A 144,179-nucleotide genomic window follows, 5' to 3' on the forward strand; every position below is an offset into this window, starting at 1 on the left:
CTGTGATAAAGTAACGAGATCTGATTATACCTACAGATATAAGATAAAGACACATGTATATGTACACACTGTGATAAAGTAATGAGATCTGATTATACCTACAGATATAAGATAAAGACACATGTATATGTACACAGTGTGATAATGTAATGAGATCTGATTATACCTACAGATATAAGATAAAGACACATGTATATGTACACACTGTGATACAGTAATGAGATCTGATTATACCTACAGATATAAGATAAAGACACATGTATATGTACACAATGTGAAAAAGTAATGAGATCTAATTATACCTACAAGCTCAACCCATTTTATTAGGTTGTGGCTTCAAAACACAGAATCAGCTATTTCATATACACAAATAAACCTTAAAAAGCAAATTCTCATACATTTTATACTCAGCAGTTGGTAAAAAAGTAATTGGAAACACATTAAGGGAAAAACAATTTTACACTACCGTATACTGTCCCTTTACATCAGCCATATGGAAGACCATAGAGGCAGACAGAGAGGAACACTTACCTGTCATATCGGTCTCCTTGTTTACTGATGTTCTACCTGCAGAAGATGGTCAGAATTTTAGTGATATGTTCACTTACCGTGAGCTCGGTTTTATTTTTACCGTCTTTAGCTTTTTACTTTTGGTGTAAAAAAAACACCAGATGATCATGTAAATGGAGAAAGACTATGGACTTTTAAAAATAGATATTATGACTAGGGACACAAGAATTTGCCCTTAAAGGGATAGGAATGTCAAAATTAAACTTGCATGATTCAGATAGATCATATCATTTTAAGACACTTTTAAATTCACCTGTTTTCAAATGTGTTTCATTATCTTGGTATCCCTTGTTGACAAAGAATACACACATATCCTACACTAGTGGGAGCTAGCTGCTGATTGGTGCCTACACATATTTGTCTCTTGTGATTGGCTAACAAGATGTGTTCAGCTAGCTGCCAGTTAGTGCAATTATGTTCCTTCAGCAAAGGATAACAAGAGAACGAAGCAAATTTGATAATAGAAGTAAATTGCAAAGTTGTTTAAAAATATATGTTCTATCCAAATCATGAAAGAAAATGTTGGGGTTTCCTGTCCCTTTAAAGTGATGGCAAACTTTACATGTTTAAAACCCAGGTGAAGAATCTAAGCGATATTGATCACTTCTAATGAATATGCACTTTAATATACTTTTTAATCTATCCGTGCCATTCTAATACCCCAGCACCCTGTTCTCCAATTGGCTTTCTAGCCATATGGCACTTTTTTTGTAGCTAGAGCGCTGAGTGGAAAACAGTTAGCTTATGAAAAATATGAGTTTTAAAATGGGCGGCCAGAGCACAGGGTATTAGAATAGCTGATCTAGATTAAAAAATAAGTTACAGCGCATCTTCATTAGAAGTGATCAATTAAAATTGCTGTAAAATATTGATTAGATTCCGGACCTGATTTTAAAACACGTAAAGTTTACCGTCACTTTAAAGAAAATAAAGATAGACTGTATAAGGGCTAAATCCAAAAGGATGAAACTATCAAACAAAACGTGTTTGTGTGAAATACTGCTGTATCCGTTACAGAATGACAGAGATTATGCCTGTAACCAGTCTGGTGCAGATATAGCTATCGTTCAGTTTGGTTTTGTAGTGAAAAAGTTGCTTTTGACAGGTAAATGATCTAGCACTTGTCATAAGATGCAGGACACGGCATAGAAGTACAACACTATTTTATTGCAGAGCAATTTGAATACCGAATTACATACAAACAGTGGGGAATTCACACTGTTTATTATCTGTGTCACACACGGAGTATCTTTATACCCATGTTCAGACAGCTAATATTACGGCAATGTGAGCAAACAGCACAGGAGGCACAATACACTAAGGGGTCTATTTATTATTGTGCAGACGACCATAATACAATGTAGTGTATCATGTCTGCCGCACATCGATAAATGCTGACAGCATACGCTGTCTGCATTTATTATCGCACCAGCAGTTCTTGTGAACTGCAGGTGCAATGCCGTCCCCTGCAGATTTGCGGCCAATCGGCCGATAGCAGAGAGTGTCACTCAACCCGATCGTATTTGATCAGGTTGATTTCTGTCCGCCGCCTCAGAGCAGGCAGACAGGTTATGGAGGTGATAAATTGACCCCTAAATCTTAATTACTAATCCCCATGGGAAGTGTATACTAACTTACTAAATTACAAAGGGTTGATACCACCAGTGTCTGTACAATTGATTTATATGACTCTTCAGCAGTACGGTACTGCCATATTGATACACATAATTGTAATAATATAGGGGTAGTTCACTGACTACTTTACTGTATCTGAGTACTCGTTAAGTCTACAAGCATAGAGCACACACACAAATGTGCAGGAATAAGCAGAAATCACGCAGCAGCGGTCATATCCCTCACCAGTAGTCTCTAGTAGACATATTACAAGTAATTTTTTAGCCAGGTAACCTTGACTGATATATTACTCTCAACGAGATATTATAGTATTATAGTGGGGGATTTCCTGGTGCTCAATGCTTCATTAGTGGAATTATTCTACGGTTTATACTAGACTGGAAGTATCTCATGACTTTTAGTAATCAGTACTAATAGTGCAACCTCCCCATAATTACTCCATTTTTATTAACTGTTGAGTTTCCATTAGTACTTAGGGAGTTGCTACTCTCTAGTATCTGTATGCTTTATTATTTAGATCTGATAAGCGCTAATATGATACTGACACATTAACATATTAATACCTGTTCCTACTTATGGGACATCGGAGCTGAATGTTACATTGCACTTGTGTACTCGACACTACCATAACTATATAACAGTCATTTTCTCTTGTTAAGTGTATCCAGTCCACGGATCATCCATTACTTGTGGGATATTCTCCTTCCCAACAGGAAGTTGCAAGAGGATCACCCACAGCAGAGCTGCTATATAGCTCCTCCCCTCACTGCCATATCCAGTCATTCTCTTGCAACTCTCAACAAAGATGGACGTAGTAAGAGGAGAGTGGTGTATTATAGTTAGTTTTTTAACTTCAATCAAAAGTTTGTTATTTTTAAATGGTACCGGAGTGTACTGTTTCATCAAAGGCAGTATTAGAAGAAGAATCTGCCTGTGATTTCTATGATCTTAGCAGAAGTAAATAAGATCCTTTGCCGTTCTCACATATTCTGAGGAGTGAGGTAACTTCAGAGGGGGAATGGAGTGCAGGTTTTCCTGCAATAAGGTATGTGCAGTAAACATATTTCTAGGGATGGAACTTGCTAGAAAAATGCTGCTGATACCGGATTAATGTAAGTTAAGCCTAAATGCAGTGATTTAATAGCGACTGGTATCAGGCTTATTAACAGAGATACATACTCTTATAAAAGTGTAATATAAAACGTTTGCTGGCATGTTAATCGTTTTTATATATGTTTGGTGACAAAACTTATTGGGGCCTAGTTTTTTCTCCACATGGCTGGCTTGATTTTTGCCTAGAAACAGTTTCCTGAGGCTTTCCACTGTTGTAATATGAGTGGGAGGGGCCTTTTTTAGTGCTTTTCTGTGCAGATAAAAATACTGACAGAGACATTCAGCTTCCCTCTGCATGATACAGGACATCTCTGAAGGGCTCAAAAGGCTTCAAAGTCGTGTTTGAGGAGGGTAACAAAACTGTGGCAGTTGTTGTGACTGTGTTTAAAAAAAAAAACAAAAAAAAAAGTTTTTGTCATTTATTATTCTGTTTTTGTTATTAAGGGGTTAATCATCCATTTTCAAGTGGGTGCAATGCTCTGCTGACTTGTTAGATACACTGTAAAAATTTTGTTAGTGTAACTGCCTTTTTTCACTGTTATTTCAAATTTTGTCAAAATTTGTTTCTCTTAAAGGCACAGTAACATTTTTTTATATTGCTTGTTAACTTGCTTTAAAGTGTTTTCCAAGCTTGCTAGTCTCATTGCTAGTCTGTACAAACATGTCTGAAACAGAGGATACTTGTTCATTATGTTTAAAAGCCATGGTGGAGCCCCATAGGAGAATGTGTACTAAATGTATTGATTTCACCTTAAACAGTAAAGATCAGTCTTTATCTATAAAAGAATTGTCACCAGAGGGGTCTGTCGAGGGGGAAGTTATGCCGACTAACTCTCCCCACGTGTCGGACCCTTCGCCTCCCGCTCAAGGGACGCACGCTAATATGGCGCCAAGTACATCAGGGACGCCCATAGCGATTACTTTGCAGGACATGGCTGCAATCATGAATAATACCCTGTCAGAGGTATTATCCAGATTTTCTGAATTGAGAGGCAAGCGCGATAGCTCTGGGGTTAGACGAGATACAGAGCGCGTAGATGCTGTAAGAGCCATGTCTGATACTGCGTCACAATATGCAGAACCTGAGGATGGAGAGCTTCAGTCTGTGGGTGACGTCTCTGAATCGGGGAGACCTGATTCAGAGATTTCTAATTTTAAATTTAAGCTTGAGAACCTCCGTGTATTGCTTGGGGAGGTATTAGCTGCTCTGAATGACTGTGACACAATTGCAGTGCCAGAGAAATTGTGTAGGCTGGTTAAATACTATGCAGTGCCGGTGAGTACTGATGTTTTTCCAATACCTAAAAGGCTTACAGAAATTATTAGTAAGGAGTGGGATAGGTCCGGTGTGCCCTTTTCCCCACCTCCTATATTTAGAAAAATGTTTCCAATAGATGCCACTACACGGGACTTATGGCAGACTGTCCCTAAGGTGGAGGGAGCAGTTTCTACTTTAGCAAAGCGTACCACTATCCCGGTTGAGGACAGTTGTGCTTTTTCAGATCCAATGGATAAAAAATTAGAGGGTTACCTTAAGAAAATGTTTATTCAACAAGGTTTTATTTTACAGCCCCTTGCATGCATTGCGCCTGTCACTGCTGCGGCGGCATTCTGGTTTGAGGCCCTGGAAGAGGCCATCCATACAGCTCCATTGACTGAAATTGTTGACAAGCTTAGAACTCTTAAGCTAGCTAACTCATTTGTTTCTGATGCCATTGTTCATTTGACTAAACTAACGGCTAAGAATTCCGGATTCGCCATCCAGGCGCGTAGGGCGCTATGGCTCAAATCCTGGTCAGCTGATGTGACTTCAAAGTCTAAATTACTCAACATTCCTTTCAAGGGGCAGACCTTATTCGGGCCTGGTTTGAAAGAAATTATTGCTGACATTACTGGAGGTAAGGGTCATACCCTTCCTCAGGACAGGGCCAAATCAAAGGCCAAACAGTCTAATTTTCGTGCCTTTCGAAATTTCAAGGCAGATGCAGCATCAACTTCCTCTGCTTCAAAACAAGAGGGAACTTTTGCTCAATCCAAGCAGGCCTGGAAACCTAACCAGTCCTGGAACAAGGGCAAGCAGGCCAGAAAGCCTGCTGCTGCCTCTAAGACAGCATGAAGGAGCGGCCCCCTATCCGACAACGGATCTAGTAGGGGGCAGACTCTCTCTCTTCGCCCAGGCGTGGGCAAGAGATGTTCAGGATCCCTGGGCATTGGAGATCATATCTCAGGGATATCTTCTGGACTTCAAAGCTTCTCCTCCACAAGGGAGATTTCACCTTTCAAGATTATCGGCAAACCAGATAAAGAAAGAGGCATTCCTAAGCTGCGTACAAGATCTCCTTGTAATGGGAGTGATCCATCCAGTTCCGCGGACGGAACAAGGACAGGGGTTTTATTCAAATCTGTTTGTGGTTCCCAAAAAAGAGGGAACCTTCAGACCAATTTTGGATTTAAAGATCCTAAACAAATTCCTCAGAGTTCCGTCATTCAAGATGGAAACTATTCGAACCATTTTACCCATGATCCAAGAGGGTCAGTACATGACCACAGTGGACTTAAAGGATGCCTACCTTCACATTCTGATTCACAAGAATCATCATCAGTTCCTGAGGTTTGCCTTTCTAGACAGGCATTACCAATTTGTAGCTCTTCCATTCGGGTTGGCTACAGCCCCAATAATTTTTACAAAGGTTCTGGGCTCACTTCTGGCGGTCCTAAGACCGCGAGGCATAGCGGTGGCTCCTTACCTGGACGACATCCTGATAGACGTCAAGCTTTCAAATTGCCAAATCTCATACAGAGATAGTTCTGGCATTCCTGAGGTCGCATGGGTGGAAAGTGAATGAAGAAAAGAGTTCTCTATCTCCTCTCACAAGGGTTTCCTTCCTAGGGACTCTAATAGATTCTGTAGAAATGAAAATTTACCTGACGGAGTCCAGGTTATCAAAACTTCTAAATGCTTGCCGTGTTCTTCACTCCATTCCGCGCCCCACGGTGGCTCAGTGCATGGAAATAATCGGCTTAATGGTAGCGGCGATGGACATAGTGCCATTCGCGCGCCTGCATCTCAGACCGCTGCAATTATGCATGCTCAGTCAGTGGAATGGGGATTACACAGATTTGTCCCCTCTACTAAATCTGGGTCAGGAAACCAGAGATTCTCTTCTCTGGTGGTTATCTCGGGCCCATCTGTCCAAGGGTATGACCTTTCGCAGACCAGATTGGACAATTGTAACAACAGATGCCAGCCTTCTAGGTTGGGGTGCAGTCTGGAACTCCCTGAAGGCTCAGGGTTCATGGACTCCGGAGGAGAAACTCCTCCCAATAAATATTCTGGAGTTAAGAGCAATATTCAATGCTCTTCTGGCTTGGCCTCAGCTAGCAACACTGAGGTTCATCAGATTTCAGTCGGACAACATCACGACTGTGGCTTACATCAATCATCAAGGGGGAACCAGGAGTTCCCTAGCGATGTCAGAAGTCTCCAAGATAATTCGCTGGGCAGAGACTCACTCTTGCCACCTGTCAGCAATCCATATCTCAGGTGTAGAGAACTGGGAGGCGGATTTTCTAAGTCGTCAGACTTTTCATCCGGGGGAATGGGAAGTCCATCCGGAGGTGTTTGCTCAATTGGTTCTCCGTTGGGGCAAACCCGAATTGGATCTCATGGCGTCTCGCCAGAACGCCAAGCTTCCTTGTTACGGATCCAGGTCCAGGGACCCAGAAGCGGCACTGATAGATGCTCTAGCAGCGCCTTGGTTCTTCAACCTGGCTTATGTGTTTCCACCGCTTCCTTTGCTCCCTCGTCTGATTGCCAAAATCAAACAGGAAAGAGCATCGGTGATATTGATAGCGCCTGCGTGGCCACGCAGGACCTGGTATGCAGACCTAGTGGACATGTCATCCTTTCCACCATGGACTCTGCCTCTGAGACAAGACCTTCTAATACAAGGTCCTTTCAATCATCCGAATCTACTTTCTCTGAGACTGACTGCATGGAGATTGAACGCTTGATCCTATCAAAGCGTGGCTTCTCCGAGTCAGTAATTGATACCTTAATACAGGCACAAAAGCCTGTCACCAGGAAAATTTACCACAAGATATGGCGTAAATATCTTCATTGGTGTGAATCCAAGAATTACTCATGGAGTAGGGTTAGGATTCCTAGGATATTATCCTTCCTCCAAGAGGGTTTGGACAAAGGATTATCAGCTAGTTCTTTAAAGGGACAGATTTCTTCTCTGTCTATTCTTTTACACAAGCGTCTGGCAGAAGTTCCAGACAAAAAAATAATGATTTGTTCCAGCCACCAATAATTTAAAAAACCTTTATTTCTTCATCAATTAGGGTCTTAGACAAACATACAACGTTTCAGACCTGCTATAGGTCCTTAGTCATGTATACTGAACATACACTGATTCATCATTTAAATACTTTACACCTGGTCAGTTGTTCACCTGTTATCATGTGACCATTCATTATTACATCACTGCCATCTTGTGGCCAGCTAGCATATATATTCCTATTACAGACAAGCATTCCAAATAGTCACATTGAGAAGGTTTAAATATCAAACAATGTTAAAAGATAAAACCATATGTACAAAATTAAAATAGAAGAAATATTGCACACAATATGCAGATACTATTTACTTGTTTTATAAATGCTAATATTAAACTCTTTTATTCTAGAGTTGATTTTATGAATTTCAAAAAATTGCTACTGGAGATTATATAGATTACTATCAATTTGAACACTATAGGCCTACCTTGAAATGAGTTTTTCATTTCTCTTTAGTTTTTTTATATATACAGGTAATTTTCAGACATTTCCATCAAATTTACTCAGCCCATTAGAAAGGGTTATTGTAGGGAAAACATTTTAAAGTAAAACATGCAGGTATCATAATACTTAGCGCATTAGAAAGGGAAGATTTACCCATCTCCAGAGATGTTCCGGAAAGACAAATATTTAGTAGAACAGACTCCAATCGAAGTCTTTGTTCATACCCTTAGGTATTAAGCTTTCCAATTTGTATATCCAGAACATCTCTCTTGTTTTTAATATATGTTCTCTATTACCTCCCCTCCTTGGTCTATCAATCTGTTCAATTATTTGGAATCTGAGCTGGCTGATATTATGACCCATAGAGAGGAAGTGAGAGGAAACAGGAGCCTCTTTGTTCTTGCATCTAATATTAGACTTGTGTTCTGTTATCCTCTCCCTTACCTCTCTACAGGTCTCGCCCAAATAGATCAAACCACATGGACACTTGACCAAATAAATACAATAACATGACCTACAAGTAAGATACTTATTAATTTTGTATTTCCTACCATTTATGGGGTGAAAAAAATGTTCACCTTTGATCATTGAACTGCAGTTACTGCAGTTCAAACAAGGATAACATCCATCTTTCCTAGGGCCTATAGTCTTCTGTATGTTCAATCTATTGCTACCTATATCAGAATGTACAAGGGTATCTTTGATACTTCTATTTCTTCTATATGCTGTCATTAGATTTTCTTTAAACTCATTCACTTGGGGGTTACAGTCCCTTAGGATGTGCCAGTGCTTTCTTAGAATATTATTAATTTTCTGACTGAATTCATTGAACTGTGTTACAAACACTAGACGATTTGTTTCTTTACTTTTGTACTTCTTGGGTAATTTTTCATTATTGACTACATCTAGTTGTTCCTTAATTAGTGATATTGGATACCCTCTATTAATGAATTTATCAGCCATCTCCTCCAACCTTTGCTTACATCTATTCTCCTCAGACACTATGCGTTTAACCCTTAAAAATTGGCTTTTAGGAATAGCCCTAAAGATACTGTCAGCATGATAACTTCCATATTTCAATATATTGTTTTTATCTGTGTCTTTTGTATGGATATCTGTTTTTAGGAAACCATCCTTAAAGTATACATAGGTATCCAGAAACTCAATTCCAATTTCACTCATATTTAAAGTGAATTTTAATCCATTGACAAATTATTTAGATCTTCAACAAAGGACAATAGGCTACCAACGTCGCCCCCCCACACGCCAAACACATCATCAGTGTACCTCCACCAGGAGGCACCATAGAGCTGGAACAAGCCGTGAGGATATACAAAGTATTCCTCAAAGCTATTCATGAAAATGTTGGCGTATGAGGGGGCAACGTTGGAGCCCATTGCTGTACCCTGTTTCTGCAAATAATATGTATCCATGAATAGAAAATAATTCTGATAAAGAATAATAGACAAAAGTTCTATTAAAAACCAAATCTCTTCCTCAGTATAACTTTTACTAGATCTAAGCATATGTTCCACTGACGAGATCCCTGTTGTATGTTTGATAGAGGTGTAAAGGCTTGAGACATCTAATGAGAACAAGATACACTTATCACCTACATGTCCTAGATCCTGTAGTTTAGCCAAAAAATCATTAGTGTCCCTAATGTAAGATGTAGTGTTTTTAACTAGAGGCTGCAACACTTTATCCAAGAAAGTAGAAATATTAGAAAAAACTGAACCCATCCCTGCCACAATAGGGCGCCCTGGGGGATTTTTTAAGGATTTATGTACCTTTGGTAATACATATATTACCGGCCTAATTGGATCTGTTACATATAGGGCTTCCTTAAACTTATCTGTTATGATGTCTCTTTGTGTAGCCAGGGTCAAGATGTTGTTTATCCCTTTATTAATCTGTATGGTAGGATCTCTAGTCAGTATTTCATAAACCTGAGTATCTTTCAGTTGCCTGTTGATCTCATCAATATAATCAGACTTATTTAAAATCACAATGGCCCCGCCCTTATCGGCCTCTTTAATGATTATGTTTTTATTCTCTCTCAGAGATCCAATGGCTGACATATCCTCTTTATTCTGTTTCCTATTTCTTTGCACCAACTTTCTTTTTTTCTCCCTTTTAAATAAGTTGTTCACTTCTCTCTGTACAAGACTAACATATGTGGCTGCACTATGTGTAGATACTGGTGAAAAAGTGCTTTTTTTAGATAAACCAAAGTGCCTAATGTCATTAAATTTTATTTTATTATCAATTGTGTTAGTGTCATTTATGTTATCCCTTTGCATAGAGAAATAAATCTTTAGCCTCAGTTTCCTAAAGAACCTCTGTAGGTCTTGTTGAATCTTAAATTCATCACAATAGTTCTCTAGGCAATAGGATAATCCCTTATTTAGAGCTGTTTCTTGCTCCTTTGTCAACTTCAAATCAGACAAATTAAAAATTAAATTTTCCTCTACGTGCTGTGTGCTATAATGTGAACCCTGATATATAATATCGTGTTGTAATTTACTTAAACCTTTGGAAAAAACATGTGAATCAACTTGTTGTACAACATTAGACATATCATATCTATTCTGTGAATCATTAAATGCAATAGTGGTATTAGTGTCACAGTCCACATTTACATAAGAGAGTTCTGTGCAAATCCCCTGTTTAGGGGCTAGTCCGTTTGTAACAGCCATGTCCCTTAAAGCAACATGAGATTTTTCACTTGTACCCTTCGTACATACATCCATAGTCTCTGTTACAGGATTTTGGTCTATAGGGTTACAGGTCTGGTCATATTTTGGAGCATTTAACAAACTTCGATCATATATTCTTTCTATGCCAAAGCAACTCAGCCGGTCAATAATGAAAAATTACCCAAGAAGTACAAAAGTAAAGAAACAAATTGTCTAGTGTTTGTAACACAGTTCAATGAATTCAGTCAGAAAATTAATAATATTCTAAGAAAGCACTGGCACATCCTAAGGGACTGTAACCCCCAAGTGAATGAGTTTAAAGAAAATCTAATGACAGCATATAGAAGAAATAGAAGTATCAAAGATACCCTTGTACATTCTGATATAGGTAGCAATAGATTGAACATACAGAAGACTATAGGCCCTAGGAAAGATGGATGTTATCCTTGTTTGAACTGCAGTAACTGCAGTTCAATGATCAAAGGTGAACATTTTTTTCACCCCATAAATGGTAGGAAATACAAAATTAATAAGTATCTTACTTGTAGGTCATGTTATTGTATTTATTTGGTCAAGTGTCCATGTGGTTTGATCTATTTGGGCGAGACCTGTAGAGAGGTAAGGGAGAGGATAACAGAACACAAGTCTAATATTAGATGCAAGAACAAAGAGGCTCCTGTTTCCTCTCACTTCCTCTCTATGGGTCATAATATCAGCCAGCTCAGATTCCAAATAATTGAACAGATTGATAGACCAAGGAGGGGAGGTAATAGAGAACATATATTAAAAACAAGAGAGATGTTCTGGATATACAAATTGGAAAGCTTAATACCTAAGGGTATGAACAAAGACTTCGATTGGAGTCTGTTCTACTAAATATTTGTCTTTCCGGAACATCTCTGGAGATGGGTAAATCTTCCCTTTCTAATGCGCTAAGTATTATGATACCTGCATGTTTTACTTTAAAATGTTTTCCCTACAATAACCCTTTCTAATGGGCTGAGTAAATTTGATGGAAATGTCTGAAAATTACCTGTATATATAAAAAAACTAAAGAGAAATGAAAAACTCATTTCAAGGTAGGCCTATAGTGTTCAAATTGATAGTAATCTATATAATCTCCAGTAGCAATTTTTTGAAATTCATAAAATCAACTCTAGAATAAAAGAGTTTAATATTAGCATTTATAAAACAAGTAAATAGTATCTGCATATTGTGTGCAATATTTCTTCTATTTTAATTTTGTACATATGGTTTTATCTTTTAACATTGTTTGATATTTAAACCTTCTCAATTTGACTATTTGGAATGCTTGTCTGTAATAGGAATATATATGCTAGCTGGCCACAAGATGGCAGTGATGTAATAATGAATGGTCACATGATAACAGGTAAACAACTGACCAGGTGTAAAGTATTTAAATGATGAATCAGTGTATGTTCAGTATACATGACTAAGGACCTATAGCAGGTCTGAAACGTTGTATGTTTGTCTAAGACCCTAATTGATGAAGAAATAAAGGTTTTTTTAAATTATTGGTGGCTGGAACAAATCATTATTTTTTTGCTTGGAGTGCTTGCAGGACAAGGCAGATCCTGGGTTCCGTGCCCCACAAGCTACATATTTTTTGGTGCTGTCTTCCACATTTTTCTTTGAGAAGTTCCAGACATTCAGGCATTTTGTCAGGCTTTAGTTAGAATTAAGCCTGTGTTTAAACCTGTTGCTCCTCCATGGAGCTTAAACTTGGTTCTTAAAGTTCTTCAAGGGGTTCCGTTTGAACCCCTTCATTCTATTGATATCAAACTTCTTTCATGGAAAGTTCTTTTTCTGATGGCTATTTCCTTGGCTCGAAGAGTCTCGGAGTTATCTGCCTTACATTGTGATTCTCCTTATCTGATCTTTCATTCAGATAAAGTTGTTCTGCGTACAAAACCTGGGTTTTTACCTAAGGTGGTTTCTAACAAGAATATCAATCAAGAGATTGTTGTTCCATCATTATGTCCTAATCCTTCTTCAAAGAAGGAACGTCTTTTGCATAATCTAGACGTAGTCCGTGCCTTGAAGTTTTACTTACAGGCTACTAAAGATTTTCGCCAAACATCTAACCTGTTTGTTGTTTACTCTGGACAGAGGAGAGGTCAGAAGGCCTCGGCAACCTCTCTTTCTTTTTGGCTTCGGAGTATAATCCGTTTAGCCTATGAGACTGCTGGACAGCAGCCTCCTGAAAGGATTACAGCTCATTCTACTAGAGCTGTGGCTTCCACCTGGGCCTTTAAAAATGAGGCCTCTGTTGAACAGATTTGCAAGGCTGCAACTTGGTCTTCGCTTCATACTTTTTCCAAATTTTCCAAATTTGATACTTTTGCTTCTTCGGAGGCTGCTTTTGGGAGAAAGGTTCTACAGGCAGTGGTTCCTTCCGTTTAAGTTCCTGCCTTGTCCCTCCCATCATCCGTGTACTTTAGCTTTGGTATTGGTATCCCACAAGTAATGGATGATCCGTGGACTGGATACACTTAACAAGAGAAACATAATTTATGCTTACCTGATAAATTTATTTCTCTTGTAGTGTATCCAGTCCACGGCCCGCCCTGTCCTTTTCAGGCAGGTCTAAATTTTAATTAAACTACAGTCACCACTGCACCCTATGGTTTCTCCTTTCTCGTCTTGTTTCGGTCGAATGACTGGATATGGCAGTTAGGGGAGGAGCTATATAGCAGCTCTGCTGTGGGTGATCCTCTTGCAACTTCCTGTTGGGAAGGAGAATATCTCACAAGTAATGGATGATCCGTGGACTGGATACACTACAAGAGAAATAAATTTATCAAGTAAGCATAAATTATGTTTTTTTTAACCCAAGTGCGATAATATACTATACTACCCTACAAAGTCTGACTGTGCATGGTCGGGCCAGTTACTCATTTATTTGGCCATTATCCACCCTGGGTGATCACCACTAGTGTACCAGAACATATCTTTCCTATATTTTGGATTCTAGTCACTTTTAGCCCCCTACATTACCTGGCAAATGTCCATGGGCAGAACAAATTAACAAAGGACAACCATTCGTATTTACCTGTCATATTTGAGTATTTCAGTCAGATACAGCACTGAACTTGCTGCAAGTGTTTTTAATATTTTTTTACCCTTTTTAATTATAACTAATAAAGGTTATACATTTTAAATTCTATATGTACAAAATCACCACACTAGAGGGAAGAGTGCTTTTCACAAGTATCCTGTCCAGTCTCTATGCTAGAATTATTCTCCTATATGCAATCTCCAAATACCTGGAATAGTAGTCAATCACGACTAGGTACTTTTTCCTGTGCAGTTTGCACAAATCAGCAGCTTTTTTCTGCCATAGGCCTGCAGGCAGCGGAGTAGAAATCAAGGGCTCCCTTCTCTGAGGAGGCCGGCGTTCCCGGCAAAAGGCACATTTTGACACGTGGCTTGCAATGTCGGAACTGATCCCAGGCCACCATACTGCCGTAGCTGCCCATTCTCTGCACTTTGTAATGCCCAAGTGGCCATTATGAATCCTGCTTAACATCTCCTGCCGCATGCTAGCAGGAATAACAATGCGGTCCTGGAACAGCACCAACCCATCCAGCTCCGTGAGCTGCGACCTCTCTGACTGGTAAGAACTTAAAGATATCCAACCTTTTTTTATGTACTTAATAACTTCTTGAAGGTCAGTATCTAAATATGTCTCCTTTATTATTTGCTCCAGCTTCCCTGACTAAATGGATTTGGATGCCAGAACTGAATCTACATATACTTTCACATCTGATTCCGTTGAAGATTCTTCAGCAGCAGCCAATGGGAGCCTGGAAAGTGTATCTGCCACTACCAGTTGTTTCCCCGACACATGCACTACCTGAACGTTGAACCTGAGCAGCCTCATCAGAAGTCTCTGGCATCTTAGGGGTGTTTTGTCAATATCATAGGAGTTGATTAGAGGGACTAGCGGTTTATTGTCAGTCTCCAGACTAAATTTCTCTAAACCCACTAGGTAACGCTGGAAGCACTCACAGGCCCAAACTGTAGCGTGGGCGTATTTCAAATCAGCAGCCGTCAGTGTTAGGGAACAGTGGACGATGGGCTGTAGTTTGTTCTCATTCAGCGGCAGGAGGGCGGCCCCTAATCCATAACGGCTCGCATCAGCACTAACCACAGTCTTTTTAGAAGGGTCGTAGAACCCCAGCACTGGGGCAGACCCCAGCAGGCACTTGACCTGTACAAAAACTTCTTCCTGTGAAGGACCCCAGACCCAGGCAACATATTTCTTCAACAACTCTGTGAAAGGGTGTAGTACTGTGGATAAATCTGGAAGGAACCTGCCCACATAATTCACAAGGCCCAATATTTGTCTCAGCTTGTGTTCATCAGGACTTTTTATCTGTTCAATAGCAAGGATTTTATCAGGATTCGGCTTGATGCCATCCCCATTGATAATATGCCCAAAGTAACATAACTCAGAATTTCTAAAATGGCATTTCTCTTTATTTAATTTCAGCCCGGACTCTTTAATGGTCTGCAGCACACAGCTCAATCGCTGATAATGTTTTTCCAGACACATACACTAAAATGTCGTCCATGACGACTGCCGTGCCCATGTGGTCCCTTAGGAGGGAACCCATCTCTCTTTGAAAGATTTCAGGAGCAGAGGATATCCAGAAAGGGAGTCTGCAGAAGCAAAACCAACTGGTATAATGAAGGTAGTCAGTTTGCAGCACTGTGGATCTAGGAGGTATCTGCAAGAAGCCGCTGGAAGCATCCAGTGTAGAGAAGAACTTCGCCCCAGCCAATTTCGGAGCTATGTCTTCAAGCATCGGCAGCACATATCTCTCTCTTCACCGCCTTATTCAGCCTTTTCAAGTCTACGCAGATGCGTACCTTCCCGTTTTTCTTCGCAACAGGCACAATGGGGGCACACCAGTCAGTTGCTTCAACAACCTCTTCAATAACACCCATATTCTTCATACGCAGAAGTTCCTTCTCCACTTGAGGCATGAGCGGGATTGGAATTCTACGAGAAGTGGTAAATATGGGACTGCATCTCTTTTAAGTGATAGATGGACTGGGTTGCAATTCAGTAGGCCCAATTCACCAAACATGTCTTCCGAAATCTCATTCATTCTGGCAACAAGGCCCAAACCACAGGCTACTTTCCTTCTCAATAGGTTGTTAACACACTGACCTCTAATTACATGTACCCACATGCTGAATTTCCTCTGCTTGTACTCACAGCTTTCAATAAATTTCCCCGCACAATCGATGCGGCCACCAGGACTATGAACTTTCGTTGTAACTTTCACCAGCTGAGGCTGTCGAGGCAGTTTTATGAATGCTGCAAGGGACATAACAGTGATGTCTGCTCCCGTGTCAATCTTGAAGGCAACCTTGGCTCCCATTACAGTAGGGGTAACCCGCCAATCTTCATCTGAACCAGACCGTTCAACAACAGACCCAACAAAGGACACTTCTTGACCCTCCTGGTCACTTATCCACCTGCATCTCCTTAATGTATTCAGTTTTACACACCACTTCAAAATGGCCCATTCGGTTACACTTCCTACATCTTTTATCTTTAGCGGGGCATACAACATTCTGATCATGGGTACGGTTACACCGCGTGCAGCGAGCCTGCTGTGCCAATCCGCTTCTGGGCCTATCTGTTGCCCTTGGTCTACTGCTCAGACTGTGTTTTTCACCTGCAGCTCTCCTGAACTGCTGCACTTCACCCACAATACTCTCAGACCTCAGATCAGCACTTTGCGTTTTCACCAGTTCACTCTGGCGGGCCTTCCTAATAGCCCAATCTAACGTTAATTCAGCCTCCAACTGTAGCTTCAGTGAGACCTCAGCATCTGCAATTCCTATGACTATTCTGTATCTGATTTGCTCCTCTTTAGCAACACCAAACTCACAGAATTCAGCTAGTTCATACAGGCTGCGCACAAATGACTCCACAGATTCTACGACACGCAGAGCACGTTTGTGAAAACAAGCCCGCTCATGAATCACATTTCTTTTGGGCACAAAGTGAGCACTGAGTTTGTTCATAACTATTTCAAAGTCAAATTCTTCCCCTTCTTGGAAAGTAAAGGCATTGAACACTGGCTCCACATCTTTCCCTTTTGAGTAAAAAAGAGAATTAACTTGTACTTCACCACTCTACTCTCCTTATCCAGCTTGGAAGCAATCCTGAAGCGTTGAAACTGCTGACGCTATGTGGGCCAAGCTGCAGGCTGAGAGAAATCAATAGGCTCAGGTGGGGTAAACTTTAACATCGTCATTACTCAGGAAACAGAAGCGCAGGCAAGGACTTCTGACACCAGGTCATGAGAAGCAGGACACAGCATAGAAGGTACAATGCTTATTTATTGCAGAGCATAGAAGTATACAGCTTGTACAACACATCTTACTTAGTAACTGCGACATAGACAATAACGGCTATAAGCCACGCCCCCATCCGGCGACGTCACCTCCCACTCTCATCACAGCATTTAATTTGTAGTAGGGATTTTTATGTCTCTTCAAACACTTACCAAGGGTCTAATGTAAGGTCCTTTTGAGGACTGGGGACCTCTAAATGATACCAAATGCCCCTTGCTGGAATCTTCTCATTACATATATAGGTAAATTAAGAGACTATAATGGTTTCTAATGATTAGTATTCAATAAATGACCTGCCTTTTGCTGGGGTTAAACACATAAGGCTTTATCAAGCTGTGGGGACAACTCTGGAGAACTTGAAATGTAAGCTTGCATGAGCAGAGGTCTTAAAGGGACAGTCTAGACCCAATACATCATTTTGATTACTTATTGTTACATACCAGAGAAGCATCCTGCAACTGGTCCCACATCTATAAGCTAGTAAGAAGTACATTGAATATTTAAATATTCATTTGTTAGGAGCCAAAATTGACCGCCAAGCTCCGCCCACCTATTGAATGTATATTTTGGTATACGTTTCTCCAATCACAATAAACTCTTAAATAAGTTTTCCTACTCAGATATTCTGATTTGTGCATGTGCAATTTGAAATAGCAAACTGAAAAAATAAATAAACATGCACTGCTAAGTTGTCATACAAGAAAACAGCTAACTGGACAAGAACGCTGTGGGCGGAGCTCGGCGGCCATTTTTGGCTGCTAACAATGAAATTTCATGTACTTTTACAAGCTTATAGATGTGGAACCCGTTGCAAGATGGTATGTAACAATAAGTAATCCCTTATCTCTATATAGGCTGTAGCCGCACTGAGTACGCATTTAGCAAAAAAACAAGTAACATAATCTGTTTATTTTAATGTTTACTTTATTTACTTTTAGAACCACTGTTTTATATCCCTTTAACCCGTTCCCGCCCTTAGGACGTTCTATGCTGTCCTAACTGCACTAGGCTTTAACCCCCTTAGGACGGCATAGAATGCCATAGCCTTTTGGCTGTACTAAAGCCAAAGGCGCTTCCCGAATGGGATTGTGGGCTGGAGGGCGTGCCTATAGGCAATTCCCCCCAGACACTATCCCATCATTGAAATCACACAATCTCATTAACGATCACATGATTTCAATTTTTAACTTATTTGTTTACGTCAGAATTATGTTCCGATGTAGACAAATAAGTCCGGGCAGAAAGGGGTTAAGATACATAGATTATCACAGGTGTACACTATACATACTGCTCAGACATAAACACACTAGAGTTTTGGTATAAAAATACTAATTTAATTGCTTGTACAAATAACTGTGTGTGGTACAAAAAAAGTGCCTTAGTGCTAAACTGAATACATATACATTGTCAGCTGTGGTCTTACCCCTATTAACAGCCAAATCTCTCCAATTTCTATAATCCCTCCACCCCTTTAAATAAAAAATCTAAATCACCCCCCCCCCCCATGTATTGCAGGTTTAGTTTAACAAAAAAGAACGTTTCTGTGCAAATCCTTCCTATAACATATTGTTTGGACACTTGTCTCCATCATCCAACAAGGAGGTAATCGTCGTCCTTATTAGCCAGGAAACGGTTGTGCAAAAACATGTAATTCCTATTAGTCTACCCCTTTTTTTCATATAAAAAACACTTGCATTGTAGTTTAAAGGGACATTACATATTTATATTAAACATATGAAAAGCACCATTAAAAAAATAAATAAAAAAATTATATATATATATATATCTATATATATGTATATGGATATATATATATACGCTTTCCATGAAAAAAATGCTAAGTTAAAGGGACATGTGACGCGATTGGGTTAAACAAATAGTTAAAATATGTCTTGCGAGCCACATAGACCTGCAGGATCCCAAGCAGAAACAACCAGTGACTCAATTAGCAGGGCACCTCAAATCACCGTCCAAATACACTCTGGACCAGCAGTTCTCTGCAGCACCTGAGTGGTACTTTAAATATGTGTTTAAACCCATTTGCTGGTAGTTTAATACATTTTTATTTTCTTCTCCTTCTTCCTTCCATCACCAAGGCCGTGTGCCTCGTAGCTCCTGTTTCTGTTTCACCCACTGAGCGTTCATCATGATACCTGGCACAGTCCATGAATACTGATCTTCCCATGGGGATCTGGGAACGTCGTGTGTATGTGATCTGCTTTGGCCGTCAGTCTTTTGAGCTGTGACTAATGTTACTCCTGTCCTGTGGTCAGAGGGGACATTGGACAGCTGATGATTACTAGGTAAACAACCGTTCAATTTCTGGATGTCTTCTGGGATAACCTCCTTGTTGCTCCTGGAAGGAGAAAAAAACATCAGCACAAGAAAGGGAAGTGTGAGGGTCTAGTATCCTCAACACAGTGACAGACAGAAGGAGCTGTCTGTGACCCTCCTACAGGGTGACAGAGACAGAAGGGAGCTATAAGTCTGTCCCTCCCCCTGCAGGGTGACACAGACAGAAGGGAGCTATGAGTCTGTCCCTCCCCCTGCAGGTGACACAACGACACAGACAGAAGGGAGCTATGAGTCTGTCCCTCCCCCTGCAGGGTGACACAGTGACACAGAGAGAAGGGAGCTATGAGTCTGTCCCTCCCCCTGCAGGTGACACAGTGATACAGACAGAAGAGAGCTATGAGTCTGTCCCTCCCCCTGCAGGTGACACAGTGACACAGAAAGAAGGGAGCTATGAGTCTGTCCCTCCCCCTGCAGGGTGACACAGTGACACAGACAGAAGGGAGCTATAAGTCTGTCCCTCCCCCTGCAGGGTGACACAGACAGAAGGGAGCTATGAGTATGTCCCTCCCCCTGCAGGTGACACAACAACACAGACAGAAGGGAGCTATGAGTCTGTCCCTCCCCCTGCAGGGTGACACAGTGACACAGACAGAAGGGAGCTATGAGTCTGTCCCTTCCCCTGCAGGGTGACACAGTGACACAGACAGAAGGGAGCTATGAGTCGGTCCCTCCCCCTGCAGGTGACACAGACAGAAGGGAGCTATGAGTCGGTCCCTCCCCCTGCAGGGTGACACAGTGACACAGACAGAAGGGAGCTATGAGTCTGTCCCTCCCCCTGCAGGTGACACAGTGATACAGACAGAAGAGAGCTATGAGTCTGTCCCTCCCCCTGCAGGGTGACACACAGACAGAAGGGAGCTATGAGTCTGTCCCTCCCCCTGCAGGGTGACACAGTGACACAGACAGAAAAGAGCTATGAATCTGTCCCTCCCCCTGCAGGTGACACAGTGACACAGACAGAAGGGAGCTATGGGTCTGTCCCTCCCCTGCAAGGTGAAACAGTGACACAAACAGAAGGGAGCTATGAGTCTGTCCCTTCCCCTGCAGGTGACACAGAGACAGAGGGGAGCTATGAGTCTGTCCCTCCCCCTGCAGGGTGACACGGACAGAAGGAAGATATGAGTCTGTCCCTCCCCCTGCAGGGTGACACAGTGACACAGACAGAAGGGAGCTATGAGTCTGTCCCTCCCCCTGCAGGTGACACAGACAGAAGGAAGCTATGAGTCTGTCCCTAGCCTGCAGGGTGACACAGTGACACAGACAGAAGGGAGCTATGAGTCTGTCCCTCCCCCTGCAGGGTGACACAGTGACACAGACAGAAGGGAGCTATGAGTCTGTCCCTCCCCCTGCAGGGTGACACAGACAGAAGGGAGCTATGAGTCTGACCCTCCCCCTGCAGGGTGACACAGACAGGAGGGAGCTATAAGTCTGTCCCTCCCCCTGCAGGGTGACACAGACAGAAGGGAGCTATGAGTCTGTCCCTACCCCTGCAGGGTGACACGGACAGAAGAAAGCTATGAGTCTGCCCCCCCCCCCCTGCAGGGTGACACAGTGACACAGACAGAAGGAAGCTATGAGTCTGCCCTCCCCCCCCCTGCAGGGTGACACAGTGACACAGACAGAAGGGAGCTATGAGTCTGTCCCTCCCCCTGCAGGTGACACAGACAGAAGGGAGCTATGAGTATGTCCCTCCCCCTGCAGGTGACACAACGACACAGACAGAAGGGAGCTATGAGTCTGTCCCTCCCCCTGCAGGTGACACAGACAGAAGGGAGCTATAAGTCTGTCCCTCCCCCTGCAGGGTGACACGGACAGAAGGGAGCTATGAGTCTGACCCCCCCCCCCTGCAGGTGACACAGACAGAAGGGAGCTATGAGTCTGTCCCTCCCTAATGAATAAGAGCTATTAAACATCACTTACCTGTTCTCTTTCTTGCTTATTTGCTCTTTAACCTCTGCTGAAAGTAAAATAAATACAATTTAAAAACAAAACATAGAAATGACACAGGCTTGTACACACAAACATACACAGATGAAGTGACACGTGCCATTTTGTGACTCACCTGGCGCTTGTCCAGCAGGGGGAGACGGCGATGCATAGCGACTGTAACAGTTCCGCTGAGCCATCAGACCACGCGAGAAATTCATCTCACTGAGACAGAGAGAAGAGAGGAAGAAAGAGAGGAGGGACAAGGGATGGGATGGTGGAGTCAAATGGTGGAAAGAGAGAGGAGGAGGATGAAAGGTACATAATGCAGAAACAGCGAGGAAAGGTGGCAGCAGTAAAAAAATAAAAAATAATGAGCATAAACCAAGTGTGAGGAGTAAAGTATGAGATGACTACATGATATTCCGTGACATTAGGGCACTCCCCCTATGCCTAGAACCCTTTTCTGTCACCTTCTATGACCATAATGTTTAAAGCTGCATTCTGATTAATTTATCCTTGTTGCTCTGAGCGAGACACGATTAGTGAACCAATAGGCAGAGGGATACGCATGTATCCACCAATCACTAGCTGTGTCCTGCACTGGAGCATGCTGGGTTACATACGTTGTTAACATAGATCATTTTTTGGACATGTTCTTATTAAACATTTTATTATTAGAAGGTTTTTATTTTATTACTATGTTGGACTCCACTCCCTGTCTTTTTAACCCCTTCTAACCTTCTCTATGCTTCCAGTCACTCTGCTCCTCCCTTTTCTATGTAGAACACCCAGCTCCTCCTATGTCTTTATTTCCTCTTATCTGTATAACACCCACTGTGTTTTGCTCTCTAGGTCTCATCTACTCCTAGAGTAGCCACTTGTCCAAACTACTCCTCCAGTCCTCCCACAAGCCCTAACACTTAACCCTATATATGCACAAATAGGGCCCCATGGAGCTGTCGGCCCTAAATGCACTCTTGGTAGCTATTCCGCCTAGTGCGCCATAGCTCCTTCTCTCCTTGTCCCTCTGTTCGTCTGTCTTCTATATAAGCCCCAGTTGGCCCCTAGTCTTCAAAAGCACTTCAGTGTCTTAACAACCCTCAGTGCTATGCCCCTATGTGGGTAACAGCTCCCTCCTCTTAATTTCCATGTCAACTCTTCTCTGTATAACACTCCACTCCCTCTCTCGCTATAACCCCTAATCTTCCCTCTCTATAAGACCCATGGCCTTTCTCCACAATGCTCAACCTTAATCAACATAATCTCTGTATAGCGCCACCTTCCTTTCCATATATCACCTTCCCTACGCTAGCTTGATACATTTCCTTTGTCTTCATCATTTCACTAATCCATCCTCTCTCTCTCTATTATATCAAGATACCTTGATGTGGTCCTGGGCCTATCACCATTTGGCCAAATGCTGTAACTAACTCTTCCATTTTGCTTTTAATCTTGCTGTGTGCTTGCAAGAAAGTGCCAGCCTTTCTAAGTGTTGCCTATGGGCTTTGCACCCAGGCTTATGCCTGAAAGACGTGCAGCTGTCTCTGAGCGCTGGTGAGCATCCAGGGCTTTGAGTTTTGCAGGATCATCGAATGTGTACCCAGTCCGGTTTGAGAGTGCGGTCCATTTCCATGTTTTGAATGTGTCTATCGAAATTACAAAGGGCCCGTGTCAAATGCTATAACTAACTCTTCCATTTTGCTTTTAATCTAGCTATGTGCTTGCAAGAGAGTACCAGACTTTCAATGTGTATATATATATATATATATATATATATATTTATTTATTTATTTAAAGGTTCTCGTTGCTAAATGTTACCCCAATGGCAATATCATAGAAGCCTTAACATCACAGCCACAGTGGCTCCATTGGCACATACTGTTGCCTCCAATGAGTTAAATCTAACTCAAGTCCTAAACCTAGCTATAACCCTAACCTAATCCCCAATTCTAGCCCTAACCAAATGCTAATCTAATCCCTTGTTTTAACTTTAGAACTAACCCAAACCCTAACCTAATGCCTTGTTTTAACTATAGAACTAGCCCAAACCCTTGTCCTAACCCAAATCTTAATTTATCCCTTGCCCTAACTGTAAATCAAATCCTAAACTAATCCCTTGCCATAACTCCAGCCGTAACCCTAACCTAATCCATTGTTTTAGCCCAAATCCTAACATTAACCCTAACCTTATCCCTTGCCCTAACCCTAATCCTAACTGTAACCCAAACCCAAACCTAATCCCTTGCCCTGACTGTAATTCAAACCCTAACCTAAACCCTTGTCCTAACCCAAATCCTAACCCAATTCTTTGCCCTAACTGTAACCGTAACCCTAAACTAATCCCTTGCAATAACACTAGCCCTAACCTAATCCCTTGCCCTGACTGTAGCTAATCCCTCATCCTAGCTCTAACCCTAACCCAAACCCTTGTTCTAACTCTAGTTTTAACCTAAATCCTAACCTAATCCTAACTGTAGTCCTTACCCAAACCCTAAATTAATCACTAGTCCTAACTATAGCCCAAACCCTAACCTAATCCCTTGCCCTACTTCTAGCCCTAACTCAACCCTAACCTAACCTAATCCCTTGCCCTACCTCTACCCCTAACCCAGCCCTAACCTAATCCCTTGCCTTACCTCTAGCCCTAACCCAACCCTAACCTAATCTCTTGCCCTACCCCTAGCCCTAACCCAAACCTAACCTAATCCCTTGCCCTACCTCTCCCCCTAACCCAGCCCTAACCTAATCTCTTGCCCTACCCCTAACCCAAACCTAACCTAATCCCTTGCCCTACCTCTACCCCTAACCCAACCCTAACCTAATCTCTTGCCCTACCCCTAACCCAAACCTAACCTAATCCCTTGCCCTACCTCTACCCCTAACCCAACCCTAACCTAATCTCTTGCCCTACCCCTAACCCAAACCTAACCTAATCCCTTGCCCTACCTCTCCCCCTAACCCAGCCCTAACCTAATCTCTTGCCCTACCCCTAACCCAAACCTAACCTAATCCCTTGCCCTACCTCTACCCCTAACCCAACCCTAACCTAATCTCTTGCCCTACCCCTAGCCCTAACCCAACCCTTACCTAATCCCTTGCTCTACCTCTACCCCTAACCCAACCATAACATAATCCCTTGCCTTACCTCTAGCCCTAACTTAATCTCTTGCCCTACCTTTAGCCATAACCCAACACTAACCTAATCCCTTGCCCTACCTCAATTCCTAACCCACCCCTAACCTAATCCCTTGCTTTACCTCTAGCAATAACCCAACCTTAACCTAATCCCTACTTTTACCTCTAGCCATTACCCAACCCTAATCAAATCCTTTTCCTTACCTCTAGCCATAACATATGCCTAACCTAATCCCTTGCCCTACCTTTAGCCCTAACCCAACCCTTACCATATTCCTTGCCCTAACTCAACCCTAACCTAATCCCTTGCAATACCTCTAGCCCTAACCCAACCCTAACTTATTCCCTTGCCCTACCTCTAGTCTTTACCCAATCCTACCCTAATACCTCGCACTACCTCTTAGCGCTGCGGAATCTGTTGGCGCTCTACAAATAACCGATAATAATAATAATAGCCCTAACTCAACCCTAACGTAATCCCTTGCCCTACCTCTAGTCCTTACCCAACCCTAACCTAATCCCTTGCTTTACCGCTAGCTATAACCCAATCGTAACCTAGTCCCTTGATTTACCTCTAGCCATAACCCAACCATAATCTAATCCCTTACTTTACACCTAGCCATAACCCAACCCTCACCTAATCCCTTGCCCTACCTCTAGCCCTAACCCAACCCTAATCTAATCCCTTGCCTTACCTCTAGCCATAACCCAACCCTAACCTAATCCCTTGCCTTACCTCTAGCCATAACCCAACCCTAACTTAATACCTTGCCCTAACCTAATCCCTTGCCCTACCTCTAGCCCTAACCCAACCCTAACCTAATCCACTGCCCTACCTCTAGCCATAACTCAACCCTAACCTAATCCCTTGCCTTACCTCTAGCCATAACCCAACCCTAACTTAATACCTTGCCCTAACCTAATCCCTTGCCCTACCTCTAGCCCTAACCCAACCCTAACCTAATCTCTTGCCCTACCCCTAGCCCTAACCCAAACCTAACCTAACCTAATCCCTTGCCCTACCTCTCCCCCTAACCCAGCCCTAACCTAATCTCTTGCCTTACCTCTAGCCCTAACCCAACCCTAACCTAACCTAATCCACTGCCCTACCTCTAGCCCTAACCCAACCCTAACCTAATCCACTGCCCTACCTCTAGCCCTAACCCAACCCTAACCTAATCCACTGCCCTACCTCTAGCCATAACTCAACCCTAACCTAATCCCTTGCCTTACCTCTAGCCATAACCCAACCCTAACTTAATACCTTGCCCTAACCTAATCCCTTGCCCTACCTCTAACCCAACCCTAATCTAATCCCTTGCCTTACCTCTAGCCCTAACCCAACCCTAACCTAATCTCTTGCCCTACCCCTAGCCCTAACCCAACCCTAACCTAATCTCTTGCCCTACCCCTAGCCCTAACCCAACCCTTACCTAATCCCTTGCTCTACCTCTACCCCTAACCCAGCCCTAACCCAAACCTAACCTAATCCCTTGCCCTACCTCTCCCCCTAACCCAGCCCTAACCTAATCTCTTGCCTTACCTCTAGCCCTAACCCAACCCTAACCTAATCCACTGCCCTACCTCTAGCCCTAACCCAACCCTAACCTAATCCACTGCCCTACCTCTAGCCCTAACCCAACCCTAACCTAATCCACTGCCCTACCTCTAGCCCTAACCCAACCCTAACCTAATCCACTGCCCTACCTCTAGCCATAACTCAACCCTAACCTAATCCCTTGCCCTAACTCTATTTGTACCCTTTACTCTACACTAATCCCTTTCCCAAGATGTTACCTTAACCCTGACCTTACCTGTAACCCACACCGTAATGCAAACTTTAATCATTACCCTAAACCAAACCTAATCCTTAGCTCTACCCCTAACCCTAGTTGTAACCCAAACCTAAACCGTATATACCTGCTAAATAGCGCTCCACTCATAATCTGACCCTAAATCTTAAATCTATACAGAACTTTTTTTCAGTAATTTACAAAGTTCACCCAATACAGAAACATTTCATTAACACTTTCTACTTTATTAACCCCATTATTTGAAACATTCCACCTTCAAGCCTTGTCAAATACATCATAATACAAATTAACAATCAAAGAAAAATAATTAAAATGTAAGGACATCAAACTATTACCTTGTTTAACAAAAATACTTCTTTTTAAAAAATGGCGTTGTATTCAAAAGGCATCAATAAAAATGTCTTGTTTCCAAGTTTAAATAGGAGCTCTCCCCCTATTCACTGCAATTTAATGGAACATTCCTGCAGTTTGAGTATGGATTGGTCAGACAGCCGCCTGGGCCAATAAGACAACCGCCTTCATTAAAACTCATACTTCTCCATTCAAAAGGAACAAACTTTATTGAAAAAATAATCTTCTGATTGGAAAAAGTATTGAGAAAGGCTGAGTAAATTATGACAGACAACCAATATCATTTTCTGAGAGTGTTTATATAAAAATTGTATGACAACAGCCACTTGTAGTATTATAATCTGATCTTAAAGGGAAATGAAACCCAAAAAATGATTTCATGATTCAGATACAGCATTCAGTTTTCAACAATTTTCCAATTTATTTATATTATCTGACTTGCTTTGTTCTCTTGGTATCCTTTGTTGAAAATGATACCTAGGTAGGCTCAGGAGCTTGAAGCTAGCTGCTGGTTGGTGGCTGCACATATATACCTCTTGTCATTAGTTTACAAACGTTTTCAGGAAGTTCCGAGTAGTGCATTGCTCTCCACCTTCAGTAAAGGATACCAAGAGAATGAAGCGAAATTGATAATAGAAGTAAATTGGAAAGTTGTTTAAAATGACATGCTCAATAAAATCAGGAAAGAAAATTTTGGGTTTCATGTCCGTTTAATCGTAGGTCTTTACTCTTAGCTTCTATCTGAAATTAAAATATTGTAAAACATGAAAACTCAAAAAGAGAGGAAAAAATTAGACTTTGCTCTCCAAAAGGGACAAGGAAGTCAGTATTAAAGGGACAAAGAAGTCAGTATTAAAGGGACAAGGAAGTCAGTATTAAAGGGACAAGGAAGTCAGTATTAAAGGGACAAGGAAGTCAGTATTAAAGGGACAAGTAAGTCAGTATTAAAGGGACAAGGAAGTAAAAATTAAACTTTAATGATTCAGATAGAGCTGTGCTTCCTAAACTAGGGGTAAGGAAAGCCTTAAAAATGTCTGGGCTCTACAAGATTTAAGTGTATGAGTAACATTTTTTTATCTCCATATTTTCCTTAAAGGGACAGTCTATTCAAAATTAAACATCCATGATTCAGATAGGACATGCAATTTTAAACAACTTTCTTATTTACTTTCAGCATCATATTTGCTTTGTTCTTTTTGTATTCTTTGTGGAAAGCTAAATCCAGGTAGGCTTCTAAGCCGTCGAAGGCCGCCTCTTATCTCAGTGCATTTTGACAGTAAGACAGTGCTAGCTCACGTGTGCCATATAGATAACATTGTGCTCACTCCCGTGGAGTTATCTAAGAGTCAGCACTGATTGGCTAAAATGCAAGTCTGTCAAAAGAACTGAGATAAGGACTTTTTGCAAGCAACAATCTGCATTGTTTTGCAGTAGCTTATCTGATTATCTCTGCTGAGGAGAATTAAAGGGACAGTAAACACCTTGTAATTGCAATAAACTAACATTCTGAGTGCAGTTGTTTGCTGCAATTGTTTTTAAATAGCTAAACTCCACCCACCTCTAATTTGGTGGGGCTAATCTGGATTTATTATTGGAAAATAATAATTGGGGGGAAATAATAAAAATATATTGCAAAGTTTTTTTGGGGTTTTACTTCACATAATTAAGCATTTTATATTACAATCTAACGGCTAGATTACGAGTTGTGCGTTAGGCTTAAAAAGCAGCGTTAGCCGGTCCTAACGCTGCTTTTTAACGCCCGCTGGTATTACGAGTCTTGCAGGTACAGGTGTACCGCTCACTTTTTTTGGCCAGACTTGGAAATACCGCAAATCCACTTACGTAAATTGCGTAAACTCTTTTTTCAATGGGACTTGCATAGCGCCAGTATTACGAGTCTGCCAAAAGTGAGCGGTAGACCCTCTCCTGTCAAGACTGGTACCGCATTTTAAAGTCAGTAGTTAAGAGTTTTACACTACAACGCCGTAGCATAAAACTCTTAACTAAAGTGCTAAAAAGTACACTAACACCCATAAACTACCTATTAACCCCTAAACCAAGGCCCCCCCCCCCCCACATCGCAAACAATAAAATAAATTTTTTAACCCCTAATCTCCCGAACCGGACATCGCCACCACTATAATAAATATATCAACCCCTAAACCGCCACACTCCCACCTCGCAAACATTAGTTAAATATTATTAACCCCTAATCTGCCGTCCCTAACATCGCCGACACCTACCTACATTTATTAACCCCTAATCTGCCGCCCCCAACGTCGCCGCCACTATACTAAAGTTATTAACCCCTAAATCTAAGTCTAACCCTAACCCCCCTAACTTAAATATAATTAAAATAAATCTAAATAAATAGTACTATCATTAACTAAATTATTCCTATTTAAAACTAAATACTTACCTGTAAAATAAACCCTAAGCTAGCTACAATATAACTAATAGTTACATTGTATCTATCTTAGGGTTTATTTTTATTTTACAGGCACGTTTGTATTTATTTTAACTAGGTAGAATAGTTACTAAATAGTTATTAACTATTTAATAACTACCTAGCTAAAATAAATACAAAAGTACCTGTAAAATAAAACCCAACCTAAGTTACACTAACACCTAACACTACACTATAATTAAATTAATTCCCTAAATTAAATACAATTAAATAAAATTAGCTAAAGTACAAAAAACCCCCAGTAAATTACAGAAAATAATAAACAAATTACAAGATTTTTAAACTAATTACACCTAATCTAATCCCCCTAACAAATTAAAAAAGCCCCCCCAAAATAAAAAAAAGCCCTACCCTACACTACATTACAAATAGCCCTTTAAAACGGCCTTTTGCGGGGCATTGCCCCAAAGTAATCAGCTCTTTTACCTGTAAAAAAAAATTACAAATCCCCCCCAACATTAAAACCCACCACCCACACAACCAACCCTACTCTAAAACCCACCCAATACCCCCTTAAAAAAACCTAACACTAACCCCTTGAAGATCACCTTACCGGGAGAAGTCTTCATCCAACCGGGCTGAAGTCCTCAACTAAGCCAGGAGAAGTCTTCATCCAACCGGGCTGAAGTCCTCAACTAAGCCGGGAAAAGTCTTCATCCAAGCCAGGCGAAGTGATGGAGCGGGTCCATCTTCAAGACATCCGACGCAAGGCATCCTCTTCCTTCCGACGGCTAACACTGAATGAAGGTTCCTTTAAATGACGTCATCCAAGATGACGTCCCTTCAATTCCGATTGGCTGATAGAATTCTATCAGCCAATCAGAATTAAGGTAGAAAAAATCCTATTGGCTGATGCAGTCAGCCAATAGGATTGAGCTGGCATTCTATTGGCATTCTATTGGCTGTTCCAATCGGCAGATTAGGGGTTAATAAATATAATGTAGGTGTCGGCGATGTCAGGGGCAGCAGATTAGGGGTTAATAAGTGTAAGATTAGGGGTGTTTAGACTCGGGGTTCATGTTAGGGTGTTAGGTGTAGACATAAAATGTATTTCCCCATAGGAATCAATGGGGCTGCGTTAAGGAGTTTTACGCTGCTTTTTTGCAGGTATTAGACTTTTTTTCAGCCGGCTCTCCCCGTTGATTCCTATGGGGAAATCGTGCACGAGCACGTTACACCAGCTCACCGCAAACATAAACAGCGCTGGTATTGGAGTGCGTAATGAGCAAAATTTTGCTCAACGTTCACTTCTTGTCTGGTTTGTAAAAAACATAATTTATGTAAGAACTTACCTGATAAATTCATTTCTTTCATATTAGCAAGAGTCCATGAGCTAGTGACGTATGGGATATACATTCCTACCAGGAGGGGCAAAGTTTCCCAAACCTTAAAATGCCTATAAATACACCCCTCACCACACCCACAATTCAGTTTAACGAATAGCCAAGAAGTGGGGTGATAAGAAAAAAGTGCGAAAGCATATAAAATAAGGAATTGGAATAATTGTGCTTTATACAAAATCATAACCACCACAAAAAAAGGGCGGGCCTCATGGACTCTTGCTAATATGAAAGAAATGAATTTATCAGGTAAGTTCTTACATAAATTATGTTTTCTTTCATGTAATTAGCAAGAGTCCATGAGCTAGTGACGTATGGGATAATGACTACCCAAGAAGTGGATCTTTCCACACAAGAGTCACTAGAGAGGGAGGGATAAAATAAAGACAGCCAATTCCTGCTGAAAATAATCCACACCCAAAATAAAGTTTAACGAAAAACATAAGCAGAAGATTCAAACTGAAACCGCTGCCTGAAGTACTTTTCTACCAAAAACTGCTTCAGAAGAAGAAAATACATCAAAAATGGTAGAATTTAGTAAAAGTATGCAAAGAGGACCAAGTCGCTGCTTTGCAGATCTGGTCAACCGAAGCTTCATTCCTAAACGCCCAGGAAGTAGAAACTGACCTAGTAGAATGAGCTGTAATTCTCTGAGGCGGAGTTTTACCCGACTCAACATAGGCAAGATGAATTAAAGATTTCAACCAAGATGCCAAAGAAATGGCAGAAGCTTTCTGGCCTTTTCTAGAACCGGAAAAGATAACAAATAGACTAGAAGTCTTACGAAAAGATTTTGTAGCTTCAACATAATATTTCAAAGCTCTAACAACATCCAAAGAATGCAACGATTTCTCCTTAGAATTCTTAGGATTAGGACATAATGAAGGAACCACAATTTCTCTACTAATGTTGTTGGAATTCACAACTTTAGGTAAAAATTCAAAAGAAGTTCGCAACACCGCCTCATCCTGATGAAAAATCAAAAAAGGAGACTCACAAGAAAGAGCAGATAATTCAGAAACTCTTCTGGCAGAAGAGATGGTCAAAAGGAACAAAAAACTTTCCAAGAAAGTAATTTAATATCCAATGAATGCATAGGTTCAAATGGAGGAGCTTGAAGAGCCCCCAGAACCAAATTCAAACTCCAAGGAGGAGAAATTGACTTAATGACAGGCTTTATACGAACCAAAGCTTGTACAAAACAATGAATATCAGGAAGAATAGCAATCTTTCTGTGAAAAAGAACAGAAAGAGCAGAGATTTGACCTTTCAAGGAACTTGCGGACAAACCCTTATCTAAACCATCCTGAAGAAACTGTAACATTCTCGGTATTCTAAAAGAATGCCAAGAAAAATGATGAGAAAGACACCAAGAAATATAAGTCTTCCAGACTCTATAATATATCTCTCTGGATACAGATTTACGAGCCTGTAACATAGTATTAATCACAGAGTCAGAGAAACCTCTTTGACCAAGAATCAAGCGTTCAATCTCCATACCTTTAAATTTAAGGATTTCAGATCCTGATGGAAAAAAGGACCTTGAGACAAAAAGGTCTGGTCTTAACGGAAGAGTCCACGGTTGGCAAGAGGCCATCCGGACAAGATCCGCATACCAAAACCTGTGAGGCCATGCCGGAGCTACCAGCAGAACAAACGAGCATTCCTTCAGAATCTTGGAGGTTACTCTTGGAAGAAGAACTAGAGGCGGAAAGATATAGGGAGGATGATACTTCCAAGGAAGTGATAATGCATCCACTGCCTCCGCCTGAGGATCCCGGGATCTGGACAGATACCTGGGAAGTTTCTTGTTTAGATGAGAAGCCATCAGATCTATTTCTGGAAGTTCCCACATTTGAACAATCTGAAGAAATACCTCTGGGTGAAGAGACCATTCGCCCGGATGCAACGTTTGACGACTGAGATAATCCGCTTTCCAATTGTCCATACCTGGGATATGAACCGCAGAGATTAGACAGGAGCTGGATTCCGCCCAAACCAAAATTCGAGATACTTCTTTCATAGCCAGAGGACTGTGAGTCCCTCCTTGATGATTGATGTATGCCACAGTTGTGACATTGTCTATCTGAAAACAAATGAACAACTCTCTCTTCAGAAGAGGCCAAGACTGAAGAGCTCTGAAAATTGCACGGAGTTCCAAAATATTGATCGGAAATCTCACCTCCTGAGATTCCCAAACCCCTTGTGCCGTCAGATACCCCCACACAGCTCCCCAACCTGTAAGACTTGCATCTGTTGAGATTATAGTCCAGGTCGGAAGAACAAAGAAGCCCCCTGAACTAAACGATGGTGATCTGTCCACCATGTCAGAGAGTGTTGTAAAATCGGTTTAAAGATATTAATTGAGATATCTTTGAGTAATCCCTGCACCATTGGTTCAGCATACAGAGCTGAAGAGGTCGCATGTGAAAACGAGCAAAGGAGATCGCATCTGATGCGGCAGTCCTAAGACCCAACATTTCCATGCATAAGGCTACCAAAGGGAATGATTGTGACTGAAGGTTTTGACAAGCTGATATCAATGTTAAACTTCTCTTGTCTGACAAGGACAGAGTCATAGACACTGAATTTATCTAGAAACCTAAAAAGGTTACCCTTGTCTGAGGAATCAATGAACTGATTGGTAAATTGATCCTCCAACCATGAACTTGAAGAAACAACACAAGTCGATTCGTATGAGATTCTTCGAAAATGAGAAGACTGAGCAAATACCAAGATATCGTCCAAATAAGGAAATACCAAAACCCTATTCTCTGATTACAGAAAGAAGGGCACCGAGAACCTTTGAAAAAAATTCTTGGAACTGAGGCTAAGCCAAACGGTAGAGCCACAAAACTGGTAATGCTTGTCTAAAAAGAGAATCTCAGACACTAAAAGTGATCTGGATGAATCGGAATATGCAGATACACATCCTGTAAATCTATTGTAGACATATAATGCCCTTGCTAAACAAAAGGCAGGATAGTCCTACAGAAACCATCTTGAATGTTGCTATCCTAACATAACGATTCAATAATGATAGATCCGGAACTGGTCTGAAGGAATTGACCTTCTTTGGTACAATGAAGAGATAAAATAAAACCCCAGCCCCTGTTCCAGAACTGGAACTGGCATAAATACTCCAGCCAACTCTAGATCTGAAACACATTTCAGAAATGCTGAGCCTTTGCTGTGTTAACTGGGACACGGGAAAGAAAAGAATCTCTTAGCAGGAGGCCTTAACTTGAAGCCAATTCTGTACCTTTCTGAAACAATGTTTCTGAAACCAGAGATTAAGAACGGAATTGATCCAAATTTCTTTGAAGAAAACGTAATCTGCCCCATACCAGCTGAGCTGGAATAAGGGCCGCACCTTCATAGGTACTTAGGAGCTGGCTATAGGTTTCTATAAGGCTTGGATATATTCCAAACTGGAAATAGTTTCCAAACTGATACCGCTCCTGAGGATGAAGGATCAGGCTTTTGTTCCTTGTGAGGAAAGGAACGAAAATGATTATTTACCCTGGAAAGAAAGGGAAAGCAAAGTTGACTTAGAAGACATGTCAGCATTCCAAGTTTAATCCATAAAGCTATTCTAGCTAAAATAGCTAGAGACACATACCTGACATCAACTCTAATGATATCAAAAGATGGTATCACCAATAAAATTATTAGCATGTTATAGAATAAAAATAATGCTATAAAATTATGATCTGTTACTTGTTGCTCTAAAGCTTCTAACCAAAAAGTTGAAGCTGCAGCAACATCCGCTAAAAATATAGCAGGTCTAAGAAGATTACCTGAACATAAGTAAGCTTTTCTTAGAAAGGATTCAATTTTCCTATCTAAAGGATCCTTAAATGAAGTACTATCTGCCGTAGGAATAGTAGTACATTAGCAGGAGTATAGACAGCCCCATAACCTTAGGGATTTTTGTCCCAAAAAACTCTAATCTGTCAGATGGCACAGGATATAATTTGCTTAAACGTCTAGAAGGAGTAAATGAATTACCCAAATTATTCCATTCCCTGGAAATTACTTCAGAAATAGCATCAGGGAGATAAAACACTTCTGGAATAACTACAGGAGATTTAAAAACCTTATTTAAACGTTTACATTTAGTATCAAGAGGACCAGAATCCTCTATTTCTAATGCAAATAACACTTCTTTAAGTAAAGAACGAATAAATTCCATCTTGAACAAATACAAAGATTTATCAGCATCAACCTCTGAGACAGAAACCTCAGAACCAGAAGAACCATTATCAGTATCAGAATGATGATGTTCATTTAAAAATTCATCTGAAAAAAGAGAAGTTTTAAAAGACTTTTATGTATACTAGAAGGAGAAATAACAGACATAGCCTTCTTAATGGATTTAAAAAATAAAATCTCTTATGTTATCAGGAACACTCTGAAAATTAGATGTTGACGGAACAGCAACAGGTAATGTAACAGTACTAAAGGAAATTTTATCTGCATTAATAAGTTTGACATGACATGCAATACAAATAACAGCTGGAGAAACAGATACCAAAAGTTTATAGCAGATACACTTAGCTTGGTAGCTCCAGCATTGTGCAGTGATTTTCCTGAAGTATCTTCTGACTCAGTTGCAACGTGGAACATCTTGCAATATGTAAAAGAAAAAAACAACATATAAAGCAAAATTGATCAAATTCCTTAAATGACAGTTTCAGGAATGGGAAAAAATGCCAAAGAACAAGCTTCTAGCAACCAGAAGCAATAAAAAATGAGACTTAAATAATGTGGAGACAAAAGTGACGCCCATATATTTTTGCGCCAAATAAGACGCCCACATTATTTGGCGCCTAAATGCTTTTTGGCGCCAAAAATGACGCCACATCCGGAACGCCGACATTTTTGGCGCAAAATAACGTCAAAGAATGACGCAACTTCCGGCGACACGTATGACGCCGGAAACGGAAATAGAATTTTTGCGCCAAAAAAGTCCGCGCCAAGAATGACGCAATAAAATGAAGCATTTTCAGCCCCCGCGAGCCTAACAGCCCACAGGGAAAAAGTCAAATTTTAAGGTAAAAAATGTTAAATTAAAATGCATTATCCCAAATATGAAACTGACTGTCTGAAAAATAAGGAAAGTTGAACATTCTGAGTCAAGGCAAATAAATGTTTGAATACATATATTTAGAACTTTATAAACAAAGTGCCCAACCATAGCTAGGAGTGTCACAGAAAATAAGACTTACTTACCCCAGGACACTCATCTACATATAGCAGATAGCCAAACCAGTACTGAAACGAGAATCAGCAGAGGTAATGGTATATATAAGAGTATATCGTCGATCTGAAAAGGGAGGTAAGAGATGAATCTCTACGACCGATAACAGAGAACCTATGAAATAGACCCCTTAGAAGGAGATCACTGCATTTAAATAGGCAATACTCTCCTCACATCCCTCTGACATTCACTGCACGCTGAGAGGAAAACCGGGCTCCAACTTGCTGCGGAGCGCATATCAACGTAGAATCTAGCACAAACTTACTTCACCACCTCCATCGGAGGCAAAGTTTGTAAAACTGAATTGTGGGTGTGGTGAGGGGTGTATTTATAGGCATTTTAAGGTTTGGGAAACTTTGCCCCTCCTGGTAGGAATGTATATCCCATACGTCACTAGCTCATGGACTCTTGCTAATTACATGAAAGAAACCTGTAATACCAGCGCTGTCTGTGAGAGGTGAGCATAAACTGCTCGTTAGCACCGCACAGCCTCTAACGCAAAACTCGTAATCTAGGTGTGTTTCATGCCTATTTAAAGGGACATAAAACCCACACTTGTTCATTCATGGTTTAGATAGAGCATACAAATTAAAAAAAACTTTCTAAAGTGCTTCTATTATTAAATGTTGTTCATTCTCTTGGTATCCTTTGCTAAAGGATCAACAGTGCACTACTGGGAGCTATCTGAACATACTGGGTGAGCCAATGACAAAAGGCATATATATGCGGTCACCAATCAGCAGCTAGATTCCAGTAGTGCATTACTGCTTCTGAGCGTACTTAAATATGTTTTTCAATAAAGGATGCCAATGTTTAAAATTTTCTGAATCATGAAGGTTTATTTTTGACTTTACAGTCAATTTAAAGTGATAAATCCAAAAATCCTGCAATACCGCTGCTTGAAAAGTTATTGTGATGTCAAACTATACCCATGAAAGGCAAATACATTTGAAATGTATTTTTCAAATTATTTTAAATTTGAAAATCACATGAATAGCCACATAGGAATTCTAATGCACTGGAATAAGGCCTTTGTTTCCAAATGTTACAGGATTTTTGTTAATTATGTGCAGTCCAGGGATATACCACTTGAAAAACATTGAGTATATTTGCGTGCCAGATGTAAATGAGATTGTGAGCTCAATTAACAGTATGCAGCAGGATTTAAAAAATGCAGCATAATTAAGTATGGAGTATGTACTCCGTCCTCTCTAGGAAGTAAAGAAACACAATTTGCAGAGGTTAATTACAGGAAAAGCAGACAAAATAAATAGCAAAAGTACATTGCGTTTTTTACTATAATTAAACATTTTATGGGGGGTAATTTTGAATGTAATGTCCTTTTGAGTTCTGCTGAAATCATGTTTTGTTTCGTTATGCATAGCTGATTTTAATATTGTGCACAGGGTTTGTGGCCATTTTTTGGGTGCAGGAGAAACGATGAGGAGACAGTAAAAAAAAATTTTGGGTTAATGATGGATACTTTGAGGGCGGTTGAGAGAACTGGTAGAAGAAGAAACAGAAGAAAGAGGAAAAAAAGAGAGAGAAAAGATTCAGACAGCAAAGTGTTTTGATATTGATCTGTCCACCCCACCCTGTAGATGACAATGTATGAAAGGAGATATAAGTCCATACCCACCTACAGGGCAGGAACAGAGACAGAAATAGGGAATAGGTTTTTTTTTACCCCATGCAGGTTGACATTGGGACACATACATAAGGAAGCTATTATTGTTCCCACCCCTGTAGGGTGACACAATCACACAAGTAAATTATAATGCTGTCCCCAAGTTAAATGATGACCCAAGTCTGGCCTACCTGGTTCTTCTCCTTTGGGATGTATCATCCTGTTCTCCGTTGGCTGCTCTGTGTAGAGAGTGGGGTCGGCAGACTCTGAGGGACTTAACAAAGTCCTCCTCCCCGGGCATGTGTCGGAAAGATGAACGAGTAGGGGAGGAGCCAAGGCTGCCTGCGCGGTTAAGGGGTGACGGAGATTGGTTGAAGGGCCAAGGAAGACCTTCCTCTTGCTTTAGAACTGTGGGAGATAAAAATAAACCATTCCAGAGATTGGGATTTGGAATATATATAGAATATATATATGATACAATTTTAAATTGTCCATTATCCACTAATTCTTTCTTCATGTCTTTCTTCCAAGATCCCTATATCTTTCCTTCAAGTTCTCTCTATCTCCTTCTTTGTCCTGGCTACCAGCTCCACATTTCCCTATCCTTCCTCCAAGTTATTTCTCCCTCTCGGACCTTCCTCTAAGTGCTCTCACCCTCCCTGCACTCTCTCTGAGTTTTCTCTTTCCTTTCTCCATTGTTTCTCCCTCCCACCCTGTCCTTCTTCAGAATTCTCTCTCCCTCCCTGACCTTCTTCTTAATTTTCTCTCCCGTCTTTCCTACAAGTTTCCTTCCCCCTATCCTTCTTCCAAGTAATCTCACCATGTCCTTCGTCTCGCTCATTTTATCCTTCATCCTTCTTTCTCTAAGGCTTTCCCCCTCTGACCAACCTTTCCTCTAGATTTTCTCTCTCTCTGCCTTTCCTTCTACTTTTTCTCTTATCTTTACTTGCCGTTATACCTACACTTATTCTCATTCCACTCTCCCTATCTTTCCTCCAACTTCCATCTATTCATCCTATATCTTCTATATCTTTTCTCCAGCCTACCTTTCTGTCTTTTCATCCCTCTCCACGTTCCTTCTCTTGACCTCTGACTTAAAACGACTTTCCTCTCTCCACACCTTTTCTCCATTTATTTCTCTGCACCCTTCTCTCAGTTTTTTTCTCATCCAATTTCCATCCAAAGTCCTATTTCTCTCTGTGATTCCTCCAGTTTTCCATCCACAACCTCTAATATCCTTCTGATCCCTCACCTCTCTCTCTCCGTTCTTCCTTCCTTTTTTTCTACCTATCACTGATCACACGTCTCCCTCAATACCATTCATATCAACCCTATTTTCCAATCCCATCCTTCCCTGCATAACATTTTCTCCTTTTCTAAAATGTATTTCTCCTTTCTGTACGGTCCCTCCCACCCTCATCCACAGGTCCTTACAATCTCTTTCAGACAAAGAGTATGGTTTGATTTCTCCCTCAGCACGTTTGGTTGGTAATTTTCTCCCTGGGGCTGAAAGATCAATAAAAAGATGGTATCAGATTAAATGAAAGACACACCCACCTCTATACCGCCAGCCTTCCAAAGACACTTCCTTTTGAAGAGGATGAGAAAATAAGAGAATAGAATTGAGAACTTAAAAATAAACGGCATGTACTGAAGGAACAAGAAGATGACGTTAAAAAAAAAGTTATATTATGCAAATCAAAAATAAAGAAGAAAAGAAAAAGTAAAAAAAAAAAAAAAAAATGGAAAAAATAAATAAATAAAGGTAAAACTAAAATTAATAAAAGTTGAAAATGAAGTGGAAAGCAAGGGATTTTGCTAAAACCCACACAATATATACATTATACATAAATATAGCCCCCCTTCATGCACTGGGGTGGAAAGATCAGATTATAAGGTTTATTGAGAACCATTTCTGGGGGAAAAAGAGAAAGGTTGTTTGGAGCACACATTTGGAAAAGTTTTATGCAGAATTTTAAGAATAGGTTATGAAAAAAAGGATCAAATGTGGAACAAGGTTAATAAATAGTAATCTAATTTCAGGCTTGAAAATCTAATCTAATTTCAGAAGACAATCTCATTTAAAAGGAAACCAAACAAACAAAAAATATTAATACTTTTCCCCACTGGTTGTAGCGAAAGAAATGAATAGAAAAATATTGGAATTTAATTTTATACAATGTTGTCTTGGAAAAATTATTTGGAAGAAACCAGTCAAATCCAAGCTGAACCTCAAAAGAAAAAGGCCAAATACCAAGAAGAAACTCAACAAAACATAGAGAGAAATCCAAGCCAAGCCAATAAGACCCAAATGAACAAAGCCTAAGAAGAAACCCTACCACAAGGATAGTCAAACAAAACTATATACTGTATAAATATAAAATAAACACAAAAATATTCATATAAACAATGTAAACATAATGGAAAAGGCTAAAAAAATATCCATGGGAAATGAGAAAACGAATATAAAGTTCATTGGAAAGATGTTCTAGTTGACTAGAATCTAGTCAAATATAACTTAAAGAACTAAGTTATAAGAACATAGAAATTATAAATGAAAATGTAAAGGCAGAAATGGAATCTTAATGATAACACACCAAAAGCGAAGGCAGACTTTAGAAAACAAAAAATGAAAATATAATTGGAAAAAAAAAAAAAAAAAACTTTAAAAAAAGAATAATACTGGAAAAACTGTTTAAATTAAAGGAATCTTTATTAGAATGGCTCATACCAAGGGTAATATAATAATTGAATGGAGCCAGAATTAAATGAAAATGAAGTAATCAGCTGTTCACCGAACAAGCTAATTGTGATAGTTTTAAACTTATTTGTACTATGTTTATATGTTTAGAGATAATGCTAAATTATATCCTGCTTCTTTCAATTCTAACAACTTAAAATAATGAAATGATTATTCGTTAAAAATAAATAAATCTGACTTCTATCCCATAGCACCAGTTGATCAAGAGCAATACAATGTTACAGAAATACTCCAGAGTTTCTCTCTAGCAAATATCTCCTTAGTAAACACACATCGATTTCACACTTCAGTAACAAAAATACTGTAAGAGACTGAAGGAAATCTCAGTGCTATATTAGAGTTGGCAGCGAGCAGTTAATATTTGTCTTTTTTTAACTAGTTCCCGCTGTTAGGACGGAATGGAACGTCTTAGCCATTTGGCTGTCCTGAATCCATAGCGGCTTGGTATATGGGATCACGGGCTGGTGGGCTTGCCTAGCGTCATAGGCACTCCCCCCTGACCCAATCCCATCATTGAAATCACATGATCGCATAAACGATTGCGTGATTTCAATTTGTTAGCATCAATTTGTTAACCATTTTTTAACATCGACAAATTAGTCCTGTCGTGAAAGGGTTAATATGCATAATTTTCCATTGGGGGAAAAACAGCTACAATTAACCCTTTTAGTTCACTGATATTCTAGCAAATTTGTGAAACTACAGAAACCATTCAAAAGCAAGGGGAACAAATGCCTCACAAAGTGAAGGGGAAATCTCAAATTAAAGGGACAGTACAATTAAAATTAAAGTTTCAAGTAATTTTAAACAATTTTCTAATTTACTTAATTTATCTAATTTGCTTTGTTCTTTTGGCGTCTTATTGAAAAGCATATCTAGGTAGGCTCAACAGCAGCAAGCTGCAGATTGGTGGCTGTAGATATATGCCTCCTTTCATTGGCTTACCGGATATGTTTAGCTAGCTACCAGTAGTGCAATGCTGCTCCTTCATCAATCGATACCAAGAGAATGAAGCAAATTTGATAATAGAAATAAATTGGAAAATTGATTAAAATTGCATGCTCTGTCTGAATCATGACAGAAAAATGTTAGGTTTCACGTTCCTTTAAATAAAATCCAATGAGGAATCTAAACAGAGAAAACCGATGACTAAAAATGGCAAAAAGTCATAAAATAATAACAATATTAATAAAAAGTTTATTCTAAAATTAAAACTCAATAGAAATAAGCACTAAATCCCTAACAAGAATAATCAGTATATACTGCGCGAAGGAAAAAAAATATTAAATTAAAATAAATAGTTGCATATTTTTACTATTAACCCTTTAGACATTTATTAAGGGGAAAAGGAAAGAGTTGATAGAAAGTACAAGAAATTAAAGGTAGGGTTATCGGACAAACTTGGGTTTCGGGGGCAGTTAGAGGGTGTTGGGTGTCTTACTGTCCAGTTAGCAGGAAAATCTTCTCCCTCTGTGAGTAAAGTAACATCAGCTGCAGTGGGTAAGGGATGGGGGGGGCGGGAGGATTATAAAAATGAAGAATGGATCATTCGGTTCTTATTGGCCATAACAGTGTCAGACTAATAGAAATGTCAGTATATGGTCACTGTGGGACGTTGCTAAATATGTAACTGTCACAATGTCATTTAGTTATTTGTGGGATTGCTACATTAGCACCAAAAATATTTTACACTCATTAAAGGGATGTTAAACAGTCTTTCTCATTGCTGTAATAAAAAAAAGCACTAAGCAGTTGCTTGTATTTAAAGGGACGGTATACTGTCAAATTGTTTTTCCCTTAATCTATTTCCACATATTATAAATTGCATTTTCATGTTTATTTGTGTATATGAAATTGCTGGCTTTGTGCTTTGAAACCACAGTCTATTACAATGGGCTGAGCTTGCAGGTAAAATGAGATCTCATGTTATCACTTTACGTACACACACTTGCTTCCTTATATTATATCCGGTTGTAAACCAAAGCCCAATACCTAGAGAGAACCATGGCAAATGAACATTTTATTATCTCTTCTACACCCCACCGGCAGTGTAATTTCTTATTTTGTCTGTGTTTACATTGCTTGTAAATAGCCTGGACTAAAGTATAGAAACTTTCACAGGTGGGGATACCACAGGCTAAATCAGCTATTTCAAAGGCCAAAATAAGGGTAAACGAGCTGCTTGTTACCAATTTAATACACTCCAACAGGTAAAATGGATCATTGGGAACAAATTAAAGGGAAGAAAGGTGTTGGGTAAACAGTCCCTTTAATAGAAATCATTGCAATATGTATTATTCATCTATTTAAATGGATTTTACCTTTATCTTTATGTTTTACACTATATTTGCACTTCCTGTCACAGCCCTACAAGGAGGAGGAGCCTTTGCAGGAAGTTGTATCTTAGCCTAATGTCATAAAGCTTCTGGGCTAGTGACTAAATAACAGGGAGTCAGATTTGCTCATGCCCAGAACTGACAGAATAAAAACTTAGTTTTTATTTAATCCTTTGCTCTTATAACACTGGGGGCTACACTGAGAATTTCTGTAAGAAAACAAGTAAGTTATTTGCTGTTTTTTAACACAATGTTTATCTATATACTTTGAATTAACTTTTTTTTTTAACAAAGTAGCACTGTTCAATATCCCTTTAAGGAGACACTGTTTAATATCCCTTTAAAGAGATGGTGTGCTGTAATGTTTCCTCTTAATGTGTTCCACAGTATTAAAGGGATAGAAAACCCCAAAATGTTCTTTTATGATAGAATATACCATTTTAAACAACTTTCCAATTTACTTCTATTATCAAATTTGCTTCATTTTCTTGTTATCCTTTGCTGAAGGAACAGCAGTGCACTACTGGCAGCTAGCTGAACACATCTACTTAGCCAATCACAAGAGACAAATGTGTGCAGGCACCAATCAGCAGCCAGCTCTCACTAGTTTAGGATATGTGCATATTCATTTTCAACAAGGGATAACAAGGGAACAAAGCCCATTAGAAAATAGAAGTGAATTTAAAAGTGTCTTAAAATGACCGGCTCTATCTGAATCATGCAAGTTGAATTTTGACTTTCCTATCCCTTTAAATGTATTGGAAAAAGCTTGTGTAGGTTTATTATTGCAATTGAAATCGCTGGCTTTGCGTATTGAAACCAGCAGCTAAAATAAACATTTCAGTACCTAATTATTGACCTTTGTGTATATAGAGAGATAATATAAGGAGATCTACACTTTCTGCAGGCCCAGCCCATTTGAATGTGTATGTTCATGAGAACTATGGATTACGGTTTCAATGAGCAAAACTCAGCTATTTATATACAAAAATAAACCAAACACTTTGCAAGTTTAACACATTTAAGGGAAACAAATTTTACAAAACCTTTAAATTTGTGTTGCTCCTATTTGGGACTGTTCCTTTAAATCATTACACATGTCATTCTCAAAGGGTCCCTTTGCTCCCAATTAGATTAACCCTTGAACCTGTTAAATATGTCAGTAATTAAGTCATATTGTTTCTACATGGGGCTGAATCTAACTTATTAAACCTGTTAGACTCAAGCAAAAGACACACAAGCTGTTTATTACCTTTCCGATCTTTGAAGAAACCATCAAATACAACAAAATTATTAACCTGGAAAAGAATAGACACCATGAATAAATAAAACTTGTATTTTCTATATTCTTTGTCAACATCTACATAGCTACAACATTATATACATATACTGTACCATTCTGTATACCCTTTTAACACCACTGTATATCTTCTCTATTACGTTTCAATAAATGATCAATCATTTTGTCTCAGTACAAGAGGTCCACCCCCCCCCCAACTCATTCTCACCTGGGGGATGGTTGATCGCAGGTTATAATGCTTTTTCAGGAAAGAGAGAAATTTCTCTGATGGTCGGTCGATGGCGAGATGCTGAGGTTCGGCCTGCTCGGTCTGACAGATGGTAAGACGCGTTCAATGAAGTACGAAAACAGAAATGACACAATTTAGAGGTAAAAACACAATTTATTATTCATTTGTTGCCCTAAATACAAACAGAAAGAGAAGCAATCTGCCAGAACGAACAACAGCTCAGTGGCTTGTTCTATAGCCCGGTTACCAATAATGCTTTTCACAGAGAACTTTACTGTAGCATATCAGCCTGATCCCACCTAACAAGGTCAGTCCAGCCCTGAAATACCAGGCAATTCTCCTCTGAACAAGGAACATGACAACCCCAGACGATCGTTTCAGCCCTGTTTTGGGCCTTGTCAGTGAGGTGCCGCCATATCCCTCTAAGCACATTGGGCAAGAAGCCCACGTCTGGTTTCCCCCATCACCCCTAGGGATAAAAGAGGCTACGCCCAGGTGGTAAATTGCCACAGAACAAGCTACTGAGCTGTTGTTTGTTCCTAAGAGAGAGCCCTAAATATATACACGCTTTTACAGACAAGATATGTGAAAATATTATTACATAATTAAAGAATTTTATAGAAAACGCAACTGATCATTAATAGTTTATAACTAAATAAAAAGAGAGAAGCGCTCAACCTGGGAACAAACAATAGCATAATAGCTTGTTCTATGGCTAGTTACCACCCAAGGAGCAGCCTCTTTTTGCTCAACATATGCCTTTCACAGAGAAGAACTTTCCTGAAGCATATCAGTCTGATCCTGACTTCACAGTACAGTCCAGCCCTGAAATACCAGGCAATCCCTCTCTAAACGTGAGAAACAGAAGAACTTTCCTGAAGCATATCAGTCTGATCCTGACTTCACAGTACAGTCCAGTCCTGAAATACCAGGCAATCCCTCTCTAAACGTGAGAAACAGAAGAACTTTCCTGAAGCATATCAGTCTGATCCTGACTTCACAGTACAGTCCAGCCCTGAAATACCAGGCAATCCCTCTCTAAACGTGAGAAACAGAAGAACTTTCCTGAAGCATATCAGTCTGATCCTGACTTCACAGTACAGTCCAGCCCCGAAATACCAGGCAATCCCTATCTGAATGAGAGAAATGGCAAAACCCTAGACGTACGTTTCGGCCTAGTTTGGGCCTCGTCAGAGAGGTGCAGCCATATCCCTCTAGGCACACTGAGCAACGGGTCCACGTCTGACTTCCTGCATCACACTAGGGGAGACTTCCCTCAGGGCCATAATTTGCATAAATAAAAAAAGAGAGAAGCGCTCCACCTGAGAACGAACAATCGCATAATAGCTTGTTCTATGGCTAGTTACCACCTTTTTTATGTGTGTCATTAATATTTTAGCCTAAATAGATACTCACATTTCCAATTATTCATCTATCCATATTTACAGGTTATAAAAACGCCCTTACCCTTAGCATGAACCCAAACAGCTCCTTCCCGAATCCGTTACGCTGAAGAGATTCATGTATATAAAAATCCAGAATGCATAACGGTTCTGCTTCTACATGGGAGCCTTTTTTATCCTATAAATATAGAACATATATATGTATGCAGATTTATTCAGCAGTTATTTATTTTATTTTAGTGTATCCTTACGTATTTCTCACCAGCACAAACAGCTTCTTGTAGCCAACTTTCAGGAACCCAATAACTGCCCCACGACCAGCCCTGAGAAAAGAAATAAATATGAACACAATTCTGGCAGAAGAATAGATATAGTGTAGCAACATTATAAGATGCTCTGATGTGGGAGGGGCTAGGGAGGGAAGGAATTTTAACTGGTTCTCACGTTTTCGGGGTGCAGTCCTTTAGTATATACAAATTATGCTGGTTTGTCTGCATCCGAGAAGCACTGGTTATAGGAGCTGGTAACCGCTGGGCCTGAAAAATAGAGCGTATGATTAAGAGATACCCTGTAGTTAGTGTGCTTAATGTACAAGGTATAATTTTATTGCTATCAGGGACAGACTGAGCAGTCGGGCAAATAGGACCTGGACTGAGAGCCCAGCATAGAGGGGGGCCCACAAATGGCATCTCCATGTCTTCGGGTGTGACTCTTAAGATGGAGCTGACAGCTGCCCTATCAGTTACTAAGCAGTTAAGTGTGGGTTTAGTGGGGGCCTTGTGCCTGGATGTGGGGTTTGTTGCTCAGGAGGCTCTAGAGTGTGGGGGGGCCCTGGAGGTTGAGGGCCCTGTCTCTGGCCCTTGATGTTGGAGGTCCTCACCCTGAAGGTTGGGGGGCCTGGTGGGGGCAGAGAAAGGAGGCTACCATGTTCATTTGCATAAATTAGGGTCAGTGTGTGACAGTGGGGGGCCCTTCCCTAATGTTTGCACGGGGCCCTAATTGGTCTCAGTCCATCCCTGATTGCTATGACACAATAACGCTCTGCGTTCAGTCTATTATTAGAGTCATATTACTAATGTGTGTACTAGTGTGGCTTTGACACAGTGTCACCCATATGATATTATATCATTGTTCGGAAACAAGCAACTTTAGAAAAGAGGCTCCTAAGAGCTTGTCGGTTATGGATCAGATCAGTTCCTTTTGTATTTGGGGGCCATGCGTTCTAATGAGGTCTAGCAATATTGTGACATTAAAAACAACAATTCCAATTTTCATCTATCAATTTTACATTGTTCTCTTTCTATCCCTTGTTGAATAGCATACTTGGGTAGCTCAGGACAATGCACATGCCTTGAGTATTATTTGCCATCAGTGTTTACACTGAGAATTTTGCTAGTACATGTTATTAGAATTCATTTGGCAATAAACAAGTGAAATGCAACTGATGTGCACTTCAGCATCCACTGTTAAAGGGACAGTAAAGTCATAATTAGACAGAACCTACAATTTTAAAACAACTTTCCAATTTACTTCTATTATTTAATTTGCTTCCTTTTCTTGTAATCCTTTGCTGAAAGGTTTATCTAGGTAAGCTCAAGAGCAGCAAAGAACCTAGGTTCTATCTGCTGATTGGTGGCTGCATATATATACCGACTGTCATTGGCTCACCCATGTGGTCAGTTAGAAACCAGTAGTGCATTGCTGCTCCTTCAACAAATGATGAGAATGAAGCAAATTTGATCATGTAAGTAAACTGGAAATTTGTTTAAAATTGTGTTTTACCTGAATCATGAAAGAAAAAGTTTGGGTTTCATGTCCCTTTAAATAAATACATTATTGAATAACATAGGGTGCAACAGATTACTGCGTAGTAAAAACTATTTGAAAGTGTTTCTTTATACAAGTACTTTCTGAAGCCTTTTGTACTAGTTACTGTACACCATGTTTAGATTGTTTTAGCAAAAATGCTTCTTGAAAAATTATTGCTTTTTAGAGGGCTCCGTGCACCAGTATTTAAAGGGACATTATACACTCATTTTTTGCATAAATGTTTTGTAGATGATCCATTTATATAGCCCACACAGCTTTTTTTTTTTTTAAATGGATAGTTTTGCTTATTTTTAAATAACAGACTCCTAACCAAGCCCCAAAATTTTGTGAAAAACACAATTTATGCTTACCTGATAAATTTATTTCTCTAGTGGTGTATCCAGTCCACGGATCATCCATTACTTATGGGATATTCTCATTCCCAACAGGAAGTTGCAAGAGGACCCACAGCAAAGCTGTTATATAGCTCCTCCCCTTCCTACCATATCCAGTCATTCGACCGAAAACAACCGAAAACAAGCAGAGAAAGGAGAAACCATAGGGTGCAGTGGTGACCAAAAATAGCCTCCGAAGAAGCAAAAGTATCAAATTTGTAGAATTTTGAAAAAGTATGAAGCGAAGACCAAGTCGCCGCCTTGCAAATCTGTTCAACAGAAGCCTCATTTTTAAAGGCCCAAGTGGAAGCCACAGCTCTAGTAGAATGAGCTGTAATCCTTTCAGGGGGCTGCTGTCCAGCAGTCTCATAGGCTAAGCGTATTATGCTTCTTAGCCAAAAAGAAAGAGAGGTTGCCGAAGCCTTTTGACCTCTCCTCTGACCAGAGTAAACAACAAACAAAGCAGATGTTTGCCGAAAATCCTTAGTAGCTTGTAAGTAAAACTTTAAAGCACGAACCACGTCCAAATTATGTAATAAACGTTCCTTCTTTGAAGAAGGATTAGGACACAAGGATGGAACAACAATCTCTTGATTGATATTCTTGTTAGATACCACCTTAGGTAAAAACCCAGGTTTGGTAAGCAGGACTACCTTATCAGAATGAAAAATTAGATAAGGAGAATCACATTGTAAGGCAGATAACTCGGAGACTCTACGAGCTGAGGAAATAGCTACCAGAAAAAGGACTTTCCAAGATAAAAGTTTTATATCAATGGAATGAAGAGGTTCAAACAGGACTCCTTGAAGAACCTTAAGAACCAAATTTAAGCTCCATGGTGGAGCAACAGGTTTAAACACAGGCTTGATTCTGACTAAAGCCTGACAAAAAGCCTGAACGTCTGCCAGACGTTTGTGTAAAAGAATAGACAGAGCAGAAATCTGTCCCTTTAAGGAACTAGCTGACAAACCTTTTTCCAAGCCTTCTTGGAGAAAAGATAATATCCTAGGAATCCTGACCTTACTCCATGAGTAGCCCTTGGATTCACACCAATAAAGATATTTACGCCATATTTTATGGTAAATTTTCCTGGTGACAGGCTTTCGTGCCTGTATTAAGGTATCAATGACTGACTCGGAGAAGCCACGCTTTGATAAAATCAAGCGTTCAATCTCCAAGCAGTCAGTCTCAGAGAAATTAGATTTGGATGGAGGAAAGGACCCTGAAGTAGAAGGTCCTGTCTCACAGGCAGAGTCCATGGTGGAAAGGATGACATGTCCACTAGGTCTGCATACCAGGTCCTGCGTGGCTACGTAGGCGCTATTAAAATCACTGATGCTCTCTCCTGCTTGATCTTGGCAATCAGTCGAGGGAGCAGAGGAAACGGTGGAAACACATAAGCCAGGTTGAAAGACCAGGGCGCTGCTAGAGCATCTATCAGAGTCGCCCTGGGGTCCCTGGACCTGGATCCGTAACAAGGAAGCTTGGCGTTCTGTCGAGATGCCATGAGATCCAGTTCTGGTTTGCCCCAGCGATGAATCACTTGTGCAAACACCTCCGGATGGAGTTCCCACTCCCCCGGATGAAAAGTCTGTCGAAAATCCGCCTCCCAGTTCTCTACACCTGGGATATGGATAGCTGATAGGTGGCAGGAGTGAAACTCCACCCAGCGAATTATCTTTGAGACTTCTAACATCGCTTGGGAACTTCTTGTTCCCCCTTGATGATTGATGTAAGCCACAGTCGTGATGTTGTCCGACTGAAATCTGATGTACCTCAGAGTTGCTAACTGAGGCCAAGCCTGAAGAGCATTGAATATCGCTCTTAGTTCCAGAATATTTATTGGAAGGAGAGACTCCTCCCGAGTCCACAATCCCTGAGCCTCTAGGGAGTTCCAGACTGCACCCCAACCTAGTAGGCTGGCATGTTACAATCGTCCAATCTGGCCTGCGAAAGGTCATACCTTTGGACAGATGGACCCAAGATAGCCACCAGAGCAGAGAATCCCTGGTCTCTTGGTCCAGATTCAGTTGAGGGGACAAATCTGTGTAATCCCTGTTCCACTGACTGAGCATGCATAGTTGCAGCGGTCTGAGATGTAAGCGTGCAAACGACACTATGTCCATTGCCGCTACCATTAAGCCGATTACTTCCATACACTGAACCACAGAAGGGTGCGGAATGGAATGAAGAACCCGGCAGGAATTTAGAAGCTTTGATAACCTGGACTCCGTCAGGTAAATTTTCATTTCTACAGAATCTATCAGAGTCCCTAGGAAGGAAACTCTCGTGAGTGGGGATAGAGAACTCTTTTCCTCGTTCACTTTCCACCCATGCGACCTCAGAAATGCCAGTACTACGTCCGTATGAGACTTGGCAATTTGGAAGTTTGACGCCTGTATCAGGATGTCGTCTAAATAAGGTGCTACTGCTATGCCCCGCGGCCTTAGGACCGCTAGAAGCGACCCTAGAACCTTTGTAAAAATTCTTGGGGCTGTAGCTAATCCAAAGGGAAGAGCTACAAACTGGTAATGCCTGTCTAGAAAGGCAAACCTGAGAAACCGATGATGATCTTTGTGTATCGGAATGTGAAGGTAAGCATCCTTTAGATCCACTGTAGTCATATATTGACCCTCCTGGATCATAGGCAGGATGGTACGAATAGTTTCCATCTTGAATGATGGAACTCTGAGGAATTTGTTTAAGATCTTTAGATCCAAAATTGGTCTGAATGTTCCCTCTTTTTTGGGAACCACAAACAGATTTGAGTAAAAACCCTGTCCTTGTTCCTCACTTGGAACTGGATGGATCACTCCCATAACTAGGAGGTCTCGTACACAGTGTAAGAATGCCTCTCTCTTTATCTGGTTTGCAGATAATTGTGAAAGGTGAAATCTCCCTTTTGGGGGAGAAACTTTGAAGTCCAGAAGATATCCCTGGGATATAATTTCCAACGCCCAGGGATCCGGATAGGGGGCCGTTCCTTCATGCTGTCTTGGAGGCAGCAGCAGGTTTTTTAGCCTGCTTACCTTTGTTCCAGGTCTGGTTTGGCCTCCAGACTGCTTTGGATTGAGCGACAGTTCCCTCTTGTCTTGCATTAGAGGAAGTTGATGCCGCACCTGCCTTGAAGTTTCGAAAGGCACGAAAATTAGACTGTTTGGCCCTGGATTTGGACCTGTCCTGAGGAAGGGCATGACCTTTTCCTCCAGTGATATCAGCAATGATCTCCTTCAAACCAGGCCCGAATAAGGTCTGCCCCTTGAAGGGAATGTTAAGCAGCTTAGATTTGGAAGTCACGTCAGCTGACCATGATTTAAGCCATAGCGCTCTGCGCGCCTGTATAGCAAAACCAGAATTCTTAGCCGTTAGTTTAGTCAAATGAACAATGGCATCAGAAACAAAAGAATTGGCTAGCTTAAGTGCCCTAAGTTTGCCAAGTATGTCATCCAATGGAGTCGCTACCTGTAAGGCCTCTTCCAGAGACTCAAACCAGAACGCCGCCGCAGCAGCAGTGACAGGGGCAATGCATGCAAGGGGCTGAAGGATAAAACCTTGTTGACAAAATATTTTCTTAAGGTAACCTAATTTTTTGTCCATTGGATCTGAAAAAGCACAACTGTCCTCGACAGGGATAGTAGTCCGCTTTGCTAAAGTAGAAACTGCTTCCTCCACCTTAGGGACTGTCTGCCATAAGTCCCGTGTGGTGGCATCTATTGGAAAACATTTTTCTAAAAATAGGAGGGGAAGAGAACGGCACACCTGGTCTATCCCATTCCTTATAAATAATTTCTGTAAACCTTTTAGGTATTGGAAAAACATCAGTACTCACCGGCACTGCAAAGTATTTATCCAGTCTACACAATTTCTCTGGCACTGCAATTGTGTCACAGTCATTCAGAGCAGCTAAAACCTCCTTTAGTAACACGCGGAGGTGTTCAAGCTTAAATTTAAATGTAGAAACGTCAGAATCAGGTACTCTGCCTGAGTCAGACACATCACCCACAGACTGAAGTTCTCCTTCTTCAGCTTCAGCATATTTTATCAGACATGGTTCTTAAAGCGTCAGTATGCTCTGCATTTCGTCTAACTCCAGAGCTATCTCGCTTACCTCTAAGTTCAGGTAGTCTGGCTAATACCGCTGACAGGGTATTATCCATGACTGCCGCCATGTCTTGTAAAGTAAACGCTATAGGTGCCCTTGATGTACTTGGCGCCATTTGAGCGTGAGTCCCTTGAGCGGGAGTCAAAGGAGTCAAAGGATCTGACACGTGAGGAGAGTTAGTCGGCATAACTTCCCCCTCATCAGAATCCTCTGGTGATAAATTTTGTAAAGACATAATATGATCTTTATTGCTTACAGTGAAATCAGTACATTTGGTACACATTCTCAGAGGGGGTTCCACCATGGCTTTTAAACATAATGAACAAGGAGTTTCCTCTATGTCAGACATGTTTATACAGACTAGCAATGAGACTAGCAAGCTTGGAAAACACTTTAATTCAAGTTAACAAGCAATATAAATAAACGGTACTGTGCCTTTAAGAGAAACAAATTTTGTCAAAATTTGAAAAACAGTGAAAAAAGGCAGTTACACAAACGAAATTTTTACAATATATGTAATAGGCTAACAGAGCATTGCACCCACTTGCAAATGGATGATTAACCCCTTAGTTCAAAAAACGGATCAAAAAAACGACATAGACGTTTTTTAACAGTCCCAGCAAAGTGCCACAGCTTTACTGTGGCTCCTACCTTCCCCAATAAACGATTTTAGGCTCTTTAGATATGTCCTGTAGCATTCAGGGGACTCCTAAGGAAAACTGGATGCCTCAGTATGTAATTTTAACTGCGCAATAAAGCGCTAAAATAGGCCCCTCCCACTCATATTACAACAGTGGAAAGCCTCAGGAAAAAAATTAGGCCCCAATAAGTTTTATCGCCAAGCATATATAAAAAACGATAAACATGCCAGCAAACGTTTTATATAGCATATCTATAAGGGTAATACCCCTGAGAGTAAGCATGATACTAGTCGTTATTAAATCACTGTATTCAGGCTTAACTTACATTTATCAGGAATCAGCAGCATTTTCTAGCATTTCCAATCCTAGAAAAAATCATAACTGCACATACCTGATAGCAGAATAAACTGCACGCCATTCTCCCTCTGAAGTTACCTCACTCCTCAGACATGTGTGAGAACAGCAATGGATCTTAGTTACAACCTGCTAAGATCATAGAAAACTCAGGCAGATTCTTCTTCTATCTCTGCCTGAGAAACAATAGCACAACTCCGGTACTATTTAAAATAACAAACTTTTGATTGAAGAAAATTAACTATTTTTCACCACTTTCCTCTAACTACCTCCATGCGCGTTGAGAGTTGCAAGAGAATGACTGGATATGGTAGGAAGGGGAGGAGCTATATAACAGCTTTGCTGTGGGTCCTCTTGCAACTTCCTGTTGGGAATGAGAATATCCCATAAGTAATGGATGATCCGTGGACTGGATACACCTTACTAGAGAAATACCGACGTATACCTACTCCAGCTTGCTCCTGTTTGTGTAAAGAGTCTTTTCATATGCAAAGGAAGGGGGAGGGGGAGTGTCTGCTATTTACCACTTGCAGTGGGTGTTCCAGCCACCTTTTTAACAGAGCTAAACTGAGAGCTTCTAAGTAAGATTTTAAACTGTTTTATACTGGATCTTTTATATCAGTATCTGTGCATCTTATTCTTTATAGTAGTGTCTATTACATGCAGTTATATGAAAATTGGTGTATACAGTGTTTGAATACTGGTGCACGGCCCTCACAGCATATGTGCGTATGCTGCTGAAAAACAGTAATAATGTTGACTATAAGCATTTTTGCTGATAGAAGTATATTGCAAAAATGCTTCTACCTCATATTAAAATGCACATATGCACATTTTAAAGAACATTAAACAATTTGCCATGGGAATATAAAATGATAAATCGTATATATAAAAGAAACTCTGCAATATACTTTCATTATTTATTTTGTAATTCCATTCTGAAATTGTGAGCTTTTCAGTTCCTGTTGGAAATGGAAGTGCAGAACACTGTTATATTCCCCACAGCCATTGGCTGCACACTCTAGTGACCTATGTATAACTGTCCCTAATTGGCCACAGCAGAGAAGGTAACCTAAGTTACAACATGGCAGCTCCCATTGTTTTATAGACACTAAAACTTTACACTTATTTTGTCAATATTTAAACAACTAATACAACTTTCAAAAATACATCTACATGTTATGCCATCCTTTTAAGAAACTTCTGTATGAAAATTAAAGGGATACTAAACCAAATTTTTTTTCTTTAATGATTCAGATAGAGCAGCAATTTTAAGCAACTTTCTAATTTACTCCTATTATCAATTTTTCTTCATTCTCTTGCTATCTTTATTTGAAAAAGCAGGAAAGGTAAGGAGCCGGCCCATGTTTGGTTCAGCACCTGCATAGAGCTTGCTGATTGGTTTGCTACATTTAGCCACCAATCAGCAAGCACTACCCAAGGTGCTGAGCCAAACATGGGCCTGCTTTTTCAAATAAAGATAGCAAAAGAAAGAAGAAAAATTGATAATAGCAGAAAATTAGAAAGTTGCTTAAATTTGCTGCTCTGATCTGAATCATGAAAGAAAACAATTGGGTTTAGTGTCCCTTTAAGGACTTAGCAAGATAATTTGAGACAATTTACAAATATGAAAGGTTCAATATTACAGAATATTTGTTTATTAAGTATGTGCCATAAATACATTAGCGAATATTTTACACACATTACCTTTGCGGACGCCTTTCCAATTTCATCTAGCACAGTCATAATTTGCTTCAAAGCTTCTGAACTGTGGAAAAAAAACATAGACAGCAATTAGGTTGCGGCAATCTGAAGCTTCGTTAGCATTAGACTGTAGAAGAAAGCGTTCGCTCGCGGCAAAACCAGATCTTAGTGTTTTGCACTAAAAACTGTATACAATATAATATATAAGGACTTCTTGAATTTTACTTCTGGCTTTACATATAAAACTGGGTGAAAAAAATTGGTAAAGAAAAAAAAAATCACAAAAAAATAAATAAAAAAATAATATAATCAAATGTGATCAAATAACCCCCTGCCAGTGCGGTGTTCATAGAACGCCAGAGCGGCGGTTTACACACACTCTGAGCAATGTGTGGTCTGTGGGACACACATTAATATCCCTTGTGACATTTGGCTAATAATGCTTAAAACATTTTTATTTTTATTTATATATATATATATTACAATGTTTTAAATAAATAATTGTATTTTAAATAGACATGAAACCCATTTTTTTTCTTTCATGTTACAGATAGAGCATGTGATTTTGAACAGCTATCCAATTAACTTCTATTATTTAATTTGTTTTGTACTCTTTGTATCCTTTGTTGAAAAGTATACCCAGATAGGCTCAGGAGCTGCTGATTGGTGGCTGCACAGATATGCTATATGTTATTGGCTCACCCAGTGTATTAACTAGCTCCCAGTAGTGCATTGCTGCTTCTTCAACCAAGGATACCAAGAGAACAAAACTAATGAGATAATTGAAGTAAATTGGAAAAGTTGTTTAAAATTGTATTCTGTGTCTGAATCATGAAAGATTTTTTGGGGGGTTTCATGTCCGTTAAACGTACAGTGTTGTGGTCCTGAGTGGGTGTAATAAGGAACACGTGGAAAGCAGAATATGAGCCTTTTAATGATACTGCAGACACAAACATAAGAGCATAAATTGCTCTGGAACACATGAGTACATAGTTAGAGTGATAACTTTGATTGTGTTAACACACCACACTATTTTATTCTATGTTTTCTCCCTATATGTATCATGATGGAGTTCCAAAAAAGATCACCTCTTAAAGGGATATGCAGTCACTTTAACACTATCATTGGAATATATATTTGGGTTTTATATTGGGACAATTCCGATATTTTATTAACACTTTGTTATTTGATCACAATTAATTATTTTCAGATAAAATACCCTTGTCTCAGGGTGCTAATAATTTTAACATAAACATAGGAAATTGTTTTAAATAGTAATAAATTTAAAAGAGTGGCAACTGCAGCCATAGATTTCAGAGACATGACAACCAGGTTTCTGGGATTTGTCAAGGCCTTATGCATAAATAAATAGATAGAAATAATTTATTTAAAAAATGATATAATATGAATATTACAAATAACCAAAAAGTTCAGGAACACAATAAACTACATGGCATGTGTTTTAATATAAATCAGTATTTATTCTTGTTGTAATAATAAATGTTAATCTATTACCAATAAATATAAGGAATGTCCATAAATAGACAAATATACAAAGGGATAATTGATCAACTCATGATAGATAGATAGATAGATAGAGACAGACAGAAGAAAGAAAGATAAATAGACAGACAGATTATAGATAGATAGATAGACTGACAGATGATAGATATAGAAAGAAAGATAGATAGATCAGAAATAGAGGAGATATCTATATATATATATATATATATATAAGGAAGCAATCAGTGATCCTTCTCCAATATATATATGCTGGCATGTTATAGAAAGCAAAATGTAAATAAAAACAAACAAACTTAATGTTAGCCTACTGGCCAATCAGCATCCATTTTGCATCAGACGCTGATACGTCATACAATGCAACCATGGCTTGCTCCCCCTGTCACTAAGGACGCCCGGAGGAATAGCAAATCAGATCAACACTCCCCAATGTAAAAAATGATCACTACGTCTGTTCAGTGAATTAACAACTGATCGAAATTATAGCGTGAATCATTGTATTCACACAACCATACATTCCAGTGTGTCACATAAGAATCTATCAGTGTATCACATAAAGTTTCTATCAGTGTCAATCTACCGTCAGTAACTATCATGCTAGTGACCGCGGGTAAAGATCCACATCGGAGAATCGCCCTAGACTGTGTCACCTTCCACCGCCGACACATATATATATATACCCACAACTAAGTGGCCGGCACCACCGATGTCCATGTATGTATCACATACCAACAGTAGAACATCGCCGCTAGCCACTGTCAACTCGATACAAATGTAAACAAAGTATCCATGACGACCAATGTTAGAGCGCAGTGTCAAAGCAGGCGTGAGTGCAGGGGCGTGTCCTGGCAACCAAATTGTCATGATAGGATACCCTTTAATGATAGGAGTGTATACAAATGTGTCATAGCAACCAGAGAGGCAGAACAGTACGCGTACTAGAGAGCCTTCAATATTGTGATGTATAGATAAAAATAAAAACATAATTACTAAATACTACTTATAGTAATGCACCGCAAGATAAGTACCAGTGAAAGTGATGCCCCATCTAAAGAACTTAACTAAAGCTAGAATCCACACCATCCCGTGTGGAATGTAGACACCATCTGATACAGATAGTAACCCCATCCAATACAATTAATTATTATGCCCAAGCCAACAAAAATTAACCCTAATCTCAAGCAAAAAACTAGTACTTATCACCAAAAAACCAGAAATAGCAAAGAAATAATTCCACTGAGTAAAGCTCACCTACCTACCCAGAGCTAATACTCCACGGATGGAGTGATACAACTTAAGAAATCAAAATCACAAATAAAAGGTTTGACTACATTGCACCTAAAACAAGAAAGATACTGAATCTAAAAGCACCAAAGACTGAATCCAAAAGATCAAAGACTGGGTACCAGCTAAATACAGTGATGAGATATGTATGTTAAAACTTACGGAATACTAAATTTAAAAACAAAATTGGCACATTGGGGACTGACAAAGACTAAATCTGTGATAAAGGACCTAATATCATACAGTTTATACAAAGTGATTAATTAATATCCTACGATTCTCTAGGACTAGAAAAAAATGGCATCCTAACCAACAACATAACAATCTCCTAGGTATATAAACAACATATGATATAAAGAGATAAACCAATTAATTGGTCTGGCCAAACAAACATTCTATAGGCACTTCCAAGTCACAAAAGAAGGAGTCTAAAGGAGAATTCTCCTACCAATAAATCGAGGACTCTCAAAAATGGAAAAATAGAAAAATGGAAAAATCAAAAACAAAACACTGGCCCTGGACAAAAGGATCCTGGACTTACCAAAATTCCAACACTCTCAAAAAAATGTATTTATTGCCCTCCCAAAAAGAGGGAGAGAGAGTGGGTAATAAGGCCCAACAAGAGAATATATGAACAATGGACTCTCAGAAAAAGGACAATGAACTCTCATAGGTTATCATAGGTAGCATTGCCATCCTGTGTGGGTATTAAGACCTCTGGGATATAAAGTCCCAAGTTCATATATCCATCTTGATTCTTTGCGCAACAACATGTTTCCTCTGTCTCCTCCTCTTCTAGGGATTGGTACATGATCGATTAATCTGAATCTCAGATCATTAACTGAGTGTCCTGCCTCCAAGAAGTGTCTTGCCACAGGCTGGTCTGCCTTGCCACTCCGTATGGCCAAAAGGATACTTGACCTGTGGTTGGCCATCCTAGTTTTAGCGTTGTCCGTTGTTTTGCCTGTGTAAAATTTACCACAAGGACAGTTCAGAAGATATACCACGAATTTGGTGGTGCAAGTGAGAAAATATTTGATCTCATAAGATTTATTGCTTTCTGGGTGATGAAAATGCGTGCCAGTAAGCATCCCACTGCAGGTCACACAACTAATACAGCGGTAACATCCTTTTTTCTTTGTTTTAAGCCACGTTCGTGAACCACCTTCAGGATTAATGTTGGCTTTAACCAGATAGTCTCTGAGGTTTCTTCCTCGTCTAAAACCAATTCTCGGTGCTCTCCAATTTTTGAACGGTAAAGTGTGATCAGCTTCCACTAGTTTCCATTCATCTTTAATAATCTGTGTTAGCGGTATGACATCAGGAGAATATGTGGTCACAAACGTTAGTTGGTCCATAGAATTAGAAGGGATATTAGCTACTGGCTCCACAGTTTGGAGCACTAGGTTTTCATTTCAGATAAACTTCTTTGCTTGTATCCCCTTTCCACAAAACGTTGTGTCATCTCTTGTAGCTGTTGCTCACACAATGCTTCATTGGTGTTATTTCTGATTACCCGTTGATATTGTGCCTTGGGGATATTACGAATAAGGCTTGGTTTATGGCAGCTCCTTGCATGCAGTAATGAGTTGCGGTCAGTGTCTTTGCGAAATAAGGTTGTACCCAATCTTCCTTCTACCTTAAACACCCTGACATCTAGATAATCAACCACCATGTTGCTAACTGTATGTGTGAATTTGATGGGACTCGCAAGTGAGTTTAGATGGTCAATCCAATCAAGTAGACTTCTTTATCCATCTCCCCATACCAGGAACAAATCGTCTATGTAACGACAATAATATCTGATGTGGTTGTTTTCAAAAACTTTCAACAAGGATGACTCATGTTGCGCCATAAACAGATTGGCCAAAGATGGGGCCACATTCGACCCCATCGCCATTCCGGAAATCTGTAGATAGAATGTTGTGTCAAATAAGAAGTAATTCTCCAATAGACATAATGTAAGCAGATCAATTAATACTTCTTCAGAGGGGCCAATATAAACCGCTTTTCTTAAAGCCTGGGTAACAGCCATAATGCCTTCGTGATGGGGGATTACCGTGTAAAGGCTTGACACGTCAAGGGTTACCAAGAGGTCAAGGTCCGTGATGTTATCCAGCTTCGTAATCCGGGTGATAAAATCATTGGAATCCCGTATATATAGGATTGCATAGTTTTGACCAAAGGTTGCAGGTAGAAGTCCACAAACTGGGCTAGAGGTTGAAGTAGTTAGTCTCTGGCCGAGACGATCGGTCTCCCTGGAGGTTTTGCAGCATTTTTGTGGACCTTTGGTAAAGTGTAGAGGAGAGGAATAAGTGGATGATCTCGACGCAAAAAATTATAGTCCTGTTGTGTAATCAGTTCTCTGTCTTTGAACTCCAACAGAAGTGTGTCAATTTTCTTTTTTAAACGGGAAGTAGGATCTCCCCTCAAAGGTAGGTATGTCTTGACATTGGTTAGCTGTCCCAAGATCTCGGTCTTGTAGTATGTTGCAGCCATCAAAACTATTGCCTCACCCTTGTCGGTGGGGCGAAACACAATTGAAGTATCTTCTCTTAGAGATTTGAGGGCCAATCTTTCATCCTTAGTTAGATTATCCCTCACCCTCATTTGTGGTCTATCCTTGTTCCTGATCAGTGTTAAAAAATTATTTTAATCTGAGGTTTCTACCAAATCTCTGGATGTCAATGTACACATCGAATTCGTTAATCTTGGTAGTGGGCATGAAAGATGGACCTTTATTTAACAGACTCACTTCTGTCCTGGATAGTGTTCGTGAACTGATATTGAAAACTATGTTTTCTATGGCCTCCGTTGTTGATGGCGGCGGGCAGTGCCCCCCCCGCCTCGTGTGTGGCCTCCGCCTCTTCCTAAAAAACGGTTCGCTGATGGATGAGCAGCCAACGGGGGTAATGATGCTGTGTTCATAATAGAGGACTCCCATTGGTTTCTATTGCCTCTTGACCTAGTGATGACTCCCCTATGGGCAATGGTTACATCCTCATGTTGAGTTTCAGTCCCTGAGCTATCGCCAGAGCTCGTATCCACCGTGGTAATGGACTTTTTGGTGTACCTACAGTCCCGTCTAGGCCTGTACGATCTCCTATCTTCTGGTGACATCATCCATCTATAAATTGATTTGTATGTATAATCTTGTGTAACCATGTGTAATTTGCGGTTTTTAAAGGCAATGAGTTCCTGTTTATAGGTCTTAATTTGGAGGCTTAGTTTGGTCAGCCAAACAGTGTTGGTATCTGATTCAAACATTCCTTGTTTCTCTAGTTCAATGATTGTATTTCGGTCTTGACTTCTTTCAGGAGACGACCAACCTCCCTAATAACTAGTAACATTAAATCAAATGAACATTTATTAAGAATTTTGCACCAATTGATACAAAATTCCTTATTGCACCTTCCAATCGTAGGGATATTTCTGATTCTGAAGCCCCTCGGTATCATCCTCTTTTTATGATAATCGAACAAATATGAACCATGAAGGTTTAGGTCTATTTCTCTCTGTTTTAGCTTAGTTAATGTGTTATACATGGTTTGTAATGATTCTTCTACTTGTTGTTCTTCAATCGAACCAAAATGGATCAACTCAGCGTCCTTGTCTGTAAAGGTAAAAATGTCCTCATGTTTGTCTTCAGAAGTAATGCCACTAGGGTTAACAGAAATCTCTATATCCATAGTATCCATGTCCTCTCTGTTAGTCATATTGTCAGTTCTCCCGGTGTGTCAGACTAACTGTAGGAGGGGGGGGGGGGGGAATAATCCAGGTGTGAAAACAACCCTAGTGTGGGTGCACTGCACATGAAGGTCTAAATTCACAAAGATTGGTGTATGTGCACTCTCACCAACACTTGCAACTGTCAGGGTGCTTTAAGGTAATTTGTAGAAATGCAAAAAAGGAAGCACTCACTGATCCTTCTCCAACTGTGATGTTCTACTGTTGGTATGTGATACATACATGGACATCGGTGGTGCCGGCCACTTAGTTGTGGGTATATATATATGTGTTGGCGGCGGAAGGTGACACAGTCTAGGGCGATTCTCCGATGTGGATCTTTACCCGCGACTAGCATGATAGTTACTGATGGTAGATTGACACTGATATAAACTTTATGTGATACACTGATAGATTCTTATGTGACACACTGGAATGTATGGTTGTGTGAATACAATGATTCACGCTATAATTTTGACAATGGATGGTACACTCAGCGCCTGCCCCAAGGCGACCCTAGCTCTGGATATTGACTCCTAGTAGTCAATAAAAGAATTTAGAGAATCGGATATAAAAACCAAAGCGCCTAGTAGGCTGGGTCTAGAACTAATATGAAAATGGATATTAAAAAGCTAATTATAGTATAAAAATAACACTTTAATTTTTACAAGCATGGATCCATGTTACAATCGAACAAACATATTAAAATAAAATATAAAATATAATAAAAACAACAGAAAAACTCCAATAATTAAAAATCTCTTCGTAGCTGGTTGGGCTTAATTGGACTGATCCCCTTTCTAAGTGGGACCGTGAGTACTCTGGCACCTTGCTACAGGTGAAGGTAACCTCGTTAGAGGTTATAACAAGAATCTATGTGTGTTCTTTGGTGAAGCTATATCGATTATCCCAAAATCTTTTTGAAAAATGTGGTGTGTAGTAGTGATGCGCAAAAGCAAAATTGCTAAACCTTGCTAAAGGTGATCTAAAAATGAATCCTCGTGTGTGCCCCACACACAGAAATGAAGTGACCTAATATATTCTTAAAGTAAAAATACAGGGTGTAACTCATGTGACATAAAATAAATCATGTGACATAAAATAAATAATTACAAATATTCAATCAATCAGTGAAAATCAGACGGTCAAAAATCCAAAAAATGAGTGTAGCTAAGAGCAAAAAAAAAAAAAAACACAATACAGTCCTTGAAAAAGCAATGTTCAATCCATCAAAACACAACGTGAAAAAAAGTGCATAATAAAGGAATGAAAAAACAGTGGCCACTGTAATAAAAAGATGGTTGTGTCCTTGATAAATCCTGTGAAGAAATAATAATGGCAGCCTATAACAATACCGGGATGTGTTGATGTATAAAAATTCGTCAGGGGCCCGGCCGACCCAAATTTTACCTAAAAAGTAGAAAACAAACACACAATAGTGCAGAGCGTAAAGTCCCAAATTGATAAGAAGGAAGAAGACTCACCAGTCAACGCGTTTCGGTCTGTACTAGACCTTTTTCAAGACTGGATTATGCTGTCCTGGGTACTCTTTTATACCCATTTGTCAAATACGAACCGGAAGTGATCGTACAGTGCTTCCTGTTTCGTTAGATGTAAATAATGCTAATTAAACTTCTTATTTTTGATTAACCATTGTCAAAAAGTATCGTTTTTCAATTTTGTTTTTTCCTTTTAGATTCTCTTAGGTTTATACCTGAAAATATGTGTTTCTAAATACGGCTTTTTCTTTACTTTGGAAATTACTTCCGGTCTATTCTGTTCAATAACTTCCGGTCTGCATTGATCTGTACTTACAAGGATCACATACATACTTTCATTAAAAAATCTACTTACTGATCCTAAACTCATACCAACTATTCAGAATCTTTATGAAATAATTTAAACGAGTGTGTGTTTGATGTTAAAAGGATCGATCTTTATGCGGTTTCATCTGTATGGAATGGGTGTGAGCGTACACACTGATCCTATTGGGTGATTCTCCCGTATGATAATTGGGTGATGAGAGGTAAAGTGATGTTCTTATTGGTGTATTTCAGAGGGTGTGATTTTAAAGCGTTGTTTGTTTCCTAGGTAACAGAGAGTATATCGCAAAGCGGACCGGGCATATAATAAAAGATTTAGAGTTATGTGCCCATAGTGTTTGCTATCATAAAAACAACTTTCTGAATGAATCTAATACTTATATCTATCGTATTCCGATAGATGGGTTAATTTATATCTATATTGTTGGTGGAGGAGATATATTTACAAGAAAATTTCTATGGCTACTCCCCATTGTTTGATCCATATTTCTCTTAGAGATTTTCATATATCAGTGGAGTACATTCCGAGAGGAGGAATTACATTTAGCACATCTAAGTGTCTGTATTTGCACTATCAAATGCTGCTGATGTATTTAAGTTAGCTTATCTTAAAAGGGTAGCTACATCAGATTTGAGTGTCTGTATTGGTTGTCAGATGCTCCATATATGTCATGTTCTCTTCAAAGGATAACTAAGTTTTTTGCGGGGAATGTTTTATATTAGAACTTTTTGGACCGGGGGCTGGTCTGTTTAATTCCTTACAGGATTAACCCCATGCTCTCATACAGCTGTATGTGCACATGTATAGCTAAATATACATATATCGGATGCTCCTATCAAACGCTATTTGTATAGTAAATTAGCTTGTCTTTAAAGGCTAGCTATATCAGATTCGAGTGTCTGCATTTTCGTTGTCATTTGCTCTATGTATATTATATTTTTCTCTTCAAAGGATAACTGTGTATTGTGCGGGATACATATTATATTAAAACCTTTAGACCGGGGTTGGTTTGATCCCTTATAAGATTAACCTGTGCTTTCATATAGCTGCATGTACACGTGTGTAAATATGTACATATATATATATATATATTTGCTAACTTCATAAGAGGGAGAGTTTATCTATTGGAGGCTATTGTTTGTAGATCTATATAAAGATGCTAATCTTACTCCGCTGAAATGATGTAATTGGTAGATGAGATTTCTAGATCTTATCACTTCTTAATATAGCAAATAGTTATTATCTTGAAATGAGAGAACCATCTTCCTAGATGTTAAGTGAATATTCACAAAAAAAATATATAGATATCCTCGGACTCTTTTTTAAAAAATGGTTTCAGATAGGGTTATATTCATTAATTGATACTCGGAGGGCTAAGGGAGAGGTTATTAATTGTCTATTTCAATAGACTAGACCAGGAGATCGAGGATGAAATATAATAAATCTATATTTAATATGAACCATACCAGGAGATAGAGAGAGAAGAGTATGGACAATTATTCGTAATACCAGGAGATAGAGAGAGAAGAGTATGAACAATTATTCGTAAAAGATTTTTCTATCTTCCCACATGAGGCTGTATTATTTTGCACAGAAGTGCACCAAACTGATATTTCTCATAGCATATAGTGGTTTTATTGCAGACCTATGCTTATATTTTCCATTAATTCTTTAAAAGGTCAACAGATGGGAGAGATCCTCTTTATTATTAAGACCCTTTGGGTGCAGACAATCCATTAGGAATATCCATTTAGATTCATTAGTTAATAGTTGTTTTTCGAAGTTGCCACCTCTCCAATTTTTGGCTACTTTTTGGATTCCTATGTATCTTAATGTATTGATGTTTCCATGATGCTGGGTCGCAAAATGTTGGTATAGTGGAGTGTCCGTGTTTAGTTTTTCAATCATCAACAGGTGTTCCCGGATCCTATCTCTAAGGGTCCTGGACGTCTGGCCTATATATTGCAGTCCACATGGGCATTGCAGTAGGTAGATCACTCCTCTGTCCTTACACCTTATCAGATCTTGAATTTTAAATTCCTCCTTGGTATTATGGGAGTTAAATTTAGTTGTTTTCGTCCCACACTTACAAGCTTTGCATGTGTGGCAAGGGAAGAATCCTTTCACCTTCTTTCCAAACACATCCACTATTCCTCCAGGTATTTTCTTTTGGAGGCTGGGTGCCAGTCTTGTCTTTAGATTTTTCGTCTTTCTATATACGAATCTTATAGATTCGTATATAAAGATATAGGAATATAGTGAGAATAAACATATTATAGAGAATATATTCCGGAAACACTGGGCGCTGCTTAAAGACGACGAAGTCTTAGGAAATAAACTGCCAGAGAACCCAAGATTCGTATATAGAAAGACGAAAAATCTAAAGACAAGACTGGCACCCAGCCTCCAAAAGAAAATACCTGGAGGAATAGTGGATGTGTTTGGAAAGAAGGTGAAAGGATTCTTCCCTTGCCACACATGCAAAGCTTGTAAGTGTGGGACGAAAACAACTAAATTTAACTCCCATAATACCAAGGAGGAATTTAAAATTCAAGATCTGATAAGGTGTAAGGACAGAGGAGTGATCTACCTACTGCAATGCCCATGTGGACTGCAATATATAGGCCAGACGTCCAGGACCCTTAGAGATAGGATCCGGGAACACCTGTTGATGATTGAAAAACTAAACACGGACACTCCACTATACCAACATTTTGCGACCCAGCATCATGGAAACATCAATACATTAAGATACATAGGAATCCAAAAAGTAGCCAAAAATTGGAGAGGTGGCAACTTCGAAAAACAACTATTAACTAATGAATCTAAATGGATATTCCTAATGGATTGTCTGCACCCAAAGGGTCTTAATAATAAAGAGGATCTCTCCCATCTGTTGACCTTTTAAAGAATTAATGGAAAATATAAGCATAGGTCTGCAATAAAACCACTATATGCTATGAGAAATATCAGTTTGGTGCACTTCTGTGCAAAATAATACAGCCTCATGTGGGAAGATAGAAAAATCTATTACGAATAATTGTTCATACTCTTCTCTCTCTATCTCCTGGTATTACGAATAATTGTCCATACTCTTCTCTCTCTATCTCCTGGTATGGTTCATATTAAATATAGATTTATTATATTTCATCCTCGATCTCCTGGTCTAGTCTATTGAAATAGACAATTAATAACCTCTCCCTTAGCCCTCCGAGTATCAATTAATGAATATAACCCTATCTGAAACCATTTTTTAAAAAAGAGTCCGAGGATATCTATATATTTTTTTGTGAATATTCACTTAACATCTAGGAAGATGTTTCCCTCATTTCAAGATAATAACTATTTGCTATATTAAGAAGTGATAAGATCTAGAAATCTCATCTACCAATTACATCATTTCAGCGGAGTAAGATTAGCATCTTTATATAGATCTGCAAACAATAGCCTCCAATAGATAAACTCTCCCTCTTATGAAGTTAGCAAATATATATATATATATGTACATATTTACACACGTGTACATGCAGCTATATGAAAGCACGGGTTAATCTTATAAGGGATCAAACCAACCCCGGTCTAAAGGTTTTAATATAATATGTATCCCGCACAATACACAGTTATCCTTTGAAGAGAAAAATATAATATACATAGAGCAAATGACAACGAAAATGCAGACACTCGAATCTGATATAGCTAGCCTTTAAAGACAAGCTAATTTACTATACAAATAGCGTTTGATAGGAGCATCCGATATATGTATATTTAGCTATACATGTGCACATACAGCTGTATGAGAGCATGGGGTTAATCCTGTAAGGAATTAAACAGACCAGCCCCCGGTCCAAAAAGTTCTAATATAAAACATTCCCCGCAAAAAACTTAGTTATCCTTTGAAGAGAACATGACATATATGGAGCATCTGACAACCAATACAGACACTCAAATCTGATGTAGCTACCCTTTTAAGATAAGCTAACTTAAATACATCAGCAGCATTTGATAGTGCAAATACAGACACTTAGATGTGCTAAATGTAATTCCTCCTCTCGGAATGTACTCCACTGATATATGAAAATCTCTAAGAGAAATATGGATCAAACAATGGGGAGTAGCCATAGAAATTTTCTTGTAAATATATCTCCTCCACCAACAATATAGATATAAATTAACCCATCTATCGGAATACGATAGATATAAGTATTAGATTCATTCAGAAAGTTGTTTTTATGATAGCAAACACTATGGGCACATAACTCTAAATCTTTTATTATATGCCCGGTCCGCTTTGCGATATACTCTCTGTTACCTAGGAAACAAACAACGCTTTAAAATCACACCCTCTGAAATACACCAATAAGAACATCACTTTACCTCTCATCACCCAATTATCATACGGGAGAATCACCCAATAGGATCAGTGTGTACGCTCACACCCATTCCATACAGATGAAACCGCATAAAGATTGATCCTTTTAACATCAAACACACACTCATTTAAATTATTTCATAAAGATTCTGAATAGTTGGTATGAGTTTAGGATCAGTAAGTAGATTTTTTAATGAAAGTATGTATGTGATCCTTGTAAGTACAGATCAATGCAGACCGGAAGTTATTGAACAGAATAGACCGGAAGTAATTTCCAAAGTAAAGAAAAAGCCGTATTTAGAAACACATATTTTCAGGTATAAACCTAAGAGAATCTAAAAGGAAAAAACAAAATTGAAAAACGATACTTTTTGACAATGGTTAATCAAAAATAAGAAGTTTAATTAGCATTATTTACATCTAACGAAACAGGAAGCACTGTACGATCACTTCCGGTTCGTATTTGACAAATGGATATAAAAGAGTACCCAGGACAGCATAATCCAGTCTTGAAAAAGGTCTAGTACAGACCGAAACGCGGCGACTGGTGAGTCTTCTTCCTTCTTATCAATTTGGGACTTTACGCTCTGCACTATTGTGTGTTTGTTTTCTACTTTTTAGGTAAAATTTGGGTCGGCCGGGCCCCTGACGAATTTTTATACATCAACACATCCCGGTATTGTTATAGGCTGCCATTATTATTTCTTCACAGGATTTATCAAGGACACAACCATCTTTTTATTACAGTGGCCACTGTTTTTTCATTCCTTTATTATGCACTTTTTTTCACGTTGTGTTTTGATGGATTAAACATTGCTTTTTCAAGGACTGTATTGTGTTTTTTTGTTGGTTTTTTTTTTTGCTCTTAGCTACACTCATTTTTTGGATTTTTGACCGTCTGATTTTCACTGATTGATTGAATATTTGTAATTATTTATTTTATGTCACATGATTTATTTTATGTCACATGAGTTATACCCTGTATTTTTACTTTAAGAATATATTAGGTCACTTCATTTCTGTGTGTGGGGCACACACGAGGATTCATTTTTAGATCACCTTTAGCAATTTTGCTTTTGCGCATCACTACTACACACCACATTTTTCAAAAAGATTTTGGGATAATCGATATAGCTTCACCAAAGAACACACATAGGCCTAGATTTGGAGTTCGGCGGTAAAAGGGCTGTTAACGCTCCGCGGGCTTTTTTCTGGCCGCACCATAAATTTAACTCTGGTATCGAGAGTTAAAACAAATGCTGCGTTAGGCTCCAAAAAAGGAGCGTAGAGCATTTTTACCGCAAATGCAACTCTCGATACCAGAGTTGCTTACGGACGCGGCCGGCCTCAAAAACGTGCTCGTGCACGATTCTCCCATAGGAAACAATGGGACTGTTTGAGCTGAAAAAAAACCTAACACCTGCAAAAAAGCAGCGTTCAGCTCCTAACGCAGCCCCATTGTTTCCTATGGGGAAACACTTCCTACGTCTGCACCTAACACCCTAACATGTACCCCGAGTCTAAACACCCCTACCCTTACACTTATTAACCCCTAATCTGCCGCCCCCACTATCGCTGACCCCTGCATATTATTATTAACCCCTAATCTGCCGCTCCGTAAAACGCCGCCACCTACGTTATCCCTATGTACCCCTAATCTGCTACCCCTAACACCGCCGCCCCCTATATTATATTTATTAACCCCTAATCTGCCCCCCACAACGTCGCCGACACCTACCTACACTTATTAACCCCTAATCTGCCGAGCGGACCTGAGCGCTACTATAATAAAGTTATTAACCCCTAATCCGCCTCACTAACCCTATCATAAATAGTATTAACCCCTAATCTGCCCTCCCTAACATCGCCGACACCTACCTTCAATTATTAACCCCTAAACTTCCGATCGGAGCTCACCGCTATTCTAATAAATGTATTAACCCCTAAAGCTAAGTCTAACCCTAACACTAACACCCCCCTAAGTTAAATATAATTTACATCTAACGAAATTAATTAACTCTTATTAAATAACTTATTCCTATTTAAAGCTAAATACTTACCTGTAAAATAAATCCTAATATAGCTACAATATAAATTATAATTATATTATAGCTATTTTAGGATTAATATTTATTTTACAGGCAACTTTGTATTTATTTTAACCAGGTACAATAGCTATTAAATAGTTAAGAACTATTTAATAGTTACCTAGTTAAAATAATTACAAATTTACCTGTAAAATAAATCCTAACCTAAGTTATAATTAAACCTAACACTACCCTATCAATAAAATAATTAAATAAACTACCTACAATTACCTACAATTAACCTAACACTACACTATCAATAAATTAATTAAACACAATTGCTACAAATAAATACAATTAAATAAACTAGCTAAAGTACAAAAAATAAAAAAAGAACTAAGTTACAGAAAATAAAAAAATATTTACAAACATAATAAAAATATTACAACAATTTTAAACTAATTACACCTACTCTAAGCCCCCTAATAAAATAACAAAGCCCCCCAAAATAAAAAATTCCCTACCCTATTCTAAATTAAAAAAGTTACAAGCTCTTTTACCTTACCAGCCCTGAACAGGGCCCTTTGCGGGGCATGCCCCAAGAATTTCAGCTCTTTTGCCTGTAAAAAAAAACATACAATACCCCCCCCCAACATTACAACCCACCACCCACATACCCCTAATCTAACCCAAACCCCCCTTAAATAAACTTAACACTAAGCCCCTGAAGATCTTCCTACCTTGTCTTCACCATCCAGGTATCACCGATCCGTCCTGGCTCCAAGATCTTCATCCAACCCAAGCGGGGGTTGGCGATCCATAATCCGGTGCTCCAAAGTCTTCCTCCTATCCGGCAAGAAGAGGACATCCGGACCGGCAAACATCTTCTCCAAGCGGCATCTTCGATCTTCTTCCATCCGGTGCGGAGCGGGTCCATCTTGAAGCAGGCGACGCGGATCCATCCTCTTCTTCCGATGTCTCCCGACTAATGACGGTTCCTTTAAGGGACGTCATCCAAGATGGCGTCCCTCGAATTCCGATTGGCTGATAGGATTCTATCAGCCAATCGGAATTAAGGTAGGAATTTTCTGATTGGCTGATGGAATCAGCCAATCAGAATCAAGTTCAATCCGATTGGCCGATCCCATCAGCCAATCAGATTGAGCTCGCATTCTATTGGCTGATCGGAACAGCCAATAGAATGCGAGCTCAATCTTATTGGCTGATTGGATCAGCCAATCGGATTGAACTTGATTCTGATTGGCTGATTCCATCAGCCAATCAGAAAATTCCTACCTTAATTCCGATTGGCTGATAGAATCCTATCAGCCAATCGGAATTCGAGGGACGCCATCTTGGATGACGTCCCTTAAAGGAACCGTCATTAGTCGGGAGACATCGGAAGAAGAGGATGGATCCGCGTCGCCTGCTTCAAGATGGACCCGCTCCGCACCGGATGGAAGAAGATCGAAGATGCCGCTTGGAGAAGATGTTTGCCGGTCCGGATGTCCTCTTCTTGCCGGATAGGAGGAAGACTTTGGAGCACCGGATTATGGATCGCCAACCCCCGCTTGGGTTGGATGAAGATCTTGGAGCCAGGTCGGATCGGTGATACCTGGATGGTGAAGACAAGGTAGGAAGATCTTCAGGGGCTTAGTGTTAAGTTTATTTAAGGGGGGTTTGGGTTAGATTAGGGGTATGTGGGTGGTGGGTTGTAATGTTGGGGGGGGGTATTGTATGTTTTTTTTTACAGGCAAAAGAGCTGAAATTCTTGGGGCATGCCCCGCAAAGGGCCCTGTTCAGGGCTGGTAAGGTAAAAGAGCTTGTAACTTTTTTAATTTAGAATAGGGTAGGGAATTTTTTATTTTGGGGGGCTTTGTTATTTTATTAGGGGGCTTAGAGTAGGTGTAATTAGTTTAAAATTGTTGTAATATTTTTATTATGTTTGTAAATATTTTTTTATTTTCTGTAACTTAGTTCTTTTTTTATTTTTTGTACTTTAGCTAGTTTATTTAATTGTATTTATTTGTAGCAATTGTGTTTAATTAATTTATTGATAGTGTAGTGTTAGGTTAATTGTAGGTAATTGTAGGTAGTTTATTTAATTATTTTATTGATAGGGTAGTGTTAGGTTTAATTATAACTTAGGTTAGGATTTATTTTACAGGTAAATTTGTAATTATTTTAACTAGGTAACTATTAAATAGTTCTTAACTATTTAATAGCTATTGTACCTGGTTAAAATAAATACAAAGTTGCCTGTAAAATAAATATTAATCCTAAAATAGCTATAATATAATTATAATTTATATTGTAGCTATATTAGGATTTATTTTACAGGTAAGTATTTAGCTTTAAATAGGAATAAGTTATTTAATAAGAGTTAATTAATTTCGTTAGATGTAAATTATATTTAACTTAGGGGGGTGTTAGTGTTAGGGTTAGACTTAGCTTTAGGGGTTAATACATTTATTAGAATAGCGGTGAGCTCCGATCGGAAGTTTAGGGGTTAATAATTGAAGGTAGGTGTCGGCGATGTTAGGGAGGGCAGATTAGGGGTTAATACTATTTATGATAGGGTTAGTGAGGCGGGTTAGGGGTTAATATCTTTATTATAGTAGCGCTCAGGTCTACTCGGCAGATTAGGGGTTAATAAGTGTAGGCAGGTGTCGGCGACGTTGAGGGGGGCAGATTAGGGGTTAATAAATATAATATAGGGGTCGGCGATGTTAGGGGCAGCAGATTAGGGGTACATAGGGATAACGTAGGTGGCGGCGATTTGCGGTCGGAAGATTAGGGGTTAATTATTGTAAGTAGCTGGCGGCGACGTTGTGGGGGGCAGGTTAGGGGTGAATAAATATAATACAGGGGTCGGCGGGGTTAGGGGCAGCAGATTAGGGGTACATAAATATAACGTAGGTGGCGGTCGGCAGATTAGGGGTTAAAAATTTTAATCGAGTGGCGGCGGTGTGGGGGGACCTCGGTTTAGGGGTACATAGGTAGTTTATGGGTGTTAGTGTACTTTAGGGTACAGTAGTTAAGAGCTTTATAAACCGGCGTTAGCCAGAAAGCTCTTAACTCCTGCTTTTTTCAGGCGGCTGGAATTTTGTCGTTAGAGCTCTAACGCTCACTTCAGAAACGACTCTAAATACCAGCGTTAGAAAGATCCCATTGAAAATATAGGCTACGCAAATGGCGTAGGGGGATCTGCGGTATGGAAAAGTCGCGGCTGTAAAGTGAGCGTTAGACCCTTTAATCACTGACTCCAAATACCAGCGTGCGGCCAAAACCAGCGTTAGGAGCCTCTAACGCTGGTTTTGACGGCTACCGCCGAACTCCAAATCTAGGCCATAGATTCTTGTTATAACCTCTAACGAGGTTACCTTCACCTGTAGCAAGGTGCCAGAGTACTCACGGTCCCACTTAGAAAGGGGATCAGTCCAATTAAGCCCAACCAGCTACGAAGAGATTTTTAATTATTGGAGTTTTTCTGTTTATTGTTTTTATTATATTTTATATTTTATTTTAATATGTTTGTTCGATTGTAACATGGATCCATGCTTGTAAAAATTAAAGTGTTATTTTTATACTATAATTAGCTTTTTAATATCCATTTTCATATTAGTTCTAGACCCAGCCTACTAGGCGCTTTGGTTTTTATATCCGACACGCTATAATTTTGATCAACTGTTAATTCACTGAACAGACGTAGTGATAATTTTTTTACATTGGGGGGTGTTGATCTGATTTGCTATTCCTCCGGGCGTCCTTAGTGACAGGGGGAGCAATCCATGGTAGCGTTGTATGACATATCAGGGTCTGATGCAAAATGGATGCTGATTGGCCAGTAGGCTAACATTAAGTTTGTTTGTTTTTATTTACATTTTGCTTTCTATAACATGCCAGCATATATATATCGGATTGGGGCATCACTACCTTTATGAGGGGTCACTCTGGGTATGATTTTATCTAGGTTTTTTTATCGATATTTTCACAACATAATTATGTATATATCTGTCACTGATTTTCATTGGTCACTGAAGGGGTGTGATTATTATTCGGCCTGGATTGGCTGATTTTGAGGGGAGTGTTATCTGGGGCCTATTTAAAGACTGATTTTGCACATTGTTAACTTGTCAGAGGAAGGGACTTTTGTTGTCCCGAAACGTCACTAAAACTACATTGATAGAAATAGAAGATTGATAGATAGATATAGACAGACAGAAGATAGATAGATTGATATAGACAGACAGAAGAAAGATAGATAGACGGACAGATAGATTATAGATAGATAGACTGACAGATGATAGAGATAGATGATAGATAGATAGATAGATAGATGATAAATAGATAGATCAGAAATAGATGATAGAAAGATATATATATATATATATACACATATAAATACATAGATAGCTAAGAAATAGATGATAGATAGATATAGAAAGATAGATGATAAATAGATAGATGATAGATAGATAGATAGATAGATAGACAGACAGGCAGATACATAGATAGATCAGAAATAGAAGATAGATAGATGATAAATAGATAGATCAGAAATAGATGATAGATAGAAAGATATATATATATAGATAGATAGATAGATAGATAGATAGATAGATAGACATATAAATACATAGATAGCTCAGAAATAGATGATAGATAGATATAGAAAGATAGATGATAGCTAGATAGACAGACAGGCAGATACATAGATAGATCAGAAATTGAAGATAGATAGATAGATAGATAGATAGATAGATAGATAGATAGATAGATAGATAGACTGACAGACAGATAGATGATAGAAAGATAGATCAGAAATAGATGATAGATAGACTGACAGATAGATGATAGAGATAGACAGACAGATAGATAATAGATATAGAAAGATAGATGATAAATAGATATATAATAGATAGATGGATAGATAGATCAGAAATAGATGATAGATAGAAAGATAGATAGATATATACATAGATAGATGATAAATAGATGATAGATATAGAAAGATAGATACATAGATAGATCAGAAATAGATGATAGATATATAGATAGACTGACAGATGATATAGATAGACTGACAGATAGATGAGAAATAGATAGATAATAGATATAGATACCTGGAGATCAGAGGCCGTCGGGATGGGATCAGGGAGTTATCCAGCTTTGTTATCGGATCCAGGAAGATTTTGTGCACATCAAAATCAAATTCCATGACTGTGTCACTGTGACCTGCTGTATTTGTAAGGTGGGTGTATTACTATGTCTGTGACAGATTTAAATCACTGCTATAAATTACGCCAAACACTAGTGTCCCTCACTGTGCTGGTCCCAAATGTTTCAACTCATTTGTCACTCTACTCATTCCCACCTATTGACTGACACATTGTATCAAACCTTGTGTGCTCTACAGTGTGTATGCAGCACAATGATAATAATAATTAATATGTACCATAAGTCAGAGTACATATGTGACCATATGCAGCATGTAATATATATATATATACAATCAGTATACCTCTGTAATCACACAATAGTTATGGATGGAGATACAGTGACAATATTTGTAGTAATAAATTAGCTAATGAAAAAAATTGCATTAAAATCTATAGTGAATCTATGAACAATGCGCGACCCCGCCAATTATTTGCGCGATCACGTCGCTATCTCTTCTCCGGTGCGCGCTCCTTAAACAATAGAAACCGGGTCTGGATCCAAACCCAAGGAGAGAAAAGGGGCGTGTATGAAAGACGTCACTTCCATCCAATCAGCGAGGGAGCAGCCACTTTCGTCCAGCAACCGCGTTCCTAGCAACGCTACGTTCACTGGTTGAGAGGAAAGAAAATGGATATTGGTGACCACACCCGTAAAGATAGTGGCAATGGCGAACCAATCATCATTTTTCATCATAAAAGGTTGCGTTTATCATAGCAACAATAGGATAGGCTTTCTTTAAAAATATTTAGTGTGGTTGTGTGACAGATTAGGCCTTCCTTAGCAACAGGTTGAGCTTTCCCTAGCAACAGGTCATTTTGCTGCCTGATAAATTATTCCAGCTACTGAGACGGATCTACAAAATCAGTTATGTAGAAGAACTGCAGAAGCTCTCTCATTTTTAAATCTGCACATTCAAAGACTATAAATAAAAATATTAATAATTGAATTTGTTAGTGTCTCTTTTATTGAATAAAGAATTGATGAATGGATGATTTTGTCCCACCTGACATGACATATAACAAAAGGTTGCATGTTTAATGAGACATACCTGTCAGTCATTATTTTATGGGCATAGACAATTTTTTAAAGGGACAGTAAACACCTTGAGATTTTTATATAAAAGGTTTAGTTATGCATAATGAAACAACTTTACAATGTTTTCATTATTTATTTTGCCCCTTTTTATGTAATATAGCTCTGAAAATAGAGCAATTTCCAACTCACAGACCTTATTATTATTATTATTCTTTATTTATAAAGCGCCAAAAGATTCTGCAGCGCTGCCCGTGGGTACAAGGATAGAAGTACAACGGAGAAACAATGCAATAAAAGACAACATTTTACAGACAGATACAGGGGGAATTGAGGGCCCTATTCCCGTGGGAACTTACAAGCTAGATGGGTAGGAGGATGGGAAACAGGAGGTGGGGACTGCAAAGGTGGGAATGATATTAGTGGGGAGATGAGGGCAACTGTTGGGTTACGTGAAGTTAATTTGTTAATAAGTCGGGTGATAGGATTCCCTGAAGAAAAGGTCTTTAGGGAACGTTTAAAGGACGAGAGGTTAGGGGAGAGTCTGACAGCTCGAGGAAGTGCGTTCCAGAGGGTTGGTGCCGCATGAGAGAAGTCCTGTAGTCTAGCATGAGAGGAGGTGATGGTATAGGACGCAAGACGCAGGTCATTGTTGGATCTTAGGGGGCGGGCAGGAGTATATTTGTTGATGAATGAGGACAGGTAGGGTGGGGCAGCATTGGTGAGGGCTTTGTAGGTCAGGGTGAGAATTTTGAATTTTATTCTGCTGTGAATTGGAAGCCAGTGAAGGGATTCACAGAGAGGTGCAGCAGAAACGGAGCGTCGAGAGAGGTGGATTAGCCTTGCAGATGCATTTAGGATGGATTGAAGGGGAGAGAGGCGAGAGAGAGGGAGGCCAGTTAGCAAGTTATTGCAGTAGTCAAGTTGGGAAATTACTAGGGAGTAGATAAGCAGTTTAGTAGTTTCGTCACTCAGAAACTGACGAATTTTGGAGCTATTGCGTAGGTGGTTGCGGCAGGAGGAAAAGAGCAGTTGGATGTGGGGAATGAAGGACAAATTTGAGTCAAGTGTGACTCAGTGGCAGCGGACTTGGGGAGATAGTGGTGCCGCCAACAGTGATGGAAAAATTAGAAACTGTAGTAGAGTTAGAGGGGGGGATTAGAAGTAATTCGGTCTTGGCCATGTTTATTTTTAGGTGGTGAGAGGCCATCTAGGAGGAAATGCCAGATAAGCAGTCGCTCATGTGAGAATTGACAGAAGGAGAGAGTGCAGCGGTAGAAAGGTAGATCTGGGTGTCATCAGCATAGAGGTGGTAGTTGAAGCCATAGCTGTTGATAAGTTTACCCAGTGAAGAAGTGTAAATAGAGAAGAGTAGAGGACCCAGGACAGAGCCTTGAGGTACTCCAACAGACAGAGGCAATAGAGAGGAGGAGTCACCAGCAAAAGAGACGGAGAAGGATCTGTTAGAGAGATAAGAGTGAATCCAGGAGAGGGCAGTGTCACAGAACCCAAGAGAGCTGAGAGTCCATAGGAGAAGGGGATGGTCAACAGTGTCAAAGGCAGCAGAGAGGTCAAGTAAGATGAGTATAGAGTAGTAGCCTTTGTTTTTAGCAGAAAGGAGATCGTTAGTAACCTTGGTGAGGGCAGTCTCAGTTAAGTGTTGGGGGACGGAAGCCAGATTGCAGGGGGTCGAGCAATGAGTTGGAGGACAGGAATTGGGTTAGGCAATCGAAAACTAGTTTTTCAAGGATTTTTGAAGCTAGTGGGAGCAGTGATATGGGGCCGTAGTTTGCAGGAGAGTTAGGGTCAAGGGAGGGTTTTTTGAGGATGGGGTGACCTTTGCATGTTTGAAGGAGGCAGGGAATGAGCCGGTAGAAAGGGATAGGTTGAATATGTGGGAAGAGCCGGAGTGAGAGTGGGAGACAGAGAAGGTATTAGATGCGAAGGAATTGGGTCAAGTTTGGCAGGTAGTGAGGTGTGAGGAATACAATAGGGAAGCCACTTCACTCTCAGTGGTTGGGAGGAGGATGCAGAGAGCGGCAGAGGAGGTGACTGGGAGTGAAGTTGGGAGATTGCAGGCTTGTGTTGGGATGTTTCTTCGGATGGTAAGTGTTTTATTGAAAAAGTAGTCAGCCAGGTCTTGAGGACTGAACGCAAATAAGGAGGGCGGTGCAGGTGGGTAGAGAAGAGCGTTGAAAATGGAGAAGAGTCTTTTAGGGTTTGAGTAATGAGTGGATATAAGAGAAGAGAAGTAGATTTGCTTAGCTAAGTGAAGTTACTTTTTCCCCCTTCCTGATCTCTACTCTAGTGCGGTGCGAGACATAGCAGCAGACCTGATATATATAGGTGAGATGTACAGACTCCCATACCTCTATATTGTGCAGACTCCCATTCCTATATTGTGCAGACTCCCATACCTCTATATTGTGCAGACTCCCATTCCTATATTGTGCAGACTCCCATACTCTGCGGTGCAAGACATAGCAGCAGACCTGATATATATAGGTGAGATGTACAGACTCCCATACCTCTATATTGTGCAGACTGCCATTCCTATATTGTGCAGACTCCCATACCTCTATATTGTGCAGACTCCCATACCTCTATATTGCACAGACTCCCATAATTTGATAACATTTTCAACTATTTCATAATCAGAGCACTAAGAAATTCTGAATTGGGGTTGGGGAGGCTGGGGGTACAATAGTGAGGTGGTACAGTGAGGTACTACACAGATGTGGTACAGTGAGGTACTATAGTGAGGTGAAACAGTGAGGTACTACACAGATGTGGTACAGTGAGGTACTATAGTGAGGTGGTACAGTGAGGTACTATACAGAGGTGGTACAGTGAGGTACTATACAGAGGTGGTACAGTGAGATGCTATACATAGGTAGTACAGTGAGGTACTATAGTGAGGTTGGCATGCAGTGAGGTAGTATAGTCAGGGGTGCGGGAGGGCACCTCCCTGAAATGAGTTTTTGCAGGTTGGGATGTCTGCACACTACTTAGCTTACACTTATACATGCAGATACACATATACAAACACACTTCATAGCATACACTTAAACATCCACATACACACACACACACTACATAGCTCACACTTATACATGCAGATACACATATACAAACACACTACATAGCATACACTTAAACATGCACATACACACACACTACATAGCATACACTTATACAGGCAGATACACACACACACTACATAGCATACATTTATACATGCAGATACACACACTACATCGCATACACTTACACATGCAGATACACACACTACATAGCATACACATGCAGATAAACACACACACACTTTACATAGCATACACTTATACATGCAGATACACACACTACATAGCCTACACTTATACATGTAGAAACACACACACTACATAGCTTACACTTAAACATGCAGATACACACACACACTACATAGCATACACTTAAACATGCAGATACACACACATACTACATAGCTTACACTTAAACATGCAGATGTACACACACTACATAGCATACACTTACACATGCAGATACACGCACACTACATAGCATACACTTATACATGCAGATGTACACACACTACATAGCAAACACTTAAACATGCATATACACACACACACACTACATAGCATACACCTATACATGCATATACACACAAACTACATAGCACACACTTATACATGCAGATACACACACTACATAGCATACACTTATACATGCAGATACACACACTACTGTACATAGCATACACTTATACATGCAGATACACACACTACATAGCATACACTTATACATACAGATACACACACACTACATAGCATACACCTTTACATGCAGATACACACACACACTTATACATGCAGATACACCCACACACTACATCATATATGGGTATCTGTAATTTATTGTATGGGGTCCTGGGGTTGGGAAGCACTTAGCTGGCAGTCTGAGGCTGCCACTGTTCATTACCCTGGAGTTAGCAATGCTCATCGTATAAAACTGAAGGCATGCTAGTATTATCACCAGGGGCTAGATACCATCACTACCAGAGGTTAGAGGTCACCATTAACTTCTCCAGGATTTCTGGCAGGAAGCTGGTGGAGGAGGGTACAATGAGTCAGGTCCACTTTTTACTGGGAGCCTCCACTTGCCTTTACTGACTGTCAGGGTGACAGAGGTGGGGCAGTGCCTAGTAGTTGCAGAGTGAGACAGGATAGCTCTGGTGATCTTGATAGTGGGGATCAATGCCTGTCTGCTGCTGCTGCTGCTATACAGGGACCACCTGTGACAGATACAATGTGTGCAGAGCGCGTACCTCAGAGATATTGCAGGTTTGGTTCCAAACCACCTCAATAAAGTGAATATAGCAATTAAGTGAGTCACACTAATTTTCTTGTTTCCCAGTGCATATAAAAGTTATATTTACACTATACTATAGTCTATTAAGTGTGCAATAGCATTATATCTAAAAAAAAAAAAGTTCATACCTTAATTACAAAATACTTTATTGCTAAAAAATGCTAACCATTATCTGAGCCCTGTGAGTTGTAATCTTTTTGCTGGTGGTGTGTGTATGTATGTATATATATATATATATATATATATAGGTGTGTGTAAATATGTGTATTTATGTGTATATATGTTATATGTTGGAAAAATGTAATTGGCTCTGATAGACATGCTCAACACTGGGTTGCCACAAACCTTTAATTTGTTAAAAAAAAAAAAGAGCAATATCTGTGAAGCGCAATAAAATGAAGTATGCCTGTATGTTATATTGAATTCCTGGCTATTAACTTTATGATTTGGTCTTTGTTCAAATAATTTTTATTGAAAATTGGTACATTGACAAATGTTCAAAATCGTTACAGTATGAGATATCAACATGAAACATTTCGCAAAGATTATTAGCATGTACAATCAAAGACCTAATTTTCTTAGGTATTTCCAAAATATTTAATAGCATCAATATTTGTGGATGAAGTTAAAAGAGTAGGGGAACCAGTTCAAAGGAAAGACATAAAAGGGGGTTAGTGGGGTTAAGGGAAAAGGGGAGGGGGCAAGTATCCTTACTAGTTGACCCTATATAACAATTATTTCAAGAGCAACTCATGGATCATCAGGAACATTTTGTTCCCAAATGAGTTGGATATTTAATATCGTGTCTGATTTCCCCTGATAACAATAGTGCATTCTCTCCAACGTGAGGACATGATTAACCTCTGACCTCCATTGGGCAATAGTGGGTTTCTCTTGTGTTTTCCATAGTCTAGGTATTAACCTCTTTGCACAGGTTATCATTAAAAGCAGAAGTTTCTTGCTGTAGAGACAAGTAAGTTTTGGAATGTGATTGAGGAGAACAATCTGCGGGGAAAGTGTAATATCCATATTTAGGACTTTGTTCATGTGTCTCTCTATCTGAGGCCAGAAGTCACCTAAGTTTGGGCATGTCCACCAAATGTAGGTTAAGGTACATTCGTCTCCACACCTTCTCCAGCAACTGGATGAAGCTGTGGGGTAAATGACTCGTAGACGTTGAGGGGTTAAATACCACCTGGCTAGTATCTTGTAATTTAGTTCGGACATGATTAATGAGGTGGATGAGGAGTGGGTGTGACGGAACCCGCGTTTCCAAGACTCAGTATCTAACTCTGTGTGTAACTCTTCTGACCATCTTGTTAGGTATGTCGGGCGTTTCTCAGGGAAGGAACCTCTGAGGATTTTATATATCTGAGAACGATGTGCTCTCGAGTTTTTCGGGTTAGTGCATAACAGTTCAAATTTAGTCAATGGTCTCAGCATTTCTACTCTGTGTGGACTGTGATTAATTGCATCTCTGATTTGAAGGTATGCATACCAATTGTGGAATGGTGATCCCAATTCCTCATTGAGTGAAAGTCTGTCCCTGACCCCAAAGGTGTAGTTATTAAATATATTGGTAGATTCAGCAAGAGCTTGTTGTCATTAGCATGGGTGTGAAGGCTATGTTTTAAAAATATATCGGAGAACAGGGGTTAGGGGGGATATTGGTGTTGATAATCCTTTTATACGTGTGATCACTTCATCCCATACTGCTAGTGTTGTTTTAATATATTCATTGTGTTGTATAATGTGGGGTCTAGAGTCTCTAGGGATCCAGGGCATATCTCTCATGTGGCTAACCTGTGATAGATGCCTCTCCATCTGTATCCATACATTTGAAGATGCGAAGTGATTCCAAGCCACTATTCTAGTTAAGTGTGTTGCTTTATAGTAATTCGCTAGATTGGGGACGTTAAGGCCCCCATCCTCTTTGCTAAGGTACAATGTGTGTTGGGCAATTCTCGGGCGTTTATAGGACCAGATAAAAGAATTTATCATCTTTTGCTGTGCGTGAAGGTAAGGTTTAGGTATAGTCATAGGCAGGGTTTGGAATTATAATGATCAGCAATTCGATTGCTGTTTCTTTAGTCTGATTATGAGTGTTCTCTGGTAAATAGTTTGTATGTATCATGTGATTAAGTCTGTCTGCTAGTGAGGAGACAGAGTCTTAATCACCTGGATTAATGTAGCCCGGAATATTCACCTCAAAATTATAAGTAGTAAGATCAGGTGAATTATATCTGGGTCCAGAGATAAGTTTGTACTATGTAAACTTTTAGATAATAAGTAGCAGTTTATATAGGTTTGTGACAGATAATTGAGGTCCCCTTTAAGGTAATACTGTGCCTTTAAATAATATACCTTGCGGTAAAGATAAGTTCACAGTGTGGAGTATAATGTTTCAGCTTGCTGGCCCTTTAAATAATACACCTTGTGGTAAAGATAAGTTCACAGTGTTAAGTTTACTGTTTCAGCTTGCTGGGCCTTTAAATAATACACCTTGCAGTAAAGATTTGTAAACAGTGTTAAGAATACTGTATCAGCTTGCTGAGCTGTTAAACATTACACCATACGGTAAAGATAAGTTCACAGTCTTAACGGCAATGCTAACACTTGTATACGGAACCTGGCTCTTGCAGCTGTGTGCGTGCAGCCTCTCTGATCCTCTCTGCAGATTGCGGCCTGTGTCCGTTAAGCTGGAAGTTGTTAGAGCGGCGTGCGTGCTGCAGTTGCAACAGGTGACTTCTGCTTTAGATGAGAAGTAGCTTCAGTTGAAGGAGACAGAGCTAATCACAGAACAAGTGATACTCTGTTTTAGACAAGTAACAAGAAAGGCTGGAGAGTGAGTGGGTATCAACCTTCAATAAACCAGCAAAGGTGTATGGGAAATGGAAAGCTTTTAAAGGAAAAGAGAGCCAGATAATTGATTCTTAAGGTGGTATGTGAGATGTAGTAACATAAGTTAAGGTGGAACTGAGGAGTTCATGACACATCCCCCCCTCAAAAGAACCTCAAGGAGGTGTCAAGGCGCTGGACGATCAGGATGCCTATGGTGGAACACAGACACCAGACGAGGAGCCGATAGATTGGATGCCGGCTCCCAGGAATCCTCAGATGAGTCATACCCCGACCAGCGGACAAGGTATTGGAGTTCACCGTGATACCTTCGGGAGTCGACTATAGAATGTACTTCGTATTCGGGGTCAGGTGTAGGAGATTCTGGAGGAGATGGAGAGACATGGGTAGAGGGATCACAGGGTTTGACAAGTGACACATGAAATGTGGGATGTATACGGTAAGTTGCTGGGAGTTGTAGGGTAACAGTGACAGGGTTGCTTATAGCCACTATCGGGAAGGGTCCCACAAACAGTTTATTGAATTTCCTACAGGGTGTAGGTAATTTAAGATTTTTGGTGGCGAGCCAAACTAAGTCACCCACTTTGTAGGCGGGTTGGGGACGATGGCGTAGGTCGTAGTATAGTTTCTGGGTGGCTTGTGCTTGCTTGATGTTCTCTTGTATGACAGTATAGGTCTGTTTAATGGAGTTGACCAAGTCATTTACTTGTGGACAGGGACTGTTTGCAGGAGGTAGCGAGTGAAAACGAGGGTGCTTTCCTGAGTTGACATGAAAGGGTGAAAATCCTGTGGATGAATTAGTAGTGTTATTGAAAGAAAATTCAGCCTGGGGAAGGAGCGAAGCCCAAGAGTCGTGTTTATGGGAACAAAAACATCTCAGGTATTGCTCCAACCATTGGTTGGTACGTTCACATAGCCCATTTGTTTGCGGGTGGTACGATGTAGTCAGGTGTTGCTGAATGCCAAGAGATTGACATAGGGATCTCCAAAACTTGGATGTAAATTGCGACCCTCTGTCACTGAGTACAGATACTGGAAGGCCATGCAGTCGAACAATCTCTTTGATAAATAGATCTGCAGTCTGCTGTGCTGTAGGAAGTGAAGCTGTAGGAATGAAGTGGGCCATTCTAGAGAACAGGTCAACCACGACAAAGATGACAGTCATGCCACAGGAGCTTGGAAGATCAACGATAAAATCCATAGAGACGTATGCCCACGTATAGTCTGGTAAGGGTATGTTTTGCAATAGGCCCAGAGGGAGTTGATGAGATGGTTTACAGGTTTGACAGGTGGAACAGGATCTTATATATTGTTTTACTGAGTGTCTCATAGAAGGCCACCAGAAGTGCCTTTGTAGAAGGTCATAGGTCTTATGTATTCCCAAATGACCAGCTAAGGAGGAATCATGTGTTATAGATAACACTTTTGTCCGGAGAGATGGTGGTATGTAATATCTTGACTTATTACAGAGGATACCGTTTTGATCAGGGGTGAGAGGGTAAGTAGCCTTTGTTGTATCGAGTTGTTGGTTCTTTAATTCAGTGCTATCAGGTGAGAGTACACCAATTATGGATGTAACGGGAACTATTGTTGAGTTGGGAGGAGCTGTGGAAGGCTTAATATCTTTTCGAGACAGAGCGTCCGCCTTACAGTTTCTTGATCCAGGTCGATATGTGATGGTAAAATTGAATCGTGAAAAGTACAAGCTCCACCTGAGCTGACAAAGTACGACTAGTTTGAAGATATTGTAGGTTTTTATGGTCCGTATAAATTACTATTGGATGTTCTGAGCCCTCCAGCAAATGTCTCCACTGGTCAAATGAAGTCTTAATTGCGAGAAGCTCCTTTTCCCCCACTGGATAGTTGAGTTCAGCAGGTGTAAGGAGTCTGGAGAAGTAACACACTGGGTGCAAAGGATCTTTTGGTAAGAGTCTCTGGGATAGAATAGATCCGATGGCGTATTCGGACGCATCCACTTCCAATACGAATTGTGCTTTGCTGTTGGGAATGTGCAGTACTGGGGAAGTGACAAATAGAGATTTAAGGAGTTCAAATGCCTTTTGAGTTTCTGGAGTCCAGATGAATGGCTTAGAGGTCCTAGTCAGGTTAGTGAGTGGCCTAGCAATGGCTGCAAAATTGCAGATAAAGCGCCTGTAAAAATTGGCGAAGCCTAAGAACCGCTGGACTTCTTTTATGTTGGAAGGTATAGGCCAAGTGGTGATGGCAGAGATTTTACTATCCTCCATAGATATCCTGCTATTGCTAATGCGATAGCCAAGAAATGATACTTCATTTACATGGAAGAGACACTTCTCTAACTTGACATACAGCTTATGTGTCTGTAATCTGGATAACACTAACCTGACGTGTTTGACATCTTCAGAGAAAGAGGAAGAATAGATAAGAATATCGTCTAGATAGACCACCAGGAAAGTGTCGAGGATGTCCCTAAAGATATCATTAATGAAATTCTGGAATGTTGCCGGAGCATTACACAACCCGAATGGCATAACTGTATATTCGAAAAGACCATACCTGGTCCTAAATGCAGTCAGCCACTCGTCTCCGGACCTTATTCTTACAAGGTTGTAGGCACCCCTAAGATCAAGTTTAGTAAAAATAGTGGCGCCTCTTAACCTCTCAATTAACTCGGGAATGAGAGGCAAAGGGTACCTGTTCTTTTTAGTACGCTTGTTTAACCCCTTAATGACCGCAGCACTTTTCCATTTTCTGTCCGTTTGGGACCAAGGCTATTTTTACATTTTTGCGGTGTTTGTGTTTAGCTGTAATTTTCCTCTTACTCATTTACTGTACCCACACATATTATATACCGTTTTTCTCGCCATTAAATTGACTTTCAAAAGATACCATAATTTTCATCATATCTTATAATTTACTATAAAAAACATTATAAAATATGAGGAAAAAATGGAAAAAAAACACATTTTTTCTAACTTTGACCCCCAAAATCTGTTACACATCTACAACCACCAAAAAACACCCATGCTAAATAGTTTCTAAATTTTGTCCTGAGTTTAGAAATATCCAATGTTTACATGTTCTTTGCTTTTTTTGCAAGTTATAGGGCCATAAATACAAGTAGCACTTTGCTATTTCCAAACCACTTTTTTTCAAAATTAGCGCTAGTTACATTGGAACACTAATATCTTTCAGGAATCCCTGAATATCCATTGACATGTATATATTTTTTTTTAGAAGACATCCCAAAGTATTGATCTAGGCCCATTTTGGTATATTTCATGCCACCATTTCACCGCCAAATGCGATCAAATAAATTTTTTTTTCACTTTTTCACAAATATTTTCACAAACTTTAGGTTTCTCACTGAAATTATTTACAAACAACTTATGCAATTATAGCATAAATGGTTGTAAATGCTTCTCTGGGATCCCCTTTGTTCAGAAATAGCAGACATATATGGCTTTGGCTTTGCTTTTTGGTAATTAGAAGGCTGCTAAATGCCCCTGCGCAAAATACGCGTATTATGCCCAGCAGTGAAGGGGTTAATTAGGGAGCATGTAGGGAGCTTCTAGGGTTAATTTTAGCTTTAGTGTAGTGTAGTAGACAACCCCAAGTATTGATATAGGCCCATTTTGGTATATTTCATGCCACCATTTCACCGCCAAATGCGATCAAATTAAAAAAAAACGTTAATTTTTTCACAATTTTAGGTTTCTCACTGAAATTATTTACAAACAGCTTGTGCAATTATGGCACAAATGGGTGTAAATGCTTCTCTGGGATGCCCTTTGTTCAGAAATAGCAGACATATATGACTTTGGCGTTGCTTTTTGGTAATTAGAAAGTCGCTAAATGCTGCTGCGCATCACACGTGTATTATGGCTAGCAGTGAAGGGGTTAATTAGGTAGTGTGTAGGGAGCTTGCAGGGTTAATTTTAGCTTTAGTGTAGAGTTCAGCCTCCCACCTGACACATCCCACCCCCTGATCCCTCCCAAACAGCTCCCTTCCCTCCCCCACCCCACTATTGTCCCCGCCATCTTAAGTACTGGCAGAAAGTCTGCCAGTACTAAAATAAAAGATTTTTTTTTTTTTTAAAAAGAAAAAAAAAAAAGCATATTTACATATGCTGTGTTTAGGATCCCCCCTTAGCCCCCAACCTCCCTGATCCCCCCCAAAACAGCTCTCTAAGCCTCCCCCTCTGCCTTATTGGGGGCCATCTTGGGTACTGGCAGCTGTCTGCCAGTACCCATTTTGCACAATCAAATATTTATTTAATTTTTATTTTTGTTATTTCTCCCCCCCCCCCCCCCCCCCCCGGACCAACCCCCACCACCTAAATACCGAATAAGGTGTTTTTTTTAAAATTACTCGTCCCACTTTTATTTTGGGACACATTTTTTTCTGTAGTGCAGCGGTCCCCACCCGGTCCCTGCCCCGGCGCGCCCCCGCGCGCGCCCCCTCGTGCACGTGCGCACGCCCCCGCGCGCGCCCGGACTTGCACGCCCACAATCCCGCCCCCCTCCACATGACAAGGGCCATCGATGGCCGCCACCCACCTCCCACACCGGCTCCCACCCACCAACGATACCGGCCATCGATGTCCGGTGCAGAGAGGGCCACAGAGTGGCTCTCTCTGCATCGGATGGCCATCTAAGGTTATTGCAGGATGCCTCCATATCGAGGCATCACTGCAATAACCGGAAAGCAGCTGGAAGCGAGCAGGATCGCTTCCAGCTGCTTTCCACACCGAGGACGTGCAGGGTACGTTCTCAGGCATTAACTGCCTTTTTTCTGAGGACGTACCCTGCACGTCCTCGGTCATTAAGGGGTTAATTCCCGATAATCTATTATCGGACGTAAAGACCCATCCTTGTTTTTCACGAAAAAAATGCCGGCACCGGCAGAGGAGGTGGAAGGGCGAATAAAACCTTTTTTTAGATTATCAGTGATATAGGTTTTTAAATGAGCCAATTCAGGTCTAGAAAGAGGATAGATGTGGCCATAGGGAATGGTTGCCCCGGGAAGTAAGTCTATGGGGCAATCGTAAGGCCTATGTGGGGGCAACGACTCGGCTTCTGTTTTATTGAAGACAGCAGAGAAGTCAAGATATTGTGTAGGAATAGGAGATGAGGAAGTAGTGAACAAGTGAGTGTTTGGAAAACAAGTTGAGACACAGTAGGGAGAGGAGAATGAAATGGTGAGGGTATCCCAATGTACCACAGGTTGGTGTAGTTGAAGCCAAGTGATTCCCAGAACAATAGGGTAAATGGGAGAAGAAATAATGTCAAAGGAGATAGTTTCAGTGTGACCAGGTGGAGAGGAAACGAGTAAAGGAATAGTCTGTTGAGACACTGGACCAGATGCTAAATGCGAACCATCAATGACTTTTATAGGCAAAGGTGTGCTTTTAAACTGAAAGGGTATTTTATTTAATTCAACCAAACGTAAATCAATAAAGTTGGCGCAAGCGCCTGTATCGATGATGGCGTTACACTCTATCCTGTGTCGGTCCCACTGCAAAAGCAAGGGAATGGTAAGGTAAGCTGTAGCAGTGGTTTTTGTGTGGAAACAATGTTTTATGTTATGGATCTTACCTATCTTCTGCTTTAGTAATAGAGGGCACTCCTTAACTGCATGACCAGTACCTGCGCAGTACATACATAAATTCGCAGTTCGGCGTCTAGCCTTTTCCTGCGGGGTAAGTGGACCCCTAATAAAACTGATGTCCGTGGGTTGGTCGGATGGTGGACCAACGGTTGGAGGAGTTGGCAGTACCCTGTGAACAGGTGCTGTAGATGGGCTTCTTTCCTGCTTCCTCTCTCTAAGGCGTCTGTCAATTGTAATCGTGAGGGCATAAAGGTCGTCAAGACGATCCGGTATACCAATCCTGGCAAGCTCATCCTTGATCTCCTCTGCAAGTCCGAGACGGTATTGGTTTTTTAGAGATACCTCATTCCAGAGGGAATCTCTAGCCCAGATTCTAAATCTGGTAATGTACTCTTCTACCGGTGCTTTAGACTGCTTTAAGTTCCTGAGTTTACTTTCTGCAGTTATTTGAAGGTAGGGGTCATCGTAGAGGCCTGATAATGCCTTTAGGAAAGCATCCAGGGAATTTAGAATGGGGTCCTGGGTCTCATAAAAGGAGTCGGCCCAGGCCCTGGGTTCTCCCCTGAGATAGGAGAGTATGGTTAGAACCTTGGACCTATCAGTTGCATATGTCCTAGGACGAAGGTCAAAAAGCAAGAGGCATGCATTCCTAAACTGCCTAAATGTGGAACGATCTCCAGAAAATTTCTCCGGGTAGGAGACTTGGGGTTCTGCTTGATGATCAGTTCCAGAGTTCCTATTTGACAATGCTTCCCTTAAACAGGCTTTGAGACTCTGGTTTTCTACCTGCAGCTCTCTAAAATCCTGTGTCAGTCTATCCAAACGCTGATTTAGGGTATGGATTTGTGATGTCAGGTCACTGGGCTCCATTATCAAATATAGATTTTAGGGCTGGTTTATTATGTAATGATCAGCAATTCGATTGCTGTTTCTTTAGTCTGATTATGAGTGTTCTCTGGTAAATAGTTTGTATGTATCATGTGATTAAGTCTGTCTGCTAGTGAGGAGACAGAGTCTTAATCACCTGGATTAATGTAGCCCGGAATATTCACCTCAAAATTATAAGTAGTAAGATCAGGTGAATTATATCTGGGTCCAGAGATAAGTTTGTACTATGTAAACTTTTAGATAATAAGTAGCAGTTTATATAGGTTTGTGACAGATAAGTGAGGTCCCCTTTAAGGTAATACTGTGCCTTTAAATAATACACCTTGCGGTAAAGATAAGTTCACAGTGTGGAGTATAATGTTTCAGCTTGCTGGCCCTTTAAATAATACACCTTGTGGTAAAGATAAGTTCACAGTGTTAAGTTTACTGTTTCAGCTTGCTGGGCCTTTAAATAATACACCTTGCAGTAAAGATTTGTAAACAGTGTTAAGAATACTGTATCAGCTTGCTGAGCTGTTAAACATTACACCATACGGTAAAGATAAGTTCACAGTCTTAACGGCAATGCTAACACTTGTATACGGAACCTGGCTCTTGCAGCTGTGTGCGTGCAGCCTCTCTGATCCTCTCTGCAGATTGCGGCCTGTGCCCGTTAAGCTGGAAGTTGTTAGAGCGGCGTGCGTGCTGCAGTTGCAACAGGTGACTTCTGCTTTAGATGAGAAGTAGCTTCAGTTGAAGGAGACAGAGCTAATCACAGAACAAGTGATACTCTGTTTTAGACAAGTAACAAGAAAGGCTGGAGAGTGAGTGGGTATCAACCTTCAATAAACCAGCAAAGGTGTATGGGAAATGGAAAGCTTTTAAAGGAAAAGAGAGCCAGATAATTGATTCTTAAGGTGGTATGTGAGATGTAGTAACATACGTTAAGGTGGAACTGAGGAGTTCATGACAGGAATAGATATAGGTATTTGGGGACTACCATCATTTTTACCGTATTAATCCGGCCTAGCCATGATAGATGTCCCTGTCTATGCCATGAGTCTAATAAGTTCTTGATATTATTTTGAAGGGCAATGTAGTTATCTGATAATAGCTTATGTGTGTCTTTGGGGACTATTAAGCCTAAATATTTAAGTTTGTCTGTCAGTACAAATTTTGTTTGTTGTGATATGGACTGTATTTCCTCGGAGGTTAGATTAATTGGCATCAGTCCCGACTTCTCCATATTAATGGAGAAGTTGGAGACTACTTTATATCTTTCCAATGTTTCTATAAGGGCCGGTAGGGAAGTGCTTGGAGATTGTAATGTGAGGATCACATCATCAGCAAACAGGAGGCATTTCTGAACAATATCACCAAATTGTAAACCTTGAATAAGTTGATTGTTTCTAATTTGTAACGCTAGAATTTCAACCGTGAGAGCGAATAATAGGGGGGAAAGCGGGCATCCTTGGCGAGTGCCATTAGAAATAGGGAAAGGTTGCGAAATGGTGTTTTTTATTCTGACTTTAGCATTTGGATTATGATAAAGGGCCTGTATTCTATAAATACATTTTTCAGAAAAGCCAAATTTTGACAGGGTGGACCACATAAATTGCCAGTCCACCCTGTCAAATGCTTTTTCAGCATCTGTGGAGAGCAAAATTAGAGGTGTATGATTATAAGATGCGTGTTGTAGAGAGTGAAGCAATCTTATAGTATTGTCCTTCGCCTCCCGTCCCCTAATGAAGCCCACTTGGTCTGGGTGTATAATACTAGGTAATATCATGCTCATTCGGTTAGCTAGAATTTTGGCGTAGATTTTCATATCTATGTTTATGAGCGATATTGGTCTATAGTTACCAACTATGTCTCTGAATTTACCTGGTTTTGGGACAACTGTAATCATTGCCTCCAGAAGGGAACTAGGAAGAGTATTTCCGCAGTCTATATCAGTATAGAGTGATAGAAGATGAGGATTTATCTGTTTCTGTAGGAGTTGATAGAATTTTGTCATAAGGCCGTCTGGGCCCGGCGATTTGCCATTTGGCAGAGATTGTATTACTAAAGTGATATCACGGAGGGTGATAGGGGAATCTAATAATTGTTTATTCTCGTCAGTAATGGACGGTGTATCAATAGTGGCTAAATATGTCTTTAGATTTTCTGTCCTATCTAGTGCCGTAGCGCCTTGTATATTGTATAAATTCGTATAATAGGAGACAAATGCGTTAGTAATTTATTCGTTTGTGTGAATGTTCCCCCCGGTGTGACCTCTGATTGTTTTAATAAAGTTGGAGATTCTCCGTTTTTTTGAGAGATCTGGCTAGTAGTCGACCTGCTTTATTACTTTCTACAAAGAACTTAGATTTGGTAGTCATCGCCCTCATATGAGCTTTCTGTATGAGGAATTTATTAAGGTTTTCTCTTGCATTTGTTAATTTAATAAGGTTAGGGGCTGAGGAGGGGTCTGCTCTGAGTGCAGCTTCACATGTGGACAATTCTCCAGTCAGTGAGGTATATTGGGCCGTATGTTTTTTACGTTGTTGGGCATTATGTTTTATGATAACTCCTCGAATGTAGCATTTATAAGCCTCCCAATTGTTTGCTGACGACGTATCCCCAGGTTTGTTTTCTGTGTTTTCTAGGTGAGTGTTTTCCAGGTGAGTGTTTTCTAATGTCTTCTACTGTTTCCTGGTCAGTAAGCAAGTGGTCTTTCAGTCTCCAGTTAAATGTATTGCGAGTTTTATTGGACCATTTAAATATGGTAGAGACCATGCTATGGTCTGACCAAGAAGTATGAGTGATCTTTGAGTGCACGAGAGATGAGAGGAGAGTTTGATCACATAAAATGTAATCTAACCTGGAGTAGGAGTGCTGTGGATGCGAGAAAAAGGTGTAGTCTCTTTTGTCCGTGTGTACAATCCTCCATGTGTCAAAGAGATTGATGGTTTGCAGGGCTGTGCAGTTAGATTTGAGGGTGTTATTTCGTATGTAAGATCTCCCAGTAGATGTATCTAATGTTGGATTTAAGGGGAAGTTGAGATCTCCTCCGACAATAATCGGACCCTTAGCTATATCCAATATTATGTTGATAAGAGGTTTATAGAAATGTGGGGTAGGTTTGTTTGGGGCGTAAATGTTAACTAGGGTTACTGGAGCACCATAGCATAGGCCTACTAGGATCAAGATTCTACCTTCTTTATCGGAGTGTTTCTGTAGTAGTTCAAAATGAAAGTTTCGTCTAAATGAAATGCTAACTCCATTTTTCTTATGTGTACCTGAGCTACAAAAATGTTGGTCATAATATCTCTTAAACAACGTAGGTTCGTGATTTTTCTAAAAATGGGTTTTCTGAGTCATTATGATATCTATTTTTCTTTTATAAAAATTGTGAAATGCGATAGACCTCTTTTCTGCTGAGAGAAAACCTTTGACATTTTGTGTAGCTATGTGTAAAGTATCTGTTTTTGGATGATATGTCTGAGTCATCATAGAGCCTGGTATTTTGTGTAGGTAAGTTAGATAATTAGTGGGAACCAACAAGGATATTGGAGGGTTTTAGTTATATATCTGCTTTCAATATAGGGAAATATAAGTCTGGGGAGAAGTATTATTTGAAAGAAAGAGAGTTGGGTAAGTTGAGAGGGAGGGAATAGGTATAGTTCTAGGAAATAAGACTGGTATGGATAGGAATATGTATAGCAATAATAATATCCACTGTGTTAAATTAAATTACAATAGTAAATCTAATTATAACTTCTATTTTAAGTTTAATTTGGGAGCTTTATTTTACAGACCGGGTGTCTTAATGGCATCGGGCTGTTTAAAAATTCCCCACTTAGCCTATTAATGGCCTATTATCTAGGGGAGTACCTCTAACTAAGACTGATCAATAAGAAGTAGTCTATCATCTACTTTGTGATGTGTCTAATACGGCTCTCAGCTGTGTCGTATTATAACATTCATATCTCATTAGATCATCAACTGGAGAAGAAATTGGTTTCTTGGTTTTGACTAGACCAATGAGCTATGCTAGTATTGCATTTAACTTTCTTAGGCCTATGTTTAACCAGCAGCTTTGGGGCACGTATTTATTTCTTAGGTTGCGAAAGATAGATCATAAGTTAAGGGCTGATGGGATTACAGATGTGAGCTGCGGCTAGTATGTAAGATCATTATATGGCGGTTATTTATGTGAGTTAAGCTCTGCGTATAACAAATAGATATCTCTAGTTAAGTCATTTGTATAAGGACTAATAGAGTAGTCTTAGTCAATGTAAATCTGAAACAAGCGACATTGATAGTAACGTATTCATAACAAAGTATTATCACATAAACCAATTGCTATTTCTAAACATGCATACATAGGAACATACACTTATTCATGCTATTACAATTTAGAATGATAGTAATAGGGAGTAATCACTGATCTTTAAAAGTTTGATTATCTGTCAGTGGGTGACAGTTTACAACTTCCAAGTAGTCAAGCTAAGGAAGAAGCATAAGCTTCATCTTCTATGTGTAATGTCTGGTAGGTTAAAGTATGTTAAAGGGGAGCAGGTCGTAGGGACATTATGTGTGAGTATCTTGGTACTGTTGTAGAGTAATAGGTAGACATATCCTGAATAATAACATTTAAACATATTGGTCAACATATAGTAAATTAAACTCTACCAAAATTATTAAGTGGCAATGAACTTGAATAATGACATTTAAACAAACTGTTCAACAAATAATGAATAAAACTCTGTTTTCAACTCAAGTAGGTTCATCTCATCAAAAATTAAATGTCTTTGTTTTTCTAATAATTCCACCATTTTTTCAGTAAAAAATAGTCTTCTATCTCCCTTCAGAAAGACCGGAAGGAGATAATATTACCTGGTCTCCATAACATGGCTACTGGTCATTGAAATAAACAATAGTTATAAAGGAAACAATCAGACAGTTATAGTTACTCATCCTGGAGAGTCTGTGTCTGCGCTGCCAGTATTAGCCAGAGATATCTGTCGTCTTTTGGACTGTTTGTTGTTGGTATCAGGGCCTGGTCTTCTTTGAGGTTTAGGGTTATCTGACTTATTTTGTTGTGTATAAGAAGATGGAAGATTTCCGCTGTCAGGTGGGGTGATATTTAGCAAGTTGCAAAATCTGTTAATTTCTGCCAAAGAGTAGCACTCAGTTTTCTTTCAATTTTTCATGACTATGACTGAGGTGGGAAAACCCAATCGATATGGGATGTGTAATGTCCTCAAGTGTGATGTCAGAGCCTGAAAGTCTCTCCTCTTCTGCAGAGTTCTTTGGGAAAGGTCCTGAAATACTTGAATTTTGTGACCTTGGAAATTTATAGTTTGGATTTTCCTTGCTGCGTTATATATTTCTTCTTTTTGTCTGTAATTTTGGAAGTGAACCACAATGTCCCTTGGAGGCGAATCATCTGGTGGTTTTGGGCGAAGTGCACGGTGAGCTCTGTCTAGGGGAATCTCCTCATTGTCAAAAGTGTTATCTCTCAATGCCTCATTAAATAGAGCCTGTAGGTAATTCTCTGATTTCGTGGTTCATAACTGTTTCAGGTATCCCTCTAAAGCGAAGATTTCCTCTTCTAGTACGGTTTTCCAAGTCATCAATTTTATCTTCTAGATCAGTTAGATGCTGGAGTTGTTGTGCTTGGTTGGTAGAAAGATTCGCTAATTTTTGCGAGACAACATATTCATGTTCCTCTAGAGTGTCTACTCTATGACCTAATTCATTTATCTCTTTTTTGAGGTCTGCACACTCATCCTTAATACAGGATTTAACCTGTTCAATTAGGGCTGCCATTGCTTGGTATGTGATCGGAGTGTTATCCTCATGTGTCTGGTTTATAGCTGGACCATCATCCATTTTGGTCTGCATATTATCTTGGTCTGGATCTTCTTCTGAAGTGTTCTGTAGACACTCTGCTTCTTTACTTTTGGAATTTTGGTCTGATTGTTTAAAGAAAGTATGCACTGTGCTTTGGCTATTTTGTGATATCTTCTGTGGTCTATCCTGGCGAAGATTTTTTCTTTGTGACATTGTGATTCCTGCTATTACTTGTTTTTGGCAGTGATTTTGTGGTGGTGATTGGCACTATACCTCCTGGGGGATATTACCCTCACAGGGCGACTATGGGAAAAGTTAGAGGGGATATGACCCGTCACCGTGGCAGGAAAAGGGATGGAGGTATGTGCCTGATGAATGAAAAGTTGAAGCAGGTCAGGTGGCTGTTATTGAAATATATAGTGGCGTTTATTTAGACTGCAGTCCTACTGTGTTAGAGAGCGATATTATTGATGACCCGTTACTAGTAGAATAAATTATGTTCCTTATGTTGTGGCACAGTAAACTAGAGAGTCATCAACATTAATAGTGTAGCTAGTGAGCAGTAGACTTTGGGTTCAGTTTGTAAGTACGTCACATTTTATTACATGAGGTACAACGAACAATTATTCCCCTTTGTGTCCTTGTATCAGTGCTAATGCTGTTTCAACTGTTTGCTTGTAGATTCAGGCCTACGTTAAGAGCCGTCTGACAGATCAGGCCCCTGTGTACTATACGCATCAGGTCATTTAAGAGGGGTTGGCAAGTGCGAATGTAAAGTGCGCCATGGTGAGTAACTGCTGATGGCGATAATTGTGGCTTTCGCCAGCGTCTATGCAGTAAGGGGTCTCTTTCAGAGTGTCTCTCAGTGTGACCCGTTTGTTTGATAGATAGGTGTGTAGTGTAATATAATCAGCTTGTATTGCTTACTGACCACAACTTGCGCTGATCCAAGTGAGACTGCGTTACACTGCCCGGGTATAGGAATCAGTGTTGTGACCTCCGGATGCTGATAGCCGATGTTAAAGGCATCTGTTGTGGCTGTTCTCTCCGTTCGATAGCTGTTGCAGCCTGGGTAACTTGTTTAAAAACAGGGCCGTGGTGAGGGCCGCAAGCCTAGTGGTGTCCGACTTTGGTCAAAAGTTCTCCGGGAGAAATCATCTGGTACTTGATATGAGTGCTGTAGTGGCAGATATTTGTCAACCAAAAGCTGCATGCTAACCGTGGAATTTGGAGCTGTTGAAGGCTTTAACACCCGGTCTGATTACGGAGCCTCAGTGAAGTGCAGCCATCATGGTCGGCTGCTCGCTCCGCCCCCAACTTTATGATTTGGTCTATGTATCTATTTAAATTTGTCATCTGGCTTGTGACGTTGTGTATGTAGCTCCTCAATATTCTAACTGCATCCTACATATAATTTTAAAGACATGCAGGGCAAGAAGTATGGCAATCTGTGTGAAAAACCATAAACAAGAGTAAGAGAGATAATCTTTGTATGTGTTAATATCTCACTATCCTTTAACTTAAATCAATTATAAGTTTCCCCTTGGTGATTTATGTAAGCCACTGCTGCAACAATGATAATTTATTAAATATTTTCGCTTGATTTTGGGCCAATTCTATATGCTTACCTGATAAAAAAAAAATCTTGGCAGAGAGAGTCCACGAAAACCTTCATTACTGTTGGGAAATACATCACCTGGCCACCAGGAGGAGGCAAAGGCACCCCAGCCAAAGCATTAAGTATCCCTCCCACTTCCCCTAGTCCCCCAGTAATTTGGCCAAGGGAAAGGAAAAGTAAGAGAAACACTAGGGGTAGAGAGGTGCCAGAAGAAAAGGAAATAACTGCCGCCAAAAAATAACAGGGCGGGTTCGTGGACTCTCCCTGCCAAGAAAGAAAAGAATTAATCAGGTGAGCATACATTTTGTTTTATTTCTAATGGCAGGGAAAGCCCACGAAAATCTTCATTACTGTTGGGAACCAATACCCAAGCCGAAGAGGACACATAATGAACAGGAAGGGAAAAACAAGGCAGGCAGACCTAAACTGAAGGCACCACAACTTACAACACTTTTCTTTCATAAAAAAACCCCCATCAAACTTGTAAAACTTTGAAAAGGTATGTAAAGAAGACCAAGTAACCGCACTACAGATCTGTTCCACAGAAGCCTAATTCTGAAAGGCCCAAGAAGAAGATACTGCCCGAGTAGAATGAGCCGTAATCCTTGCATGAGGCTGTTGTCCTGCCTCAACATAGGCCATATGGATGAAGCTACGCAGCCAAAAAGAAAGAGAAGTCACAGTAGCCTTCTGATCTCTGTGCTTACCAGCATACAAAACAAACAGGGATATTGACGAAAGTCCTTAGTAGTGTGAAGATAGAACATCAAAGCTCGGACCACATCCAAGTTATAGAACAAACGTTCCTTTGGAGAGGAAGGATTTGGACAAAAGGAAGGTACCATAATTTCCTGATTGACATTGCGGGAAGAGACCACCTAAGGCAGGAAACCCAACTTTGTACGTAAGACCACCTTATCCGCATGGAAAACAAGATAAGGAGGATCACACTGTAAGTCAGACAATTCAGAAACTCTGCGAGCAGAGGAAATAGCCAATAAAAACAAAACTTTCCAAGATAAAAGTTTAATGTCAACAGAATGCATAAACTCAAATAGAACCTGTTGAAGAACATGAAGAACAAGATTAAGGCTTCAAGAAGCAACAACAGGTTTAAACACAGAGAACAGAGAAAGATAAGTGCGCCACACCTTGTGGTAAATGTGCCTAGTAACCAGCTTATGAGCCTGGATCAAAATATCAATGACCCTATAAAAAAAACTCTCTTGGAGAGAATAAGGCCTTCGATCTCCATGCAGTCAGCCTCAGAGAATTGAGATTTTCATAAAGAAACGGACCCTGCTGAAGAAGGTCTATTCGCTGAGGCAACCTCCGATGACATCTTCACTAGGTCTGCGAACCAGGTCCTGCATGGCCACACTGGAGCAAATAGTATCACTGAGGCCCGATCCTGTTTGATGTGGGTGTTTACCTGGGTGAGGAGAGCAAAAGGAGAAAACAGATAAATAAGCTTGAACTTCCATGGAACCGCTGACACGTCTCCACCAATACTGCCTGCGGATCCCTTATTATCGACCCTTATCTGGGCAGTTTGGTATTGAGACGAGAGGCCATGAGGTCTATCTCCGGAACACCCCACCTGAGAGTTATCTCGAAGAACACCTCCTGGTGAAGAAATCACTCCCCGGGATGGAAAGTCCATCTGCTCAGGAAATCCACCTCCCAATTGTCCACCCCCGGGATATGAATGGCTGAGATGTGACAATTGTGGGACTCAGCCCACTGAAGAATGCGAGAGACCTCCCTCATAGCCAGGGAACTCCTTGTTCCCCCCTGATTATTGATATAAGCTACAGATGTTATGTTATCCTATTGAAATCTGATCAAACGGACAGAACGAAGTTGAGGCCATGTTATCAGAGCATTGAAGATGGCTCTTGTCATGGATACCAGACAGATAAGGCTACCCCCCATCCCCCTACAACATCACCCCTGTTGTTTCTTAGTGGTTTTCGGCTCCTCAGAGCAACCACAATCTCTGGAAGCTTTTGTTTGCTTTTTGTTGGCTTGTTTTTGTGTTCTAAACTTGTTAAGAGAAGAGCTGGTCTATGACCGGGAAAACCCTCCTAGGCTGGCCGGGCTCCTCAAAATCCTGGTGTCAGCCACCTCACAACGGATACCCGCCTAACCCCTCTCAGGCTGTCCATCAGCCCTTTGCCCCAGATTGTGGTTTCTATGGAGGTGCCGGTCGGTCTGGAGGGGTGGGAATGGCAGGAAAATTGTGGGATTGTCCAGGGTCTTATCAAGATGAGCTGTGTGTATAAAAGGAGTGTATGTTTTACAATAAAATCTGTTCCTGTTTCACCTGAATGCTAGTATGTCTAGTTATTTGGGTAGGCTCCTGCTAAAATCACTTTCCTGGGCTACATAGCAGCCTGTTCCAGGCAGAGGAAGGACCCTCTGGCAGAGCTACCTAATCTGGGTAGCCGGAGTCTTCCACAGGGTGGGATCCTGAGAACTGGTGCTGTCGGCATCAGGGGTGGCTACAGGCTGTGGTCACTTGCCAGTTACATAGCTGCAGTCGGCAGGGAGGAAGCAGGACCCATTTGGCAGAGCTACCCAGTCGGGGTAGCCGGGGTATCCGTCACATTGGTGGCAGCGGTGGGATCTTCTTCTTCCACATAATTCCTGCTGACAGAGAAGGGCCACAGTAGCCGGTAACTATGGAAGTAGAATTTCTAAGGAGAGTACAGGAGGCGCTGGCCCAGCTGGACGGTCCTATTTACCAACAAGACATGATGGAACAGAGGGACCTGATCCGCCAGGACCTCTGGTGGAAGGCTCTTCAACAGGAGCAGGACAATGGAAAGGTCCTCCCCACAAATGACACAAGTATCCGGGTTCAGCGGACCATGAGAGTGCCTTTCTTGGGAAAACAGCCAAAGAAGGAATGGCTATCTGTTCTACATAGACTGGTCCAGCAAGAGATGTGGGGTGAGGACAGCTATTGGGCCCTCCAATGGCTCGCTATGAAAGCGCAGCCATTGCTGGAAGATGGCTCCCCCACAGGGGGCTTTGCTTCGGCGGCCCTGGATTGCTATTTACAAAAAGGACAGAGGACCCACAGTTTGGAAGTGAGACGGACCAGGTTCTGGAGGATATCTCTGGGCTCCAAGAGGAACTGCTGGATCTCTTGGAGGAATCCTGGCTACTAGATGATCTGGAATATATAATTGACCAGGAAGAGGCAATGGTCAAGTAATACAAGAGGCTGCTAGATCTCGTCAAGCAGCGTGCCAAAGCTATACAGATCTAGGGTTCAACCTTTTGGAATTCATGGAGCTGGACCATGGAGGAGTGGCAACAAATAAAAAGGGAACCAGGGCTGCTGGATCCTGATCAGCAGTCTGGCTCCAAGCTTATGGTCTTGGACCAGGGGGTCACCCTAGCAGAAGTGCTGGCAACAGGGCAGAGAGCCACCGGCCTCTGCCCAGCACCTGCAACAATTCCAGGAAAGCAGGGAGAGGGGGAAGGCGTCCTCCCTCCCCTTACACAAAACCCCTTGCAGGGAGAGACGGATGTCGATAACTCTCCCCTGCAGCAGAACCCCTTCCCGGGAGAGGAGACAGTCGGTCTCTCTCCCCAGCGGCAGAGTCAGGAGCCGGGAGAGGAGACAGTTGGTCTCTCTCCCCAGCGGCAGAGCCAGGAGCTGGGAGAGGAGACAGTCGGTCTCTCTCCCCAGCAGCAGAGCCATCCCCAGGGAGAGGAGGTAGTCATCCTCCCTCCCTTTACACAGACACCCTTCCTGGGAGAGGAGACGGTCGGTCTCTCTCCCCAGCATCAGAGCCAGGAGCAGGGAGAGGAGACAGTCTGTCTCTCTCCCCAGAGGCAGAGCCATCCCCTGGGAGTGGAGGTAGTTGTCCTCCATCCCCTTACACAGAACCCCTTGCAGGGAGAGACGGATGTCGATAACTCTTCCCTGAAGAAGAACCCTGTGACGGATACCCCAGCTACCCCGACTGGGTAGCTCCGCCAAATGGGTCCTGCTTCCTCCCTGCCAACTGCAGCTATGTAGCTGGCAAGTGACCACAGCCTGTAGCCACCCCTGATGCCCGACAGCACCAGTACTCAGGGTTCCACCCTGTGGCAGACTCCGGCTACCCAGACTAGGTAGCTCTGTCAGAGGGTCCTTCCTCTGCCGGAACAGGCTGCTATGTAGCCCAGGAAAGTGATTTTAGCTGGAGCCCACCCAAATAACTAGACATACTAGCATTCAGGTGAAACAGGAACAGATTTTATTAAAAACACACACTCCTTTTATACACACAGCTCATCTTGATAAGACCCTGGACAATCCCACAATTTTCCCGCCATTCCCGCCACTCCAGATGGACCGGCACCTCCATAGAAACCACAGTCTGGGGCAAAGGGCTGCTGGAGAGACCAGGGGTAAAGTTAGTGGGTTTCCTGCTATCCTGTGGCCAACCGGCAGCCACAGTCCCACAAAATTCCAGGACACAGGGGTGGTCATCTCCGGGTGATCCTGGTGGAGAACTTCCAGGGTGTCATTTTAAAGCTCTCAGTCTCCAGATACCACAGTCCAAAAATCAGCATAATTCGTTACTGGGGACCGGAGTTACAGTCCGTTGAAGTTATGGGGTTAGGAGTGTCCAAAACCCCTGGTTCCCAAAGGAGCTCCCCTCCGATAATTCCCCCCGCTCTTATACTCCCTAGGGGCTACCAATCCCCAAAAGAGCGGAGCTCTGGGGCAAAGGGCTGCTGGAGAAACCAGGGGTAAAATTAGCGGGTGTCCTGCTGTCCTGTGGCCTACCGGGAGTTCCAGGAGCCCGGCCAGCCTGAGATGGGTTAGGCGGGTGTCCGTTGTGAGGCGGCCGACCAGGAGTTCCAGGAGCCCGGCCAGCCTAGGAGGGTTTTCCTGGTCATAGACCAGCTCTTCTCTTATCAAGTTTTAGAACACAAAAACAAGCCAACAAAAGCAAACAAAAAACTTCCAGAGATTGTGGTTGCTCTGAGGGGCCCAAAACCATTGAGAAACAACAGGGGTGAGGTTGTAGGGGGGTAAGGGTTTAACCCTTGCAGCCTGGTATTCGTGACAATTCCCCCCTTCCAGTTCGGCAGACCCGGCTAGATCCACACGGGTCTACTTGGGGCTGTCCGACGAGCATTCTATTTCAGTCTGCTGGGAAAGTCCATCAGCATTCCCATTGCTCTTTCCTGGCCTATACTGAACGTCAAAGTTAAAGGGCTGCAGGGCTAAACTCAATCTTAGTAAACGTCCATCATTATCTCCCGACACTCGGTTAAGCCATACCAGGGGGTTGTGATAGGTGAGGACAGTGAAAGTTCTTCCATATACGGTTGCAGTTTCTTGAGGGCCCATACAGGTACGGTTGCAATTTCTTGAGGGCCCATACAAGTGCCAGGCATTGCTTCTTCACCGCCGCATAGCCTACCTCCCTGGGCAGCAGCTTCCTACTGATGTAGGCTACGGGGTGGTTTTGCCCTTCCTCGTCTACCTGGCTTAGCACTGCTCCCAACCCAAACATGGAGGCATCGGTGTGGACACAAAAACGTTTGGTGGGGTTAGGCACGGCCAGGATGGGGGCAGAGATCAAGGCAGACTTGAGGCTCTGAAAGGCGTTTTCACATTCTGGGGCCACAGTACCTGTCGGGGCAGTCTTTTACGAGTCAAGTCAGTCAGGGGTTTGGCGAGGGTGCTATAATTGGGGACGAACCTAGCCGGCGGTTCCTAGGAAGGCTAAGACCTGAGTCTTGGTTCGAGGAGTGGGCCAGTTTGCCACTGCCTCAACCTTGGCCAGCTCCGGCCGCTGCCCACTCGGTGGCCCAGGTACTAGACTTTCGAGCGGCCTATGGTGCATTTGTTGGTCTTCAGGGTCAGCCCGGCGGCTCTGAGGCGATCTAGAACGATGCCCAGCTGGATCAAATGGTCCTCCCAGGTGTCGCTAAAGATGGCAATGTCATCCAAGTAAGCACAGGCATAGTCTTGGAGGCCATCCAGCAGGCGATCCACCATCCTCTGAAAGGTGACTGGAGCATTCTTCTTCCCAAATGGCATGACCTTAAACTGGTAGAGGCCGAAAGGGGTGATGAAGGCGGACTTGGGAACGGATTCAGGGTCTAGTGGGATCTGCCAAAACCCCTTGCAGAGGTCAAGGGTAGTTAGGAAGTGACCCCTGGCGATTCTATCTAAGAGGTCATCGACGCGGGGCATGGGGTAGGCGTCGGTTGTGGTTCTGTCATTGAGCTTACGGTAATCAATGAAGAACCGGGTAGTACCATCTTTTTTGGGGACCATCACCACCGGGGAGGCCTAGGGACTGTTGGACGGTTCAACAACACCGAGGTCCAACATTCCTCGGAGCTCCCGGTGCATACTGTCTCTGACAGCTTCAGGTACTCTGTAAGCTGCCTGCCTCAGGGGAGCTTGTCCCGGTGTTTCCACTCAGTGCACAGCAACTGTGGTGTACCCAGGGACATTGGAGAACATCTCCTGATGGTCCTCTAGTAAATGCCGGACCTGCTGTCTCTGTCCAGCCGCTAATATCTCATCCAGGATTATGTTGGCTACTCCTTGAGGGCTCTCATCCAGCCTGGGGAGCTCTGGCATGGGAAGGCTCTCCGACTCTTCCATAGCCGGAGCACAGGTAGTGGCTACATCTTGGGATCTTTCTACATACTCCTTGAGCATGTTCACATGAAAGGTCCGTTGGACCCGGTCATCGGGGCATTTTGCTACAAGGTAGGTGGTGTTATTCAATTGTTCCACCACCAGTAGGGCCCTTGCCAGGAAGCCTGTAACTTGTCAGTTTTGACAGGCTTCAAGGCTAGAACCCTCTGCCCTACTGTGAGAATTCGGCTACGAGCGTTACGGTCGTACCACCATTTCTGTCTCCTTTGAGCGCCCTGAAGGTTCTCCTGCACCATGGCAGTGAGGTCCTTCAGCCGATCCCTGAACTTCAGGATGTACTCCACAATGGAGGGTCCTTCCTCCCCGACTGATCCCTCCCAGTGGGCTCTCAACAAGTCTAGGGGCCCCCTTATTTTCCGGCCATACAGCAGCTCAAAGGGTGAAAAACCAGTGGATTCCTGGGGCACCTCTCTGTAGACAAATAGGAGATGCTGTAGGAATTTTCCCCAGTCTTTGTGAGTGGCTGAGAACGTCCGAAGCAATTGCTTCAGTGTCCCGTTAAACCTTTCACAAAGCCCATTGTTCTGGGGGTGATATGGGTTTTATCCCACACAGTCCCAAAAAAATTTGGGTGACCTCGGCTGTAAACTGGGTCCCCTGGTCAGAGACCATTTCTCGGGGGAAAATTACCCTGGTGAATTTCCGGAGCAAAGCACTTGCCACTGTCTCTGCCTGGATATTCGCCAGAGATATTGCCTCTGGATACCTAGTGGCATAGTCTACTACCGTGAGTATGTATTTTTTCCCGGAGGGACTGGGTCGAGGTAGGGGCCCTACTATATCCACAGCGATTCTGCTAAAGGGTTCATCAATAACAGGGAGAGGGTTAAGGGGGGGGGGCTTTCATATGGTCCCCGGTCTTCCCTACCTTCTGACACACCACGCAGGTCCTACAATATTCCTTAATTTCTCTTGTGATTCTGGGCCAGATAAAGACCTGAGTAAAGCGGTGGTGCATTTGGGAGTTGCATAAATGCCCGGCCAAGGGGAAATTGTGCCCTATTTGTAGCAGGTCGGACAGATATCGTTTCGGTACCACCAGCTGGCGTTTGGACACTGGCCCTTTCTTCCTCTGGGAGACCCGATACAACAGGCCATTTTCCGATTGGAACCGTTCCTCCCCGGGGCCCTGGAGATCAGTCCCTACTTGGTCTCGAAAGGGGGCAAGGGTCGGGTCGCTCAGGGTCTCTTGGGTGAATTCAGAGGGGGAGGCCCAGGATAGTTGGTTGGGAAGGAGGGCACGGAACGGGGTTGGGCGCTGGGGAGTGAGGGTAGGGCTTCGGGGAAGGAGAGGAGTCGGGGTGGGGGGTCTTACCTGGGTCCCCAGCTGCAGTGTGTTAGCTTGACGCTGAGCTTGTCTGCGGTTGGTCACTGGGCAGGTGTCCTGTAATCCCTGGGCCGCCTTTCCATTGACCCAAATGGTCTGGCAGTGGTGCTGACGGTTGTCTGTGGACACTAGGTGGGCTTTATGTAGAGTGCCAACCTCCTCTTCAGCCCATTCAGGGTAGTTAGCCGATGACAATGCATAAGCGTAGTGGGCACTGGCTGTTGGAGCGCTCACCCAGGCTGTTGGCTGGGGGTGCCTTGGCTGGGCTGCTGTTGGGCCCGACTCGAGCATTCCTGCCTGAGGTGGCCGGGGTGCCTGCAGGAGAAACATGCCGGTGAGTCCCTGACTCTGGCCGAAGGGACAAAGGCCAGGCGGCCCGGGGGCTTATTGGTAGCTGCTGGGGGTCAGACTACAGCCGAAGCTGGGCGGGGAGTCGATTGCAGGACAGAGCGAACTTGGCAGCGGGCGTCTGCGTACTGATCTGCCAGGACGGCTGCCTGGTCTGCTGTGGTAGGCCAACAGTCATGGACCCATTCTTTAATCTCGACTAGAACATGGTTATAGAAATGCTCCAGTAGAAAAAGCTGTGCCACTTTGGCCCCAGTGGTGGTCTTGCAGCCGGCTAGCCATGAAGCCATCGACCGGGTGAATTGGTGGGTCCATTCTGTGAAAGGCTGTCCGTCCAGCTTCCTTAGTGCCCGGAATTTCTGCCGGTGGGCCTCCGGCATGAGCCTATATCGGGCTAAGATACGGTCTTTCACTTTCTTATAATCCTTTTGGTCCTCCGAAGGGGTAGCGTGGAAAGCTGCCAAAGCCCGCCCTGACAATTTACCGATCAGGATAGACAGTCTATCGGCAAAGGCTACCCCCTTCAGTTTGCATTGGGTCTCAAAGACCTGAAGATAACAGTCAATATCCTCCTCCTCTTCCTTGTAGGCTCGGAAGGCTTGGGTGGCCTTGGAGCCTGCACTCAGTGGGCTGATGGAGCCCCTCCTATGGACTGGTGGAGTTCCGCTAACTTGAGCTGGGTAACATCCGAGATGATCTTGGTGATGACTCCTCTGGTGGCTAGGTGTCATACAACGCCAACAGCCACTGCACTTCCCGCTGTATATCAGACGTGGACGTCCCCGGGGTGGATACTGTACTTGGTGCTGAACTTGGCGCTGTAACGGATGGCTCATTGCCCTGGTCATCATCTGAACCACTGGCCGCCTGGTCCTCTCCCAGCATTTCTCTGTTGGGGATCCTTCTGCTCTTGGTACCCGCAGTCTTTCCTCGAGTCTCCATTCAATATTACTTCTAGCTGGAGGTTTGAATGTCCCAGGAAGTTGGAAGCATCCCACCGCTGCCAGCCAATGTGACGGATACCCGGACTGGGTAGCTCCGCCAAATGGGTCCTGCTTCCTCCCTGCCTACTGCAGCTATGTAGTTGGCAAGTGACCACAGCCTGTAGCCACCCCTGATGGCCGACAGCACCAGTACTCAGGGTCCCACCCTGTGGCAGACTCCGGCTACCCAGACTAGGTAGCTCTGCCAGAGGGTCCTTCCTCCTGGACAATCCCACAATTTTTCCGCCATTCCCAACCCTCCAGATGGACCGGTACCTCCATAGCAGCCACAGTCCCACAAAATCCCAGGACACAAGGGTGGCGGTTTCGGGGTGATCCCGGTGGAGCGGCGGCACTTCTAGGGTGTCATTTTAAAGCTCACAGTCCAAAAATCAGCATGATTCATTACTGGGTATCGGAGTTACAGTCCGTTGTAGTTATGGGATTAGGGGTGTCCAAAACCCCCGGTTCCCAAAGGAGTTCCCCTCCGATAATTCCCCCAGCTCTCGTCCTCCCTAGGGGCTACCAATCCCCAAAAGAGTGGAGCTCTGGGGCAAAGGGCTGCTGGAGCAACAAGGGGTAAAATTAGCAGGTGTCCTGCTGTCCTGTGGCCGACCGGGAGTTCCAGGAGCCCGGGCCAGCCTGAGAGGGGTTAGGCGGGTGTTCGTTATGAGGTGGCCGACTGGGAGTTCCAGGAGCCCGTCCAGCCTAGGAGGGTTTTCCTGGTCATAGACCAGCTCTTGTCTTAATAAGTTTTAGAACACAAAAACAAGCCAACAAAAGCAAACAAAAAACTTCCATATATTGTGGTTGCTCTGAGGAGCCCCAAACCACTGAGAAACAACAGGGGTGAGGTTGTAGGGGGGTAGGGGTTTAACCCTTGCAGCCCGGTATCTGTGACAAATCCCTTCCCGGGAGAGGAAGGTCTCTCTCCCCAGCAGCAGAGTCAGGAGCAGGGAGAGGAGACAGTTAGTCTCTCTCCCCAGCAGCAGAGCCAGGAGCAAGGAGAGGAGACAGTTGGTCTCTCTCCCCAGAGGCAGAGCCATCCTCTGGGAGTGGAGGTAGTCATCCTCCCTCCCCTTACACAGAACCCCTTGCAGGGAGAGATGGGTGTCGATAACTCTCCTCAGCAGCAGAACCCCTTCCCCGGACAGGAGACAGTCGGTCTCTCTCCCCAGCGGCAGAGCCATCCCCTGGGAGCGGAGGTAGTCGTCCTCCCTCCCCTTACACAGAAACCCTTGCAGGGAGAGACGGATGTCGATAACTCTCCCAAGCAGCAGAAACCCTTCCTGGGAGAGGAGACAGTCGGTCTCTATCCCCATCGGCAGAGCCAGGAGCAGGGAGAGGAGACAGTCGGTCTCTCTCCCCAGCAGCAGAGCCATCCCCTGGGAGCGGAGGTAGTCGTCCTCCCTCCCCTTACACAGAACCCCTTGCAGGGAGAAACGGATGTCGATAACTCTCTCCAGCGGCAGAACCCCTTCCCGGGGGAGAAGACAGTTTGTCTCCCTCCCCAGCGGCAGTGCAGTTTCCCATGGAGCGGAGGTAGCCGACCTCCCTCCCCAGCAGTAGATCTCCTTCTCGGGAGAAGAGACAGACGGTCTCTCCCCTCAGTAGCTTGGCAGGGTCTCTACCCTTCTCTTGTCCTGGAGTATTTCTCACAGGTTTGGGAACCCGAGTTTTGTCTGCCCCACCAAGGAGCAACTTGAACCTACAGCTGGGAAACCGGCAATGGCTTTGTTGGATACCCGCCCCTGAATTTAGTGCCACCAGTTTGGGCACCCGAGTCTTGCCTGCCCCACCAAGGTGCAACCTCAACCTACAGTCTGGGGTGGGGATACAGCCGGGAAACAGGCACTGGCTTTGTTTGTGGGTGGGTCAGCCGGTACTAAACAGAGTGTTACAGAGAGAGGCAGTGTGGCCATGGAACTTAAGGACACTGGAACTTGTGGGAGAGCAATTGTTTGGAAGCCGGCCTTAGCAAACTTGTTTGGGACTTTGCATTATGTGACTATCCCTGCGCCCAGGGCGCAGGGTATAAACACCAACAGGAACCCCCCAGGATGCCCCAAGCTCAGGAGAGATTAGATAACCTCTCCCAGCAACCGAGACGTGGAGGGCCACCGTCAGACAGTCCCAGGCTGACCCGTTAAGGGTCTAGCTGGGTCTGCCGAACTGGAGGGGGGAGATGTCACGGATACCAGACAGCTAAGGCTACCCCCCCACCCCCTACAACCTCACCCCTGTTGTTTCTCAGTGGGTTTGGCCTCCTCAGAGCAACCACATTCTCTGGAAGCTTTTGTTTGCTTTTTGTTGGCTTGTTTTTGTGTTCTAAACTTGTTAAAAGAAGAGCTGGTCTATGACCAGGAAAATCTCCTAGGCTGGCCGGGCTCCTGGAACTCCCGGTCAGCCGCCTCACAATGGACACCCGCCTAACCCCTCTCAGGCTGGCCAGGCTCCTGAAACTCCCAGTTGGCCACAGGACACCCACTAACTTCACCCCTGGTGGCTCCAGCAGCCCTTTTCCCCAGAGCTCCGCTCTTTTGGGGATTGGTAGCCCCTAGGGAGGACAATAGCTGGGGGAATTATCGGAGGGGAACCGGGAGTTTTGGACACCCCTAACCCCATAACTTCAGTGGACTGTAACTCCGGTCCCCAGTAACAAATCACGCTGATTTTTGGACTAAGGCATCTGGGGACCGAGAGCTTTAAAATGACAACCTGGAAGTGCTGCCGCTCTACCGGGATCACCCCGAAACTGCCACCCCTAGGTACTGGGATTCTGTGGGACTGTGGCTTCTGTGGAGGTGCCGGTCGGTCTGGAGGGGCGGGAATGGCAGGAAAATTGTGGGATTGTCCAGGGTCTTATCAAGATGAGCTGTGTGTATAAAAGGAGTGTATGTTTTACAATAAAATCTGTTCCTGTTTCACCTGAATGCTAGTATGTCTAGTTATTTGGGTGGGCTCCTGGAACAGGCTACATAGCAGCCTGTTCCAGGCAGAGGAAGGACCCTCTGGCAGAGCTACCTAGTCTGGGTAGCCGGAGTCTGCCACAGGGTGGGACCCTGAGTACTGGTGCTGTCGGGCATCAGGGGTGGCTACAGGCTGTGGTCACTTGCCAGCTACATAGCTGCAGTCGGCAGGGAGGAAGCAGGACCTGTTTGGCGGAGCTACCCAGTCGGGGTAGCCGGGGTATCCGTCACAACAATCAATTCCAGAATGTTAATGGGAAAACTCCTCCAGCAACCAGGTTCCCTGAGCCTTCAAGGAACCCCAAACTACACCCAGCCCAGCCAAGTAGACTGGCGTCCGTAGTCACAATTTCTCAAGATGGTGTTAAAAAGCATGTGCCTTGAGACAGGTGGCCCTGACAAAGCCACCAGAAGAGAATCTCTCGTATGGCTGTCCAGGATGATCAGTTGAGACAGGGCAGAATGATCTCCGTTCCATTGCCGGAGCATAGTTGTAAAGGTTGCAGATGGAAGCATGCAAAAGGAATAATATCCATGGTAGCCACCATGAGACCCACCACCTCCATGCATTGAGCCACTGATGAACAAACAGTGGACCATAGAGAGTGGCAGGTGGACAGGAGCTTGGGTCAACGTTGATCTGTTAAAAAGATCTGCATGGAAATCAAATCTATAATCATTCCCTGAAAACACACCCTGGTGTTAGGGACAAGCAAACTCTTATCCAGATTTATCTTCCACCCGTGTTCCCAAATGAGACACAGAAAAGAGACCGTGTGAGATCTTGCTGAAGGAAAAGATGGAGCTTGAAACAAAATATCGTCTAGGTAAAGTGGCGTGATGATTCCTCACGTTCTGGCCACCGCTAGAAGAGCTCCTAACACTTTTGTAAAGATTCTTCAAATGGTAGCTAGGCCAAAGGGCAGAGCTACGAACTGGAAAGTGTTGTCTAGAAAGGCAAAACGAAGAAACTGAAAATGATTCTTGTGGATCAGAACATGCAGGTATGAGTCCTTTGGGTCGATAGTGGTCATAAATTGACCCTCTTGGACTAGCGGAATGATGGATCTGATAGTCTCCATCTTGAAGGACGGAACCTTCAGAAACTTGTTGAGACACTAAGTCTAGAATGGGACGAAAAGCTCCCTCTTTCTTAGGAACCATGAGTAGGTTTGAATAAAACCCTTGGCCCCGTTCTGAGGGGGGCACTGGGACAATCGCTCCCAAGGAAGCTAGGTCTGTTACACAATTCAAAACAAAAAAGAAGGGAAATGAACTGTAAGCTTAGAGACCAGACCAGCCTCTATTACTGGTAGAGTCTCTCACAAAGAACTCCACAGGAGAATGTGAAAATACTAGTAAAAAATAAAGAAGGGGGTGCCTACGGCAGTCTGGTTAAGAGTAATCAATAGTATGAATTATTTATAAGATTTTTTATAGGATTCTCAATGTTATGTATCATCTAAAAATACGTTCAAAAATATAACTATCTAAATAGTACTACAGTTCTTAAAGCTATGCTTCACTAAATAGTAAAGCTGCAATTTATGTGATTTTATAGTGGAATAGAAAACAATATTCACCTATTAAAAATTATAAAGTAATATATTCACAAACACAATACTGGAATATATTAAAAAACTGATTTTATATATCAAAGACACTGCTGTAATAAAACAATGCTGCAATAAAACAATATTCTTAGTATTCTTGGTGAAGCTTAGACATACTAAAAAATGGAAATAAATATTTTAGAAACAAGATTATATATATATATATATATATATATATATATATATATATATATATATATATATATATAAGAAATTTATTATTATATTTATTATTAAAAATAAAAGTAAAAATAAAAATAAACACAACGGTTTCTCCCAAAAGAAGCCTCAGCCGAGGCAAAAGTATCAAATTTGTAGAATTTGGAAAAAGTATGCAGAGAGGATCAAGTTGCAGCCTTGCAAATCTGTTCTGCTTGTAAGTAAAACTTCAAAGCACGGACCACATCCAAATTATGTAACAGCCGCTCCTTCTTAGAAGAAGGATTAGGACACAAGGAAGGAACAACAATTTCCTGATTAATATTCTTATTTGAAACAACCTTAGGAAGAAAACCAGGTTTGGTTCGTAACACCACCTTTTCCGAATGGAAAATAAGATAAGGAGAATCACATTGCAATGCCGAAAGCTCAGATACTCTTCGAGCAGAAGAAATAGCAACGAAAAACAAAACTTTCCAAGATAATAACTTAATATCTACGGAATGCATAGGTTCAAACGGAACCCCTTGAAGAACTCTAAGAACTAAATTCAAACTCCAAGGAGGAGCCATCGGTCTAAATACAGGCCTAATTCTAGTCAGGGCCATACAAAAAGATTGGACATCTGGAACATCGGCCAGACGCTTGTGTAACAAAATAGACAAAGCAGAAATCTGTCCTTTTAAAGAACTCGCTGACAACCCTTTCTCCAATCCTTCTTGGAGAAAGGACAAAATCCTGGGAATCCTAACCATACTCCATGAGTAGCCTCTGGATTCACACCAATAAAGATATTTACGCCATATCTTATGGTAAATATTCCTAGTCACCAGCCTACGAGCCTGAATCAAAGTATCTATGACCAAATCAGAAAACCCTGGCTTAGATAAAATTAAGCATTCAATCTCCAAGCAGTGAGCTGCAGAGAAACTAGATTCGGATGATGGAAGGCTTCCTGAATGAGAAGGTCTTTCCTCAATGGAAACATCCACGGTGGCTGAGATGACATGTCCACCAGATCGCTATACCAAGTCCTGCGAGGCCCCGCAGGAGCGATGAGGATCACCAATGCCCTCTCCTGTTTGACTCGAGCAAGCACCCGGGGAAGGAGAGCAAATGGAGGGAACACATAAGCTAGGCTGAAAGACCAAGGCACCGCCAAGGCATCTATCAGCTTGGCCTGAGGATCCCTAGACCTGGACCCATACCTCGGAAGCTTGGCATTCTGGCGAGATGCCATGAGATCCAACTCCGGCCTGTTCCATCTGAGAAGCAAGCTGGAAAATACCTCCGGATGGAGCTCCCACTCTCCCGAATGAAATGTCTGTCTGCTCAGAAAATCTGCTTCCCAGTTGTCCACCCCTGAGATGTGGATCGCAGACAGATGGCAAGAGTGAGACTCCGCCTACTGTATTATCTTGGCTACTTCTGTCATCGCCAAGGAACTTTTTTTTCCTCCCTGATGATTGATGTAAGCTACCGTCGTTATGTTGTCCGACTGGAATCTGATGCATTGGGCCGAAGCCAACTGAGGCCAAGCCTGAAGTGCATTGAATATTGCCCTCAACTCTAGGATATTGATGGGAAGGAAGGACTCTGTCTGGGTCCATACACCCTGAGCCCGTAGGGAGTTCCAAACTGCTCCCCACCCTAACAAGCTGGCATCCATTGTCACTATCATCCATGAGGGTCTGCGGAAGCATGTCCCCTGGGACAGATGATCCAGCAACAACCACCATAGGAGTCCCTTGTCTCCATTCCACTGCCTGAGCATGCTCAGCTGCAGAGGTCTGAGATGAAAACGAACAAACGGGATGATGTCCATTGCTGCTACCATCAATCCAATTACCTCCATGCACTAAGCCACTGACGGCCGAGGATTGGTCTGAAGGGCTCGACATGTATTCAGAATCTTTAACTTTCTGACCTCCGTCAAAAAGATTTTCATGGATAGAGAGTCGATTAGAGTTCCCAAGAAAGGAACCCTTGTCTGTGGAACTAGTGAACTCTTTCCAGGTTCACCTTCCATCCATGAGTCCTCAGGAAGGACAGAACAATGTTGGTATGAGACTTTGCTAGCTGATAAGACAACGCCTGAATCAGAATATCGTCCAGATAAGGCGCCACTGCAATGCCCCGCAGTCTTAGAACCACCAGCAGAGACCCCAGAACTTTTGTGAAAATCCTGGGAGCCGTGGCCAGACCGAAAAGAAGAACCACAAACTGAAAATGTTTGTCCAGAAAGGCAAACCTCAGGAACTTGTGATGATCTCTGTGGATAGGAACATGAAGATATGCATCCTTTAGATCCACAGTAGACATAAATTGACCCTCTTGGATCAATGGAAGAATGGCACGAATAGTTTCCATCTTGAAGAATGGAACTGTGAGAAACTTGTTTAGACTTTTGAGGTCTAAAATAGGTCGGAACGTTCCCTCTTTTTTGGGAACTACAAATAGATTTGAATAAAACCCCTGTCCCCGTTCCTGTATTGGAATGGGACATATTACTCTCATGGAGAAGAGGTCTCCTACACAACGTAAGAACGCCTCTCTTTTTATCTGGTCTGCAGATAATCGAGAAAGAAGAAACCTTCCTCTTGGGGTAGAATTTCTGAACTCCAACTGATACCCCTGAGACACAATGTCCAAGGGCCCTGAACATCTCTTATCCAAGTCTGGACAAAGAGAGATATTCTGCCCCCTACTAGATCCGGTCCCAGATCGGGGACCGACCCTTCATGCTGACTTGGGAGCAACAGTCGGCTTCTTGGATTGTTTACCCTTGTTCCAAGATTGGTTGGGCCTCCAAGTGGTCTTGGTTTGAGAATAACTTCCTTCCTGTTTAGCAGAAGATGAGGAGGAGGGGACTCCCTTGAAATTTCGAAAGGAGTGAAAATTACTCTGTCGCCCTCTCTGTTTGGATTTCTTGTCTTGAGGGAGGAGATGACCCTTGCCTCCCGAGATATCTGAAATAATTTCCCTCAAGTCAGGCCTGACTTGTAAGGAATAGCCAAAAGCTTAGGTTGAGATGACACATCCACAGACCAAGATTACGAACAGAAGACACAGCGTGCTAAGACAGAAAATCCCGAACTCATAGCCACCAACTTGGCAAACTGCAAGGAAATATCAGGAATTTAATAACTGAATTTCCTTTAATATTGTTGTGTGCTTCTGTTCCATTCCAAGTCCCAAAGGATAAATGCCCATCAAGGAACAGCAGTAAAGTCCTAATAAAAATTACCTTTATTGTCACTTCAACTTTATTGTACAAAAACAAAGGAAGATACGGCAGTAGCAGGTGGAATCAAACTCCCAAGCTCCTGCTGGCAAGCACGTAAGGCTACCCACTAGACCACAGAGGTACACTATTCGCATGCAATATTGCAGAATGTAATCACCCTTTACATGCAAATGTGGGCACCTGCCAATCATGGGATGTAGGCAAGGCGCCAGTAAAAGGGCACCCATCGCGGGACATAGACTAAAAAGTGTTACTGTACTCTTTAATCATAAACAGTAACCAGATATGTCACTGAGTAGACAAAAAAGTTCATTAGTCAAAGTGTACAGAGACTGAAAACCCTTTTGTGCCATGTATTAGTTTAAATAAACTTGCACTGCATGAAACAGTTGCCAAGAGTCAGAATGCTGCTTAAAGCATCAAAATCTGAAAGGGATTCTTCTTAAAACATGGGGAACAGAGACCTAACATAGAAGTTAGAAAATGTGTGGTCTTTTGTGTCATGTTTAACAGTTGTCAAGAATAAATGTACTGCTTAATGCAACTGATCAACAGTGAAACCTTTACACGGTTTAAATCCCCAATTATAGCACTCAGGAAACACCTAGTGTATTGTTTCCCCTAAGAGTTCCGTCCCCCTGAATGAGACACTGACCATCATAGCCACCTGACAAAAGAAAAGTGCCTTACATACTGTGTGCTGGCGATGCCTCTCTGTCTATACGTGACAGAGAAAGCGTCCCATGCACACACGGACTCTGCAAGCGGTGTGCACAACCTCTCAGCTGTATGCTCGTAAAGCACAGCCAAGGAGGCATCCGGTCCAAATAGCGCGCACACAATGGCGTGTAAAGAAGCTCCACCCCTCCGTGGGCGTATCAAGCTCAAACAGGGAAAGCCAAGATGGAGCCGCAGAATGGCGCGCACACAATGGAGCAAAACGAAGCTCCGCCCATCGTGGGCATATCGAGCCCAATCTCCAGTGCGGGTAGACATTAGTAAAAACAAAATAGAGCCGCCGGGAGAAAGTAAAAACCAAACAATCTCATAACTAGCACTATAAACTGACCAGTACAAATCTTGTCACTAGTGCCCCAACGTGTTAAAGACATTCATAACAAACATCTCCCTGTCGGCTGATAAAGTTTAAACATAAGCCGTAGTGAACAGGGGTATTGGTAAAAAAAGGAACATATAACAATCCTGTATATCTTCACTAAAACAGGATAACTCAATCTGCAGTTCCCAAATCTATGTTATGACATCCTTAATATGATCACCCTGCCTGTCGGTTTCCAAAAGAAACGAAAGTAACAGGGATATGCAACATATGTATAAACGTACATATCTCACAGAATCCTACACACTATTTAAGTGTTCTACAGAAAAACCCTCCCTGTCGGCTGTTAAATAAGTTATAAGCCGCTGGGAGTCATACAGCAGACATGTTGCCTCTGATATTCAGGACTGCCTTTGAAAAACTCATCCCCATTCCAGGGATATAATGATATATAAAGTGCCAAAACTCAAACCCAGAGATCCCATACCATCTGCTAGGCTTCCGTAGAATTAAACCTTATGCATTACAAAAGGGGTCTGTCTGTGGAGTGGTCGAAGGAGGCAGGATTGTCTCTCAGGATAAATTGAAGGACTGGCAGCCCTCAATATTTAACTCCTGGTTGCATTATAATCAATTAGTGAATTACATATCTAAACATAAACACAAACAAGACCTGGGGAGGGGGCTTACTCCTTTTGAAAAGCTCTGTGTGAGAGGCGAGGTCCCGAGACATCTGATCTCTTTATTATACAAGCTATTGACTGTACGGGAAGCTGAATCACTACCATCGTATGTGGTTAGCTGGACGAAGGACCTTGGTACCGACATAGAGTTTGAATCTTGGATGAAGGCATTTGGTCATACTAAAAGATCCTCTGTGTCCTCGACTATACAAGAGTCTCATATAAAATTCATGAGCAGATGGTATCTGACGGCCCATAGGCTGCACAAAAACAGAATTTATGCTTACCTGATAAATTACTTTCTCCAGCGGTGTGTCCGGTGCACGGCGTCATCCTTACTTGTGGGAATATCTCTTCCCCAACAGGAAATGGCAAAGAGTCCCAGCAAAGCTGGCCATATAGTCCCTCCTAGGCTCCGCCCACCCCAGTCATTCGACCGACGGACAGGAGGAAAAATATAGGAGAAACCATATGGTACCGTGGTGACTGTAGTTAGAGAAAATAATTCATCAGACCTGATTAAAAAACCAGGGCGGGCCGTGGACCGGACACACCGTTGGAGAAAGTAATTTATCAGGTAAGCATAAATTTTGTTTTCTCCAACATTGGTGTGTCCGGTCCACGGCGTCATCCTTACTTGTGGGAACCAATACCAAAGCTTTAGGACACGGATGAAGGGAGGGAGCAAATCAGGTTACCTAAATGGAAGGCACCACGGCTTGCAAAACCTTTCTCCCAAAAATAGCCTCCGAAGAAGCAAAAGTATCAAATTTGTAAAATTTGGCAAAAGTGTGCAGTGAAGACCAAGTCGCTGCCTTACATATCTGATCAACAGAAGCCTCGTTCTTGAAGGCCCATGTGGAAGCCACAGCCCTAGTGGAGTGAGCTGTGATTCTTTCAGGAGGCTGCCGTCCGGCAGTCTCATAAGCCAATCGGATGATGCTTTTAAGCCAAAAGGAAAGAGTGGTAGAAGTTGCTTTTTGACCTCTCCTTTTACCAGAATAGACGACAAACAGAGAAGATGTTTGTCTGAACTCTTTTGTAGCTGCTAAGTAGAATTTTAGAGCACGGACTACATCTAAATTGTGTAGCAAACGTTCCTTCTTTGAAACTGGATTCGGACACAAAGAAGGTACAACTATCTCCTGGTTAATATTCTTGTTGGAAACAACCTTTGGAAGAAAACCAGGCTTAGTACGCAAAACAACCTTATCTGAATGGAACACCAGATAGGGCGGAGTACACTGCAGAGCAGATAACTCGGAAACTCTTGATATAGACTGACTTCCGGTGGGTGGGCCTAGAGCTAGCAGGGCGAGTTGTGTGCTCTGTGTGGCCTTGTGTCCATACTCCCTAGGATACGGATTAACAGCTGCCCAAGTGGGAAAGCCCTTGACGGGACGAGTGTCTGGGCTAATATACCACAGGAGAAGGGGAGAGAAAGAACCCTCCCTCACTGAAAGTCAAAACACGCAGGCTAAGCGTGGAAGCGGACGCTCTAAAAGAAGGAAATGGAGCTATAAACAAAATTGGAATACCTAGAGTTACAAGTCACAAGGGAGCCGCATGTAAAGCTGCAAGTGTGACTGGCGCGGCAAGGACTGTAAACGGCAGAGTTATATTGGGGAGAGGTGAAGTCCCCCCATCTTTCTGCAGAATTCTACAGCGGAAAATCAATACTCTCTACCCAAAAAAAAAAAAAGAAGAAAGATACCCGTGGGGAGATCCATGGAGACTAATATCGGCTGAGAGGTGTCGCCGACACTGAGGGAGAGCTGAGCTGAGGAAGCTACGGGTGAGACCCGCGCTGCAGGGATAAGTGCGGTGGAGGCAAAGTGGGGAAGCCCCTTACACAGCAGAGTACAGCTGCCGGAAACTAGCACACATACCGCTTGGACTGCTGGACTCCGTGTGTCTTTGGGGCTTGCTTCTGCGGTCCCCGGTGGCTGTTCGGTGGTGTTCGGAGCTGGGGCCGTCGACTTCCGGGTCACTGGAGCTGCTTGCTGGCGGTGTTTGTGCCTCTCCTCCTGGCTGTGAGAGGTAACTTTGTGGCGCCGGCGAGACAAGGCAGCAGACGGGTGAGTGGCGGCCGGGAGGCCTTTGGTGGCTGGAGCCGGACGGAGGCGACGGGTGGACCGCCCTGCGGAACCTGTGGACGGAGAGAGCCGTATTTACAGGGTGGCACAGTGGACTTTGCCTGAGTTTGACAAAAAGAAGGTAACAAATATATTATACCGTCTGGTATTGACATTATTGCCCCATCCTGGAAGGGGGAAATAAGAATTAAGCTAGAGAAGTGAGAGAAGTGAAAGAAAGAAGAAAAAGACAGAACAAGAACTTTTGATTGTGAACTATAGACTTTGGGAAAAGGTTTAAACTGTTTAATACCTAATTGAGAGTCCACGGTGCATTCCTTCCCTTGTTTCTCTTCCCTCTTTCTAGGGTAAAGGGGGCCCTGACATCTATGAAGGAGTAGGGGAAGTGGGAGCAAGAGAGAGAGTTTTAGAAGGGTGTTAAAGTAAGAGAGAATTAAGATCAGTTAAGAAAAACAATATTTAAATATATGTATGGATAAATTCCTGGGGGTTAACAAGATGACAACTAAATATAAGCAAAATGAGAGAAGACAGAAAGGTTCCTCTGAGGTATTAAATGAATCAATAGAAAGCACCCCTAGTAACAAAGATACGCATCAGATTGTGCAACAGATAAGCTCACTATTTCTTCCTAAAATGGAGAATCTACAAAAAGGTTTAGATGCTATTTCTGGTGAGATTAAACAGATCTCCAACAGGTTCACAGAATTGGAAGGAAGAGTGTCAGATCTTGAAGACACTTCTTCACACCAAGCTAATGCAATTGAAAACCTTATAAAACAGAATCAAGTTCTCCACCTACGCCTTGAAGACCTTGAGAACAGGTCAAGGCGAAATAATATTCGCCTAATTGGGGTCCCCGAATCTATTAAGTCATTAGATCTGATATATTTTGTTGAAAACACCCTCGCAAATCTTTTAAAAATGCCCGCAGGTATTCTTAAAGGTAGTGTAGAGCGGGCCCATAGGATTGGCCCAGACTATCAAGAAGGGAATACACGTACACAGCCTAGACAGATTATGGTGAAAGTGTTAAATTTTCAAACAAAAGTGGCTATTCTACAAGCATATAGAAAGAACTCCCCTCTCATATTTGAGAACTCTAAGATTTTGATGTTCCAGGACTATTCAATGGAATTATCAAGAAAACGAAAAGAGTTCTCTCCATTATGCACTACTCTGAATAAGGAAGGTATAAAAGCTTTCCTGTTATACCCTGCCAAATTAAAAATCTTAACACCTGAAGGGCCAAGGTTTTTTGAGTCTCCTCATGAGGCTAAGGAATTTTTAGATCGTAGCTCAAAGACCACCTTGTAGAAAAATATTTATTTTTAAACATTTGTCTGATGCTTTTGGTTTTCGCTTTTTTTGTTTTTTTTTCTTGTTTATATATTAAGTTTGTAATGTTTTGAATTTATGCTTGTATTTAAATTGGAAAATGGGGCAATTGGCCCTACCTGGCTATGTTGGATTATCTTTGCTAGGGTACCTTGGTTAGATAACTTAGTATCGTTGGTAGAAATGAAATACAATAGAGGAAAAGAAAATTTAATGTCTGATTTGCGTTTTTTTTTTTTCTCTCTTTGTTCACCCTATGCACCTTTGCCCGAGATGCGGGTTGAGTATTTATCATCTTATTATTTTGCACTGTTATATAAGGATTGTTACCTTATCACATGGATTTTTCAATGCTTATGGAATCACACGGGTACTTAAAGGACTCTTTTTTGTTTCTCCCACACATACTCTTGCACTCCCTGTCTGCACGGTGTTTAGTAATAACCGTGCTCTTATTGATATAAACTTCTGCACTTTATGCACGTCTATAACATTTATGGATAACCCCTTCACACTTAGGGTTTTTTTTTTTTTTTTTTTCTTCCTCACCCCCACTTTATGCACTTCAACATGAGATATAGGTTGAATATTTATCACTCTACTATCTTACACTATTATATCCGGAATGTAACTCTTTCACATTGGTTTTTAACATGAATACACTTAAAGGACTACTCTCTGTCCCCTCTTTTCACATTTTGGCACCTTTTGTATGCACGGTGTTTAGTCATAATTATGCTTTTATCGATAGGAATATCTGCACTTTTTTTTTTTTTTTCTCTCCTCTTCTTTCTCTTCTTCTCCTCCCCTCTCGGTGTTTTCCCTTTTTTTTTTCACTATTATCACTCCAAGGGTTTATATGGTACATTTTTTATAAAGGATGACCCTTAAGTTTGTTTCATGGAATGTGGGGGGTATTAACTCTCCCATAAAAAGACAAATGATACTATCTCATCTACGGCGGCTTAAGACAGATATAGCGTTCTTGCAGGAGACGCATTTATCGGATATGGAACATGATAAATTATGTAAAGATTGGGTTGGATCCATAACTTATGTTTCTTATACAAAGGCAAGTAGAGGTATTGCAATCCTCTTCGGTAAGCGACTCCAAATTGAGATTGTTAAAACTATTAAAGATGCGGAGGGTAGGTACGTGATATTACAGATAAAGTCGAAGGGGAAGATATGGGTCTTGTGTAACATTTATGCACCTAATAAGAAAGATATGGGATTTTGGACAAATCTCCTCCAAACCTTAGCGCCGTTTCAAGGCCAGGACATAATAATGGGGGGTGATTTTAATCTGGCCCCTAATCCGGTGTGCGATAGATATCGAATGCCGGGGTACGTACAAAAGTCCACTCTTAAAAATAAAGGGAAATTCGAGGAGAGAATTTTTAAAAAATTCCAAGATGTGCTCCAATTAGTGGATATTTGGAGACTTCGTAATCCGGATAGTAAGGATTACACTTGTGCCGCCAGAGCAGCCCCAGTTCTCTCGAGGATTGATCTATTTTTGGTATCGAATTCCTTGGTCTCTAAGGTAGCTAAGGATAAAATACATAATGTACTAATTTCTGATCATGCACCAATAGAAATATCTTTACAGGAAGGCTATCAGTATAGTAATAGGAACACATTAAGGTTTCCATATTATTTATACACGTCTGAAAATTTCAAAAAATTCTTGACACAGTCATGGATTGACTATTATACAGATAATATGGCTCATCTTGAAAACATAGGAGTTTTCTGGGGGGCAGCTAAAGCTGTATTAGCTGGTAATATATTAGCTTACGATGCTAATATACGCAAAAAGGCAGGGCTGAAACTTCAACAACTTCAGGAGAAAGTCATAGCCGATTATCAGGCCTATTGCAGAAGATCTACAGCTAGCACTAGAGAAATATACCATGCGAGCAAGGAAGAATTAGATGCTTATCTTAAACAGCAAGCAGTAAACACATTACTAAAAAGAGATAGCCTTTATTATAGATTTGGAAATAGATCAGGAAAACTCCTGGCCTCCTTTACCAAAAATCGGATACCAGGAACAAATATTGCGGCCATTAGACATAAAAATGTTACATTTAAAACTCCAGAATCTATTGCCTCTGCTTTTGTAGAGTACTATACGGAGTTGTACGCTAAGCAAGGAGTCTCATCAGTTTCCTCTCTCCAAGACTTTTGGGCTTCGATAACATTACCTCAAATTACCCAGGAGCAATTAGAAATTTTAAATAAGCCTATCTCGAAGGAAGAAATTGAAAAGACTATCAAAACACTAGCAAACAGTAAAGCGGCGGGCCCGGATGGACTCCCCATTGAATTTTATAAATTACTGAAAGATCAGATATCGTCGGTCCTTGCTAGGCTATATCAAGATCTTTCAATTGAAGGGAATCATCCAGAACAAAACTTTACTAATGCGTTTATATCTTTAATCCCAAAGGTAGGGAAAGACCAGGTACTACCAGGGTCTTATAGACCTATATCATTATTGAACTCCGATTATAAAATATTTATGAAGGTACTGGCGGAGCGGTTAAAGATGATATTGCCCACCCTGGTACACACTGACCAAACCGGTTTTATGAAGGGTAGGACCTCAGTGACAAATCTAAGGAGAGTACTACATGCAATTTCACATTATTGGCTACGCTCAAGGGAGAGAGGGAATGGGACCCTGTCGGAGGCCTTCCTGCTGTCTCTGGACGCAGAGAAGGCCTTCGACAGAGTCGAGTGGGATTACCTATTCTCTGCATTGCAAAATTATGGAATAGCAGGCAACTTTCTAGCATCAATTCGTAATGTTTATCATAATCCGATTGCCCATATATTTGTGAATGGGGTTTTTTCTCCCACAGTATATCTTCAAAGAGGAACAAGGCAGGGATGCCCGCTCTCGCCTCTTCTTTTTAATCTGGCCTTAGAACCCTTGGCTATAAAATTGCGAGCTAGTTTTCCGGGTATGAACATCAAGGGAGAGGTTGTCCATCTGGCATTATATGCAGATGATATGTTGTTATTTGTTGAAAACCCAAACTTGCATATTTCTAAAATGTTACAATTAATATCGGAATTTGGGTCTTATTCGGGTTATAAAATTAATACGGGTAAGTCAGAGATTTTATGGCTGCATAAAATTAAAAAGAATAATTTTCATTATCCCTTTAAGGAAATTGATTCTTCACTTACGTATCTAGGTATAAAAATACCAAGTAACCCTAATATAATATATGAATTAAATATTATGGAGCATTGTTCGGAAGTCATCTCGCTCCTAGTACATTGGAAAAATCTTCCCCTTACATTAGCAGGAAGGATAGCATTGATAAAAATGGTGGTGCTCCCTAAAATCTTATACCCTTTACTAATGCTTCCCTGTCTCATAACAAAAAGCGATTTAAAGAGGCTAAATCGAGCAATAGTAACGTTTCTTTGGAAAGGAAAGAAGTCTCGAATTGCTCTTTGGAAATTATATGCCAGTTATGCAAGGGGGGGCTTTGGACTACCCAATTTTAAACTTTATAATTGGGCTGCATTGGCACGAATAGTATTAGATTGGCAATTAAACACATATCATTTTGGTGAAAAGGCCTTGGAAAAAGCAGTACTGGGAGAATGGAATCTCTCGGTCTTACCCTTTATTTCTTATAAAGATATTCCAAAACAAATTCAATCGCATATACTTTACGGGGATGCTCTCCGAGCCTGGCATTCAATTCAAAAATTTGTAAAGGGTCCGGTGATATCGCCCAGATTTATCCCGTTTTTAAATAACATTTATTTCCCAGCAGGAGTAGATACAGGGGCGTTTAGATTATGGGATGCGAAAGGGTTAAAAACCTTAGGAGATATGGTGGATCCTTTAAGCAAAAAGATATATTCGTTTCAGATGTTACAAAACAAGTTTGATATTCCAAATACGCAATTTTTTGCCTTTCTGCAAGCCCGACATTATGTATCAAGTATGATAGAGGGAAACACCCTATTTTGGGACAATTCCTTTTTTGACCTTCCCCAAAAGAAATTCTTAAGTGGCTCATTCTCGTTATCAGGAATATATCAAACAATGAACAATAGGGAAGATTTGAGAGTTATGGATAATATACTGGGTAGATGGGGAACGGATATTAGGGAGGATCTTGGACAAACTTGGATCATGGACAGCTTGCAAATAGCGAGGAGAGCAACCCTGTCCGTGGTTCTTAGAGAATCACAGACAAGAATGTTACATCGGGATTACATAACGCCGCGTAGGCTATCAAAATGGAACCCAAATAGTATAAATGTTTGTATAAAATGTGGCTGGAGGAATGCAAATTTTATGCATCATTTTTTAAGTTGTCCCAAGATATATCCTTTTTGGCAAAAAGTCCGATACTGGATCAAACTAAATTTTAAAATCGATATTGAATTAGGAATCCCTCAAATATGTTTTTTAAGATGGGATAGAGCGAAAACCGAAAACCAATTGTTGTTAACAATGATCATTCTACAGGCTCGTAAATGTATTTTGGATCTTTGGACAGTTAAGAACACCCCTACCATTCCACAATTAAAAAATAGATTAATAAAACAACTATTTGTTGAACAACAAGATGTTAAATCGGATGTCTTAAATAGGCTAGAGGGCTTCCTGGGGAAATGGAAACCATATATTATAACCCTGGAAATCTCAGTACAAAATCAAATTATAAAGCCTTTTGCTCAGACTGAAATAATATTGGCTTCGAGATTGAGGGGAGAATGGGAAAGTTTAGAAGATCTTTAACACTTGGTGATGGATGCACATATTCACGCAGATATGGTGAAGGGGACTTAGGGTTGTGATGATCTTGGTTTTTTTTTTTTTGCTTATGTTTTGTTGTTAGTTTGGTTTTGTAGAATGATGTAAATAGCGATAAGATAAAACAGCTCGTCTTGAAAACACTAAGTCAAAATGAAGGTGGCAGCACTTGATCAGAATGAAAATGTAATATAATACCGAGTAAGATAACGAAGATTATTAACGGTTGATAAAATCATGTGGACATGTCAATGTTCAGGATAATAACACTTACTGGATAGCCTACTGGATGTTTAGCAAGAATTGGTTCTCTTTATGCCTCTGTAACTTGTTTATTATTAACAAATAAAGAATTTAAAAAAAAAAAAAAAAAACTCTGAAACTCTTCTAGCAGAAGAAATAGCAACCAAAAACAAAACTTTCCAAGATAATAACTTAATATCTATGGAATGTAGAGGTTCAAACGGAACCCCTTGAAGAACTGAAAGAACTAGATTTAGACTCCAGGGAGGAGTCAAAGGTCTGTAAACAGGCTTGATTCTAACCAGAGCCTGAACAAATGCTTGAACATCTGGCACAGCTGCCAGTCGTTTGTGTAGTAAGACAGATAAAGCAGAAATCTGTCCTTTTAGAGAACTCGCAGATAATCCTTTATCCAAACCTTCCTGCAGAAAGGAAAGAATCTTAGGAATTTTTATCTTATTCCATGGGAATCCCTGGGATTCACACCAACAGATATATCTTTTCCATATTTTATGGTAAATCTTTCTAGTCACTGGTTTTCTGGCCTGAACCAGAGTATCTATCACAGAATCTGAAAACCCACGCTTTGATAGAATCAAGCGTTCAATCTCCAAGCCGTCAGCTGGAGGGAGACCAGATTTGGATGTTCGAATGGACCCTGAACAAGAAGGTCCTGTCTCAAAGGTAGCTTCCATGGTGGAACCGATGACATATTCACCAGGTCTGCATACCAAGTCCTGCGTGGCCACGCAGGAGCTATCAAGATCACCGAGGCCCTCTCCTGTTTGATCCTGGCTACCAGCCTGGGAATGAGAGGAAACGGTGGAAACACATAAGCTAGGTTGAAGGTCCAAGGTGCTACTAGTGCATCCACTAGAGTCGCCTTGGGATCCCTGGATCTGGACCCGTAGCAAGGAACCTTGAAGTTCTGACGAGACGCCATCAGATCCATGTCTGGAATGCCCCATAATTGAGTCAACTGGGCAAAGATCTCCGGGTGGAGTTCCCACTCCCCCGGATGGAATGTCTGACGACTCAGATAATCCGCTTCCCAGTTTTCTACACCTGGGATGTGGATCGCAGATCGATGGCAGGAGTGATCCTCCGCCCAGTGTATTATTTTGGTCACTTCTTTCATCGCTAAGGAACTCCTTGTTCCCCCCTGATGATTGATATATGCAACAGTCGTCATGTTGTCTGATTGGAATCTTATGAATCTGGCCTTTGCAAGCTGAAGCCAAGCCCTGAGAGCATTGAATATCGCTCTTAGTTCCAGAATGTTTATCGGGAGAAGAGACTCTTCCCGAGACCATAGTCCCTGAGCTGGAGGTTCCCAGACCGCGCCCCAGCCCACTAGGCTGGCGTCGGTCGTGACAATGACCCACTCTGGTCTGCGGAAGCTCATTCCCTGGGATAGATGGTCCAGGGTCAGCCACCAACGGAGTGAATCTCTGGTCTCCAAGCCCAGAGGGGAATACGATACCAAATGACGCCTTCTAGAAACTTTTCCAACTATTTTCAGGTCCTCACACATGCATCTGCATGTCTTGCTCTCAAAAACAACTGCGCAATAATGGCGTGAAAATGAGGCTCAGCCTACAACTGGGAAGGCCCTTCCTGACTGGAAAAGGTGTCTAACATAGTGCCTGACGTTAAAAAACGTTCCCCAAGTTTATAAGTGTGAATTATCAGCATTAACATGTATAAAATGTCCAAATAAAGCAATCGATTTAGCCCATAAAAGTGTCTACCAGTTTTATAGCCCATATTAAGCCCTTTATTCTGTTTGAAACTAAGAAAATGGCTTACCGGTCCCCATGAGGGGAAATTAAAGCCTTCCAGCATTACACAGTCTTGTTAGAAATATGGCTAGTCATACCTTAAGCAGAAAAGTCTGCTAACTGTTTCCCCCAACTGAAGTTACTTCATCTCAACAGTCCTATGTGGAAACAGCAATCTATTTTAGTTACTGTCTGCTAAAATCATCTTCCTCTCACAAACAGAAATCTTCATCTTTTTCTGTTTCAGAGTAAATAGTACATACCAGCACTATTTTAAAATAACAAACTCTTGATAGTAGAATAAAAAAACTACATTTAAACACCACATACTCTTAACCATCTCCGTGGAGATGTTGCCTGTGCAACGGCAAAGAGAATGACTGGGGTGGGCGGAGCCTAGGAGGGACTATATGGCCAGCTTTGCTGGGACTCTTTGCCATTTCCTGTTGGGGAAGAGATATTCCCACAAGTAAGGATGACGCCGTGGACTGGACACACCAATGTTGGAGAAATATTCCCTTCTCTGAGTCCGATGTGCTGGAGAGGTTGTGGGGAGCATGGCACACTATTACATATCTGGTGGTCCTGTCCACGGTTACAGCCATTCTGGTTGGGGGTCCTGGATAGGATCTCTAAGATTCTGAGTGTTACTGTCCCACACACGCCTGAGATTCTGCTTTTCCTGGCTTTGCCAAAGGTACACAGTCAAGCACATTTAGCTCTTTTACTAATTCTGATCACAAGCGCAAAGAGATTAATACCCAAAACGTGGAAAACGATGGACCCTCCTGTTCTGGGGGAGTGGTTTAATCAAGTAGAAGAGATTCTTCTCATGGAAAGATACCACTACTTGAAAATTCACAAGCTAGAAACATATGAGCTGATAAAAGCGTACTGGCATGGTACTATCTAATCTCTCTGAAACAATGAGCAATAGACTTGCAGCTATCGTGGGTTCCCTTCTCCTTCCCCCCCCCTTTTTTTTTTTTTTTAATCTCCCTTCACACTTCTGCCACGTCCCCCTCCCATTACTCTTTGAACCCTGTCCCCCATCCCTTACTTTCTACTTTTTTCCTTTCTCCCCCTCATTATCTAAGACAATAACACCTGGACTTGTAGATTAAGATTTATCGTTCTTACAAAAAATGATTTTCATTTGGAAAATGTCCTTATCTTGTACTGTCTTGCTCTCGCTACGACGTAGAGTGAGACCTCATCACATAGAAGTGTATAACAATTTTTTATAACGCTACTGTATTGTATTTTTTTTGTGATGTATGTTTTATGCTCCCTCCTAGTGGGGTCTTGTATAATTGTTTACTTCAATAAAGCTTTTTTTTAAAAAAAAAAAAAAAAGTGCCAAAACTCTTCTGAGTACATAGCCAGAAAATAAAGCTTAGCCAGAGACTGATCCGGTCTAGGCCACACCCCAGAACAAAGTAGCACTACTGTTAAAAATAATAAAATATTGATTGAAGAATCTATAACTAACACCTCACTCTGCCTCTTCCTATCACTAACTAAGAGAATGACTGGGGTGGGAGGAGCTATATATATATATATATACAGCTCTGCTGTGGTGCTCTTTGCCTCCTCCTGCTGACCAGGAGGCGATATCCCACAAGGATGAAATCCATGGACTCATCGTATCTTGTAAAAGAAATACTTGTTTAACTTGCTAGACTTCTTAGGATTGACAACGACCGTGGTGTTGAAGTCGTCCAAGGTAGCCAAAACCTCCTTAAGCAACAAACGGAGGTGTTCTCTCTTATACCTGAAGTATACAACTTCAGCATCAATAGAAGGAATTACACTATCTGAATCTGAGATTTCACCCTCAGATGCTACAGAAGTCTCTTCTTCCTCCGACTTCTGTTGTTCAAACACCCCGGACAGCCTCTACACCTCAGCTTAGCTCTTGCTGAGGTGCCTACCTGCCCTGCTGGAAAACCGGAGCCAATAGCTATCAGATGGATTCCGGACTCAATCCAGAGCGTTGCACCCAAGGTCCGTCGATTGTAGCACACAAGACTGAAACCGCAATAAATTTCTCCCCTCTGGAACACAGGAAGTGAAGAGAAAGGGCGCAAAATAGAAAATTTTAGCGCGTCAGCTAGCCCCGCCCATCGTGGGCGTAACAGATCTAACCTCCCGGTCGGCAAGGTTACACTGAAGTAAAAAAAACACACCACCTCTAAACAGAGCCTCTCTCCTCGTCCCAAGTGCCTGCACCACTGCCTTATATAAGCCTTATATAAGCCCCTTAACTTGCTTAACATATATAATGTCCCATTTAAATAAACAGTTAAGTGCCATCTTTTTCCTGTATGCAGCTCAGAAAATAAAAATAGCACTTACCTCAATAAAATCTGCCAGGCAGCAGGGCAGCTCACTATGTTTGAGAGGCATGCTCCCTCACATGGACCTGTGGAAAAGAAAGATAAAGACTGAGTAATCTTACTCAGGCTTTCAATATTAGGGCAGCATTAACTATATGGGAGGCGCAATGAGGATTGGCTTTTAAGGATTGCTTAAAAGCCACCACTGCTCTACTGAAGAGACTGATATGAACTACGACTACACCCTAAGAGAAAAGCAGGATAAGCTTGCACTGCTGAAAAAATAATAAAACCCTGATTGAAGAATCTTCTTCCAGACACCTAAACTTTACCACATCCTTGCTCTTAAAGTAGGCAAAGAGAATGACTGGGGTTGGAGGGAAGGGAGGTGATGTTTAACAGCTTTGTTGTGGTGCTCTTTGCCGCCTCCTTCTGGGCAGGAGTGATATTCCCAATAGTAATTAAATGATCTGTGCACTCACCGTGTCATTAGAAAGAAATAATAAAATCTTGATTGAAGGAAACTTCTCATCAGACACCTAAACTTCACCTCCTCCTTGCACTACAGGTAAAGAGTATGACTGGGGGATTGTGGCTAGGGGAGTGATATTTAACAGCTTTGCTGTGGTGCTCTTTGCCTCCTCCTCCTGGCCAGGAGTGATATTCCCAACAGTAATTGATGATGATCCGTGGACTCACCATGTCATTAGAAAGAAATATACTGCTCATTTAAAATTCCTAGTAAGTGTTATTCCATTGTCTTTTTATTATGGACTTGTTAGTTATGAAATTCTACTGTATTTAATAGTCCTGTAATTACAAGCATTTACTAACTCCTTTTGAGGGCCTGAGCTTTCATATATGCTTCACCATAATACTAGAAAGCTCTACGGCTGTGTTTCACAATCCCAGTCCTCAGGGCACACTAACAAGCCTAATTTTCATAATACAGGGAGTGCAGAATTATTAGGCAAGTTGTATTTTTGAGGATTAATTTTATTATTGAACAACAACCATGTTCTCAATGAACCCAAAAAACTCATTAATATCAAAGCTGAATAGTTTTGGAAGTAGTTTTTAGTTTGTTTTTAGTTATAGCTATTTTAGGGGGATATCTGTGTGTGCAGGTGACTATTACTGTGCATAATTATTAGGCAACTTAACAAAAAACAAATATATACCCATTTCAATTATTTATTTTTACCAGTGAAACCAATATAACATCTCAACATTCACAAATATACATTTCTGACATTCAAAAACAAAACAAAAACAAATCAGTGACCAATATAGCCACCTATCTTTGCAAGGACACTCAAAAGCCTGCCATCTATGGATTCTGTCAGTGTTTTGATCTGTTCACCATCAACATTGCGTGCAGCAGCAACCACAGCCTCCCAGACACTGTTCAGAGAGGTGTACTGTTTTCCCTCCTTGTAAATCTCACATTTGATGATGGACCACAGGTTCTCAATGGGGTTCAGATCAGGTGAACAAGGAGGCCATGTCATTAGATTTTCTTCTTTTATACCCTTTCTTGCCAGCCACGCTGTGGAGTACTTGGACGCGTGTGATGGAGCATTGTCCTGCATGAAAATCATGTTTTTCTTGAAGGATGCAGACTTCTTCCTGTACCACTGCTTGAAGGTGTCTTCCAGAAACTGGCAGTAGGACTGGGAGTTGAGCTTGACTCCATCCTCAACCCGAAAAGGCCCCACAAGCTCATCTTTGATGATACCAGCCCAAACCAGTACTCCACCTCCACCTTGCTGGCGTCTGAGTCGGACTGGAGCTCTCTGCCCTTTACCAATCCAGCCACGGGCCCATCCATCTGGCCCATCAAGACTCACTCTCATTTCATCAGTCCATAAAACCTTAGAAAAATCAGTCTTGAGATATTTCTTGGCCCAGTCTTGACGTTTCAGCTTGTGTGTCTTGTTCAGTGGTGGTAGTCTTTCAGCCTTTCTTACCTTGGCCATGTCTCTGAGTATTGCACACCTTGTGCTTTTGGGCACTCCAGTGATGTTGCAGCTCTGAAATATGGCCAAACTGGTGGCAAGTGGCATCTTGGCAGCTGCACGCTTGACTTTTCTCAGTTCATGGGCAGTTATTTTGCACCTTGGTTTTTCCACACGCTTCTTGCGACCCTGTTGACTATTTTGAATGAAACGCTTGATTGTTCGATGATCACGCTTCAGAAGCTTTGCAATTTTAAGAGTGCTGCATCCCTCTGCAAGATATCTCACTATTTTTGACTTTTCTGAGCCTGTCAAGTCCTTCTTTTGACCCATTTTGCCAAAGGAAAGGAAGTTGCCTAATAATTATGCACACCTGATATAGGGTGTTGATGTCATTAGACCACACCCCTTCTCATTACAGAGATGCACATCACCTAATATGCTTAATTGGTAGTAGGCTTTCGAGCCTATACAGCTTGGAGTAAGACAACATGCATAAAGAGGATGATGTGGTCAAAATACTAATTTGCCTAATAATTCTGCACTCCCTGTATCTCGTTTTGAGCACAGGTGCAATAAAAACTGATCAGTAACCATGATTAATAAACTGGTCTCACCCAAGGGTAATCCTAAAAATCTGTACAGAAAGAGAGCACTCTCTCAGAAACAAACTTTTACTTTCTACTTTTTTCCTTTCTCCCCCTCATTATCTAAGACAATAACACCTGGACTTGTAGATTAAGATTTATCGTTCTTACAAAAAATGATTTTCATTTGGAAAATGTCCTTATCTTGTACTGTCTTGCTCTCGCTACGACGTAGAGTGAGACCTCATCACATAGAAGTGTATAACAATTTTTTATAACGCTACTGTATTGTATTTTTTTTTGTGATGTATGTTTTATGCTCCCTCCTAGTGGGGTCTTGTATAATTGTTTACTTCAATAAAGCTTTTTTTTAAAAAAAAAAAAAAAAAAAAGTGCCAAAACTCTTCTGAGTACATAGCCAGAAAATAAAGCTTAGCCAGAGACTGATCCGGTCTAGGCCACACCCCAGAACAAAGTAGCACTACTGTTAAAAATAATAAAATATTGATTGAAGAATCTATAACTAACACCTCACTCTGCCTCTTCCTATCACTAACTAAGAGAATGACTGGGGTGGGAGGAGCTATATATATATATATATACAGCTCTGCTGTGGTGCTCTTTGCCTCCTCCTGCTGACCAGGAGGCGATATCCCACAAGGATGAAATCCATGGACTCATCGTATCTTGTAAAAGAAATACTTGTTTAACTTGCTAGACTTCTTAGGATTGACAACGACCGTGGTGTTGAAGTCGTCCAAGGTAGCCAAAACCTCCTTAAGCAACAAACGGAGGTGTTCTCTCTTATACCTGAAGTATACAACTTCAGCATCAATAGAAGGAATTACACTATCTGAATCTGAGATTTCACCCTCAGATGCTACAGAAGTCTCTTCTTCCTCCGACTTCTGTTGTTCAAACACCCCGGACAGCCTCTACACCTCAGCTTAGCTCTTGCTGAGGTGCCTACCTGCCCTGCTGGAAAACCGGAGCCAATAGCTATCAGATGGATTCCGGACTCAATCCAGAGCATTGCACCCAAGGTCCGTCGATTGTAGCACACAAGACTGAAACCGCAATTAAATTTCTCCCCTCTGGAACACAGGAAGTGAAGAGAAAGGGCGCAAAATAGAAAATTTTAGCGCGTCAGCTAGCCCCGCCCATCGTGGGCGTAACAGATCTAACCTCCCGGTCGGCAAGGTTACACTGAAGTAAAAAAACACACCACCTCTAAACAGAGCCTCTCTCCTCGTCCCAAGTGCCTGCACCACTGCCTTATATAAGCCTTATATAAGCCCCTTAACTTGCTTAACATATATAATGTCCCATTTAAATAAACAGTTAAGTGCCATCTTTTTCCTGTATGCAGCTCAGAAAATAAAAATAGCACTTACCTCAATAAAATCTGCCAGGCAGCAGGGCAGCTCACTATGTTTGAGAGGCATGCTCCCTCACATGGACCTGTGGAAAAGAAAGATAAAAGACTGAGTAATCTTACTCAGGCTTTCAATATTAGGGCAGCATTAACTATATGGGAGGCGCAATGAGGATTGGCTTTTAAGGATTGCTTAAAAGCCACCACTGCTCTACTGAAGAGACTGATATGAACTACGACTACACCCTAAGAGAAAAGCAGGATAAGCTTGCACTGCTGAAAAAATAATAAAACCCTGATTGAAGAATCTTCTTCCAGACACCTAAACTTTACCACATCCTTGCTCTTAAAGTAGGCAAAGAGAATGACTGGGGTTGGAGGGAAGGGAGGTGATGTTTAACAGCTTTGTTGTGGTGCTCTTTGCCGCCTCCTTCTGGGCAGGAGTGATATTCCCAATAGTAATTAAATGATCTGTGCACTCACCGTGTCATTAGAAAGAAATAATAAAATCTTGATTGAAGGAAACTTCTCATCAGACACCTAAACTTCACCTCCTCCTTGCACTACAGGTAAAGAGTATGACTGGGGGATTGTGGCTAGGGGAGTGATATTTAACAGCTTTGCTGTGGTGCTCTTTGCCTCCTCCTCCTGGCCAGGAGTGATATTCCCAACAGTAATTGATGATGATCCGTGGACTCACCATGTCATTAGAAAGAAATATACTGCTCATTTAAAATTCCTAGTAAGTGTTATTCCATTGTCTTTTTATTATGGACTTGTTAGTTATGAAATTCTACTGTATTTAATAGTCCTGTAATTACAAGCATTTACTAACTCCTTTTGAGGGCCTGAGCTTTCATATATGCTTCACCATAATACTAGAAAGCTCTACGGCTGTGTTTCACAATCCCAGTCCTCAGGGCACACTAACAAGCCTAATTTTCATAATACAGGGAGTGCAGAATTATTAGGCAAGTTGTATTTTTGAGGATTAATTTTATTATTGAACAACAACCATGTTCTCAATGAACCCAAAAAACTCATTAATATCAAAGCTGAATAGTTTTGGAAGTAGTTTTTAGTTTGTTTTTAGTTATAGCTATTTTAGGGGGATATCTGTGTGTGCAGGTGACTATTACTGTGCATAATTATTAGGCAACTTAACAAAAAACAAATATATACCCATTTCAATTATTTATTTTTACCAGTGAAACCAATATAACATCTCAACATTCACAAATATACATTTCTGACATTCAAAAACAAAACAAAAACAAATCAGTGACCAATATAGCCACCTATCTTTGCAAGGACACTCAAAAGCCTGCCATCTATGGATTCTGTCAGTGTTTTGATCTGTTCACCATCAACATTGCGTGCAGCAGCAACCACAGCCTCCCAGACACTGTTCAGAGAGGTGTACTGTTTTCCCTCCTTGTAAATCTCACATTTGATGATGGACCACAGGTTCTCAATGGGGTTCAGATCAGGTGAACAAGGAGGCCATGTCATTAGATTTTCTTCTTTTATACCCTTTCTTGCCAGCCACGCTGTGGAGTACTTGGACGCGTGTGATGGAGCATTGTCCTGCATGAAAATCATGTTTTTCTTGAAGGATGCAGACTTCTTCCTGTACCACTGCTTGAAGGTGTCTTCCAGAAACTGGCAGTAGGACTGGGAGTTGAGCTTGACTCCATCCTCAACCCGAAAAGGCCCCACAAGCTCATCTTTGATGATACCAGCCCAAACCAGTACTCCACCTCCACCTTGCTGGCGTCTGAGTCGGACTGGAGCTCTCTGCCCTTTAACCAATCCAGCCACGGGCCCATCCATCTGGCCCATCAAGACTCACTCTCATTTCATCAGTCCATAAAACCTTAGAAAAAATCAGTCTTGAGATATTTCTTGGCCCAGTCTTGACGTTTCAGCTTGTGTGTCTTGTTCAGTGGTGGTAGTCTTTCAGCCTTTCTTACCTTGGCCATGTCTCTGAGTATTGCACACCTTGTGCTTTTGGGCACTCCAGTGATGTTGCAGCTCTGAAATATGGCCAAACTGGTGGCAAGTGGCATCTTGGCAGCTGCACGCTTGACTTTTCTCAGTTCATGGGCAGTTATTTTGCACCTTGGTTTTTCCACACGCTTCTTGCGACCCTGTTGACTATTTTGAATGAAACGCTTGATTGTTCGATGATCACGCTTCAGAAGCTTTGCAATTTTAAGAGTGCTGCATCCCTCTGCAAGATATCTCACTATTTTTGACTTTTCTGAGCCTGTCAAGTCCTTCTTTTGACCCATTTTGCCAAAGGAAAGGAAGTTGCCTAATAATTATGCACACCTGATATAGGGTGTTGATGTCATTAGACCACACCCCTTCTCATTACAGAGATGCACATCACCTAATATGCTTAATTGGTAGTAGGCTTTCGAGCCTATACAGCTTGGAGTAAGACAACATGCATAAAGAGGATGATGTGGTCAAAATACTAATTTGCCTAATAATTCTGCACTCCCTGTATCTCGTTTTGAGCACAGGTGCAATAAAAACTGATCAGTAACCATGATTAATAAACTGGTCTCACCCAAGGGTAATCCTAAAAATCTGTACAGAAAGAGAGCACTCTCTCAGAAACAAACAGCTACGCTTGTTCTATGGCAATTTACCACCTGGGAGTAGCTTCTTTTAGGTCAATAATGCTTTTTTCACAGAGAACTTTCCTGAAATATATCAGTCTGATCCTGCCTAAAAAGGTCAGTCCAGCCCCTGAAATACCAGGCAATTCTTTTCTGAACAAGAAACATGGCAACCCCAGACAACCATTTCGGCCTTCTTTGGCCATTGTCAGTTAGGTGCACATTAGGCAAGGTGTCCATGTCTTGTTTCCCCTCCCCATCACCTTAAGGGAGACTTCCCTAGGGTCATATTACAAATACATACAGAAAGAGAAGTTCTCTCTCAGGAACAAGCAACAGCTGAATAGGTTGTTCTATGGCGATATACCACATGGGAGCAGCCTTTTTTTTTTTTTTTATCCCAATAGTGCTTTTCACAGAGAACTTTCCTAAAAATCTGGCATGTTGGTGTGTCCTGATGACTGGTATTAAAGCGAAGGTCAATATAGATGAATTGGTGCCCGATTTTTAATAATATTAAAAACAAGGGCACTTTCTTGATTGAAGAATCTTTTACTAACACCTAACTTCACCACCTCCTTACCCTTAATGTAGGCAAAGAAAATGACTGGGGTGAGAGGGAAGAGAGGAGATATTTAACAGCTTTGCTGTGGTGCTCTTTGCCGCCTCCTGCTGGGTAGGAGTGATATTCCCAACAGTAATGATGATCCGTGGACTCATCGTGTCATTAGAAAGAAATTGACATTTTACTCGTTTTCTTCAAAAATTTACCTTTTATTCCTGACAGCTGCTCCAGCGATTCCCCCGGCCGTCGGAAGCCTCTCCATACGTCAGAAATGACGAATCCGGCTTCCTCCAATCACGGCTTTCCCCCCAGGGGGAATCATGGCCTGAGGCAACGCCGTGATTAGAGGAAGACTGATTCGTCACTTTGGACCCGCGAAGAGGGCTTGCGATGGGCTGAGGAAGCGCTGCAGCGGCTGTCAGGATTAAAAATATAATTTATGCTTACCTGATAAATTCATTTCTCCTGTAGTGTAGTCAGTCCACGGGTCATCCATTACTTATGGGATTATAACTCCTCCCTAACAGGAAGTGCAAGAGGATCACCCAAGCAGAGCTGCTATATAGCTCCTCCCCTCTACGTCATACCCAGTCATTCGACCGAAACCAAACGAGAAAGGAGAAACTATAGGGTGCAGTGGTGACTGGAGTTTAATTTAAAATTTAGACCTGCCGTAAAAACAGGGCGGGGCCGTGGACTGACTACACTACAGGAGAAAGGAATTTATCAGGTAAGCATAAATTATGTTTTCTCCTGTTAAGTGTAGTCAGTCCACGGGTCATCCATTACTTATGGGATACCAATACCAAAGCTAAAAGTACACGGATGACGGGAGGGACAGGCAGGATCTTTACACGGAAGGAACCACTGCCTGTAGAACCTTTCTCCCAAAAACAGCCTCCGAAGAAGCAAAAGTGTCAAATTTGTAAAATTTTGAAAAAGTGTGAAGTGAAGACCAAGTTGCAGCCTTGCAAATCTGTTCAACAGAGGCCTCATTCTTAAAGGACAAGTGGAAGCCACAGCTCTAGTAGAATGAGCTGTAATCCTTTCAGGAGGCTGCTGTCCAGCAGTCTCATAGGCTAAACGTATTATGCTACGAAGCCAAAAAGAGAGAGAGGTAGCCGAAGCTTTTTGACCTCTCCTCTGTCCAGAATAAACGACAAACAGAGAAGAAGTTTGTCTAAAATCCTTAGTTGCCTGCAAATAAAATTTCAGGGCACGGACGACGTCCAGATTGTGCAGAAGTCGTTCCTTCTTGAAGAAGGGTTAGGGCACAATGATGGAACAACAATCTCTTGATAGATATTCTTGTTAGTGACTACCTTAGGTAAGAACCCAGGTTTAGTACGCAGAACTACCTTGTCTGAATGAAAAATCAGATAAGGAGAATCACAATGTAAGGCCGATAACTCAGAGACTCTTCGAGCCGAGGAAATAGCCATTAAAAACAGAACTTTCCAAGATTAACAGCTTGATATCAATGGAATGAAGGGGTTCAAACGGAACACCTTGCAGAACGTTAAGAACTAAGTTTAAGCTCCACGGCGGAGCAACAGTCTTAAACACAGGCTTAATCCTAGCCAAAGCCTGACAAAAAGCCTGAACGTCTGGAACTTCTGACAGACGTTTGTGTAAAAGGATAGACAGAGCTGAGATCTGTCCCTTTAACGAACTAGCAGATAAGCCCTTTTCTAAACCTCTTGTAGAAAAGACAATATCCTAGGAATCCTAACCTTACTCCATGAGTAACTCTTGGATTCGCACCAATATAAGTATTTACGCCATATTTTATGGTAAATTTTCCTGGTAACAGGTTTCCTAGCCTGTATTAAGGTATCAATCACTGACTCCGAGAATCCCCGCTTTGATAGAATCAAGCGTTCAATCTCCATGCAGTCAGCCTCAGAGAAATTAGATTTGGATGTTTGAAAGGACCCTGAATCAGAAGGTCCTGTCTCAGAGGCAGAGACCATGGTGGACAGGACGACATGTCCACTAGATCTGCATACCAGGTCCTGCGTGGCCACGCAGGCGCTATTAGAATCATCGATGCTCTCTCCTGTTTGATCCTGGCAATCAATCGAGGAAGCATCGGGAAGGGCGGAAACACATAAGCCATGTTGAAAACCCAAGGTGCTGTCAGAGCATCTATCAGTACCGCTCCCGGGTCCCTGGACCTGTATCCGTAACAAGGAAGCTTGGCGTTCTGGCGAGACGCCATGAGATCCAGGTCTGGTTTGCCCCAATGATGAAGCAGTTGGGCAAACACCTCCGGATGAAGTTCCCACTCCCCCGGATGAAAAGTCTGGCGACTTAGGAAATCCGCCTCCCAGTTCTCCACGCCTGGGATGTGGATCGCTGACAGGTGGCAAGAGTGAGACTCTGCCCAGCGAATTATCTTTGAGACTTCCATCATCGCTAGGGAACTCCTTGTCCCTCCTGATGGTTGATGTAAGCCACAGTCGTGATGTTGTCCGACTGAAACCTGATGAACCTCAGAGTTGCTAACTGAGGCCAAGCCAGAAGAGCATTTAAAACTGCTCTTAATTCCAGAATGTTTATTGGAAGGAGTCTCTCCTCCTGAGTCCATGATCCCTGAGCCTTCAGGGAATTCCAGACAGCGCCCCAACCTAGCAGGCTGGCGTCTGTTGTTACAATCGTCCAATCTGGCCTGCTGAAGGGCATCCCCCTGGACAGATGTGGCCGAGAAAGCCACCATAGAAGAGAATCTCTGGTCTCTTGATCCAGATTTAGCATAGGGGACAAATCTGAGTAATCCCCATTCCACTGACTTAGCATGCACAATTGCAGCGGTCTGAGATGCAGGCGTGCAAAAGGTACTATGTCCATTGCCGCTACCATTAAGCCGATTACCTCCATGCATTGAGCCACTGACGGGTGTTGAATGGAATGAAGGACACGGCAAGCATTTAGAAGTTTTGATAACCTGTCCTCTGTCAGGTAAATTTTCATTTCTATAGAATCTATAAGAGTCCCTAAGAAAGGGAACTCTTGTGAGTGGCAATAGAGAACTCTTTTCTACGTTCACCTTCCACCCATGCGACCTTAGAAATGCCAGAACTAACTCTGTATGAGACTTGGCAGTTTGGAAACTTGACGCTTGTATCAGAATGTCGTCTAGGTACGGAGCCACCGCTATTCCTCGCGGTCTTAGTACCGCCAGAAGAGAGCCCAGAACCTTTGTAAAGATTCTTGGAGCTGTAGCTAACCCGAAGGGAAGAGCTACAAACTGGTAATGCCTGTTTAGGAAGGCAAACCTTAGATACCGGTAATGATCCTTGTGAATCGGTATGTGAAGGTAGGCATCCTTTAAATCCACTGTGGTCATGTATTGACCCTCTTGGATCATAGGTAAGATGGTCCGAATAGTTTCCATTTTGAACGATGGAACTCTTAGGAATTTGTTTAGGATCTTTAAGTCCAAGATTGGTCTGAAGGTTCCCTCTTTTTTGGGAACCACAAACAGATTTGAAGTAAAACCCTTGTCCGTGTTCCGACCGCGGAACTGGGTGGATCACTCCCATTAGTAAAGAGGTCTTGTACACAGCGTAGAAACGCCTCTTTCTTTACCTGGTTTGCTGACAACCTTGAAAGATGAAATCTCCCTTTTGGAGGAGAAGCTTTGAAGTCCAGAAGATATCCCTGAGATATGATCTCTAACGCCCAGGGATCCTGGACATCTCTTGCCCAAGCCTGGCCGAAGAGAGAAAGTCTGCCCCCCACTAGATCCGTTTCCGGATCGGGGGCCCTCACTTCATGCTGTCTTAGGGGCAGCAGCAGGTTTTCTAGCCTGCTTGCCCTTGTTCCAGGACTGGTTAGGTTTCCAGCCCTGTCTGTAGCGAGCAACAGTTCCTTCCTGTCTTGGAGCGGAGGAAGTTGATGCTGCTCCTGCCTTGAAGTTACGAAAGGCACGAAAATTAGACTGTTTAGCACTTGGTTTGGCCCTGTCTTGAGGCAGGGCATGGCCCTTACCTCCAGTAATGTCAGCGATAATTTCTTTCAAACCGGGCCCGAATAAAGTCTGCCCTTTGAAAGGAATGTTAAGCAATTTAGATGTCACATCGGCTGACCAGGATTTAAGCCACAGCGCCCTACGCGCTTGAATGGCGAATCCGGAGTTCTTAGCCGTGAGTTTAGTTAAGTGTACTACGGCATCAGAAATAAATGAATTAGCTAGCTTAAGGACTTTAAGCTTGTCTATAATCTCATCCAATGGAGCTGTGCTAAGGGTCTCTTCCAGAGACTCAAACCAGAATGCCGCCGCCGCAGCAGTGACAGGCGCAATGCATGCAAGGGGTTGTAATATAAAACCTTGCTGAACAAACATTTTCTTAAGGTAACCCTCTAACTTTTTATCCATTGGATCTGAAAAAGCACAGCTATCCTCCACCGGGATAGTGGTGCGCTTAGCCAGAGTAGAAACTGCTCCCTCCACCTTAGGGACCGTCTGCCATAAGTCCCGTGTGGTGGCGTCTATTGGAAACATTTTTCTAAATATAGGAGGGGGTGAAAAAGGCACACCGGGTCTATCCCACTCCTTGTTAACAATTTCTGTAAGCCTTTTAGGTATAGGAAAAACGTCAGTACACGCCGGTACCCCGCAAAATATTTATCCAGCCTACATACTTTCTCTGGAATTGCAACCGTGTTACAATCATTCAGAGCCGCTAATACCTCCCCTAGTAATACACGGAGGTTCTCAAGCTTAAATTTAAAATTTGAAATGTCTGAGTCCAGTTTACTTGGATCAGATCCGTCACCCACAGACTGAAGCTCTCCGTCCTCATGTTCTGCAAATTGTGACACAGTATCAGACATGGCTCTATTATTATCAGCGCACTCTGTTCTTACCCCAGAGTGATCGCGTTTACCCCTAAATTCTGGCAATTTAGATAGTACTTCAGTCATAACATTAGCCATGTCTTGCAAAGTGATTTGTATGGGCCGCCCTGATGTACTTGGCGCCACAATATCACGCACCTCCTGAGCGGGAGGCGAAGGTACTGACACGTGAGGAGAGTTAGTCGGCATAACTTCCCCCTCGTTGTCTGGTGATAATTTCTTTACATGTGCAGATTGGCTTTTATTTAAAGTAGCATCAATGCAATTAGTACACAAATTTCTATTGGGCTCCACATTGGCCTTTAAACATAGTGAACAAAGAGATTCATCTGTGTCAGACATGTTTAAACAAACTAGCAATGAGACTAGCAAGCTTGGAAATACTTTTCTAAATAAATTTACAAGCAATATAAAAAACGCTACTGTGCCTTTAAGAAGCACAAAAAACTGTCACAGTTGAAATAACAATGAACCAAAATAGTTATAGCAACCAATTTTTCACAGTAAATGTATTAAGTTAGCAAAGGATTGCACCCCCCAGCAAATGGATGATTAACTCCTTAATACCCAAAAAACGGATAACAATTTAATATTAACGTTTTTATCACAGTCAAAACACACTATCACAGGTCTGCTGTGAGTGATTACCTCCCTCAAAACTAGTTTTGGAGACCCCTGAGCTCTGTAGAGACGTCCTGGATCATGGAGGAAGAAATAGGAAGACTGTGACTAAATTTTTACTGCGCAATAAAGCGCTAAAATAGGCCCCTCCCACTCATATTACAACAGTGGGGAAGCTCAGTAAACTGATTTTATTCAAAAACAAACGACAGCCATGTGGTAAAAATCATGCCCATAAAGTTTTATCACCAAGTACCTCAGAAAACATAATTTATGTAAGAACTTACCTGATAAATTCATTTCTTTCATATTAGCAAGAGTCCATGAGCTAGTGACGTATGGGATATACATTCCTACTAGGAGGGGCAAAGTTTCCCAAACCTCAAAATGCCTATAAATACACCCCTCACCACACCCACAATTCAGTTTAACGAATAGCCAAGAAGTGGGGTGATAAGAAAAAAAGTGCGAAAGCATATAAAATAAGGAATTGGAATAATTGTGCTTATACAAAATCATAACCACCACAAAAAAAGGGCGGGCCTCATGGACTCTTGCTAATATGAAAGAAATGAATTTATCAGGTAAGTTCTTACATAAATTATGTTTTCTTTCATGTAATTAGCAAGAGTCCATGAGCTAGTGACGTATGGGATAATGACTACCCAAGATGTGGATCTTTCCACACAAGAGTCACTAGAGAGGGAGGGATAAAATAAAGACAGCCAATTCCTGCTGAAAAAATCCACACCCAAAATAAAGTTTAACGAAAAACATAAGCAGAAGATTCAAACTGAAACCGCTGCCTGAAGTACTTTTCTACCAAAGACTGCTTCAGAAGAAGAAAATACATCAAAATGGTAGAATTTAGTAAAAGTATGCAAAGAGGACCAAGTAGCTGCTTTGCAGATCTGGTCAACCGAAGCTTCATTCCTAAACGCCCAGGAAGTAGAAACTGACCTAGTAGAATGAGCTGTAATTCTCTGAGGCGGAGTCTTACCCGACTCAACATAGGCAAGATGAATTAAAGATTTCAACCAAGATGCCAAAGAAATGGCAGAAGCTTTCTGGCCTTTTCTAGAACCGGAAAAGATAACAAATAGACTAGAAGTCTTACGAAAAGATTTCGTAGCTTCAACATAATATTTCAAAGCTCTAACAACATCTAAAGAATGCAACGATTTCTCCTTAGAATTCTTAGGATTAGGACATAATGAAGGAACCACAATTTCTCTACTAATGTTGTTGGAATTCACAACTTTAGGTAAAAATTCAAAAGAAGTTCGCAACACCGCCTTATCCTGATGAAAAATCAGAAAAGGAGACTCACAAGAAAGAGCAGATAATTCAGAAACTCTTCTGGCAGAAGAGATGGCCAAAAGGAACAAAACTTTCCAAGAAAGTAATTTAATGTCCAATGAATGCATAGGTTCAAACGGAGGAGCTTGAAGAGCTCCCAGAACCAAATTCAAACTCCAAGGAGGAGAAATTGACTTAATGACAGGTTTTATACGAACCAAAGCTTGTACAAAACAATGAATATCAGGAAGAATAGCAATCTTTCTGTGAAAAAGAACAGAAAGAGCAGAGATTTGTCCTTTCAAAGAACTTGCGGACAAACCCTTATCTAAACCATCCTGAAGGAACTGTAAAATTCTCGGTATTCTAAAAGAATGCCAGGAAAAATGATGAGAAAGACACCAAGAAATATAAGTCTTCCAGACTCTATAATATATCTCTCGAGATACAGATTTACGAGCCTGTAACATAGTATTAATCACAGAGTCAGAGAAACCTCTTTGACCAAGAATCAAGCGTTCAATCTCCATACCTTTAAATTTAAGGATTTCAGATCCTGATGGAAAAAAGGACCTTGTGACAGAAGGTCTGGTCTTAACGGAAGAGTCCACGGTTGGCAAGAGGCCATCCGGACAAGATCCGCATACCAAAACCTGTGAGGCCATGCCGGAGCTACCAGCAGAACAAACGAGCATTCCTTCAGAATCTTGGAGATTACTCTTGGAAGAAGAACTAGAGGCGGAAAGATATAGGCAGGATGATACTTCCAGGAAGTGATAATGCATCCACTGCCTCCGCCTGAGGATCCCGGGATCTGGACAGATACCTGGGAAGTTTCTTGTTTAGATGGGACGCCATCAGATCTATTTCTGGAAGTTCCCACATTTGAACAATCTGAAGAAATACCTCTGGGTGAAGAGACCATTCGCCCGGATGCAACGTTTGGCGACTGAGATAATCCGCTTCCCAATTGTCTACACCTGGGATATGAACCGCAGAGATTAGACAGGAGCTGGATTCCGCCCAAACCAAAATTCGAGATACTTCTTTCATAGCCAGAGGACTGTGAGTCCCTCCTTGATGATTGATGTATGCCACAGTTGTGACATTGTCTGTCTGAAAACAAATGAACGATTCTCTCTTCAGAAGAGGCCAAAACTGAAGAGCTCTGAAAATTGCACGGAGTTCCAAAATATTGATCGGTAATCTCACCTCCTGAGATTCCCAAACTCCTTGTGCCGTCAGAGATCCCCACACAGCTCCCCAACCTGTGAGACTTGCATCTGTTGAAATTACAGTCCAGGTCGGAAGCACAAAAGAAGCCCCCTGAATTAAACGATGGTGATCTGTCCACCATGTTAGAGAGTGTCGAACAATCGGTTTTAAAGATATTAATTGAGATATCTTCGTGTAATCCTTGCACCATTGCTTCAGCATACAGAGCTGAAGAGGTCGCATGTGAAAACGAGCAAAGGGGATCGCGTCCGATGCAGCAGTCATAAGACCTAGAATTTCCATGCATAAGGCTACCGAAGGGAATGATTGTGACTGAAGGTTTCGACAAGCTGTAATCAATTTTAAACGTCTCTTGTCTGTTAAAGACAGAGTCATGGACACTGAATCCATCTGGAAACCCAGAAAGGTTACCTTTGTCTGAGGAATCAAAGAACTTTTTGGTAAATTGATCCTCCAACCATGATCTTGAAGAAACAACACAAGTCGATTCGTATGAGATTCTGCTAAATGTAAAGACTGAGCAAGTACCAAGATATCGTCCAAATAAGGAAATACCACAATACCCTGTTCTCTGATTACAGACAGCAGGGCACCGAGAACCTTTGTAAAAATTCTTGGAGCTGTAGCTAGGCCAAACGGCAGAGCCACAAACTGGTAATGCTTGTCTAGGAAAGAGAATCTCAGAACTGATAGTGATCTGGA

At 41.6% G+C, this 144,179-nt stretch overlaps 1 protein-coding gene across 2 annotated transcripts; it reads right to left on the reverse strand.

Moving 5' to 3' along the window:
* Window positions 1–18,513: 18,513 nt before the first annotated feature.
* On the reverse strand, window positions 18,514–74,986 carry ATAT1 (alpha tubulin acetyltransferase 1). 2 transcript variants are annotated; one of them, XM_053722048.1, is made up of 12 exons: window positions 74,394–74,986; window positions 54,520–54,580; window positions 45,956–46,047; window positions 45,774–45,834; window positions 45,576–45,689; window positions 44,088–44,189; window positions 43,832–43,877; window positions 38,917–38,988; window positions 37,674–37,890; window positions 21,619–21,707; window positions 21,477–21,510; window positions 18,514–19,557 (listed from the first exon to the last, which is right to left on the reverse strand). In XM_053722048.1, exons 1-12 carry the CDS (start codon window positions 74,486–74,488, stop codon window positions 19,290–19,292), a joined length of 1,251 nt encoding a protein of 416 aa, XP_053578023.1. In that variant the 5' UTR covers window positions 74,489–74,986; the 3' UTR covers window positions 18,514–19,289. The 2 variants fall into 2 exon arrangements, with proteins under 2 accessions (XP_053578023.1, XP_053578022.1); XM_053722047.1 differs by having other exon boundaries at window positions 21,477–21,513.
* Between the last annotated feature and the right edge of the window lie 69,193 nt (window positions 74,987–144,179).

Source organism: Bombina bombina, chromosome 7, assembly GCF_027579735.1.
Source record: "Bombina bombina isolate aBomBom1 chromosome 7, aBomBom1.pri, whole genome shotgun sequence".
Taxonomy (NCBI): domain Eukaryota; kingdom Metazoa; phylum Chordata; class Amphibia; order Anura; family Bombinatoridae; genus Bombina; species Bombina bombina.

What these genes read in the sequence shown, in the direction of transcription:
- ATAT1 (XM_053722047.1), bottom strand. Translation starts at nt 74,488, where the DNA reads ATGGAATTTGATTTTGATGTGCACAAAATCTTCCTGGATCCGATAACA. An exon ending in CGACGGCCTCTGATCTCCAG is followed by an intron (nt 54,581 to 74,393) that starts GTATCTATATCT and finishes TTTTTTCCACAG; the next exon opens with TTCAGAAGCTTTGAAGCAAA. An exon ending in TGTTTGGGTTCATGCTAAGG is followed by an intron (nt 44,190 to 45,575) that starts GTAAGGGCGTTT and finishes ACCATCTGTCAG; the next exon opens with ACCGAGCAGGCCGAACCTCA.